Source organism: Fundulus heteroclitus, chromosome 3 (assembly GCF_011125445.2).
Source record: "Fundulus heteroclitus isolate FHET01 chromosome 3, MU-UCD_Fhet_4.1, whole genome shotgun sequence".
Classification (NCBI taxonomy): domain Eukaryota; kingdom Metazoa; phylum Chordata; class Actinopteri; order Cyprinodontiformes; family Fundulidae; genus Fundulus; species Fundulus heteroclitus.
Window position 1 is genome coordinate 28,464,956 of NC_046363.1, and position 124,851 is coordinate 28,589,806.

At 40.3% G+C, this 124,851-nt stretch overlaps 7 protein-coding genes and 3 non-coding genes across 13 annotated transcripts; 9 read left to right on the forward strand and 1 right to left on the reverse strand.

Annotated features, from left to right (window-relative positions):
* The first annotated feature begins 5,020 nt into the window (after nucleotides 1–5,020).
* zyx (zyxin) lies at nucleotides 5,021–32,053 on the forward strand. Of its 2 annotated transcripts, none has more exons than XM_036135124.1 (10): nucleotides 5,021–5,318; nucleotides 16,738–16,973; nucleotides 17,826–18,082; nucleotides 22,270–22,365; nucleotides 23,070–23,606; nucleotides 24,362–24,503; nucleotides 25,085–25,254; nucleotides 26,193–26,371; nucleotides 29,848–29,968; nucleotides 30,056–32,053. In XM_036135124.1, the coding sequence occupies exons 2-10, from the start codon at nucleotides 16,751–16,753 to the stop codon at nucleotides 30,167–30,169; spliced, it is 1,839 nt and encodes a 612-aa protein (XP_035991017.1). In that variant the 5' UTR covers nucleotides 5,021–5,318; nucleotides 16,738–16,750; the 3' UTR covers nucleotides 30,170–32,053. The 2 variants fall into 2 exon arrangements, with proteins under 2 accessions (XP_035991017.1, XP_035991016.1); XM_036135123.1 differs by lacking the exon at nucleotides 5,021–5,318 and adding an exon at nucleotides 6,787–7,127.
* Nucleotides 32,054–32,998: 945 nt separating this feature from the next.
* kel (Kell metallo-endopeptidase (Kell blood group)) lies at nucleotides 32,999–50,517 on the forward strand. Its single transcript, XM_036135122.1, has 18 exons — nucleotides 32,999–33,413; nucleotides 37,130–37,433; nucleotides 37,538–37,828; nucleotides 41,202–41,323; nucleotides 41,651–41,809; nucleotides 41,946–42,017; nucleotides 42,095–42,283; nucleotides 44,533–44,693; nucleotides 44,780–44,897; nucleotides 44,980–45,075; nucleotides 45,159–45,257; nucleotides 45,332–45,409; nucleotides 46,847–46,953; nucleotides 47,038–47,127; nucleotides 47,208–47,275; nucleotides 48,475–48,635; nucleotides 48,725–48,814; nucleotides 49,914–50,517. Exons 1-18 carry the CDS (start codon nucleotides 33,387–33,389, stop codon nucleotides 50,082–50,084), a joined length of 2,403 nt encoding a protein of 800 aa, XP_035991015.1. The 5' UTR covers nucleotides 32,999–33,386; the 3' UTR covers nucleotides 50,085–50,517.
* Nucleotides 50,518–51,532: 1,015 nt separating this feature from the next.
* LOC105934938 (histone H1) lies at nucleotides 51,533–56,569 on the forward strand. The gene is made up of 3 exons (XM_036135126.1): nucleotides 51,533–51,875; nucleotides 55,084–55,367; nucleotides 56,106–56,569. Exons 1-3 carry the CDS (start codon nucleotides 51,635–51,637, stop codon nucleotides 56,538–56,540), a joined length of 960 nt encoding a protein of 319 aa, XP_035991019.1. The 5' UTR covers nucleotides 51,533–51,634; the 3' UTR covers nucleotides 56,541–56,569.
* A 287-nt stretch (nucleotides 56,570–56,856) lies between these two features.
* On the reverse strand, nucleotides 56,857–59,199 carry emg1 (EMG1 N1-specific pseudouridine methyltransferase). The gene is made up of 5 exons (XM_036135127.1): nucleotides 59,016–59,199; nucleotides 58,793–58,894; nucleotides 58,388–58,529; nucleotides 57,524–57,729; nucleotides 56,857–57,435 (listed from the first exon to the last, which is right to left on the reverse strand). Exons 1-5 carry the CDS (start codon nucleotides 59,160–59,162, stop codon nucleotides 57,322–57,324), a joined length of 711 nt encoding a protein of 236 aa, XP_035991020.1. The 5' UTR covers nucleotides 59,163–59,199; the 3' UTR covers nucleotides 56,857–57,321.
* A 165-nt stretch (nucleotides 59,200–59,364) lies between these two features.
* On the forward strand, nucleotides 59,365–70,757 carry nop2 (NOP2 nucleolar protein homolog (yeast)). Its single transcript, XM_036135125.1, has 16 exons — nucleotides 59,365–59,469; nucleotides 61,123–61,244; nucleotides 61,372–61,414; nucleotides 61,497–61,561; nucleotides 62,506–62,840; nucleotides 63,208–63,433; nucleotides 63,514–63,713; nucleotides 63,807–63,896; nucleotides 65,327–65,414; nucleotides 65,523–65,663; nucleotides 67,204–67,343; nucleotides 67,441–67,530; nucleotides 67,628–67,750; nucleotides 69,630–69,727; nucleotides 69,827–69,963; nucleotides 70,053–70,757. The coding sequence occupies exons 2-16, from the start codon at nucleotides 61,139–61,141 to the stop codon at nucleotides 70,484–70,486; spliced, it is 2,316 nt and encodes a 771-aa protein (XP_035991018.1). The 5' UTR covers nucleotides 59,365–59,469; nucleotides 61,123–61,138; the 3' UTR covers nucleotides 70,487–70,757.
* Nucleotides 70,758–71,519: 762 nt separating this feature from the next.
* On the forward strand, nucleotides 71,520–78,946 carry ing4 (inhibitor of growth family, member 4). 2 transcript variants are annotated; one of them, XM_036135130.1, is made up of 9 exons: nucleotides 71,520–71,626; nucleotides 72,093–72,164; nucleotides 73,736–73,902; nucleotides 74,040–74,154; nucleotides 74,782–74,814; nucleotides 74,952–75,063; nucleotides 75,172–75,316; nucleotides 78,021–78,082; nucleotides 78,183–78,946. In XM_036135130.1, exons 1-9 carry the CDS (start codon nucleotides 71,590–71,592, stop codon nucleotides 78,220–78,222), a joined length of 783 nt encoding a protein of 260 aa, XP_035991023.1. In that variant the 5' UTR covers nucleotides 71,520–71,589; the 3' UTR covers nucleotides 78,223–78,946. The 2 variants fall into 2 exon arrangements, with proteins under 2 accessions (XP_035991023.1, XP_035991024.1); XM_036135131.1 differs by lacking the exon at nucleotides 74,782–74,814.
* Nucleotides 78,947–79,053: 107 nt separating this feature from the next.
* On the forward strand, nucleotides 79,054–120,961 carry ncapd2 (non-SMC condensin I complex, subunit D2). 2 transcript variants are annotated; one of them, XM_036135129.1, is made up of 32 exons: nucleotides 79,054–79,237; nucleotides 79,637–79,756; nucleotides 80,912–80,987; nucleotides 81,082–81,140; nucleotides 81,227–81,402; nucleotides 81,909–82,051; nucleotides 84,153–84,280; nucleotides 84,375–84,498; nucleotides 84,590–84,737; nucleotides 87,423–87,620; nucleotides 87,942–88,076; nucleotides 88,172–88,259; nucleotides 89,045–89,252; nucleotides 89,381–89,499; nucleotides 93,218–93,418; nucleotides 93,531–93,705; nucleotides 95,006–95,090; nucleotides 95,710–95,846; nucleotides 98,018–98,150; nucleotides 100,675–100,750; nucleotides 100,871–101,086; nucleotides 101,209–101,369; nucleotides 104,316–104,424; nucleotides 104,522–104,645; nucleotides 108,233–108,388; nucleotides 110,994–111,171; nucleotides 111,262–111,356; nucleotides 113,997–114,077; nucleotides 114,649–114,832; nucleotides 118,650–118,815; nucleotides 118,922–119,041; nucleotides 120,723–120,961. In XM_036135129.1, exons 2-32 carry the CDS (start codon nucleotides 79,639–79,641, stop codon nucleotides 120,803–120,805), a joined length of 4,200 nt encoding a protein of 1,399 aa, XP_035991022.1. In that variant the 5' UTR covers nucleotides 79,054–79,237; nucleotides 79,637–79,638; the 3' UTR covers nucleotides 120,806–120,961. The 2 variants fall into 2 exon arrangements, with proteins under 2 accessions (XP_035991022.1, XP_035991021.1); XM_036135128.1 differs by having other exon boundaries at nucleotides 79,056–79,237; nucleotides 104,313–104,424.
* LOC118562735 lies at nucleotides 81,475–81,801 on the forward strand. Its single transcript, XR_004930795.1, has one exon. It is a non-coding gene; the product is annotated as a small nucleolar RNA U85 (small nucleolar RNA).
* On the forward strand, nucleotides 87,019–87,318 carry LOC118562736. Its single transcript, XR_004930796.1, has one exon. It is a non-coding gene; the product is annotated as a small nucleolar RNA U85 (small nucleolar RNA).
* On the forward strand, nucleotides 88,340–88,631 carry LOC118562737. Its single transcript, XR_004930798.1, has one exon. It is a non-coding gene; the product is annotated as a small nucleolar RNA U85 (small nucleolar RNA).
* Nucleotides 120,962–124,851: the final 3,890 nt, after the last annotated feature.

Below are 124,851 nucleotides of genomic sequence, written 5' to 3' on the forward strand. Positions count from 1 at the left end.
AAGTGGTTCTATGAATTGAAAAGGTTGCGGCCCCTGGCTTACACAAACCATATAATTTAGCTGTTTAGCGTATATGACTGCGATAACTCAGTCATCAAAGTCACAGGTCATTAAAGAAGCACTGTGTAAATTTTGACCCAGGTATTAGCTTAATTTGAGATATATTAAAGGTCAATGTACAGCACTTGGGACGCATGAATGTTCCCTGGGGGCTGCCCTTGTCAAAAACTCACCTATGTAACTTGAGAGGATCGGATCTGTTGCTGAATGGGTCATGTGACCTAGAGAGGCACTATAGGTCACATGACCTAAAGGTTATAGCAGTGTAAGCTCAGACTGCCTTAGTAACAATACAAAACAGACATGATGACACTTACCTGACCAGCTATATTTTTGGCTCTCCGATGTCTAGAGGGGTGAATGTGGCCTTGTCTTTAAGAAACTCCATGACTTCTCAATCTGCTGGTCCAAAGTGGTCTGCTATCAGATTACAAAACACGGAGGGAGACTGTTTAACTTTGCAACAGTGCAGTGTTCTGAGTGGCCTTCAGGGTCGCTAAACCTGGAAGTTATAGGTCCACTGCCCCCTAGAGGCTAAAAGTTACACAGCGTTGCTTTAAATTTGCGAGATAGCATGGCAGAGAGAGGGTACACAGTAAACATGAAAAATTCTGATTAAGGTTGAATACATTAAAAAGCCATAAGAAATTCACCCTTTTCACTTTTCTCTGTAATTTATGTCGAATAAAGGTTATTCATCTATGAATCCCACAATACAGTTTGCTTGCTGGAAACCTCAAATGTATTTATGAGAAACAAACTCAGTGAACTAAGACATAATTTATTTATAAGATCTTTACATCCTCATATACAGTTACATATGCTTTCTTTGCAAATGTCAGTCAAGTTTTCTTTGGACAAGACAACAACTATGTCATTTGAAAGACAAACAGAAAGATCTACAAGTCTGGACTGAATGGAAATAGTTTGCTTGTTTATAATAAGGGCTGAGGTAATGTGAGAAGTTAATGATTTATGCCAAGGGGTTGGAAATAAAAGCAGAGCCTGGAACACAAACTCGGAAACCAAGGAGAGAAACGGGGAAAAATATGCAGCATTTTAGAGGGAAGGAGACAAGAATTTGGCACATTACTGAGGGAGGGGTGAGGGAGCTGCTCATTCCAAGGCCTGGCTGCATTCCAGCATGTCTGGCTCTCAATTTGATGGCCTCCTGTTTTTTTACCTTTACAGAGCCTAAGAAGTGCTTTCTCACTGCATGATCTGAACTTCAATCACAGAGCACCACACAGAGCTTCAAGCTGAAAACCCAAGGAGATGAAATACTGACTTCCCTCACCTGTGAATTAGAAAACAACCTTATAAAGAAGGGGGAGAATTCAGAGCAACAAACAAAGACCTGTTGTGTAATATCACTGGCCTGAAAAGCCGCAGACAAGATAAGGGTGATCATATTTGGCTGCAAACTCTTAGTCTCGATGGAAAGCATGGAAATGGAAATGGAAATGGAAATGGAAATGGAAACAATCCTGCTGTGACACAATGGGCAATCAAAGACCCCCGGTGACCACTCCCTGCAGCTCACAGACATGACCCCATGCAGCAACAGGTTACACAACAGAGGCTTGTCAGAGCTCAGCGCAGTGTTTGCCCACAGTTTCACAACCTGAGCGAGGCACAGCTCTGCCATGTCTGAACACGAAAGTGTGATGATGACGGAGCTTCGATTTATTTCCTCAGCCTCATTCTCGCACGTTTATACCCACAAACATCCATGTGAATTTAGCACCAGCATAAAGTAGGACATAGTTGTGAAGTGGAAATTTTACAATTAAACATCTGAAAAGTGCGGCATGTATTTGTATTAAGTCATTTTACTCCGATACCTGCTTCATTTGGCAAATGACACAACAGCAGGCCTAGCAACACATGGCCTGCGCAAGGCCAACACTGTCTGCACAAGGAGCATGATCATCAGAGAGGCAGCCAGGAGGTCCGTGGTAACTGGAGGAGCTGCAGAGATCCACAGCTCAGCTGGGCGAGTCAGTCGACAGGACACATATTAGTTGTGCACTCAACTAATCTTTATGAAAGTGTGCCCGAAATGTATTTGATTTATTTGTTGTTATAACATTTCAATACAGGCCATCAAGAAAGACAAACATGGGTAGACAGGTGACTGAGGCTGCTGCCGCAAGGCGCTGCCTCTTCACAGAGTAGAGAAAAAAATACATTAGGATAGTTGAGGAGAAAACACGCATTTCTCTCTAAAGGACAGTATGAGAATGTAAAAAAAAAAAAAACACCAGCACAAAAAAACAACCTACAGACATCAAGAAAGCTGTTGTTGAAAGGAGGTATTAAGACATCCAGTATACAGCTCACCACAGTCTAAAAAGTGGACAAAACAAACATGAGATGAGATCTCACATTCTGGATGGAACATTCTGGCTCACCATGTGACAGAAAACTTTGCATAGCACCCTCATTACAACATCTCTACTGTGAAGCATGGTGTTGGCAGAATCATACTCTTACTTTTTTCTAACAGGATCAGGGAAGCTGGTGATATGCAGTAGGAGCACAGATAGAGTCTAACACAGGGCAGACCTGGAGGAAAACATGTTAGAGGCAGCAAAGGACTTAAAATGAAGAAAGTTCACCACCTAGTTTGTCAACAACCCGAAACATTCAGCAAAAGCTTCATCGGAACAGTTTAGATCCGATAATTTCTGCATAATAAAGGTCGATTTTATTAATGTACTAAATGAAACATCTCATTTAGAAAGCTAAGACAAATAAACACAAATGTATTTATATTTTCAGGTTGTACAACAAAATGAATATGCTAGCTTAGACAAAGAAAAAAGCTTTCAATTTTTTTCATGAGGCCATGCGAGTGAGTCCTTTCCATTAATATGGAAATTAAGAAATATATAGCCCCCTAAAAAACATGCAGCCTGTTGTTTAAAGCTTAAACTCATCTGACCATAGCATCTTCCTCCATACATGTGATGAGTTGCCATGGTGCCTTTTGGCAAACTTAAAGCATGGGGCTTTATAGGAAAGCAAGTGATTACATATGCAATTGCAAATTTTCAGATTTTATTTATTGTATTAATTATTTTATGTTAACATTTGTGTTCACAATTCGCTTCACCAACTTAGATCATTTTGAACAGATCATTTAAGATTTAAAAACATTTAACTTACTGGGTGGAATCTAAGAAAATAGGTTAAAAAACTAAAAGGAGTGAAAGCCAAAGCTCTTTCTCAGATATTTGCAGATTTTGAAACCTAATGATTTTAAGCTCACTTCACAACCTGCACTGTTTTGTTTTGCCCTGTCACATAAAATCAGAATACAGAACAAGCACAGCCATCAACATTGTGTCGAAATAATTGTCAATATTTGTTGTCACTGATTTTTAACAAAAAAAACTTGTATATTATACAGATTCATCATACACATAATGAAATATTTCTTGCGTTCATTCATTGTAATTTGAATATAATGGCTAACAGATGATGAAAAAGAAGCCAGCTGTTCACAGAGTGCTTTTATCCAAGCACATTCATGTAAAGTTGAATGGAAGGAAAAACTGTGGTAGGAAAAGGTGCACCAGCAACAGAAATAACTGCAGCCTTGAGAGGATTGTCAAGCAAAATCCATGCAAGAATTTAGGGCATTGCACAAAGAGTGGTCTAAGTCTGGAACCAACGCAGACTGACCCTACAAATGGGCCACAAACGTTGCATTCCTCATGTCTGAAGCATCTTACCGGGCCTAACAAATTCATAGAACTGGGCTGTTAATCAGTCCAAAGTCTTCTTTTCAGATGAAATAAAGTTTGCATTTCAATTGAAAATCAAGGTCCCCAGAGTGGAATAGTGGAGACGCACAGAATCCATGTTTCTCGAAGTCCAATATAAAGTTTCCACACAGTCAGAGATAGTTTGGGGTGCCATGTCATCTGCTGTGTTGGTCAGCTGTATTTCTGAAATCCACAGTCAAGGCAGCCATCTACCAGGAAATTCTGGAGCACTCCGTGCTTCCCTCTGCTGAAACGCTTGATGGAGATGCTGATTTTGTTTCCCAGCAGGCCTTGGCACCTGCCCACACTGCCAAAATGCACCAAAAGCTGGACTGGCCAGCAAACTTGCCTGACCTGAAGCCCACAGAGACTCTAAGGGGCGTTGTCAGAAAGAAGATGAGAGACACCCGACCCAAAAGTGCAGGTGACCCGAATGTCGCCATCAAATCAAACCTGAGCTTCCATTAAACTGATCGCCTCCGTGCCACGCAGCCTGTGACATTATGATTGTTACCTAAAGCACATAATGATGGTTTCATGAAAGCTCAGTCATCACCATGATTAAAACAGACTTCCAACCTCAAACAAGCAATAACTAAATGTATATAGCAGACGACACCAATCATAGGTGGTGGCAAGATGAGTGAAGAGGAAGTGAGATGTGTGAATAGGAGATAAAAAAGACATATGACTGGCTTACAGGATGGGCGGTGTCTTACATTGACACTAGGCTCAAGGTGACAACATCCTTATTATGAGCCAGTAAGTAAAAAAAAGGCAGTTTTTGTTATTATTAGTCACTCAGAGGAGGGGCCCTGAGTTATGTGCAAAAAAAGACAATAAATATTCTGAGTAAATAAATGCACAAAATGTTTCCAGAGTCCAGCCTGAGCAGAGCATACTTTCTTCAACCACTGTACCTCTTTTGTTTAAACCCCTGACCGCTTTCTGAGTCTGTATCTAATCAAGTCCCCATTATCTCCCCCTCGCTGGGCTCCCTCATTCCCCCAGCCTGACCTTACATGGAGAGGTAAAGGGGTTGATGTCATTGAATGAAGAATGCTGCAAGAATCCAGAGAGAAAGGAGAGAGCCGGAGGAAAAGAAGAAGGAGGGGGACAAGGAGAGGAGGTCTGAAGGGACCGTTTATGAACACATATACAGAAAGAGAGAGAGAGAGAGAGTGAGAGAGAGAGAGAAAGAGACGAAGAGACACAGAGGTGCTGTTTACGCAGAAATACACAAGTCCTGAGCCAGAGTCAGACGAGAAAGAACTTGTTTGGGAGGATGGTGTCATTCCTTTTCCAAGCTGAAAAGCACAGGGGGAGGGTCTAACAACCGGAGAGAGGAAGAGAGAAAGAGAAGTTGGCGTTACAGACTCAAGCTCCCAAGCTCTTACTCATTCTGGGGCCGAGAAGCGGAAAAAGAACAAAAGGAAGAGAGAGGGGAAGTTCAAGGGAGATCCTTACTGCAGCTGTCATAACAGGGTAAGCTTTTCTGTTGTAAATCATTAAATAGAATAGGAACTGCTGTCTTATGGATCAGACAGCAACAGCTTACCTAATAAGGTAAAGCCTTTTGTCCGCATTGGAATGGTGCAGACTTTCAGGTTGTGAATATGTTAATGAAACGTCACCTTTGTAGAATGACAGCCACTTTCTATTTACCTCCAGGCAGCATTATCTGATAGAAAGTACCGGGTGGTGGCGATACTAGTGGTGGGTAGTGTTCCCTGGACTACCTGTCTTTTCAGTGGATATCAACAAATCACCCATAAAATGTTGCGTAGTCTCAGAGCTAAGGCAAGACATTTTTGTAAATATTCAATAAGCTTTGCTAGTTTTTCTACTGACATTTGCTCACATAATAAAAATAAAATAAAATACAGTTACCTGTTACTCTTTTGTTTAACAAGTGGCACTTTTGCCCTCTAATAAATACATTTCTGAAGCAGAAGTTGACCACTGGACCAAACTAGTTAATGACTATGTCATAAAAGTTGACTTGATGGTGTTCAAACCCTAACATGGTAACTTTTTAACACCAATTCTGCTCACCTGTCTAAATGTGGAAGAGTCAACCAGCAGCACCTTTCATTGCACTACTTTACAAGCTGAAGCTTTTTTAGTCATACTAATGAAATAGTGAAACTAAATGTAAACTAGTTAAACCTGCATATATTTTAGATGTGTCCTCACTAGTAAACTAGTAATCTAAATTTTGTCAATAGTGTAACCTTTTGGTTCTACAAGTCAGTTATCTGTATTTCTAGGTTATGATTGTTGATGGTGTGCACATATAAGGATCAGTGGTAAAGTAGCGGACAGAAGTTGCATCACCTAGTTACCATGTTTGTTAACGTCATTGTTGACTGTTTGGTTTAGCGGGCAACTAGTGCATCAGAAAACCTACAAGTTGGCATTTCTGAGATAATAGAGTGGAAATATGGCTTTACTGCTTTAAAATAATTATGTCATGGTTTGACTTATCAAACACTTTTGCCTGCAATGCTATTCAGTGCCAGAAAAAAAATGAAAATGCTATTTTTGTATCACCCACACAGAATTACTGTCTCATAAATTTCAAGCTTCCTTTGTAATATTCACATCTAAACGTATAACAGCGCAGTTAAGCTCTGAACAGTCTGTGTTTTATGTTTTTTGACTAGATATTATAAAATATGCCCCCTAGTTGCGCCAAGATCTCAAACAAGTTTTCTTTTGTGCGATTATGATGCTTACATTCCCGCGTTCTCACAGTCTAACCAGAGTAGTGGGACTTTTTGCTCCAGTTTGTTGGAAATGGGTAGGACAAAGCGTAAGAATGTCTTTTTAGGAAAAACATTGAAGTGGTGTGAGCAAATAACTGTCCAGTTTCTAGTAGAACCAGGCGAAGACCTCCCTTAAGGGTATAGAATAATATACACAAACGGCCTGCCATACAAACGGGGTGATGGACACCGACGATAAGGCATGGCTACGCGGAAGCTTCAACAGGAAGGCCAGTTTAAAAAGCAGTAAGAAAGAAAAGAAGTTGTAGAAGCTAGACAGCTAGCGTCTGCAGCTGGATTTAATAACAGAGAACGTTGACAATTAAAGCAGATGTGAGCGCTGTGACTTTTCCATATGAGGTAAAGGGAGGGGGGGAAAAAACGGGGCGGTGTTAACCCACCGAAACCGACTGACTGACCCACACAGCGTGAAACGTGGTGGGGTGTGTGCAGCCTGGAGAGCGGTCCGACCTGCTAACGTTACTGTAGGTGTGGGGAAAGAGAGAAAAGAAAAATAGAACCAGAGGTGAGTGGTCTGTCGTTCTTCGGACTTCGGTTCAAATGTACCGTGTGAAAGAAGGGTGGACGTAGTTAACGGTCATTTACGGGTGTTTTTTGTTTTTTCTTCTTCTTCCTAACGTACGCCGAACAGTAACGGTTGGTTTTAACGGTTTAAACCGCTGGGACGTTGCGTTAGCTCTGCTAGCCGGAGGTCTGCTGCAGCTAAAAAAAAAAAAAAAATTGTCGCTTTTTACATCGTTTAATGGCTGCTCCTGCTCATCAATGTGCTCGACGACCAAGCTTTTGCTACCAGCTGCCTGGCAGGCGCATCGGTTTGCTGTCAGGTTAATCCATCCAGGGGTTGTTGCTGGCATACATCCGTCCAGTGAGACGTTTTAAAACGCTTTAGCTGAGTCCTATAATTTATCTATAGGCCGGCGCAAATAAGCCAAGCTGTATTAACTGCAATCACGTTTACCGTTTATATTCATTTTCTGTCAGTGTCATTAGTAGGATCGTTTTTATAAGGAAAATGTCTATGATTTTTAGCTATGTCACTTCCTGTCAACCTTAATAGCATAGCGCTATACTTCTTTATTTTTTTCTTTTTTAAATGGATGTTTGGTTATGAGCAAATGAAGACCAGCTATATATGTGATTTCTGTTTCTTTTGCCTGATCCCTTCAGGGGGGTTTCATTGCAGAACCTCTGCATCCCATCTCCCTCTATCCCTGCAGTACTACACCCACAAACCTTTTCTGTGGTCTTCCCCATTTTGCAAAAAGATTCAGAATCTTTTTATCAATTAAAAATCCCCCACATGCCTCCTTTTTGGACATGCTCAAACATCACTTCTCCAAATTTATCTCCAAATGTATAATTGGCTCGTTTTTTCTTTTCGGTTCCGTTGTTTGTCGCTTCGAGTGAAAAACTGATTTAGACTCTGTAGGTAACCCATGGTGTGTAGTTGTTCCTGGAGCCTTAAATGGAAAGGCTTAAAAGCATGAAAGAATCGCTTTAAACCATTATTAGAAGGGTTACAGTGAATGCTGCTTTATAGATTTTTATTTTTAAGACAGCCTAAGAACAGCATCGCCTCCACTTCCCTTGTTAATAATCAACTTCTGCCTAAATAACGCTCAGTCAAATGTGACGAGGGGTTTAAAGGTTCATAAACTAGTATTTGCTTTATGCTTAATGAGTATAGGGAGAAAGCATTGATTTGGCCTCCCTTTAAAAGTCTGAAGCTATGCCTTTAACCTGCCTTTGCAGATTCTTCTGACTGTTTTTGTTTTCTGTCACCATCTCTAAGAAACCAAAGATCACAGCGGCTCTCAGCCACATCTCGAAAACCATCTCGTTCCGTTTCCTTCGCAAAGCCTCCCTGACGTTCGTTGTTGCTTTGGCTCGTTAACCCCAAACTGTTTAAATTATTATTAAAAGTGGAAAAAACTTTTTTTTGTTCTTAATTTTTTTTTCACTGCTCAACCACAAGCTAAACACAATATTTGAATGAAACAAGCCTGCTTTGACTGATTTCATAATTTTTTGTTGAAAAGGGATCTGTTAATCATTGTAGATCTGAAAATATGGCCTTTAGGTGCCGGTATTATGTTTAAAGTGGGTTTGCCTACATATGGAAGGGAAGAGAGTTGCAGCAGTGAGATAATGAGATTTTATTTGTTTTAGAGTTTATATAATCAGAGTTTATTACCAAAAACTTTCAGGAATCTCATTATAGCATTAAGTACCGGTCAAACTGTTTAATACATAGACTTGTTTGTTTGTTGCACTTTATGTTCAACAAGGATTGATGTCCAACTCGACAAGCTGTTCTCTTGAATAAGAATATTCTGATTAATAAAAACAGTAATATTTCTTGTTTTTAAATGGCCATTGCTTACAAACGTCTTTATCTACAGGTAATTTTTTGTTGCTTGTGGTTAATGCAGAGAAAAGTCTAAATTAAATTGCCATTAGGGTTGATATGTATCACAACTCGGATTTTTGGCAAAATCGTACAGCCGTATATGGTTGTGTTTAGCAAAGTTTCATAATTTGTTGCGCCCAAGTCTGCTTTTCAGTGAAAGTCACTGGATACTTGTGCTCCTATTTACTCTAAAAAAAAATTAAATAAAAAGCAAAACATTGTTGATAAAAGGTGAACATGAAAATGACCCCTTGGCCGCACTTTGGACGCCTTTAATCTGCAGCGAGAGTGCGAGGAAGAATGGTCGAAGCGCTCTCACCCACTGCCTGCATGCTCCAACCTTGTGAAATGGTTTAGAGAAGACGAAGAGCTACCCTGTTGTACAAAGGTATAACAGCAGTGGGTGTGGCACTAGTGATTTATATGGTATTTATACATAAATATACTCGATCAAAAGTAGTTTTCTCATGTTTAAGTTTGAGATTCCTCCGCTCCGCTAAAGGAGGAATTTTAAGGCTTTTTTAAAAACTTGTGTATCAGGGACGATTTTATTAAGGAACAAAACACATTTTGTAGAAAATGGATCTTTTAATTGATTTTAGAGCCCAAACACAAATAGTGTCAAAGATACAGAATGCTAATTTATATGGATAATTGTTTTTTCTTGGCCCAAGTCTGCGTCTGAGTCAAAGTTCCTGGAGGTTTGTGGTTCTATAAATGAAATTAAGATGGATGCAGAAACCTGGTTATTGAATGAAGAAAGTTTCACCCAGAGAGAGTGTGTAAAGCAGAATGGTCAAAGATTTCTCTCCTTGTAACGTAAAAAATAAAATAAAAATGGTCTAAAACAACCTGCTGTGGGTGGAAGGTCAGATTTGAGGTTGGGTGGGGTCGCCTTTCGTACTGCCCAGTCTTACATGCTTACTCTTCCATCCATCTGCCACTCATTCTCCCACTTGGAATCACTTTTACCTCTACCGACATTTATTCCTACCAGTCATGGTTAGAAAACACGATTGAAGATTTCTGAGAATCTGTCTGAGATCAACATCTGAGCGATCACTCAGTTGCAGAATAGGCCGCCATGTTGGAGTCGGTCCCTCTTAGCTACAGATGTGGTTGTTTCATTTTAGGTAAAGGGAGTGCATTGTGACACATGCTTAGTTACACCAAGCAATTTTTTTGGCCGCTTTTTGTGTTTTATAGATTCTTTCTTCAAGAGAAGCAGTCAGAGTTGCCTAATAAAAGGCTCATCAAGAGGCCGTATGGGTGTAGTAAATGAAGGCTTTACCCTGCGTGGTTTAAAGTGACCATTGTAAAAGCGTCTCTGGTCTGACGTTTTGTTTAATCTACTGTCAGGGTTGACACCTGGTTGTAAATGGAGAACAGATTTCTCACAACTCTTTGACCCATAGTTTGCCTGTGGGTCAAAGATGACTGTCCAGAGAGGTTTATGGTTTCTGCTCAGGTGTGGTGTAGTTCCCGCTAAACGAAGAAACAGCTAAAGCACGGAGCGCCTAATCACTTCATCACCGTTACACACAATAATTTTTTTGTCAGCTCCAACGATGTCGCACCTTTGCTCTCCTTGTGTCCAACGTTTATGATCAATTTCCAAATAGAAATGTTTGGGGGGGGGGAAATGAAGGTTTTGCAGGACTTTGAAGTGAGAACAGGTAGATTAGGGGGGATTCAAGCATTCAAAGATGAATTGTTTTCTAAAAGGATTGCTCCAGTGCAGAAACTGTTTAAGAACATCTTACCTTGAGAAGCTTCTGGTCTTAGACCTGTGAGTCAATTATAAAAGCATTTTTTTTTAAATGAAGGGTGAACAGCTGCTGTGTTTATGACCAGTGTGACGAGGAATTCTCCTTAATTGCAGCCTCCATGAGTCAAAACACACAAGTTATTTCCCATCGTCCCCCTGGATCAAAGCGCTTCTTGTCTGCTGCTTGGAGTTAGTCTGCTGGTATCTTGTGACTCTGCGTTTGGCCTTCATTACGTTCTGTGTTCCTGTAAGCACACTGGGCCGTTGTGGCTGGAGGGTAGCCGGTGTTACGGGTTTGGAGATGTCCATTCAGTGAGCGTGAACAGGAGCACCGTGCATGCACACAATCCAGCCCCGCCCCCCCCTCCGACCGGTGAGACCAGGCTCTAAAGGGTTGTTTGTCCCTGAAGTAGCGACCCCCGGCCTAGACTGGCTTCCCCAGAAACCGGGTGTGCTATTAATGTTAGAACAATGGGGGAGGATTCACCGGCAGCCCACGAGTCGCTGATACTGGAAGGAATAAGGAAGGAAAATTCCAATTTACTGGAACATTTCTTTCTACTTTTTGTTCTTATAATGGTGTGTTCAGGTATACATGTTTGGAAGGAGCATTAATGATTCAAGAATCACTCTTTTTTTAGTTTTGTGTTGCTGAACCTGGCTACTATATTACAAAGTTTTTTATATTTTACTTTGACTGTAAGAGCAAGTTTGCTGACAAACATTGTGTTTGGTGAAATTTTAAACTGTTTGACCCTTTCGTCCTGTCAGAACCGGTGTAGCAGCAGACCCACTTTGCTCACTCTCAGCTCTGCCCAAAACTGTTATGGGACCAAGATCAGGACTTTGTAATGGCTTTTCCAAATAATTGACTTAGCTGTCTTTACGCCGCTTTGGTGACTGAACTGGGGTTATGCTCTCTGTCCCTAAGCGCTTGGAAGACCCATATGTGAGCAAGCTTCGACTTCTTGGCTCGTCTTTTGACATGTTGCTTCAAGATTTCCACATGATGTTCTGACCTCACAACGTCCCTCCTGCAGAGAAACGACCCCACTACATCATTCCACCGCCCCGTATTTCACATCTAGATGTTGCTCTCTGACTTCCGAGCTTCTCTTTATTTTCCCACACATGTAAAACTGGCTCTTTTGGACAGACGCCTACATTTTTTCGTACGTCGCCACAATTTAGGGTCCTTGTGCTAGAATGCATGCACAGGCTCTCACCTGGCTCTTCCTGTTGATTTTGAACGGCGTCGTCCCGTTCTTTTGCGCTCGTTCTGGAGGCGCGACGCACACTTCACACCAAAACGGGTCCGTCTCTAGGACGCAGAACGTCAGACGCCTACAAAGCCCTGACATCACCGTCCGGGTTTTCTTAAGTCATTCAAAGACCTGCTGATCTCTGTTTGTGTAAACTGCTGAATTTAAACAGCGTAATTAAAAAAATAGAAATCTTACTCTACTTTTTCAGGAATTTGGCAGATGGAAATTATTCAGGTAATCCCAGATGACCTAAAAAAAAACAAAAGTTTATCCGTCCATTGTTTCTACTCTCTTATCCGTGCGGGGTCGCAGAGAGGGGGGGCTGGTGCCCACCTCCAGCGGTCATGGGTTCATTTTGGATCCAAACCTCGTTGAGATACAGTTTCTCTAGTCTGCAGAAAGCGCCTGGCTCTGCGGGTTCTGATGGGGGGGGGGGCCTTCAGTAAGCCACTTGAATCCATCCCCCATTGCAGCTGTAGGGTCACTATGATTGAATACAGTCTCGAGTGATGTCATTCAGTTCAAGTAGTGGGTGAGACTTGAATTACAGGCTGAGGAAGGAGATTAGGGAGGGGGAAAAAAAATTTGCTCCGCCGCGGAACGTTAATCTGCATCTCCAGTTGTAAAAGGAAACCGCAACGTCAGACAGTTTCTGTTCATTGGAGGGCTAAAGACAACAGAGTAGAGCAGGAAAGATACTAGGAGAGTCGATTAGATGGAGGCAGGGAAGTCAAAAGACCTCGGCGATGTCATTGAGCTGCTGCAGCAGACATGTTCTTCAGCAGAGGGTCTCCGCTCAGGCATCAGGTTTCACCATGGATTGGTAGGACAGTCTGGCGCTGGGAGTCTGGCTGATCCCTCCGGACTGCATCATGGTGGGGGGGGGGGATGAAACCTGGCCACAAGTTGTTGTTGTTGAATAATTAAGAGGACTTTTGTCTCTCGGAGACAAAGAGGCTTCAGTGCTCCAATTACAGGACCGAATCACAGTCGGTACTATCCCCGTTGAGCACTCTCCTATAATAGATTTAAGTGTTCTGGCTCGAGCACGCTGTTGATAGGCCTCTTCATTTTAAATCGAGTAGGTCTTGATACAGAACACATTGGCAGCCGCTTTCCAGGTTGGTGCTCAGCGTCTGTCCTCTTTCTCTTTATTCATTTCACCTTTTTCTTTCTCTTTTTCTTTAGTTTTGGCTTTTTTGACAAAATGATTTAAATGTGTTCATTCTGTAGAACTATTAAGGATTAACCAACGTTTTCCTCACTACTATCTTTTCCTATTGTCAGTGTCTCCGTCACTTTCCATGAGCTTTAAGGATGTCGATGGCTAAAATCTAATTTTGAAAAAGAAAAAAGTGAATGCACAGCCATTGAAATATGACGACTAAGTTGCTATTGTGATTCTTAAGCAGGCTCAATGTTGGAACGACAACTGGGACTCGATGAATTGTGCTGCTCTAGTTTTTGATCTAGACATGTATGCATATGCACTTAATACTTGGCCTGGGCTCCTGGGTTCTGCTGAGCTGTCCAGGAAGCCCAAGTTGCTTTAACGACGGTCTTCAGCTCGTCTACATCGTTGGGTCTGGAGCCTCTCATCTTCCTCATGACAACGCCCCACTTATTCTCTGTGGGGTTCAGGCGAGGTCAGTTTTCTGGCCAATCAAGCTCAGGGATGCCCTGTCCATCCAAGCAGGTCTTTAATGGTTTTGACAGCGTAAGAAGGGGCCAAATCCTGCTGGAAAAGAAATCGGCGTCTCCATAAAGCTCGTCAGGTGAGGGAAGCATTAGCTTATTTAGTTAAATTTAATGGGACGCAGACTTTTCTAAGTTTATAGCAACTCCTATAGAGTGATCTAATGTCTACTTACAAATAAACATCTGGAACATGTGGAAATAGTTAAAAGATGGCATTATAAAAAAAAAAAAACTTTCGTGTTGTGCTAAAAAATAAAAGGGTCTGCTCCTTATAAAGGTCCGGTACCCTAAACAGGTGAAAGTCATGAATGCCTTTGCGTTTATTGAGGAAGTATGGAGTATATTTGCTCTTGTAATCACCTTGGAAGTTCCTCATTATCAGTAAGGCTGATGTAAGGCTCGGTGTTTGGTCCAGTGTTTAGACTGGAGCAAAAGGCGAGTATATCCAGATTAACATGATGTGAACTGCCCTGTTTCCAGATGTTTAATTCCTGAGTTAAAAACGCCTCGCTGTCACGGAAAGATGCAAACTAAAGTACCATCTTTTCCCCCCAGTCTAGCCATTTAATTGGTCATAAATGGTTCTGCACGCTCCAAAAATGTAATTTGGACATGCAGGGATATTTTTATTTTATTTATTTTGAAATATATGTTTTGTGTTAAAGTACTGGGGTTAATTTTCCGTTGCAACCTGGTGCTGTGTATTTTGGGATGGTTTCCGTACAGAGCTGCTAACTAGTGGAGATTTTGGAAAAACAGTGCTTAATTGCATATGGTAAAGTTTTTAAAGTTTAAAAAAATATATATATATATTATTATTATTATTATTATTATTATTATTATTATTATTATTATTATTATTATTATTATTATTATTATTTTATTTATTTTAAATCAGATGAACAAAAAATGTGAAAGGGGAAAAACAGATTTTGACGAATCTGCCACTGGTTTGAAAAAGTGAAATCGCATAAGGAAATTTAGCATTTTTGTAGCCGTGTACATCATTTAGTGGTGTAGTTTAATTTCCACCATGTTTCATTGCGAAGCTGTAACACACTTTGATATTCAGGCCGTTTCTGGCTGAGGGTTTGCGGAGCTCACAGGGTTCATCTATCCATGATTCATTAAGGAAGTCTTACCCAATGTCTCAACTCAGTGCATCAGCTGATATTCCTGCGAAACATTGTTGGCTTTGGCTTGGACTTATATGGTTAAGATAAATGTTGACCGGAGGAAAGCTGACGCAGAGAACAAACTGCTCTCGGCGCGTGTTTTGTCTGCAGCAGCAGAGATTAGCCTCAGAAACTTTTGTCTCGTGAGAACGCGGAGGAGTCGATGATGTGTCCCATCAAAAAAGAACGAGGATTAAAAAAAAAAACACACTCTGGTTCCTTTTAGTTTTTACCAATTTACTGTTTGCTTCCTTTAGGAAGAGTATTTTCATGGTCCTGACTCTGTTTCCCTACGAGAAACGTGTGATAGTAATGTATTTTCTTCTGTTTCCACCTTCTAAGCACAGGGGCACCTTAAGATGACAGCTGTCCTGAACCGCTCCAAAATAAACCTATTTGGCCTGAATCGGACACTTTTCTTGTGGTGCAACAAAACTGGGTTCAGATCTTTTGTGGAAGTTTTTGTTTTGTCTTTTGTCATGTTTTCTATAAATCCAGTATTGACACCCCAGTGGTACCAGTACAAACTTTCATGGACGTTTTCAAGTAGTAAGTGAAACGATGAACACCAACCCCTATGCTGTGCAATAAAAGCTTCTTTTTTTCTTTTCTTTTTTTTACTCAGAAAGTATATTAATCTCTCCAGCAATTTCTTTTAAAAATGAATGAGTCATATGTAAGGAAATCGTCCAGTTTCCTGAGCAGATGTCTGCCGAAAGGGTCAAGATAGGCCGACCGTAGCAACACCCCTTGCTTCTGGATGAAGTTCGTGCACAAGTGTTCTTCACTGCAACGTATTCAAACTTTACAGGATCTCTGGAAAGCGCCACCAAAATGGCGTCGACGTTTGCTTTAACCACTAGCGCGCGTGGTGTAAATATTCGTGCTTTAACCGAGACTGGCTTGAAAATGTTCTGACGGTTAGTACCGATCGTCCCTTGTGGAAAGTGGCTGCTTTATCGCAAAGCTTACCGTCGCTGGGCGTTATGACGCCGTAAACCGCCTGCTGCTACATTTGTTAATCCTCTCTGGGATCTAGGATTTTATAAGCCAATTAAAGACCGTTTTCACACAATTTTCTCACTTCGCTGGAAGCTGTGCTCAGTTATTTTGTTTAAGTAACTCTATCCTGAAAGTCTTGTTCATATTTCCTTTTTGTTTTATTGTGCTTTTCCAATTAACCTTAGTACATATTTAAGACGTGGGAAGGCATATTACTTCAACGTTAGGTTTTTAAAGAGACTCTTTTCTTTCTAGGGAATAAATTAAAATGAGTTACTAATGTTTCAGCTCAGTTAATGTGAGCAAATATTTAGTTGTAAAATGCAACAAAGAGGAAAAAAATCTTTTGAAATGAAGAATAAATAGCTGCTTTGACTAGAAATTCTCCTTAATTGTGGCCTTCGTGAATCCGAAACACACAAGTTATTTCAGATCGTCCCCCCTGGATCAAAGCATTAACTGAAAAAAAAATAAAAAAATGCTGCATTCCCGACATCTCTTCATAACGTTTTTTTGAGTTGTGCTGGTGATGCGGCCTCTAAAGCTGGTATGCATTAGTGTGCAGTTTGTGTGCCAAATGTTTCACTGATGCGTCATCCCCGCTGATCTCACAGCCAAACGCCTGACGTGTGTATCCTGCATTCGTCCACCAGGAAATGTTGCTTTAATCTTTTGGGAGGTGGGAATAAAGGAGTAGTTTGAGCTCGTCTTCAGTCTGCCACTGTGAGATGACTTAAGTAACCCTGCGTGTTTATTTGTTGCTTACTCTGGGTTTTTTTTGTTTTGTTGATCATCAGATAAAGCCACAAAATGGAGAACTCCAGCAGCAGCAAGCCGCTTGTGGTGACGTCATCTCTGAACTTCAAAGTCACCACTCCGTCTTTCTACAACCAGCCCAAGAAGTTCGCCTCCGTGGCTCCGCCGAGGCCCAAAAGCCAGACCCCTCCTTTAGCTCCATCACCGACACCCCTAGGGACCGCTGTCATTGGCCGGGTTGGGGACCTGCCTCCACCACCCTCATCGCTCTCTGATGGTATTTGCATTATTTAAGCTTGTGTTTTTTAACTGTTGCAGCAGCTTTCTGCAGTTCTGTGACATCTTAAAGCAGTTCTTTGTGTGATTTGGTAATTAACAGAACATGTAAACATTTGTAAATACACAGGAAGATTACAATAGACTTTAAATGCCAGAGGGTGGGGAATAGGACAACTGCAAGTTAAAACGTGTCTCCTTTATTTTATTTATTTTTATCCTTTTTGCGCTCTGTGACATTTCCATTCTGTAAATTCTGGGCTGTACTATAAGTTTCCTTTTGTTCTGTTTGTGCTTGTTTTCCAGTCTTATGTTGGCAACGGTTATTTATATGGAGAATAATTTGCGAATGCATGCAGTTTGTGGTGGAAGCCGAGGGCTTGCACTGCTCTGCTAATGTCATTAACCAGTCACTAAACACAAAGTTCCAGGCATTCATTGGACACTCACATTGTCTGGCCCAACCCTGCTGCTGGTAGCAAACTCCTACAGTCAGGTATTATGGCCTAGAAATGCGTCAGCCACAGGTTCGATAGTGAGAACAGAAAGAGGAAGGTCCTCTTCTAGCGATTTCATTTCTGGTTGTTGTCCAGACTATAAAAGGTTTTGGGTTTTTTTATTTTATTTGTGTTTGCAGTGAACATGCTGAAAAGCTTCTGTTAGAAAAGCTGTATTGCCTTGAATATTTCTCCAACTTTTCAGATCAGTACTTTCATTTTGATTTTACCCTGCCCACTTCTCTTTGTTACGTTTAAACCTGTTAGTTTGACATTGAATTAGATGGCCTAAAAATTGCGAATACTTTTTTTTTTTTTTTTGCCTTGTTTTAATCATCCCCTCTCATCCTTATCAGACTTCCCACCCCCTCCTCCTCCTCCTCCAGTGGATGATGATCTGCCAGCCCCTCCCCCTGAATGCAACATCCCACCTTCTGCCTCTGATGCCCCAGCTTTTCCTGCTCCACCTCCGGTGGCTGATGACCTCCCCCTCCCAGCTCCCCCTGAGGAGGTTGCCTGTCCACCCAGCTGTCCCTCTCCCCCTCCACCCCCTCCACCTCCACCTCTTCCTGCCTCCAGTTCCAGTTTTCCAAATGCTGCTGGGAACTCACTGGTGAGTCACATTGCTTCAATCACTGCTGCCTGCAGATTAACCAGAGATTTTCTGTTTTTTGAAGTTACCCCCCCACCCACAATTTATTTAAGACTACAAATGGAAGATTGTATGGAAATACATTCTGAATGCATACATAGTCTTTAAATGAACAGATTGTTAAACACTTGATTAAAAGTCAAGTGAATTGAAAAACATCACTAAACCAGGAAATTAGGATGGAAACAAAAGGTATCCATAGATATGTTGAGCTCATACTAAATTATCCAGTGATTGTTTAACTGGCTTAAGTGTTCATACTCTTTGAACCATTCCACTTTTTTCACTTTACAACTACAAACTAATGTATTTTATAGATGCTTTATGTGATAGACCAACACAAAGTAATGCATAGTTAAGTTAAAATAAATAGTACCTGGCTTTCAGAGGTGTTCACAAATATCTGAGGTGAGGTGTGCATTTCTATTTCCTCTCCGTTCTGAGTCTATATTATCCAGAATCGCCTTTTTCCAATATTAAAGCTAGCTAGCAAGACTAGGGTTGTCAAGGTAATTGATGCCTCGGTATGATCCATGTTAAATATTTCTTTATTTATATACATCTAAAGGTCCCTTGTTCAATCCAACCAGAACGTTCTCTTGGTCTCTCCCCAAAGTAAATACAAACGGGTTTATATTGAGGATTTTATACAGTTGTTTACACCTTGATGAACCATTCTAGACACCATATAACATCTGGTATTAAACGCTGTTTTGTCCAACAGGTGTTTACAGATATGGTCGAGTGACCTTAGAGGAATCACAATCGTTTTGATGTGACATGCAAGTGTTTCAAACCATCATTAGGTAAAAGGCTCTGTGTGCTGTTTATACAGAAACTTAAATTATTACGTTTCATAAATATCATTATTTTCTCCTTCACACCAGCAGCAGTGTTGAAATAAAGGCTTAGCCTCTCCACTCCCTGTAGCTTCTCCGTAATAATTATCTGCTGCTGCTGGAAGTTTTAAACTCTGCTAACATGTGGAGAACAGCCAGAGGAAAACGTATGCAACTCTTTAGCCAACAAGGCAACGACTAAAAGCTTCATTCCGAAGTTTTCCTTGCTAAGACTACAACACTGATGTTGAAACCAACTTAAAAGGCTCAGTAAAGCTCCTGTATCTGCAGCAGTGAAGTAATAAACCTAAGAAACTATAGCGACTGCCCTGCTGCTAGATGATCCCCGAATTAAAATATAATGCAAAGTTACCTGAAGGGCAGAAATTGTACAGCGCTGCTGCTAAACACGTTTCAGTGGAGCAGATCCTTGTTTATACTGAGAAAAATATGCTGTATGCACCAGATCCACGTTTGGTTTGAAACATAATTTATTTTTGAATAAAAGGATCCTTTATTTGTCCCTCAGTAGTAAAATTTATGAATATTGTCAGACCAATAGAAGCACATTGTGTCACACTAAAGATGGGCAATTATAATAAAAATAATTGTAGAACTGAAGGAAAGGTACATACTTACATAAAGGACATTAACACTTAGTGTTTTCTTGTCTACTGTTTTGCCAAACAGGCTAGTGACACCTAAATTATATATTTATCTTAAAGACAGCTGAATTGTCCCCTGCTTACTCGGTTTTGCCCTAATTAAGAAAGTCAAAATTTTCTTATTCTAATTAATCATATTTTTTGCTCTCAACCAGAAACAACCCTGTGCCTTAAAAAAAAAGTGCAGCAGTATCGAAAATCATATAAAATATTTTTCTTAGTATCGTATCGAATTAAACATTTTAGTATCGTGACAGACAACCCTACTATAGACTAATATTTCTGCCCCATTCTTCTTCACCAAATAGCTGAAGCTCAGTCAGATTGGCTGGAGAACACATTCTGTGTTTCAAAACCCAAAATAGAATAACCAAATATTACCAAGACTAAAATGAAACCTGTACAGTTGATTGTACGTAATACAAATGATTATTTTCAGTTTTACCTTTTTATTTGCGACTCAAGAATTAGATGGGGTTTTTTTTTTCCATTTGAAAATGAACAGTTAAGGCATTTTAAAATAAGTACTATGATATTCTATTCGCCAGTGGCTATATTCATCCCACTCACCTAATGTCATGGTTAGAGCTGCTGCTCCTCAGCCAGGCGCCTGATACCCGCTGGAAGACATGTTGTTGCCCCTCGCAGCTCATTTTCCACATTAGTCATCAAGTGTTAGGCAGAAGCTGATTTTTGCCAGAGTCGGCTTAAAGTGCTGCTCACTGCAGTATGTTTTACCAAACAGAGATACGAGCTTGAGTGCATGTCTCCTCAGGTTTGGAAAATCCTCCATGCTGACACGCTGTTTGTAAAGGTCCAGCAAAGGGAAGCTGTTGTATTTGGCTTTGAGTTTAACGAAGCTTTGAAGCTCGATGATTTCCAGTCGGTGGTTGTCCGGCGCATCAGATGGTTCCACATTAAATGGCGTTGCAGACATGTCGAGTTCCTTTTGTTTAATTTTCACATCGTGAAATCGTTCATCAAAAGCCTTGGATTAGTTTTGCACTCTAACCAGAGTGTCCGCTTGTTACAGCAGCCTTTTGCTCTTTAAGATAAGGGAATTGTACAATGTCGCTCCAGCCTAAACTTCCCTTCAGATGTCTTCACGTGTGAGAGCAGAGAAGTGAGAAGCTGGATGTTCAGGTCCGACGGGTGCTTGGTCATGTCCACCGTGACGATCAGATCAGAGCCACTGGTTAACACTGAGCTTCACAGCAGGTTTCCCCTTAATCTCCAGGATCTCTCTGACTTCTCCCCTCAGATAATATTATCGCTCAAGCATGTTTGCACGACTCGGCCGTCGCACTTCACAACGGTACACCAGATTTCTACGCTCCGACTCCAGCTCAATGAGCAGGAGACAGAACGGACGACCCTCCGCTTTCGAAGTTCACAATGGAAACACTGACATTTGTCATATTCAGGGAACGAGTACACGGCTTCTCTTGATGCACAAGGCAGTGATGTACAACTAAAACGGCAGGATCGAGACCGAGGCGGCTCATTACATTTGTAATTAACGCAGTCGAGCATTGCTGGAGCTCCATCAGTGGCGCGGCCGCTCAGCTTCTCAAACGGCTGTTCAGATTTGTTCCTGGCCTGGACTCGCTGACCCAGATCCTGGCTCCGATATATGCATTACTAATACTTTTATTTCACCTAGCTTTAAATATTTTATTTATTCTCTTGAAGTTGCGGGGGCGGGCTGGTCAAAAGCGTTTGTATTTGGTAGGTCCCCCGCTAACCGCTCTAAACCTTTCCATCGTGGCTCTGGCTGTTGAATTTCCTGCTGCAAGGTGAACCTAAGCCCCAGTCTCAGGTCTTTTGCATCCTGCAGTTCCTCCAGAGTTACCAAGGCTGTTCCTGGGACTGTCCCGCCTGTGGGTTAAGATGATGGCCACACCCTTGTACAGTGCCAGACTGTTTACAATTTCAGAAGATGGCTTATGAGCTGCTCAAATCTTAAGATATTGTTTTACTCCCTAAACCTGCTGTAAACATCTCCACATGGTCCTTGACCTGTCTGCTGTGTTCCTTGGCCTCCATGATGCTGTTTGTCTGTCAATATTCTCTGATGAACCTCTAAGGCCGTCACAGAACAGCTGTAATCAGTCCATTAGTCACACATAGGTGGACTATGTCAGGTATAAAAAGTAAATAGCATTTTCACTATAGGGTTGTCAATCCAATGTACCTATACTGTAGTCTAAATTGGCCAAAATATGGTAATATAAAAATAATTTTATAATAAAAAAACAGTTTTGTAGAGGAATTCTGTTACTTTATAGAAGCTGATCATTTGCAGAGCAGCTCATACCCTTTTTTAGTCCTGTGGGTTTTTTTTCTCCATATGATTCAGCCTGTGCTTATTGAGTCAGGGGTGCTTGAACTGCTTACTCAGTATTTCATCAAGTTCTGCAGAGGCCTGGTAATGAACCACTGTTTTATTGAAAGTGTGTTAAATCAGGAAAAGATCCAAAACATCCAAGATATTCTCCCTTCAGGACTGACGTTAGACCCCACCTTCCTAACCAGTTTTTTTTATTATTTGGTCTGTAGTGTTAAGTTATTTATGATGGCTGTTCTTGAGTCAATGGAGGTACTTTGTTGTAATTATTTTTTTCCTCTTTCTTTCCTTCGCCAGAGACAAATGGAGAAGCAGACGAGCTTTGACAAACAGCTCGATTCTTTGACCGATTTGTTGTCTGAGATGGAAAACAGAGGACCTTTCAATCCCAAGGTACGTGGCACCGCAGTGAGAACTTCTCTCCAACTCTTAGCAAACATCTGCGGCTGAGGTTTCACCTGCTGCAAAACTGAGGAGAAACAGAGGAGCAGTTGTACAGTTGGAAAGATAGCCGGAGTTTGACAGCGAAATGAGAATAAACCAAGTTTGGTCAGTGGAAATAGTTTGGAGATTTTCACTAGTCACTTATCCATCCAGGTTGAAAGCTAGCCTAGAGGTGACGCGCACACATGACTCACAGAACTGAAAGAGGAAAACCAACAAAAAGAAGTCAAGTTACTGGTGATTCATACCGAGAGGAGCTGCATGCAGAAAGCAAGAGCGATGCACACTGAGGCGAGCTGAGAGCAAAGGGTGTGATTGCGCCAGAATGTGCTGCCAGGGACTCGGTGAGAGGCCCATAAATGGAGTGTTTTATCTGACAGGGAGGTACTGAATCACAGCAGAATAACGTCAAAAGACAAATTAGTTCTGATAAACTCTTAACTGTGTATCAGGTTTAATGTAATAAAGGTGTCTGCTTGAAGTGTTTTTAGCAAGCCGTGTTTCTACAGCAGATATTTCCTGCCCTCTGCTAAGTTCTGATTGTGTCGGATTAAAACTTCACTCCACTTCAATATTAATGTTTTTTTGTGTGTGGCTTCTGTTGACATTAGAGTCTATAAATACAAGGATGTGTTGTTGACGTTCAACCGCAGATACCAAGTCAGTATTCGTCTGCACCAGCACCCAAGCCTTCAGGTCCTCCTCCAACTGCTCCCAAACCGGCTCTTTCCTTCCTCCCACCGCCGGAGATGGCGGACCGCCCCCCTCCTGCTCCCTGGGCCGAGGAACTCAAAGCCAGAACCAGCCCCAACGCTCAGCCGTTCACCAAGGCCCCCGCTGTGGCGCCGAAGTTCGGAGGCAGGATGACGACGTCCTCTTCCTCGCTGGCCCAAAAGATCAACCAGAACCTGAACCAAACGGCCACCGCAACGAACAGCGCGCCGAAACCTTCTCCTTCGACAGCCACCAGCTCGTTCCCTCCACCCCCAGCAGCGCCGCCCGCGCCTCCTGCTCCGACAAACAACATGGCGGCTCCTCCAGCACCCGAGCACATAAAGACTTCTCCGTTTGGGAGTCGGGTAAACGCGAACCAAAACCTTCCTGCTGCCGTGCCTCCTCCTCAGCCCAAGATGATGGCGTCTCCACCATCCTCCTTCAGCCAGCCAATGAAAACGAGCCCGGCGTCAACGGTAGGCTCCCGCTTTTTGCTTGGCGTGTGCTGTTAAAAAAAAGCAATAGCAGGTACCAATACTGGATCCCTGGTTTTAAATAAATTCATCATTTATTGCAGTAGCATACTCTCACACTGAAAAATGCTGTTTTTTTTTTTTTTTTAGATATTGGCCGATTCTTTTTGTATAAATTACCATTTTCCTCGTTGTAGATCATTGCAAGATAATTTAAGGTCCTCATCCAGCATTGTTAATCCCAGTTTTAGTTGTTTTATTTCTGTTGCTGTAGATAAAGGTGCATTTAAGTGTTAATTATAACCAAAATTAGAGTTTATGTCTCGTGTTTTCCTAAGACGTTGCAGCCCCGAGAACGGGTAGGTTTCTGCAGAGAAAACTCTGGTCACTTCAGCACGTTTGGCATCTTATTAAATTATCTTAAAGGAAGAGTTTAATGGAAAATATAGCGGTTTTGAATCAATTTCAAACCTTGGTATACATTGGTACTGGTATAAATTCTTCATTAGAAGTTGAGCTGTTCTGTATGTTATGCTGCATTTTATAGATAGTGATTTTAAAGCTTTTTACACATCTTTACCAGGCGTGCCAATAGTGGTTGAGCTTGCTTTTCTTTAGTTTTTAAGAGCTATAAAGGATTTCCAGGCAATGACCATATTAAAAAACTCCTTGAGCAGGAATTCAGTTGTGTTGTTGTCGCGATGCATGAAACGACCAAAGTACTGTATGCATATTTCTTTGTGCTTTGTTGCGGACAGCCATCGCCTCCTGGCCCGGTGTCCGTTCCCGGCGGCGGCGTGCCTCTAAGCATGAAGGAAGTGGAGGAGCTGGAGAAAATGACCCAGGACTTCATGAAAAACATGGACAAACAAGCCCCCATCATCACCTCCCCTCCGACGGGTACAGTAATGTTCCCCCTAACAGACACCATTGATCCCACCTCCGCCATCCTCCACCCTGTTATCACACAAAATCATTAAACACAACGTCTGCTTCACGCCATGATTCTCGCTGCTAATGGGGGATGAATAGCAGATGTCATTAAGGTTTTGATTAAATGTTTCAGAACCCCATCGAGCCCAAGGTTTATCAATATTTCCCTGATGAAATGAACAGGCTGTAACACTTTAGCATTATTTTTCAAAGCTACAAAAAAATGTTCCTGTCAGATGATTATAATATACAGTCTAAATTGTTTCACATGGTTTTTCATAGTGTTTAGATTATCGTCTCCATCTGAAGTGGTTCTTTATGTTCTGCTGTTAGTTTGACTTTCAAATGAATGTAAAATTTAAATATCTTTTGTCCATAAATCAAAAAGTCAAGAGTTGAAATTAACCCGTTTTATGAAGTTATTTCCATTAAATAAGGAATGCGGTAAACTCCAGCAGCGGGGATGAACAGCACATCTGTGTTAGTGAAGAATGCTGTTGTTGAACTTGTTTGTGCGTTGTCTTATTTTTTTTTTTCCCCCCCTCCAGAGGTTTGCGGGAAGTGTGGCGAGGCTCTTTCACGTACGCAGCCAGCAGTGAGGGCCATGGATAAACTCTTCCACTCCAACTGCTTCTGCTGCATGAGCTGCCATCGCCCCCTGCAGGGCATGCAGTTCTACGACAGGGACGGCTCGCCGCAATGTGAAGATTGTTATGTGGTGAGGAGTCACGGATTAATAAGCAGAACGAACAGATTAGTTGTTGTACCAGGCTGGAAGAATAACCCAATTAAATTTTATTTATATAGCGCCAATTCATGAAACATGTCATCTTGAGGCACTTTACAAAGTCAAGTTCAATCATATTATACAGATTGGTCAAAAATTTCCTATATAAGGGAACCAGTTGATTGCTTCAAAGTCCCGACAAGCAGCATTCACTCCTGGAGAAGTGTAGAGCCACAGGGAGAGTCGTCTGCATTGTACATGGCTTTGCAGCAATCCCTCATACTGAGCAAGCATGAAGCGACAGTGGAAAGAAAAACTCCCCATTAACAGGAGGGAAAAACCTCCAGCAGAACCGGGCTGAGTATGAACGGTCATCTGCCTCGACCGACTGGGGGTTAGAGAAGACAGAGCAGAGACACAACAAGACAGACAAAAAAGCACAGAAGCACACATTGATCCAGTAATCTGTTCTACATTAGATGGTAGTAGCGGGTGAGCCGTCTTCTCTGGATGATGTCACAGCTAACAGAACGCCAGACCAGGTGTACCTACTATGAAGAAAAAGAGAGAGAGAACAAAAAGTTAAAAGCTGAAATGACAACAGTCATTTCAATGCAATGCAAAACTGGAGAACAGTAGAACTCAGTAGAGTGAGAAAATTAGACCCTGATGTCCTCCAGTAGCCTATGCCTATAGCAGCATAACTATAGATGTGGCTCAGGGTAACATGAGCCACTCTAACTAGAAGCTTTGTCAAAAAGGAAAGTTTTAAGATTAGTCTTAAAAAGTACCAGGGCTTGTTGTTGGAAAAGTTTTGGCTTAACAAAGCTAATCAAGCTTTTAGGATCAGTTTCATCTCTGTAGAAAGAGCTAAATGTGCGGCATTTTACAAGTTTGCAGTTGATTTGTTCTACTTTTTTGCTTGTTAGAGTTCCCTGGCCATCTGCTGTCGATGTGGGGAGAGGATCACCGACCGCGTGCTGAAGGCCGTGGGACAGTCCTTCCATGCCCACTGTTTCCGCTGCAGCACCTGCTCCTGCGTACTGGAGGGCGCGCCATTCATCACCGACGACAACAACAATCCTTACTGCGTCCAGGATTACCACAGGTGCCTCCAGATTCAAACAATGACATGTTATTTGTTATGATTTTTTTATGTTTTTCGTGGCTCATTACATCTGGAGTGAATATCGCAGAAAGCAGCTAGAACAAGTTATCGAGCAGTACGTGAAGACATAACAATGATATCAGGGTTGAGTTGTGGAGCTCACAGTTAGGATTTTTACATTTCTTTGTCTTTGATGCATTTAAGTTGAGTCATTTGCTGATGTGGAGTTCAGTCCAATACTACATTAAAACCAATTCAATTATATAACTGAACACACGCAGCTACAGTCTTCTTTGAATGCAGATTTCTTTCTCGCCCAGATTACTTGGTTATAGAGCTGTGCTGGCACGTTTAATTCGGTTTATCGATGTAGTGGTGATTCAAAACCTCTCAAGATGCTTCGCTAAACACACAAACAATTATTATACACAAATATAGTCAGTCCAATCCAACCGTGAGATGGATTCAAAGCCTTATGAACAGTGACGTTAGCTTTATTTAGCAATTTTCTCTGTAAGGAAGCCCTGATGATTGCATCATGGCTTTGCAGCAATCTCTCCTCCTAATCGAGCATGTAGCAACAGTGGACGGTTGAATGCATTGAGACGTTAACTGTGCATCAAACTAGAGCTGGGCATTATATTGGGATTTTACAAATGCAGAGATTTCATGCAGAGATTTCTTTAAAAGAGACTATATCGTTTGTATCGAGGGGGTCTATGTTGCGTTATAATTATACTTTTATGTATTCCAGTAGGTTATTTTTCAGCTGCTTCTCATACTTATCTACAGCTGTTTGTTAAAAAAAAGGACCTGTTTGACATTTGGGTTAAAGCTTTGATTCAAGGATGCCTTTTTATAATCACTTTTTCAACAGAAAAACATATTCAGCCGTAAAATATTATTTTATATGATACTATTTCTGGTCCATGTTGGCCAGTCGTACATCAGACTATGATACTGAGCATGGATCCAACAACGCTCCACCCGTCCATTGTCTATAGGTTGGCTGGGGCCCGTCTCCAGGGATCATTGGGTCAGAGGCGGGGTACATCCTGCAGAGGTCACCAGTCCATCACAGCAAACAGACACACTGGATAAACTAATGCCTCAGAGCAATTTAAAGGATGATGGGAGGAAGCCTGAATGCCTAGTGAGAATTCACCCGTGCACAGGGAGGACATGTCAACTCAATGCAGAAAGACCCCAGGCCGGGATTTAAACCCATGACCTTCTAGCTGGGAGGTAGCAGCGCTGCTAACTGTGCTGTTCTATGGAGATGGTGGAAAGTAAAAACTCTTTTTAACAGGAAGGTGTATCTGCAGCGACTGAGTGGCAATATGACAAAAGAAAATGTACAGGAGCTCTGGTCCTGGTGTTTTTAATATCACTTGTTAGTTTGTAACTGTTTTTAAAATCATTATTTGCTTTTAATTTTCCTTTTTTTTCCTACATGTTAATCCAACAGTTTTTTTATTTTCATGTGCTTTTATTCTGTTTTTCTTCTTAATGTTTAAATCACGTAAAGCACTTTGCATTGTCCTTTTACTGAAATGTGCTATACTAATAAATTTGCCTTTTGATTTGTGTAATAACTAGGGTTGTCACGATACTAAAATTTCAAACTCAATATCTATACCCACGAAAATATTAGATACTCAATACCATTTTCAGTACCACCTGGATTTAAAAGAATAATTAAGGACATGAAAAAAATGTATTAACATGAAAAACTCGCCTTTTTCAACCTCAACATGGGACATGCTTTCTCAACAGAATCACAAATCCTAAGTGCCAATAAATGCTAAATAAATAACCCAAATACAGCACATGCCTAGTAGCATGCTATCGACAGCTAATCACAACATTAATGAGTAAAATGTTTAATGTATTAAATTAGGAACGGGAGCTTTAATTTATTAGCCTGTCGTAATTCATCATGAAGGCCAGGGTGTCGGTTCTTGAGATGTTTGGCCACGTTTGTTGTGCTGCTTGACTTCTTTGCCACCACTTTAACTCTGTTTGCTGTTTGCAGATCTTTGGGTTTTCCTTCTTCGTTTGTATCATATCCTAAAATATCCAGCATTGATACCTGGTTTTCTTACCGTGAACTACAGCTATATTATGAAAAATTGCTTTGTCATCGATCAAAATGTTCAACTGGTGTGAATAAATTAATCGTCATGCAACTCCCCGTGGCAGACTGCTCTGTTTTAATGAATCAAAGAGTTAGGAAACAATTAAAACCTATAAAGGAACAAAATGGTGACGAGGTCAAATGACCAGCAGCACCCTTAAATAAATTTAGAGTTATGCTTTGATGGTTGTAAAGTTTTAATGAAGCGTTTCAGCTGCTCTCGGTGCAGTCCTGGAATACCAATGACGGAAACAGGAGTCAGTGCTCTTCCTTTTACTCTGATTGTCTTTGAGTTTGTTTGGAAAAACTCAGATTCTTTACAACAAAATGGTGACAACACGTTTTCTAAGGCCTGCACGTGGAAAGATGTCCTTTTAATCGGCAGCACAAGTTCCAGCTGCGTGTCTCACTCTGGGTCCGACTGACAAAAGGTCCCCGGGTTTAATCAAGGAACCCAAACGCCTAATTATTATAAAAGCCCCGATAAGGATCCAGAACCAACACCTGGGATTGGATGAGGACGTCCCTTAGTTGAGCTTAATTCTGCTTTTAAGGATTACTGATGCAATTAAGTTTTCCTGAATTGGATTTGATCCTTTACAGGGTTCCCGTGGATCCTTAAAAAGTCTTAAAAGGCATTGAATTCTGTGATATAAAACTAAGGCCTTAATTGGCATTAAAATGTCTTAAATCAGTCTTTCTTAGGTCTTTAAAATTGTTACCAGGTCATATATAGGATTTAGTTTTTGTAATCCTTACCAGACAGTAAAATAATTGACACAATTATATATATTTTTAATTTACCGAATGGCTCAATGTAACTATTATTGGTTCCGTCCCGATAGCGGAACCAATAAAAACTGTTGCGGCCGGACCATAGCTGCGAAAAAGAGTTGGCACTGATTATGTTGTGGTTTTTAATAATGATTTATAGTTTATTTTAGTAGGGAACAAAACAAAGTTTGTGCATTCAGTTCAGTAGTTATTAAAAATATATCTGTAATTTGTGTGTTTTTTAGCTTTATTCCTATATGGAATGTTTTTCAAAATTTTAAACATGTCTACTGGGCCACAAAGTAATGGTTGATGTTAAAATAAACATTTGGGGGAAGTGATCGCAACGAGGTTTATCTTGTTTATCGTGAAGTTGGTCTTAACTTTTTATTTCAAGTGGCATTAAAAAGTCTTAAAAAGTCTTGAATTTAACTTCCCTCATGCTGTAGGAACCCTGCTTTAACTTGTGCCGTTCAGTCAACATAAGCGACACGTTTGTTTTGGTTGTTTTAAATTTGACTCTTTCTGTGAATCTATGAGAACTGACACCCTCTCTCTCTGTCAGGCGTTTCTCTCCTCTGTGCGTGAGCTGCAATGAACCCATTATCCCGGCCCCGGGCAGCGAGGAAACGGTGCGAGTGGTGGCCCTGGACAAAAACTTCCACCTCAAGTGTTACCGCTGTGAGGTAAGTCGTCCAGGAACCGACGCGGCTCTCTAGACGGACCCATATTCTAGAGAAAGTTGATGCACGCCTGTGTTTGTCGCTCCGCAGGACTGCGCTCGGCCCCTCTCCATCGAGGCGGACGAAAACGGCTGTTACCCACTGGACGGCAAGATCCTGTGCATGAAGTGCCACACCAAGCGGGCCAAGCAGGCCGCGCAGTGATCGGCCGCTGCTGCATCTCTCAGTTAGACTATGAAACCAAATCCAAAAGCACAGGATCAATTCAGCCGCCGACTTGCCTTCGCAACTGGGCTTTGTGTATTTTATGTGCGCAGGTGTTTGTCTGTGAGAATGTATTGCATCGATTACAAAAGAAAAACAAAAGAGTATGTTTGCATGCAGGTTTAGTGTAGTGTTCTTCTCGATCTTTGACCACTTTATCCAGTGCAGAGGTAATGTACTGCACTGAATTTAAGCCCCTCGCATATAAATGCAGATCTGCAAAGCTCCAGTCATCCATCTAGCTTTTTATCGTGTGTTTACTACAGCATAGTTTAATGTGCCAAATCAATGTTTACGCAACTATTACAGCAGAACTTGCACAAGAGCCATCTGATAAATCTAAGGTTGCCTTTCTCTGTCTCTTTCCTTAAAAATTGTAAATAAGACCAAGAACTGAGTTGTTTCCATTTCTAGACCTTTGTCTGGTTTCTTTGCCTCTTCGCTTTCTTAACTATGTGTTTGACGGCCGATTCGTTAGAGATGCACCGATCAGAAATTCGTGGCTGACTTCCAATCTCCGGTTTTTGTGAACCTTTGCTGATTTTTTTTTTTTTTTGTGTGACTCCAGGTCTTTTTAAGAGCTCCAATGAACAGCATTCAAAACAGTTTCATCAAGCCTTCCTGCTGTGATTGGTGGTAGTTGATTTAGATTTGTCACAGTCTCTGATGGGGCTGTTGCTGGAAAACAGGACTGTATGTACTTAAAATAAAGGCAGGATGATTACAGTTCAAAGTATCTTTAGTATCTTATGAAAGCGGTTAGCGCCGTTAGTATGGTTACCTTTTACTGTCTCTTGAGGGTAGTCCCTAGAAAACCCAGATCTTTAACTTCACTCTGGGATTTTTAAACACCAGGACAGGGGCTGGATGCTCAGAAGAATAGATTGAAGCAACTTTACTGTAACACATTAAGGACTCCTGTTATCTACTTAGGTTGGTTCTGTGTCAGATTGACTTTGCCAATTTGATTAAATGTTCCCAAGGCAAGAACAAATTGACCTCCTGCGTCAGAAAGCGTTTTTTGTATTTGAAAGCTGGGCCCGTCTTAACTTTCTCTTTGGTGCTTTTGTTTCCATTTTAAAACACCTCACTGATGCTGGACACACCAAAGGGGATCATTGTTACCGCCACCCGGCAGCGCTGTGGTGTGATGCATTCACTGATCAGAAAAAAAGATACGATTTTTATGGTCTCCAAGAGCCCTGACGAGCAGAAAAGAGGCCGGCCAATTTCTCGGTGCATCTCTAAGATTTGTACTATAGAGCAAGAGGCATCAACAACAGGATCCTTAAGACATTGTCCTTGCAAATGCGATTAATGATGCTTTCCTGCATAAAAAAAACCAAAACGCTTGCATCAACTAATTTACTCTGCTTACAGGAACTGAAAAGCGGGGAGTGTTGCTTTGAGCTTCTGCCGTGTGAATTTCTCCGTTTTAAGGCATGCGTTTGACCTGCGTCTCTGCTTTCTCTTTAGTTAACGACGCTGCTTATAAGGGCATAATTACAGCACATATATATAGATCAGAACCAGTGAGAGAGTATTTTTAAATGCATGTTTTTTGAGGAACAAATGGGCAAGCACAGATTCCCTTAGCTGCAGGTCAGATTTTTTTTTTTTTTATAAAGCAGATCGGTTATGTCGGCAGTTTGGACGAGAACAAGGACCTGGATGTTTTCTTGCACAGTGCCATAGTGAACTTTATGTTCTAGTTTCGCTTCGACTCAGAACAATCCCTGCACATAATCATTTTTAAATGAAAAGACAAATAGATCTATAGAAGTTTTAATAGCAGGCATTTCTAAAAAAACAAAAACTAAAAAAAAAAAAAGTCTTTAATGTAATTTATGGATCAAATGTTTAAAATGTGTGTCTGCCAGCTGGACAAGTGAACTGTAAAGGCAGTTAGTTTTCAGAAATGTGTCTAAGCAGATGACAGAATGAAACTAAGTAAAACGGTTAGATTAGATTTAATGTTTGGCATTCATATCGTTCTATTATTGTTGTTAATACCACTATTCCTGTCATTCAGCCTTTTATACTTGAGTTTTTTCCTGTTGTTACATTACTCCTACCTTACTGCAATGTCTCATTGCTAGAATTCCATACTTTCTAATGGCAGCGCTCCTTTTGCAGTACCTCAGCGTATTTCGTTGTGTTTTCCATGAACCCTGTGTGCCGTGGAAAATAAGTACCGAGTAAGAAAATCGTTTTTTTGCGCTTGAATTGAGCCTGTTGTGGCGAGACGCCGTAACGAACACAAGACGATGGCGATGCATGCTTTCCTCCTAGTATTATGTCTCCTGTATTACGCGCAATGTTATTTTTTTTTACTTTACCTTTGCGCCCGTGTCGTTGCCATCACCGTGTATTTCAGATGGGATCACAGCTTCATTTACTTGGCATTGCATTGCGCATCATTGTATTACCTGTGAATGCCTGTAGCTTTTTTATATATATATACATTTGATACATAAGACTGTGTTAAAACTTCATGTAGCCCACCCCATTGAAATGTTTTTGTTTTGTTTTTTGTTTGGCTGTATCAAAATATCAAATTAAAAAGAAATGCTGATTACCTATTTTTGTGTTTGCATTTTGTGCAGTTTATTCTCCACGTGACATCACTGAAACTTGTTTTCTGTGCTTCTGTCAGAGTGGGACCTCCGGGCTGCTCTATCAGCTCCCAACAGGCCTGTCCTGCACTGATAGTGACGATAGCATGCGTGCGTGTGCAGCGCGTAGAGGTCCTTTCCAGGAAGGCAAGCTTACCTCCCACTTCATACAATGTATGAGCAGAAGTGTGTTGGTGTTCACTCACCAGCCCCAGGTCTTCAACACTGACTATACAGGCAGGAGGGAAAAAAAAGAAAACCCGTTGCAATCTATTTTCTGCATATTTACATATTTCTAAACAGTCATCCCTGCCCACAGAGAGCAGAGGGGTTGTCCCTGCTTTGTTTTGGATTTTAAAGAAGAGGTGAAGACGAAACCTGCACTTGTTTTTTTTTTTTATCAGAGTCAGATGAGGAAAGAAGTGAGTGATGAAAAGAGATACAGGGCAGAAGTGACAACACTGACGCAGGACAGCAACAGGAAGTACATGTGAAACTTAAAAGGCTACGGGACCTCACACGGCAACAGAAACGGGGCAAGGATGAGTCAAACTTCAATCGAGCTTCAGGTAAGTTCTCAAACTGTTCAAATTAGGTTTATGTGCTAATAACGCTGCTTAGTAATAAGTTGTTATGTAACTTTTGGAATGCCGTGTCTGCAATTTAAACAAAAGCTTAAGGTGAAAATTCTGAAAAAAACACCGGATGAGCGCCGTGACAGCAGAAAACTTGTCATCAAGAGCAATTAAACAATTACAATTAAAGTATTGCTTTACATCACAAACAAATCTCATTTTAAAGTTAATATGTTTGTACCAGAAAATTAGGGAAGTGAAACAAAAAGTACAGTTTCATGCACAAAAGCAAGGTTGAGATTAAATGAATAGCTTGTTTGGAAAGTATCAGAGGTTAAGAACAACCAACTGGGTGCAGTCACTTCCCTGAAGAGAGCATAAACCCCACGTGTGATTTTTGTCTCTTAACGTTACCTACTGACAAAAAAAAAGGTCCCTGTCTTTTAAATAGTATTTAAACCATTGGCTATAGGTATAAACAGAGACTAATTCTCTTAGCCACTCTGCAGAAAGGGAAAGACAACAAATATTTAGGGCAGATGGGGTTGATCCCAATAGGTCACAAAAATGATCACAGAAAGACAGCTACTTGCTTAAACCTTTAACTGGAACTGTGTGCTTTGACATTTCAGTCAGTGCAAGGAATGTGCAGAGTGGAATAGGAGTAATTTACACAACAACAAAAAAATACAAAAACAATAACAAAACAAATTCTCTTTCAATTAAGGTCACTTAGTTTGTAGTGCTCTACCTAATTAATTAGCTCACTTGCATATTTAGTTTTAATCTAACTCTCAAGGATTTGCAGTATAGTTTAAATTTGTTGCAGAAAGCATTAACGATGGGAGGGAATTTTAGAAATTTAGATTTATGTATGTGATGTTTCGCCATAATCAGAACTGAATTCACCAGAAGGCTGTTCCTTTCATTGTCAAGTAGAATGCCGCATATAAAACATCCGTCTGAGATAAACGGTTCAGGGAAACACGTTTTTGATCCAGTTATTCTTGCAGTTCATTTCAGAATTTAAGAGAAAATTCAGATTCGGAAAATATGGGATTTGAGGTTTTTATATTAGTATGAATGGAAACATTAGCTCATCGTAACACTAGGAGATTTTACATAAAAATTCAGTGGAGTGGAAAGACGAGGCGTCCTCCAAGTTGACAGCGGTGGGATATCATCAGTACACAGCCTGAAGATTTATAAAAGTTATGAAAATGCATTACTGTATTTAACGTGTTGCCAAATTTATCTTTTTTGCAAACCCATGATGTCATTTAGGCACAGCGTTTATATTTGAGAACACTGAAGAAAAATGACCCTTGACTCAGGACAAAACACCTAAAAGTCCAATTTAAATATAGATCTGTGCTGAATTGCCATCTTAGAACAGAACAGAAATATCCTTTGTTTTCACTCAGTGGGGAAATTTAGGTAGTATTAATGAGTAGTTTCAACACTTTCTCTTTACTTGAGAATAGATAACCTGTTCAGCCTTTATAGATCAGCATTAGAGTTGGAAATACACTTCAGAAATGGCAACAAGACAACATTTTATGAAAAAATACTGGACGAAGGAACCACTGATACCAAATTTACCACTTCAAAATACATTTTGTCAAATTATGACTCCTTGGAAGTAAAACATAGAAAATGTATTTGTTTGTTTACAGGCCTTGTGGATCAGAAAACAAAAGTGCAACTCCAAAAGTTCACAGGGTCTTACAAATGTATTCAAACTCAAATTTTGTTCAAATTATGACACATTAAACTATTGTAAATGTAAATGGACTGAATCTAAATAGTGCTTTTCTTGTAAGTTCCCAATTTCTTACAAAAAGGAAGTTAAGATAAGATAAGATAAGATAAGATAGTCTTTATTGATCTCACAATGGAGAAATTCACTCGTCACATCGGCTCATACAAGAAGGTGCAGAGTAGGGAAGGTGCATTCAGTTATATACAGTGAATCTTCATATATACAATGGATCAGAAAGAATACCAAAAAAATACAAAAAAGGAAATAGGAATGGGCATATGATGTCTCATTTACATTCTTAGTGGTCTATATATATATATATATATATATATATATATATATATATATATATATATATATATAAACATATCTATATACTTAAATATATACATATATCTATGCGCCTACTTACATACGCACCTACGCGTATGTACGTGCATATACATTGTATACATTTGTACATACATACATACATGTGGGCTGACTTATGTTCAGGTGGTGATAGCAGCAGAAGTCACTACATCAGGATTATTGCACGGGTTGTAGTACAGTGTATTAAATAGATTATTGCACCTTGGTTATTGCACATTAATTATTACAGTTATGGTCACAGTTGCAGTTACAGTGCAGCATTGTAAAATCTGATAGCAGCAGGAATAAATGACCTGCGGTAGCGCTCCTTTTTACAGACAGGATGTCTAAGTCTTGCACTGAAGGAGCTGCTCAGCTCCTCTACAGTCTGGTGCAGGGGGTGGAAGGTGTTGTCCATGATGGATGTGAACTTGGACAACACCTTCCTCTCAGCTGTTGAAACATGATTCTCCTTTTTTTTAAAAAAAATAGAAATCTTATGAATATGGTTTACAATTGTATTTATTCCTCCTCAGTTATTATTGTACAGAATCTCCTTTTGCTCCAATTACCTTTGGTAAAGTCTGTACCATCATTTTCACACCTAGAGATCTAACCGATCTTTGTTTGCATAATGGATCAGGTTTATCCACATGGATGGAAATACGTTTTCTAGTCTTGCCACTCATTCTAAATCAGATTTAAGTGTCAAATTTGACTGGACCAATCTAACATAAAATGCTTTGATTCTTTGCAGCTCTGGCTGTGTGTTAAAGGGTTGTTGTTCTGCTGAAAGGTGAACAACACCTCCCCAGTCTCAAGTCTTTTACAGCCTCTAGTTAAAGTTCTCATCTAGCAACTTTTGAATGAGTCTCTACACAAACATCACAAAAATGGCTGATTTACCTCTCAGGATGCCCTTATGCTCTGCAGAAGACCAGTGAGCAGCTTTTCATTTTTATTCTGGTCTGTTGGAGCTTGGGCTCTCAAAAACCCAGTTGGCCCAGTTGACCCCTGCAGTAGCAGGTGTTTCTTCCAGGATGTTCCTGTATTTAGCTTCATCCTTCTTCTCATTAACGCTAGTTACAAGTTCCTGCACTGCATTATGCTGCCACCTCCGTGTATTGCAGTGAGGATGGTGTATCCAGTCACATGCAGTGTAAGCTTCATCAACACATGGTATTGTCCGCATGACCCAAACAGTTAAAGTTTGGTCTCATCTCACCAGAACCATTTCTTTCACGTGTGAGCTCTTTTCCCAGCAAACCGGGCTCATTCTTTCATTAGAACCGGATTTGTAGAGTATATAACTTTAAAAGTTACCGTGGACCGCATGGCTGCTTCTCTGATTAATACGGTCCTTCCCCTGTATGCCAGTTTGAGTGGACAGCCACATATTGGAAGGTTCTTGTTTTTTTAAGCGTTTTTTTTTTTTTTTCAGATTTTAACTGGTTGAAAAAATATCTGTTTTATTTATTTTATGCATTTTTTATTGCAGGTTGTTCTGTTGCATAGGGGGAAAAAAACCAGGGCTACATAGAAGCGTGAATCTGTATATCTGTATATGGAAATGTTGTTTTCTACCTTCCTAATCCAGCCTCAGCAATCGGACCACTCAAAGTCACATCCAGAACCCGAGAGCCGGCTTCAGCCTCCATCCCAGCTGCTGCTGGCAGAACCGCCTCACAATCCCCACCAGATCCAGGTCCAGCACCAGAACCCACTGCAGCCAGGGCAACAGCAGCGGTTAACCACAGAGCGCCGAGAAGAGACGCCGTGGGTAACATACCACAGACTGTTTGGTCTTCTACTGGGAATTTTCATGGGCACTGCAATTCTGGGACTGGTCTACTACATTCACCACAGTCTGCACACGGGGAGCAGAAACAATGCAGGGCATGGTAGGCCTCCAGAAACACCCGCTAACTCATCAACCAGCAAAAAAAAAGACAAATGAAAAGGGTTTACCAATTTCTCTAACGCTCCTCTAATTCCTTCTACACAGTAATCCCGTGCGTTTCTTCGGCCTGTCAGTGGGCGGCTTCGCGTCTGTCCACGTCCGCTGACCCCTTCACGCAGCCCTGTGAGTACTTCGTGTCCACGTGTGGCTCCAAACGACACTCCGTGAACAGAGGAGGGAGACAAAGAAGTCAAGGTATAGCGCTTCCTTCGCCCAGCCTGATGGATGGGTCGGGGGAAGCGAAGAGGCAAAATAAAAGAGAACTAAGAAGACTGACGGAAGACGCAAATCTGAGCCGACAAAGTGTGCTGCTGCAATATCTGAGGGGGATTTTAGGTAAGAAACGGTCTGAAGCTTTTTGTAACCTTAATATGTTTGCTTTTTTCATCTGATTATCTAACCCCATCAAGGGTGCACTCCATTCTTCTCTGTAACACACCAAAAGCTAATTCCATCGCGTTTTGGTATATGCATCACCAAAGTCATCCCCAGAAGCGTCTCTTTGGGGCACCAGAGGTTCAGTCCCAGCTCTGGACGTTGAGGAGGAAGAGGCTCCGGTGGACTGGCCGAGGGCTGCAGAGTCCAGTGAGGAATCTTGGAAAATTGATGTGGAGGACACAAAGGGTAGCTGGGAGGTTCTGGAGGACAGCCACAGTATGTCAGGGAAAGAGGCCTGATCAAAGCATGGACAAGCAAACTCAGCAGCTTGCTTCACCTCAATGGGTGAGATTGGCGTTCTCCACCTCTTCAGAGAATTCGGGAACAGTCCTCATCCTCAGCCCATCCAAAAAATTTATGAGTTTGAAGAAGCAAGTCATCCTCGCCAGCGGTCTGAAGACAGTGAAGATTAAATCTACCCTGATGGACGTTCTGAAGAAACACTGACTGGAGACTATGGAGACACCAGGGGGTGTAGGAGATGAAGTTTTGGGCCCAGTGCTCCGGAGAGGTAGATGGTGATGACTGTTCTAACAAACGCTACTCTGAGGGAAACAAACAGATGGAGACGAGACAGGAATAGAGACTCTTAATACACATAATGCAAGAATAAGTCAGGAGAAGGTGATGATTGAGATAATGCAGGTGACGGTGGAGAGGACAATGATTTTAGATTATGGAACCCTTGAAGCCAGAAACAAAGCTGGGAGTTATGACGCTGGAGACAGCATTGGAGACCAGGAGACGTACGCCTCTGTCGCCATTCATGATACCGATGGCATTTGAGAAAAGGTGCAGACTCCGGGGACGAAGAACTGGAAGGCGACGAAGATGCTGTTTGTGAAAAGGGTACCGCAAGTAGTGCTGGAGGTGAAGAAAGTGCTGCAGGTGAGTTTGGGCTGATGTCTGAAAGGTGCCAAGCTGGGGGATGTGGGGAGGACCATGGAGGAGATATGAAGATGGATGTGGATGCTGGGGCTGGAACCATGGAGACGAGCCAAGATGCATTCTGTCCCCAGAGAGGGGACCAAGGTTCCTGATAACCCAGAGTAAGACGGGTTACTTTCTGCGTCCTGGCAAAGATATTTAGACAATGTGATCTTTACCTCTGCAGAGTCCAGGTGGCCAGATCCATCTGGCACGTTTCATGGAGCAGGACCCAAGAACAGACACGAGGCAAGCAGAATCATATGAAGAGTGGTTTAAGGAAACTTTCCAAAACTGGAGGCGCCACAAAAACAAAAATGGACATTGGTTTGGAGTTAAATCTATAAGTGAAATGCTGTGGGGTAGCAAGGAAAGCTGCTTCAATTGAAGAGTGGCAATTTGTCTTTAAAAGTGACGTGCAAATGTTGGAAATTATGCAAAACTCACCCAGATACTTTCATACCACAACAAAACAAAATTATGTGATCTAATATACAATATACTGCCTAAGGAATTGGGTCATTTCTCCAAATCTCTGTTCAGGTGTTTCAATCATTTCCATGGACACATGTATATGAAAACATGCACCTTGACAAACAGAGCATTTCTACAAACCTTTCTGAATTTTTGGGTCACTCTCATGAGCTCACTGAATATCAGATGATCACAAGAACTATGGTGCAAAATTTCACAATATCAGAGATATACTTAATACAGCACATTTATGCCTTCTATTGTGGAAAATGATTTCTTCTCAAAAAAATCTTTTCGACATCAAGACTTTTTTCTTGCAAATATGTGAAATTAATCTAAAAAATGTTGGTGGAAATTTGCTTCTTAGTGGCCAAAACTTTATTTTCTTTTATCTACAGTGACTGTAACAGAATTGTATCTTATTTATATGTATTTTTTTTTTTTTTTTGGAAATTACAAGAATTAAGTCATAATATTAGGTTTACAAGAATAAAGAACATTATGACAATGTAGACATACGTGAGAATAAAGTCATAATATTATGAGAATAAAGTTATACAGTTGACCTGACACTAATAACAATTTGATGCTGATTTGCTTTCCTTAATTGTGAAAAGGACACAAATGTATAACTTTATGATTTTATGTCTCATAATATAATAAGCCTTCCCAGAAGAGTTGAAGCTGTTGTAGCTACAACGTGTTGGCCAACATCAGATTGAAGCCTTCTGGATGTCATTAAAGTTCATGTGTGTGTTTTTTGCAAAATGTTGTATATTAACCTGGTTGGTCGTGACTTTAAAGCAGGGGTGTCAAACATACGGCCCGCGGGCCGGTTCCGAACAATTTAGTCTGGCCCAGTGGCTAAATGCATTATCATTTTTCAACAATTTTTTTTTTTCAGTGTCTTGTCTGGCAATGTGGCAATAAGAATTGTTGTCTTAATGCCAAAAAGAGCTCATCAGATTTGACTTTCACAAGTGGAGCAGTACTGCTTTTGCCATAGTGCTCCGCTTGATTTATGAATGTGAATAGTTTTATTATGATTCATGCGGGGAATATCTCAAATGATATGGACACTACAATGGGAAAGTAGGAAAGCAAAGAAAGAACAAGAAGAAAAAAAGAGAAGGTGAAAGAAAGAGGAGATAAAAGGAAGAGAATGATAAAACAATTATTGAAAAAAACATGTACTTCGTTTAACTGAAAATCTACAGTTCCTATATTGTCCACGAGGGGCGCTGTGTTTTAATTAGCAGATGGTAGCACTGAGCTTCAGATGTGGAAAATTGATTTTAAATCATTTCTTTATTTTTATGTTTGATGTATTTTGTCATGTAGGACAGTGTTTTCAAGTTCCAAAAAATGTAAATAAATGTTTTTCAACATTGTATAATCACTGTGATCAGTTCTTATGCATAATGCCCAAGTAAATGTTTAACTGAGTAAAAGTATTGTTGAAATTGCGCATAGTTTTCTTAAAAACGCTGAGGTTATTCATAACATATTGTGTAAAAGTGAAATTCATTTAATATGAAAATCAACAACAAGTCCACTTTTATTAGTTCTATTTAATCTTGCAATAAGTTAACTCGTGTGGCCCTCTTGAGATCAGATTAAGCTGAATGCGGCCCCTAAACCTAAATGAGTTTGACACCCCTGCTTTAAAGGATGTGTGGTGAGTTGACCAGGCTTGGAGCATCTCCTCCTCAGTATCATCCCTACTGCCAAACATGATCGTTGCAGCTTTCATATGAGAAGTTTATTTCGTTATATAGAAATAGTAAGATAATCAGTGTGTGATTGAGCAGGGGTAAAGATCTACATTCCTTTAAAATGCTGTTTGAAATCTTGTTTATGTCTCTGTCAGAGACCAACAACAGTTCAGACAGCTCGGCTGTTAAGAAGACTAAAGACTTCTACCGCTCCTGCTTAGACACCAGATCTTTAGAGGCTGCCGGAGCAGAGCCCTTCCTCAGTCTCATCCAGAAGGTAGGAACACGATGTGCCTTATATCAGGTTCTTAGATTAGCTTACTGATGGGCTGTTGGGTGACCGAGTCCCCTTTTAAGTAGTAAACCACTAAAAAAACAGGACAGAAATGTCAAATCAGTGCATTGTTCAAAGTTTTGGTTCAAATCTTTTATATGAAAAAAATGCAAATTTTATCTCACAAGATAATTTACAACACGGGACAACTGAGCTCTGTCAATGTAGTCATAAGACTACGTTTCTGGTCCTTTTTCTTGCTTTTTTTTTTTTTTTCTTCAAATTTCTCATTGTTCTCATTGTTTATTGCCATGTCTTGTCTTTATACAGTTGGGAGGCTGGGCGGTGTCCGGGGAGTGGAATAAGACCGATTTCAACTACACCCTGGGCTTGCTAATGAGAGAATATGGGACGTTTCCATTCTTCAACCTCTATGTAGGCAAAGACCCAAACGAGGCTGCCAGCAAGAGGACCAAGAGATACATTCAGGCCAGTGTCTTTTTCATCCTGGTAGTCAAACTTAAACGTTTCGGCAAAAAAAATTTTTTTTAAAAATTGCAATAAATTTTAAACTTCACTGGGATCAAACAAAGATCCTTAAACTCCATCCTCCTCTTATCAACAGATCGATCAGCCAGATCTTTTGATCCCAATTGAGTGGAACAACGAAACGCAGAAGTCCAGAGCCAAAACTGAGGTCAGCCGTCTATCTTAGCAGATATTTTCCAGCTCAAACTCAATGTGTCTGAGCTAACAGAGTACCTTTGGATGCAGACTCTACGGCCCTTCCTCGCATCGTGCCAGAGCTACCTGGATTTCCTGGGGTCACCGCCGTCCATGAGCATGCTCCATGTTGGCACGTTCATCTCTCTGTCCTCAGAGCTGGCTGTGGCCGCTTCGCCTGTGCAGTACCGCCTGTTGAAAGGACAGCTCTACCAGCGAATGACCATAAAAGAGCTACAGGTACAAGTCTGGCCTGCGCCATCCCAGTGCTTCAAGGTTTCAAACATCCAATCAATCTGTTATGTATTATTACGGCCCTTTAAAAGGGGGTCCAGGAGGCACAGAGTGTAACGCAACATGTCTAAAATAAAATCTGGCAACAAGAAATTTGTAATTGCTGAATGAAACCCAGATCAATGTAAAAGTTAAGGGTGTGGAAGATGACTTAAACAGAAAGGAAGAGGTAAACTTCAGGGTTTCCAAAGCCAAAAGAATAAACAAAAATATAAAAACGGCTCTTATCTAATCTAACGACACGAAAATGTGGAGCCTAAACTCCCTGGCTGACCACAAAACAGGATTAAAAAGGAGCTAAACAGAAAATGGCTGAGAACCCCTACCAAACTTCCCATCTAAAACAAGATTTCTTAAAACAGTTCACCAGAACAAGAAGATCCCCCCACAGATTTACTTTCAGACACTCAGTACACAGGATTAATCTTAGACCACCAAATCACAGACGCCCAAGGGGAAAGGGCGTGGTGCTGGATGACTGATGAGGAGGAAATGACTTCAGTTAAGGTCTGACAGCAGATCTGCAAACAAGCAGCAGGAGATGAGAAAGAAAGAAACTCCTGGAGGTCAGTGGACGTAACATACAGACAGTCCACGATCAGGGTTAGATTAGCTACTATTTGAAATTAGGAGACTTTATTTTGAAAAGCTTTTGTGAATTTCTAAATTAGCTAAATTAAAATAAACATAAAAGATGTCCTGACCCACAGGCATTCAAAAAGGCTACATTTAAGTCCAACACATGATATGATTTAGAACCAGGATACCGTCTGCATGGGATGAAACATTTTCACCCATCCGTCCATCCATCCATCCATCCATCCATCCATCCATCCATCCATCCATCCATCCATCCATCCATCCATCCGTCCGTCCGTCCATCCATCCATCCATCCATCCATCCATCCATCCATCCATCCATCCATCCATCCATCCATCCGTTGTCTTCTTCTTATCAGAGTTTGCGTCAAAGGGCAACAGCTCCAGGAGGGAACCCCAGACATCTCTCTCCCTAACAGCATCCTCCTCATTCAGGAGACCCAAGGCGTTCCCAGGCCAGACGGGATATGTAGTCACTCCAGCTGGTTTTGGGTCTTCCTCGGCTCTCTTCCCAGTGAGACGTGCCCAGAAAACTTCAGAAGGGAGGTGTCCGTGGGGGCATCCTGATCTGATACCATAACAACTTCCACTGGCTCCTTGGAAGACGAACCCCTAGCCCTCTGGAGGAAGGCCTGTTTTGGCCGCTTGGGTCTGGGATCTCATTCTTTCACTCATGATCCAGACCTCTTGACCGTAGGTGAGGGTCCGAACGTAGACGGGCCGGTAAATTGAGAGCTTTGCTTTTTAGCTTTTTTGTTATATGCATGCAAGGATTTGGTAGCCCACCCAGAATGCCAAACACCCAGACTTCCAGTACTCCTGCAGCACCCCCCAAATATCTTGGGGTACACAGTCGTAGGCCTTCTCGAGATCTACAATACACACATAAGCCAGGGAAGCATATTCCCAAGACCCCCTCACCAAATCGACGAAGGTAACGATCAAATCCACCAGTCCAAGTGTTTATGACTAATCTAAAGAGACGTTGAAGATATTTTGATATTTTTCTGATTGTTAGATAGCTTTGAGTGTTTGCCTTGTGCATCAATAGGATACTGATTGCTGCTCTTCAGAAATAGGAAAGACGAGACAACATGCCATTCAAGTAAGACAGCGGTGTTAATATCTGTAAGTCAGGAAATGGCTACTATCTCCTAACATATTTGTTAAAAAAAAAAAAAAAGACTACAGCAAAGATTGGGGTCACAATTAGACGCTACATACCATGTCGTCATTTTTGGAGGTATGCCATGAAAAAGTTTTTTAGGGCAACCTTCAAACAGGAATGTGGAGCTTTCCGTGTCCTCCTGGGACCAGAATGATGGGCTTGGATCAGATGCCACTGATTTGGAGCTCCACCTGTGTGTGGCACAAAGCAAAGGGAACATGGGAAATTACCGTGAAGTTCGGTGGGGGATCTGTCATGCTAAGGGTCTTTCAGTGTGAACTTATGCATCTGTTGTAAAGGATCAACTTTTACTTTAAGGTTTTTAAAAAACACTGTTACCATTGACACTAAGTTTTATGAAAGCTGCTGTACAGTTTGCAAATTTTCTCCTGGAAATTTTACCTTTTTTTTTAAAACTCTCCCACAGAGCCAGGCCCCTGCTATTGACTGGCTGGGCTGTCTGCAGGCTGCTTTCCATCCAATGTCCCTCACTGAAGATGATCATGTCCTCCTACATAACCTACCTTACATTATTAAAATGTCCCACATCATCAATAAATGGTTGTACAAGCCTGTGATGAGCAACAGGTAATATTAAGTTACCAGAACAGGATCTTAACGTCTCAGTGTACGTGTTCTTTTTAATCCTTTCTTGTCATTTGGTTTGAAAAAAGCGGCACTCTTCACACGTACATGGTCCTGAATCTGCTTCACACCCTGATGCCCGCCATGGATTCCAGATTTTCCGAAACGGCAAAGAATTTGTCTTTGGCACTGGGAAACATTGAGGAGGTCAGTCGGCATGGCTGGAATTAAAAACAAAAGCGGACGTTTGACTGGATTTATTCAACGCCGTGTCTGTGCTTTTCACCAGGAAGTCCCTCGCTGGAAACACTGTGTACTGGAGATCGAAAGAGGATTTGACTCAGTTCTCACGCATCTTCTCAGCGAGAGGACGGCGCGTCGAGAGGTGAAACGACACAATGACGCATGATGAATTGATGAAATTATTTAAAATCGGCATCTAATGGCTTGTTTCCACCCCATAAACAGACAGAAGAAATTATTGAAAGCGTCTTTTTTTCCTTCATATCCAAAATAACGACGCTCAGGTGGAAAGACCACGAGTCTTTTCAGCGTTTCATCGACAAGGTAAAAAGGAAATCCAATCAAACAATGGTCTGCAGGTCACAGTTTAACACTTATTAGCGCTTTTCTTTCTCCAGGTTTACTCATCACCTCCGAGGCTATGGTCTTCAGAGGAGATTTCCAGTGAAGATGATCTTGATCTATTATTTTCTGAGGTATACAAATATCATTTTAGTAACCAAAATTATTTATCATTTGTTTCTAGGTAACCGACTGTTTTTGTCATGTGTAAAATTTTCTTGTCAGATATTTTTCCTGCGTTCCTTGAGGTTTTTGACAGTATTTTCTTCAGACTTTGGCTTCCATTGTTATGTGGCGCTACGTAGCTTTCCAATTGTTGCATGGATTTATAATCAACCCCTTTAGTCTGACTCCTCTAAATAAAATCTAATGCAACAAACTGTCTTCAGAAAGCACCTGATAAGTTACCAGAATCCACCTCAGTGTTAGACAATCTCAGTATAAATGCATCTGTCCTGTGAAGGCTTCAGAGGTTGTTGGAGCACAAACATCATCTTGCAGACCTACCAGGACACGACTATCCACCTGAGCTAACAGTCCAGGCAAGGAGAATAATCAGAAAAGCCGTCAGGAGTCCCATCGTAACTTTGGAGGAGCTGCAGAGATTGACAGTATAATATATTGTGAATGCATTGTTATCACTATGTCACTGTGCAAAGTATACATATCATAAAGAACTGCCTGGATGTCAGTAAATGTAAGCTAATAATTTAAGTACCATACATTTATACATGGTACTTCAATTAAATGAACAGTTTAAAAACACATAAGATCTCAACTGGATAAAATATCAGGCTAGATATCTAAATATAGATTTGGTAATGTGTTGGGAACATAAGGACGCCACATCAATTCAATCTCCTCCTGACCAGGGCGTCTCTGAAGTCTTACAATGGGTCAAAGGATTTATTATCGATGCCTGATGGCAGTCAGGGTGCCATCATTTATCCTATTCAGGTCTGTGCGTCCCTCCGTGGAGCTGCACCCCCAGATTAACACTGGTCCACCAAACCGATCATGCTGAACAAGCTTGTCCAGACCTTTTCACGTCTGTCACATGAGCTCAGAGTGAACCTGCTCTCATCTGTGACAAAACATGGGTTCCTGTGCTTTCTGCAAAATGCCAGGCAAGCTCCACTGTGCCGGGCAGTGAGCACAGGGCCTACTAGAGGACGTTGGGCCCTGAGTTTTCCTCTGTGAAGTTTGTTTCTTATGGTTTTGCCAGAGACATTCATGCCAGTGTCCCACTAGAAGTCACTTTGTAGGGCTCTGGCTGTCCTCATCCTGTTCCTCCCTGCACAAAGGAGCAGAGACCAGTCCTGCTTATGGGTTAAGGACCTCCGGCAGCTCTGTCCCACTCTCCTAGAGTAACCGCTTGTCTCCTGGAATCCCCTCCATGCTCTTGAGACTGTGCTGGGTTTACACAGCCAACCTTCTGGCAATGGCACCTATTTATATGCTGAAAAAAGAAAGAAAATGATTGCTCAAGTGCAGGGTCAATGACACGTACGTAATTTACTGCTGACAGATAAAGCTCATAACCCCTGACCCAACGACGTCTGTAATTTCAGGTGACAGTCAGCTCCCGTGGCTTCTTCCCCAACTACCTTCAGCTACTATCCCTGTGGCAGAAGAGACGCAGTAAACTCCTGGCTGCGCAGACCGAGGTCGCCGACACGTAAGTTTGTCCTCCGTGATGTCGAGCTGATAAATTGTGGATAAGGTCTTAAGTCCTCCGATAACCCCGTCACGTTTCTTTCAGTCTGTCTGTCGCGCCTTCTCTAGTGACTAACGGGCTTCTCTTTCCGATGGGAATGTTCATCCCCCCTCTTTTCCATCCCACCTATCCAAAGTAAGCCATGTTCAAGTAAGAACATGAAAGTATTATTGACTTATTCAACCACAACAACTCGCGTCTTTTCTTGTGAACAGGGCCATGAATTATGGTGCTGTGGGTTTCCTCGTTGCCAAGGATATCTTTCATCTATTTCTCTCTGAGAGTAAGAAAACGTTGCATATCTGCTTTGACTTGTGTTTTTTTACGTCATGTTTAAAATTTCGTCTTGAAATGCGCTGCATTATGTGTTCACTTACTGCCCAAATACTATATCAGCGTAATATTTGCAGCTCTAAAACTTACTGTCTAGTGCGGGAAATAAAATTTTGACACGTCAAAGAACTATTTGAATGACCCAGGGGATAAATATTGAACATCTTTACAGACATTTGTTCCATCCTTTGTAAAAAAAAAAAAAAAAGCCTCTTTTTTTTTAGGTAATAGCAGCTTCAAAGCGTTTCCTGTGTGGAGAAACCAATCACATGTGTTGGTCATGTGTGGTTCTTATATTTTCTTCAACACAAACTCAGAACTTAAAGGCCCCAAGCCATCTTTGAATTGTGATCACTAGTTCTTTTCAAAAAATATTAAAACATATCCAAGCCAGGTGATTGACTGGGCCATTCTAGTAGCTTTATTTATTTATTTATACAATTTATTTCTGAAAGTAGTTGAGAGTTTCCTTGACTGTGTTTCCCAAAAATCCAGTCTTCAGTTAATCTTTAGATTCCTAACAAGAAGGTTTCTGAAGAAGTATCCATTCATCCTTCCTTTAATTACGTGGAATCTGCCTGAACCATGTTCTGAAAAAAAAAAAACATGTTCCTGCCCCCATATTTCCCTATTGGTGCCGTGATTTTGGGGTGATGTGCAGTGCTATTCACCCTCTGAACACGGTGGGCAGAATGCATCGATGCTTTTTCTTCAGCAGTAGAGTCTCGTGCAGCTAGTGTTATCAGAGGCCATTGACCCTGAGTGCATTACTTAATGTGTAATACTCCAATGGGCCTGATTTATGGAGAAATTATCTCTTTCAAGCAACAATGTTGCCCACCGTAAAATTACTGAGGTCAAGGAATTAACTAAAATTACTAAAAAAGCTTAGATTGTTTTGAGCTTTCTGGGGCAGGACAGTTTTCTAAACACTGACAGATTCCACTTGATAACAAATTGTGGGAGACTGATTTGCTATAATTTCTTGACATGAGGAGTGTTTTTGACATACTATCTGAATTTCCTCTTAGAAGCGCCATTAAAAATACATTTACAGAGATCAGCCTTGATGTGTTCCATACCCAATTTTCCTCATTGATTCCGTTTTATCTTTATTAAATCATGATGCCTGTACCCGTTTTGTTGTAGTTTACTCTCACAACGAGACGATGCATGCTGTGGGGGACTGTGTGTGGGCTCATTACCTCAACGCAACGGAAAACGGAGGAAGAGTTGGAGCATCCTGGCTCACTTCAGAGCAGCAGCAAGAACTGTGGCTGCAGTATTCTGCGCTGCAGGTGGCGCTCCAGGTAAGGAAACATACTAAAACTACCCGAGCTTTGATGGGAAAGACTGAAACGTCTGTCCGTTTACAGTATTCGCCCTTCTCTTCCCCCAGGCCTATCACCACAGTCTAAGCCAGAATCCTGTGGACACCTCTGTTTCAGGGTTGCATCACAATCAGCTCTTTTTTAGATCTTTCTCTCAGGTAACTTTATTAGTCTCCCTCTTGCCGACACCCCACTACACTGATGTGTGTTTATTGGTTTAAATCAGGGGTGTCAAACCCATTTTGGTTTAGGGGCCGCATACAACTTAATCTGATCTCAAGAGGGCCACACGCGTAAACTCATTGCAAGATTAAATAGAACTAATAAAAGTGGACTTGTTGTTAATTTTTATATTGAATGAATTTCACTTTTACACAATATATTATGAATAACCTCAGCGTTTTTTAGAAAAGTATGTGCAATTTCAACAATACTTTTACTCAGTTAAACATTTACTTGTGCATTATGCATAAGAACTGATCACAGTGATTATACAATGTTGAAAAACATTTATTCACATTTTTTGGAACTTAAAAACACTGTCCTGCATGACAAAATACATCAAACAGATAAAAATTAAGAAATTATTTAAAATCAATTTTCCACATCTGAAGCTCAGTGCTACCATCTGCTGATTAAAACACAGCGCCCCTCGTGGACAATATAGGAACTGCAGATTTTCAATTAAACGAAGTACATGTTTTTTTCAATAATTGTTTTATCATTCTCTTCCTTTTATCTCTTCTCTTTCTTTCACCTTTTCTTTTTTCTTTTTGTTCTTCCTTTCCTCTCCTACTTTCCCATTGTAGTGTTCATATCATTTCAGATATTCTCCGCATGAATATAATAAAACTATTCACATTCATAAATCAAGCGGAGCACTATGGCAAAAGCAGTACTGCTCCACTTGTGAAAGTCAAATCTGATGAGCTCTTTTTGGCATTAAGACAACAATTCTTATTGCCACAATGCTAGACAGGACACTGAAAAAAATAAAATTTGACTAATGATAATGCATCTAGCCACCGGGCCGGACTAAATTGTTTAGTGGGCCGGAACCAGCCCTCGGGCCGTATGTTTGACACCCCTGGTTTAAATGAAGGCGATGGATGAATGAATGAAAAAGCGAGTTTGAAAAATCAAGCACCATAACCAGAGCTGAACAAGAGAGCCAGATAAAAGAAGTCTTCCTAACTTTACTGACAGTTCTTGTATTTTTCAACCCCTCTAATTGTGTAATGATTTATTCTTCTGCAGGTCAGCTGTGACATCGACCCATACAGTGAATCCATGCCTTTGGACCCCTCCTTCCTGATTCCAGTCTTTTGTGCACAGCCTGATCTGTGTCCAGCAAACCCGCAGTGCTCAGTTGAAGCCCAGCAGAGCCAAACACGGACATGCTTACCACAGCCTCTAACCATAAGCTAGACAACGTGCTGGGTCCAGGGATGTTCACATCACACTGGTGATTTATATTAGCTCTGGTTGTTGTTCTAATTCAATGCAAATTGCATTACTTGCACAAGTTGTTTAAGATTGGTTGAAATTATTTTTTTATCCTTATTATTTATATTCAGCGGTGTAAGTTTTAACAAAGGAAGTATAAGCTAACTGTTTAATGTAAACTGTCTTCTGTAAATTATATCAGCCTCAAAAAAAGAATTTGTTCATTGCATTTTATCCAGACCCATAAACGACACGGACTGTGACATCGTTTTACTTCTTTGGGCCTCTAACACAATTAAATGTCTCACTGTTAAGGCTGATAAAGGGGGATTATTTGCAGAGATTTACAAGCAACAAGAGTTTTGTCACACCACAAAGCACGTTCGCTCTAATAAATAAAAATGGACTCTGGGCAGCTTTATCTGTTCAGATTAGACAGGTATTGTCCACAAAACTCTGCCAGACAGAATATGTGGTTCAGACATTATATGTGAAACAAGGAAAAGGACACATTAATACGAAGGCACAGAATGTTAACAAAGGTGCAGCAAATTTACAAGTTAAAGGTTGAAGGAAGAGTCCTGAATAGGCAGGTGGTGAAAAACCCTCGATTGACTGCAAAAGACCTGCAGAAAGACTTGGTAGCAGCAGAGGACTCACATAATAAAAGCTGGAGGGCTCCATGACTGACCTCTGAGTCTTACACCACCTCTGACCCAAAAGCACAAGAAAAGTCAACTCCAATTTGCTCTCAACTATCTAAAGAGGTTTTGGGATTCTGTTCTGCTGAGAACAGAATCAAAACAGGAACTTTTTAGGGTTGTATGGCTCAGCACTGTGTCCTCCTGAGCTTGGAAGTATGGAGCACACACTGAAGATAAACACCGTGTCTGAAGCAGGATGGCGATGGTTGGTGATGATGTGTGGCGGTTTTGCTTTGGAAGTGGAAACCTGCACCGAGAGGAGAGCCGGATGGATTCGGTCAAACATCAGAAAATTGGATCGGGTCATAACAGCAAAATGTGCCTCAATAAGATCTCAGGATGTCATGAAGTGGTTGAATAACTGTGAGACTGCAAAAGCTTCAAAAGCTGCATTTTCATGTTTAATTTGGAGACACCTTCAATACGTTTGGCTATTTTAATTGATTCTTATTCGATTTGCTTATTGCAAAAAGCTACAAGCTTGTACAGTTCGCTGAAAAATCCAGTTTGTGCTGGACGTTGAAAAAAAAAAAAAGATGCCACAGGAGTTGTGATATCACATTAAGTTCATCATAATTTGGCAAACAATAAATGGTTTATAAACCTTTAAAAACTGGTTCTGGCAAATCTTAATCGAGTTTCGTTGAAGCTGTTCTGAAGTTGCCATGGAAACAGTTTTTAAAACAAGCATCCAAGAACGTTGTTTTTCAAAATGCAACTAACCGCAATGTTGGGAAAAAAAACAAAACAAATCTAGTCGCTACCATCCAGGAGCTCCAGTACTTTGGATTTCTCTCCGGGTTGTGATAATCTGAAAGGCTTTATAAGATGAGGAGAAAAAACAGGGCGAAAGCAGCCTCACAGGAAGCTGTGGAGAAGAAAGATTTCACCTATTCAAAGAAAAAAGGGAGCGCACCTCCGGGTGGAGTGAACCAGCAGGATAATCTCTCCAGAAACCCCGCTGGAAGAGGCCTTGGAAAAGCCGGAGCCAAACGTCTGGGCCGGCTGCTCAAACGGGTCATCCAGCCTCAGGAGGAGCCGGCGGGAAAAGCAAACGCTTCAGTGCCAAGTGAGTAAAAATCTTTGGGAAGCTACGGGTGAACCGTTGGAGCTTTGACTCGTCTACCTGTAGAGTTAAAATCTGCATGTTTAGTAGGTCCTGACAACCACATTTTAAACTGCACAGAAGTGAAATTTTCACAATTTTTAAACTTGACTTTAACTTTATCATTTCTTTATTATCCCTCGACTTTATTATGATTCCTAAATTATTGATATTTTACTTAAACTATAATTTTGTTCATTTTAATCAATTAAACCGATGCTTTCTATCCAATTTTTTTCAAATAATACGGCAGTTTTAGTTCTTGGCACCAAACATTTATGGAAAAGTGCTTTCAAAAGATTACATTCTGGGGCTTTTAATTAAAAATAAATTCCATTCCTTTAGGCTTGTGGGTTGTTGTTTTTTTTTTCACTGTGAAAATTCAAAATTGCACCTGAGGTCTGGTAATTTGTCATGCATCAATTCTTCAAGGCTGAAGTTGATGTGTTGTAAAATCTCCAAAATTCACAGCAAAGTAAAAAGCCAGTAAACATAAAAGTGGAGAACAAAGACAAAGCGACAGCGTAAAGGGATCTTGCCCTTCTGAGTTTTGAAAAACAAAGTCGAATGTCTTCTTGGAAGCAGCATTCACTGCGGTGAGCTGGATGATGGCCTTTTATGTTGGCATCGCTGCTCGACAATCAGACACCCCTGGGTTTGAATGGAGGCCGCGGCATCTCTGTGAAGGTGATGGATTCTCATCCCACCTTCTGTTGCTGCAAAACACTGCTGCATAGCTTCTACATATTGCAGAGAAAACAGCACATTGCTCCTATTCTATCCTCACGGTAGTGGTTGCCTGTCCACTTTAGAGTTAATTTTAAAACCCTCATTTGTTTGTTCTCTACTTCTCTGATACTGGACCAGCGTCACCCTGCTCGGTCCCTCAGATCAGCTGAGCAGCTGTTGCTGGATGTGCCAGGGACATGGCTGAAGTGCAGGGTAGATCGGGGGGGTTTTTTTTGCTGCTGTGGCTCCCAAATTAGGGAACGGTTTGCTGCTGCAGATTGGAAAAGCCTCGTCACTAGACAGTTTTAAATCTGCTTCTACGACCCAACTCTTCTCCATGGCCTTCGACCCAGTAGGAGTTGTTAGATGTTTTTCTGGTATATGTCGTATTTTCTTTTGCTACTTTTTCGGGCCAATTTCATCCCTTTTAAATTCTGATGTTTTATTCATTCATTTTAAATCACACCTTCTGTTTTTAACACGCTTTACAGGACTGTCTCAGAAAATTAGAATATTGTGATAAAGTTCTTTATTTTCTGTAGTGCAATTAAAAAACATGAAATGTCATACATTCTGGATTCATTACAAATCAACTGAAATATCGCAAGCCTTTTATTGTTTTAATATAGCTGATTATGGCGCACAGCTGAAGAAAACTCAAAAATCCTATCTCAAAATATTAGAATATTTCCTCAGACCATGTAAAAAATAAATAAATTATAACAGCAAAACAAAATCAAACATTTGAAAATGTCCATTAATGCACTCAGTACTTGGTTGGGAATCCTTTTGCACAGATTACTGCATCAATGCGGCGTGGCATGGAGGCAATCAGCCTGTGGCATTGCTGAGGTGTTATGGATGCCCAGGATGCTTCAATAGCGGCCTTTAGCTCATTTGCATTGTTGGCTCTGGTGTCTTTCAGCTTCTTCTTCACAATACCCCACAAATTCTCTATGGGGTTCAGGTCAGGGGAATTGGCAGGCCAATCAAGGACAGTAATGCCATGGTCAGTACACCAGTTACTGTGAGAATCTTATGTCGTCTCTTAACCACTACCATACTTGTGATTTAGTTTACTGAACCAAGCTGAGTGTTTTTCAAGGCTCAGGAAACCCTGCAGTGTTTTGAGTTAATTAGACGATTCAAGTGATTAGTTGAATAGCCTACTAGTATACTTTTTCACGATATTCTAATATTTTGAGATAGGATATTTGGGTTTCTTAAGCTGTAAGCCATAATCAGCGATATTAAAACAATAAAAGGCTTGCGATATTTCAATTGATTTGTAATGAATCCAGAATGTATGACATTTCATGTTTTTTAATTGCATTACAGAAAATAAAGAACTTTATCACAATATTCTAATTTTCTGAGACAGTCCTGTATAAATAAGGTTGGCTTGGCATATTAGATTAATTGTTCCATCCTTAAATGGATGGCATGATCTTAGCCAAAGGGAGAATTTAAGCAGGGGATTAAAACTGCCCAGTGCATTGGTGATGCTACTGTATTTATTACATTGCTAATACCAGGTTGGAAATTTAGAACTTCTTAAATGATTTGTTGTTTAATGATCAGTTGGTACTAAGGGACCCAATATGTGCTGAGAAAATCTCCCCCACACCGTTATACCACCACCAGACTGTTGATACAATAATAAAATTATGTTGGTCATAATAAAAAATTATGACCATTTTAATGTCCTAGCTGAAACAGAGACTCATCAAACCAGGCAATGTTATTCTAACGTTTAGCCTGTGTGAGTTATAGCCTCAGTTTCCTGTTCTTAGCTAACAGCGGTGGTATCTGGTGTGGTTTCCTGCTGCTGTAGTCCATCTGTTTCAAGCCTCAACATATATATATACTTTCAGAAATGGTATTCTGCACACCTTAGCTTGAAACAAGCGGCTATTCAAGCTACTGTTCCCGTTCTATCATTTTGAACCAGGCTGCCCATTCTACTTTGAGATCAACAGGGCATTTTGAAGAGAAAATCTCAGAAGGTTAACAGTTTCAGCCCTTTTATAAATTGTCATACACCAAAGTCTCCTTGGTACCTCGTTTCAGCCTTTTGGTTATGATCAATAATCCCACAAGCATAGGTGAGAGCCAGGACATAGGCTGGCTTTTTGGCTTTTTTTCTTCACAAAGACGGACCAGAGCAAAGTCTGCATCACTGCAGACGATGCCCCAGTCTGTCGGTCCACTTCCTGTTTCATCACACTATCGCGTAGAATACTACGACGGGATGCTTGAACTAGTCCACCTCAGTGAGAACCTGACCCTCAACTTGGAGGGAGCAGTCCATCTTTTTCTGGGGTTGGTTTTTGCGTCAAGTGGAGAAGTTCCAGTATCACGCTGTCTTAAAACACCTCAGCATTGATCTTGGCTTTTGTGAGCAGGACTGCATCGGTCACCTGTCAACCTTCTCGTGTTTCAGAGACCCCCGTTCGTCTTTTCAAGCATCAGATTGAAACAAAGGCCAACAAAGCTCCCAAGGCGGAGCCCTCGAAGCAGCAGGTCTCTCAGCTCATCCTCAGCGTGGTCTCCGAGTGCAAACACAGAGGTGGCATCTCCATGGCCGAGCTCAAGCAGACGCTGGCTGCCCAGGGCTACGACGTGGCAAAGAACAACCGGCGGGTTAAGGTGGTGACGGAGCGGCTGGTCAAAGACGAGACCCTGGAGCGAACTACGAGAAACACCTCCTTCAGACTCAGCAATAAGGTAAAACCTCAATCTGGTCCTTTCACGTTATACGTTCATTTACTGCATGCAGAATACATTGTTTACATGTACTGGTGTTGGCTTAAAAACTGAATAAGGGTTTTGTCGAAGATATTATAACAGAGGTGTCAAACTCATTTCTATATTGGGCCACTTTGGTATCATCAAGTCATTAAAAGGGCCGGTTGCACCTGTATAGATGATACTATTGACTTCATAATTTCATTCTAGTTCGCATAAAAATTTAAATAATTTCACAATAACATAAAATTAGCACCCCTAGACCCTGTTTAATACAGTGTTTCTGCAAAAAAAGTGGATATTAAGGTGAGTTACACTTTAAACTGATTATACTGCATCACTTTTTCTCTTTTTGGACATTTCTTGGTGGTTTTAACATGTTGTGGTAAAACTGATATCTAGTGGCAGGATGCTGTTACTACACAGTTAAAAGAATCAACATTCACCACAGGAGGATCAGTTTTAGTCGTTTTATACTACTTAAAAAGGATATATGCCTCTACTTTATGACATGATATGCTTTTTTTCGGCTCTTGAGGGGTTTTAGTCGTTTTATACTATTTAAAAAGGATATATGCCTCTACTTTATGACATGATATGCTTTTTTCTGGCTCTTGAGGGCCGAATAAATTGCCTTGACGGGCCGGATTCGGCCCGTGGGCCTTGAGTTTGACACGTGTGTATTATAACATCAGATTTTTATCTCTTGTAAAACAGAAAGCAATGGAAGTGAAGGCAGTAAAGACGAGCCCAGCAGCGTCCCCGGAGCCGCCAAGGGAGGTGAGGGCAGCCAGCAAATCACCCGAAGGAGCAGCAGAGTCCCAGAAAAAAGAAAAAAAGATGCCCAAAGCAAGAGGCAAAATGCAAAAGCTGAAAGCAAATACCAGCAGAGCGGCAGGGAAGGTCCAGAAAAAAAGACGACAGGCAACGAAACCCGGAGGAAAATCCCCAAAACCAACCAGAAAGAAACCTCAGCTCGCGAAGAGCCGCACCACGCAGGGTAAAAAGCCACCGGCGAAGGCTAGAAGTAGACAGAGGAATCAGCCGAAGCAGGTCACATCTTCCCGCAAGAGACAACCACAAAGAGGGAGACTACCCAAGACAAGGGTGCAGGCGCAGCGCCGTCGGAATACCAAAACCCGCAAGCGCTAAGCCTGGCAATAAAAATTAAACATTTTTAGCAATGTCAAATGGTTTATCATTCTTTCATTCATTTACTTCAGTCCCTCGTAAGATCTTCAATAACTATTGATGTCAAGTATTAGAGCAACCTCTTTGTTTTGGATTGTAACAGAAAAGGGAAACACTTTTTCCTAATAACATTTTATTTCAAATTGTGTGCGGCCTGTTGTGATATAACAAAGACGTTTTTTTTTTTTTAATGGGACAATGTTAGATACAAAAATAACCATAAAGGCCCAAACGTCATCGTATACAAGGAGAATAAGCCCAAACGTTCACATACAAGTATTTTACAGCCAATTTATTATCGATTATGTAGTTTCCAGGTGGTACTGAAATGTGTGGCTCCAGAATGCTGCTAAAAGTTCACTCTTCAGAAACACGGAGCGACTGAAGGACTGAACAGACGAGAAAAAAAACATTTTCTCCCCACTTTCTCATTGTAATAAAAAAAAAAACAGGTTTTGTTGTGCAGAGATACTGTAAATCTCACCACGATGAGATAATGACTCTTGTGTTCTCATGATGACAAAACAATTTTCTCATTATTATGAGAAAACCACACAGAAAAAGTAGATATCTATGGTGGGAATAGGCGCCACTGGCTTCCTGTAGTTGTTCATGTGGCAACGCTCAGATGTTCTTCCCGTAATCCTAGTCCAATAAGGCCCACAACAGACAGTTGTGTCTGTTCTGGAGGAATCACCAGTTTTTTTTTTTTTTTTTTGTTTTTTTTTTTACAATCTGTTTGTCACAGAACACCCCACACCTCCTCAAAGGCGGAGCACATTTTGGCACAGGTCAGAGCTGCCGACAGGGGGTAGTTACTTATGGAGACCGTCTGCTCGGTGTAGTCCACTTTCACCTGACAAGAACACAAAAACACAACATTGGTTTCACGGAGGAAATATTGGGAGACCTTGAAACAGACCGCGTCTGTATCCTCTCCTCACCGAGCCGTGTGCAAACGCCCCGATCACCACCGCCGCGGGGCCCTCTGGCACCACGGTGCGAGCGTTGACGGCCTCGCCGGCAGAGAAGGAGGTGGCGATGCGCGGGCAGCCGGGGGGCAGGTGGTCAGACACCGGATTTTTAATCATCTTCAACAGCTTCTGAGGACCATCAGCGGCTCTGACGCTCAGCTTGTGCAGCAGCTGAACTTTAGTGTTGGAGAGACGAAACGGCAGTCAGAGAGACGGACAGAAAATCGGGCTGTAAACGTACACAGCGCCTTGCAAAAGTCTTCATGCCCCTTCAAACTGTACCACGCTTGGTTATGCTATAACTACAACCTTTTATGCATTTTACTTAGATTTTGTGTGCTTGACCAACAAAAAGCAATGCCCAACTGTTAGGTGAAAAGGGGAAATGATGCAATAGGGTCCATCCATGTGTAATGTAATCTCTGTATGACTACGGGTGTTCCCTGAAGGTTCATTAGAGAACATTAGCGTTCAACCGGCAACACGAAGATCAAGGAAAACAGCTGATAGGTCAGGGAGAAAGCTGTGGAGAGGTTTAAAACAGGGTTAGGTTATAAAACAATGTCTCACAGTGACAAGCTGAGCAAGAAGAGCATTAATCAGTGAGTTAGCCTATAGGGCCATGGTAACTCAGGGGGGGGAGCAGTAGAGAAGCACAGCTCGGGTGGATTACTCAGTTATTATGCACCGCTTTGTGTTGGTCTCCCACACAAAATACATTTGAGTTTCTAGCTTCAATGTAGGAAAGGTTCAAGGGGCATAAAAACTTTTTTCAAGCCACTGTTGAAAACAAATAAACAAAAAAAAAAAAAAAAAAAGAAGGAAAACCCATACCAATTAAGCCACAGAAGCGGTTGAAAGTTCTTGGGATGCGGGTCTGCGGGTTGATCTCTATCAAGGCGTTTTTCTCTGTGTGGATGTAAACCTGCAACAGGCCTGCCCTGTTCAGCGGACTGTCCATCAGCATGAGCAGACACTGTAATTAAGCACATTGAGGCACAGGTTGTTTCCAAAAAACCTTGATCAGAGACATACCTTATGATGCATAAATATACAGAAACACAGAAAATAAATATATCAAACGAAGGATCATGTTTTTGAGACAAGTTTTCTTCAAGATCTCTGGATTTCTAATCAGACTTGAAATGTTTAAAACGGGAGGAGGGTTGGGCCTTATTCCCGCTCATATTTCAGAATAAACAGAGACATAAAAAGCTGCTCAGAGTGATCTGTGCTTACCTGGTGTGTGATATCTGGTCTAATGTGTCCAGGGTCTCTGCCACTTTTGATGATAATGTTTTTGTGCTGGTCGCAGTTTAACAACTCAAACGTTTTCCCAACCTGAGAGATAGCAGACAAAACAACAACCATGGTCAGTATTAAATCCGTTCACGGTGTCAGCTGGTGATGGATGCCTGCTGGGCGGATGTGGAGGTAATTAACAGCAGCGTTATTCTCTAACCTTCACAGTTTCTAGCGATGCTCCCTCCAGAATAACAATGAGCCTCCTTTCTGCCATTCGATCATGGAGGCTGAGTCTGCCTGATTTTGCTGCTTTTGGCTCATATTCATCCAAATGTTCCAGACCACGCTTGTTCGCAGATGCCATGGCGACTTGTTGAGTCGCAGAAAGATGACGTCGGCACAAAAGCCCACACGGAGACGTTTTAAAAAATATAAATAAATATATATATAAACTACCCAACGTAATGGGTTGTTATTACTTAATCTATTTTTTTTGTCATTAATGATAAGTAAGAGCTGTTATAACTTTGGTAAAGTAAACCTAAAAATATTCGAATGCCACGCAAGATTACCACGTCATTTTTGTGCGCCGGATGTTCTCCCGCAACGTGTTGAAGAGAATTCACGTGTGGAAACCTGAAAGTCTCAAGTCAAAAAGCATCGATTTGTTGGTGAGTATTGGTGTATAATGTAGTTACGCTTGTTTGTGGAGCTAGTAGTCCTCGTAGTTTCTCTGAGACAATTTAAATGCCCAACTAGAGAAGTCCTTGCTTATAAAAAAAAGGGTCGTTAGTCTGTAATCGCAGTCGTTTGCCAATGTGAAGCTTGGTGTTAGCTCATTCGTCTCATAGGTTTTCTGCTTCGTAGAGGTATATCTAGCAGCAAACAAAACAGTCAAGTAAGTAACTCAGGTTATCATTCTCAGATTTAAACGAGAAACGTTTTTGTTTGTGTCTGCACTCATTAAAATAAACGAAGGTATTCACGGGTCTTAAGATTTGTCTGCTGTTGTCTCTGGGTTTACGCTGGCAAAGCCCATTGGTGTAGTTTTTAAAATTTTATATACATCTACCATTTATGTGTGCATATCAAAATTGTATATGTCAATTATATATATATATATATATATATATATATATATATATATATATATATATATATATATACAGTTGCAGAATTTACACCTTAAACTAGCAGTTTTCAGCCATTTATGATGACAAATTGATATCTTTAAATATGAGAAATAACAACTTGGCCAAATAAGGTAGATGTTACTGTCTCTGTAACAATAACAACAAAACGGATTAGGAAAGATCAAGAATAAACAGTCTTTATTATCATTATGTACCCTTAATGGAATTTGATTGCGACATCGGTCCAGTCTTAGGGCTGTGCGATTTTTGCCAAAAAAATCAAAATTAAAATTTATTTCAACCATAATTGTGATTTACATTTAGTTTTTTTCTTCTTCATTAACCTCAAGCAACAAAAATACCCAGTAGATAAAGCTGTCTTATTAAACAAAGACTGTTTTTAGCAAGAAATTGAACTGGTTTTTCAATGATCAGAATATTCTTATTGAAAAGAATAGCTTGTTGAGTTGGACATCAACCCTTGTTGAATATAGAGTATAAAGTGCAACAAACAAACAAGTCTAGGTTTTGAACAGTTTGACCAGTACTTAATGCTATGGTGAGATCCCTGAAAGTTTCTGGTAATAAAAAAAAGGATGATTATATAAACTCTAAAACATTTAATAAAATTACATTATCTCTCACTGCTGCAACTCTCTTCCCTTCCATGTGGAGGCAAAGCCACTTTAAACATATTTCCGGCAACTAAAGGACGCGTCTTATCCTTTAATTGCTAGGTAACCAAAAATTGCAGATCTCTGCGATTTGGAATTTGTGTTTTTTAAAATTGCAATTATCTTGTAAATGCAGTTAGTTGTCCAGCCCTACTCATAATTCACATAACACAGCCAAATCAAAGACATCCACGGAAAAATGAAGAATGAGCATTTATAGAGAAGACCCTCAGAAATTAATCTATGATAGCTCTGCAGCAGCTTGTCACCAAAGGAGCTCTCCATGCTGTAACTGTGTTATACAGGGGGTACAAAGCAATGTTCAAAACTGATCTTGGTGCATTACTGCAGGTTACGTTCTAAAGTTGAAGCCCTCTCCTTTCAGACCTAATATGACAAATTATTTCCTGTTAATTTTCTGTAAGATCCGTCATTTTCATAGATTTGTTCTAATATCAGTATAATGGTACAGTTTTGCTTTATTTGTGCACATTGTCCCTACTTTTTCCATTTCCAGACTTTAGCTCAAAATCATGGGTCGTAAGCTAGATCCCACCAACAAGGTGAAGAGGGGGCCGGGTAAGAAAGCCAGAAAGCAGAAGGGAGCAGAAGTTGAGTTGGCCAGCTTTATCACAGAAGGTAAGCATCTATTTCTTAATTTTTAATTAAAACAAAGTCCTGCCCTAAAAACCCAAATGAGTCTGCTGGCTGCTTTAACTTCTGGTTGTGTGTAACATAGCCAACATGTATAACATTGTCTTTGCAGAAGATACAGGACCAAAACGTTTGTCAAGTAGAGCCAGAAAAAGGTAACAGGCGAGCTGTCTGGTCAGCTTTCAGTACATCGACAGTGTTTCAAAGGTGTTTAGTAACGTTTGCATTTTTTTTCAGAGCCGCTAAGAGAGTTCAGAACGTGAAAAAGCCAGAAGTCACCGCTGAGAAGCAACCAAAAAAAGGTAAAGGCCTCAATCTGAATCACTGTGTGTGACATGTTTCAAAAATATTAATAAACCTTTCAGCATCAAGGACATTTTCTATGTGCCTTTGGAGTTATTGAACACAAAGTAAGCTGTCTGAAGTCCTTTCTACATGAACAAAGATGTGTTTTCTAATTTTAAGCTGCATTTGAACCCCTCATCCAACTGCAAATTCAATCATTGTGAAAAACTGATATTCAAAGTGGATATTTTTAAAAACTAACCATTTAGACTTGATATCAGGAAATTAACAATGGCATAGATGGCCATTTAAAGCATGCCTTTTTGTGTTAAAATCCATCAACAACAATTAAAACCATTATGCTTCTCACATCTGTTTATTCTTCACTTTATTTTGATAATGGAAAGACAGTCAGGAAAAAGCAAGCGGCGGTGAAATGACAAACTGTAAGAAGCGCAAATAAATCGTTTCTATTACGTTTATTGTTGAAACAGCCATATTGAATATTATACTCGGTTCAGCTCTGTCACCTCCGACCTTCCCAACATTCAACAATCTGGTGATCTTGATATGTTTCCAAGTGGAAACCCAGGATATGTGACAAACAGAATGCACAATAAAAACACGAAAAATCAAAGCCGAAAGCAATCTGCTCATGGCTCAAGTAATGCTAGGCTAAAAATTCTCCCAAAACATAAAAATTTTACTACTCATTTAAACTATTAAAAAAAGGTTGGTGTAATATACAAAAAAGGTTCGTGCAGTATACAAGAATCTGTTTAAAAAGAAAGGACACACATTTTTTTGTTCATTTAAATTAACGAGACAATATTTTGACCAAAAACAATAATTGCATTAAACACTTTCTGTTTTTGCACATTTATAGAAGTAGTTTTTATTTATTTATCTCTGTCTCAGGTTTTTATTGAAAATGTTTGTTTGCCATTGTTTCTGTCCAAAGGATACAGCGATGACAACAGTAAATGGTTGAAACCCATCAAGAGGAAGCGCAAAATTGATGAAGCTGAAAGTGAGGATGACAGCGAGGAGCAGTGGGAAGACGAGGAGGAAGAGGAAGAGCAGGTGCTTCCGCAAAAGAAAGGCGGAAAAGGGCAAGAAAAGAAAAGTGCAGAATTGGGATTGAAGAACCTGGATGATGATGATGAAGCAGCTGATGATGATGATGATGATGATGATGAAGAAATGGTTGACGACTATGGTGCTGATGATGATGATGATGATGATGATGGCAGTGGAGAGGAAGAAAAGGTGGAGGAGGACAGTGACGGAGACGACGTATGTAATTTACCTCACATCTTTTAATTAGGAAAGAAATTTACTAAAGTTGTAATTTAAAAGCGTATCTTTAATTCAGCTATTGCACTATAACTGTTAGATGTTTTCCACATGACACTTTAATTTTTCTTATCCTTCGTGTTACTTTAGATCTTAATTTCTGTCTGAAATCTTGAAGGTAGTCAAAATCTGCAGGTCCCTTTTTTTCCCCTTCAGGGGTTCCTCGAGTTTCACGGCCAAATATCGAATTTGTCCTCAGGCCATTAGATCAGAAACCTAACTCTGCTCAGACTGGAAGGATTAGGTTTTATAGTTGTGACAAATCCATAGATGAACTTCTTTAATTCTTTGATTTGACCCACTTTAGCTTCTTCCCATTGAACGTGCTGCAAAAAAAGAGAAAAAGCTGAAGGAATCCATGGCTCTAAGCAGTGATGATGATGATGACGATGATGATGAAATGGAGGAGGACGACGGTGATGACGATGAGCAGAAGTCAGATGCGGACATGGATGAGGAGGACGCTATCCAAACTAACACGGATGATGTGGATAACTTCAGGTTACCCTCTGCTGAGGAGAGTGAGAAGGAGGGTGAGTCTGGCTTCAGTAAATAAATCGACAGGAAAAGTTCTGCAGATGATCAAACCTTCACGTTCCGCCTGTGTTTTCAGGTGTCCTGTCTGTGGACCTGAAGACAGTCCATCAGAGAATAAAGGACAACATCGACGTCCTCTGTAACTTCTCGGCAAAAAGGGAGGAGGGGAAAGACAGGGCGGAGTACCTCTCTCTCCTGAAGAAAGATCTCTGTACTTATTACAGCTACAACGACTTCCTCATTGAGAAACTGATGGACATCTTCCCTCTCTCAGAGGTCTGTTTCTGGTTTCATGTCTGCAACCTCATGATTCACTAAAGGTTTCAGGTGTCAGCTAGAAAAATAAGTCATTTTCTTTGCTCCCGGCAGCTTGTTGACTTCCTTGAAGCCAATGAGATCCAGAGACCGGTCACAATTCGAACAAACACGCTGAAAACAAGGAGGCGGGACCTTGCACAGGTAATTTCTTTAGGATATCGACACTAAATTAACCTGCCAATATTGATCTCTTTGTATATTAATGTAAATTACGCGTCAGATATACAGGACAGGGTCTGCCTTTCAGGAAAATTCATGCCCTTTGGACCTTTTTACGTTTTGTCATGTTACAGCCTTAAACCTCGATGGATTTTATGTGATAAACTAACACAAGTACCACAGAAAATGACCAGTTTCCTGTATTGGCTCTCCTTAATCAGTACTTTATAGAACCACTTTTTGCTGCTATTGCATCTGGAAGTCTTTTGGAGTACATCTCTACTTCACTTCTGCAGAGAAACCTTTGGCCGTTCTTCTTTGCAAAACAGCTAAAACTCAGTCAAATTGGAAGGAGAGCATATTTAAATCAGTTTTTTTAATTTTGCAACAGATTTTTCTCCTTGGAAAAAGTTCAAGGGCTATGAATAAAGGATCCACAAAATATCGGCATTACCAGCTGTATTGTGCGATGCTGGTAATTTTGTTTAACACATCTGTATCTGTCCCATAAGAAAAACTGGGCCTATATCAACAACCGGTGTTTATTTCCATCTTTTTGCTGTTTGTGTTTCGGGTGGAGATGATCGGGGGTCGGTTATGAGGTATTTGATGGCGGCTGTAACAGATTGTAGTGTTGCAGTGCAGGATTATGGGCTGTTTAACTGGGCCAGAGAAGCAATGTTAACGGCGTGGTTGATTTATCGCTGTGTTGAAAGGGAGGGGAAATCATTTTGATATTAATAAAAATCTCTTACCGGCTATAACAACAATAATATCAGATATCGACATTACTCCTGATTTTTAAATCAGTGCAATCTGTGGTATGAATACTTTAGCAGATTACTGAAAGTAGTTAAAAGCATCTAATATCCAAGCGGCGTTTTGGCTTTTCTTGACTCACATGTGCTTTTGGTTCCTGTTGAGGATAGACAGATTATAGTTGAGGCCCTTTTTAGGAAAATGCCAAGATTTACGAAATGTATAAGCAGTTTAATACATTGACAAAAGTTTTATTGGGAAGTTCTTTTTGATCATGTACGCAATACAGGTCCTACATCGATGTGTAAATAGGTTGCTGTTTTTCTTCTGTTTAACTTGGATATTTATTATTTACCTGACTATGCCATATTAACAATAATTGTGCAATTCTCTGGTTTTATTTTTACTTTTATTTTGGCCTTTTTTGATATTTTTTGATTCATTCTGTTGCTTTAGAACTCACTTTAGATTAGATTAGGTTGTTTTATTACTGATTTAGTGTGTTACTCTGTGTTTTTTATAGTATTTTTTTTTTTTTTTTACCACTGTCATGCCCAAATTTCCCCATTGTGAGGCAACAAGTAATTTTTCTTATCTTAACTCCATTTATACCAAGTAAAATTTTTTTTTATTTTTTATTTGTCCTCATTTAGGCTTTGATCAACCGGGGAGTAAACCTGGACCCACTGGGGAAATGGTCTAAAGTGGGTTTGGTCATCTACGACTCCTCAGTGCCTGTCGGTACGTTTCGCTTCATCGTGTTAACTCTTAATTTATGCCTTGAAGGTTTTCCAGGGAAGCATATCTGAGCCACAAGAGTTTCAATTGTGGTGTTTTGCTTAAATCCAGGTGCAACCCCAGAGTATCTGGCCGGTCACTACATGCTGCAGGGAGCCTCCAGCTTCCTTCCTGTGATGGCGCTCTCTCCACAGGAGGGGGAGCTGGTGTTGGACATGAGCTCGGCTCCTGGAGGAAAGACTTCTTATATGGGTACTAGGTTTTGTGTTTACTCTTGTCCGCTAATGTCTCGCAAAAATGAGTACACCCCTCATATTTTTGTAACTTATTTTATTATATATTTTCCATTGGACAACACTGTGGTTATGACACATTGATACAATGTAAACTAGTCTGCGCCAGCTTGTTTAACAGTGTAAATTTGCTGTCCACAAAAAATTTGAGGGGACAGCAGATTTACACCGTTAATACAAGCTGTACACTGACTAGTTTACATTATATCAATGTGTCCTATCTTCAATGTTATCCCATGAAAAGATATAATTAGGGCTGGGCAACGATTAAAATATTTAATCGCGATTAATCGCATAATTTGCCTGATTAATCGCGATTAATCGCATTGTATTTACAAACTCCAAGAATTAATTCAAAAGTAGTGTAAAGAGCACTTTTAATGTTCTGCTGCCATATGAACAAAAGCGTTGTAACATTTTTAGCACTTATCAGTAACACATATTTAGTGTAAAGCTCAACTTAAACATGTAAAACAAAAAATAGCAATAATAATGAATTAAAGCTTATTGCCACTGACAGGGAATTCTCTTTATTGGGAAAAAATCTACCGAAAACAGGCAATTTCTGAGGTAACAGCAGGGAGCAGCATTACCATTTTATGTTCAATACCAAAGTTTAACTTGGCAGTGATTACAACTAACTTCCGTCCGTCCGTCCGTCCGTTGTCTTCCGCTTATCCGGGGTCGGGTCGCGGGGGTAGCAGCTTCAGTAGGGAGGCCCAGACGTCCCTCTCCCCGGCCACTTGGGCCAGCTCCTCAGGAGGAATCCCAAGGCGTTCCCAGGCCAGCCGGGAGACAGAGTCCCTCCAGCGTGTCCTGGGTCTTCCCCTGGGTCTCCTCCCGGTGGGAGGAACAACTAACTTGTTTCTGTCATATTCGATGCTGGAAGAACTTTAAACTGAAATGCTTGCTAACTCGATATGCTTGCGTTGCTTGCGTTTATTTGACGTTGACACGCGGTTTTTTGTTGTTGCTTTCTCGCGTGCATATAGTGAATGGCTGGGAAAAACAGGCAAAAACACATGGATACTTTGAAATGCGAAGCGACTTCACCAATGGCGTCTAAGCAGACTCCGCTCCGCACAAAACTTGTTCCGGCCGCCAACTCACCGCCTCGCCTCGCCTAAGCTCGCTCGCGGTACCTGCGGGAAACACCGCCTTCCGCATGTCGGCTTTGTTTTTTTCCGGCCAGCACCTTTCTTACTCTGAATCCGAGGCTTGGCTGACAGCGAGGTTATTGGCGCATTATCGCCACCTACTGTTCTGATTCAAACCCCTATACCGCAGCAACAGACCTTCACAAAATAAAAGCATGTGAGCAACATGCGTTAACGCGCGTTAAAGAAAATATCGCCGTTAATAGTCTAATGAGTTAACGCGAAATTAACGCGTTAACTTGCCCAGCCCTAGATATAATAAAATATTTAAGATGTACTCACCTTTGTGACTTACTGTATGTGGTGAAAGCTAAAAGTTAATTTCCATGTGCACACGTTTAGCTCAGCTGATGAGAAACACAGGAGTGATCGTAGCCAATGATGCCAACGCTGAAAGACTGAAGAGCGTGGTTGGAAACCTTCACCGCCTCGGCGTCACCAACGCTGTGGTCTGCAACTACGATGGCAGACAGTTCCCAAAGGTGACCTCATTTCAAATACATGTTTCCAAGATGTGTTTGGTTTAGATAAATGCCTCGACTGTTGATAATTACCGAACTGTGGGCGTTTATCCTGCAGGTAATGGGAGGCTTTGACAGAGTGCTGCTTGATGCACCGTGCTCCGGCACTGGAGTCATTGCAAAAGATCCAGCTGTGAAGACCAGTAAGGTAAAACATCACAGGTCGTTGCTCTACAGACACCATTTCAGTGGAATCTTATTTGTGTATTAATTATTTTTCCCTCCTAATCCTGTTTTTCTATTAGAACGAAGCAGATATCCTGCGCTCTGCTCATCTGCAGAAAGAACTGCTTTTATCAGCCATTGACTCTGTAAATGCCACATCTACATCTGGAGGATACCTGGTCTACTGCACATGCTCAATAACGGTATGTCTTAACGCAACATGGGGTTTATGCAGGACTGCAGTTGAGCCAAAGTTTGATTTAAGGTTGTTAGAAACGGCACAGCCTAGTCTAGAAATCAACTATTTATCAAGCCTAAAATCTATGTAATCCTGTGATATGAAGGATCTTTTCTGTCCGAAAGTAAACCGTGTTGGCTCAAGATCTAGAGAGCTATCCACACCCTAAGGTCTGAAGATAATTATTGAAAAACATAAAGGAAATATTTTTATATGGATGGGAAACTGTTTATCCAGAACACGTTTTAGATTTTGCTAGAATATTTCTAGCCTCGTGAGACCATCCTGATCTCGCGAGCTTTCAAGGTTTCACTCGCAGATCAGTCTGGATACTCTCCGTTGAAGAAAATTTGGAGCCGTTCACCAAACGAACGTCCAATCAGCGTTGGCTTTGAGGCGGGTTGAGGTGTGACGCAACGGGAAGCGCGACAGTTCAGTCTAAACAACATGGCGGCTTCAGCCGATGAAACTAGCGTTAGCGTGGCTATCGAGCAAGTTTTATCAGAATTACAGAGTATTTCTTTGCTGAGCTAACGAGCCTTTACCTGCAGCAGCAAGAGTAGCTTGGCTTGTGGTTGTGTTTTCGTCGTCGCTCTGTTACGAGCGACGATGAATCTGATTGGTTTATTTGGCCCGTCTATCACCAACATAGGCCAATCAGCTAACCAGTATTTTCGCCCCTTCCCAAAATTACTTCAACGGAAGGTTTCCAGATGGATATGCGGAGCAAATCTATCTGGCGGAGTCAGGTAAGAATATTTCAGCTTTGAGGAAAACTTGCTTTATGCAATTAAAAAACGTTTTCCATAAATACACAGCTTAGATTTAGAGTAACTTGGTTCACATTCACAAAAAGACAAAAACAGCTGCAGTTTGTCAATGTGAACGCTGTAAAAATTAGGCGTGTACAACCCTGGATTCATGTGTTTTTATAGAAGTTATGTTGATATTGGGTTAGGTCATTGGGATTTAACTTTGTTTATGTAAATGCAAAAAAACTTGACAATGTTATCTGTGGCGTGGTGAATTTTAATATTTAATTCTTTAATTATTTTACATGTCTTCTAAATTCGGTGTTCCTTCAGCATTTTTGTGCCATTATCCCCTATTCAAAATGCCCGTTTTGAATACCATACCAACTACCAACTTTATTTATGAAGCACTTTATACACCGACAGGACCAAAGTGCTGTACACAATCATAAAATACAATGCAATTATGAAATAGAAAGGATCAAATATAAAATATACCCTATAGTGGTAGAATACACTACCACTGCGATTGTTTTATGTTAACATCAAGTGTTTTTATTCTAGGTGAAGATTTTTCACCTAGAAGTAAACAATTTCGGTACATGGGAAGAAATTAAATAAAACTTTTAACTGCTTTGCACAAAAAGAAATGATCTGAGTCTTTGTTTGCCCATTTTTTTTTACCCGCCCAGGCGCCGATAAACTCCCACTGAAAAGTCTGTTTGATTGCTAAAACTGGCATTTAAGGAGGGGAAAAAACTCAGGAAACATGCACGTAGAGCTTAAAATGAAGTAACCTCCAATTGTCGGCTGATGATAAAAGCTATAGTTTCAGTTTTTAACCAAATATATATTTGAGAAAAAAATGTTTAGCCAATGGTCTGACCTTTAGCAACAGTCACAGTTCCTAAAGCTTTATTTTCCTCAGATATATAGACTAAAAACCAAAATGTAAAAGGTTAGATTGGTGTAGTGCTACTATCTGTCTACTGGGTGGACGTCCTCTGTTTATACATGTTTGTGCTCATTTTGTTTGTGTGGCTGTTTGTCCTTACCTGAACTTTGATAGTAACCCCGTCTGTTTCCTACCAGGTGGAGGAGAATGAGTGGGTGGTGGACTACGCTTTGAAGAAAAGGAACGTCAAACTAGTCCCAACAGGACTTGATTTTGGGAAGGAAGGCTTCACCAGGTAATGAAAATAACTCCGTTCTCACAACGCATTCCTATTTAGTGAATAGCAAACGATGTGATCATTAAACAGAGAAATAAAAAATGTCCCCCCTCTTAGCTTCAAGAAATTTAGATTCCATCCTTCCCTGCGACTGACGCGCCGTTTTTACCCACATTCCCACAACATGGATGGATTTTTTGTGGCCAAATTTAAGAAGTTCTCTAATGTAATCCCATCTGCTTCGGTTGGAAAAGGTAACTTCTTCTCAAAGCTCAGTCTAGGTCAAAACATTTGCTACCGTTACGTGTTATGTTGACGAAACTCTTCATTTTGATAATTACAGAAGACGAGAAAAAAGAGGGTGCTGAGGCTATAGAAGCTACAGACTCTCCTAAGGACAAACCGTCCAAAGGCAAAACGGCCAAGGAAACGGTCCCGGCAAAGACGGATGCCGTAAAGCAAAAAGCCAAAACTAACGGAACAGCAGCAGCTAAGAAATCAGCAAACGTCAAAACTAAAGGACAGCAGAACTCGCAGACTGGACCAAAGAAGGCAAAGATTGCCAAAATGGATGGAGAGACTGTGAAGAAAGCCCAGGGGAAGAACCCTGCAATGAAGACCCCCGAGCAGAAAAACGCATCAAAAACTGTCAAAAAAGATGGAAGCAGGTTTGAGAAAAAGCAAACCAAAAAGGGCAAATCGCCCTTGAAGATGAAGAACAGGATGGGAAAGAATAAATTCAAGAAGATGAAGCATAAGTTGCAAAAAAACAAATAAAGGATGACGTGTAAACTGAAATATTTTGGATCACATAGAAACTTTGTAAAGCTAATGAAATATCTGACTCTACTTCTCTACGTTTTAAATAATGTTTTGGTTAGTGTGCTCTGTTGTTTCAGAGCAGTATGTTAGATATGCCATGGCTGTGTGCTGATGGCCTTGATTCATTTTTTTTGTTTTTAGAAGATTCATTATTGTTTGTTGGTTTGATTCAGGTGAGTGTAAACCTCATTTCTGATCAACTTAAATAAATCTTCTAAGGCCTTTTTTTAATTGTCTGGTTTTAATCACTTTAATATGTTAGAAAAAAACATTTCTATAATATAACAGTGTAAAACCTTTAGCTGAGTATCATATCAAACATTTTTTTATAATATAAACTTTCTCAGCCTCTTAAGTCATCAAAAACTTTTTTTTAAGCCTAACTTTGTCTTAAACATCCCTGGCAAGACATTGGCACAGTTCTGGGCTTCACTGAAGGAAGTTGGTAGAAGTTATTTACTATTTTGGATATTTCAAACTACACTTTTTCCTCTTTGTACATAGTTAAAGATGACATTACACACACTGGTCATATAAATTCCAAGTTTAAACTTTTAATGGTGGGCAAGAACAGAAAAAAGTTCTTGAAATGTAGCATTTTTAGCAATCTTAAGGAAGTTATTGACATGTTGACGGTTCAGCTGAATGATGATTTGTTAGTGTTCTGCAGCTTATGTTTTGTCTTTACTGGAGTCACATTTAACGGAAAATCTAACTAAACTACATAGAAAATAACAATTTAGACCTTCAACAAAGGAGTCTTAGTTGAAATACGGCAATTTAAACAAAAATGTCATCAAATTAACAAGTCTAAGAAGTAACCTTGTCTACAAAGTTATTTTTATATTTTTAACAATACCAAGTGAAATTGGGGGGCAAATCAATCAATAATTGGTTTTTGATATGTTTTAAAAGAGGCACTTTTAATTTATGCACACTTTCTTAAAGGGGGTGCTGAAACACTTTGGACATAAAGGTGTTTTTTTCCCCCATAAAAAGTCTGGAAAACCAGATTGGTCCATTTCGAGACGGAAGCTGCCTTGTTTACCTTTTCCAAAATGGCGGCGGGGATGTATTTGGAGCATTATTTGGACAGTAAGCTATACAATGAGGCTTTGAACCTGCTCGCACATGTTTAATCTAATATAGTAGATTAATTTTTAACCTTTAGTTCTGTCACACAGCTCACATCTGTCTAATATATGGCGGAGAGCGCTTTAGCCACGCCAACGGTCTGTCTGTTTGGGCTCCGTCTATTTCCTGGGAAGGCGCTCATTGTAGCGAAGCTAAGAGGATGCTGCTGGGTTTCTCAAAGTGCAAAGACAATGTTTGGATATTTCGTGTCGCTCTCGTTCACATTCTCATAATAACCCACGTTATTGTGGTTTTTGTCGAATTAACCCAGAAGATAACGTTGATTGTATTTCACGCACAACACCGAGCTAACCACCACGCTCGCGTTATTTATTTTATTTTATTGTTTGTTTTTGATCTCGGTGATGATGGTTCGATTAAACTGGTATCTTGTTTTTGTCCATCCCCGCCGTCTTCGTCCGGCCAGGCATAGAAAACCTTCCCTTCGAGCTGCAGAGGAACTTCAACTTGATGAGAGATCTGGACCAACGCACAGAGGGTGAGAACAACCAGAATTTAAAACCAAAACATTGACCAAATAATCATCTAATCAGAAAATGTCACAATAAATATGCCTTTCTTTGCTAGAACTACTGAGGAATGTGTTGAATGCATAAGCCATTAAATAAAATTGCAGATCATTTGTCCCATATATTCATAATTATAATTCTATATTCTATATGTTGCCATTAATGCATGGAGCTTTAGGATGTAAATTCATTTCAATTTAATTCCAAAAATACTTTATTTATCCCAAAGGGAAATTAAACGTCGATGTAACTCATTTTGTCAATGAGTTATTGTAGACGGTGATGTCTGTGGACAGGAAAGATCTCCTGTAGTCGTCTGTTTTACAACCAATCTGAAGAAGCCTTTGACTGACAATGTCATGGAAAATACCGTACTTTTCATGTTTAGGTCTTATGTTGAGCTTGTCACTGTCAGTTTTCTGTATAGTATGCTGCTGCTACACAATAATTGCACAACTGTATTGTATTTTAGCTCCCACCAGTCAATAAAGCTGAAGTTGGCTGCCGATTCAGAAATCGGCTAAAAGGCAATTCAACCTAATTTTTCCGCTGCTTTGAGTATCATTAACCTGCTGTAATAAAAAAATAAAAAATACAAAACTTAAACAAATTAAACCTTGAGTGATTATTATTCACCAACAGTGTTGGTGTACAATGTATAATAATCTTTATAAATAATATTAACTGTTATTGTATGATAATCTAGTACATGTTTGAAAAGTATAGTAGTTTTAGAGCCGGATAGTTCTAATGTGGTCCAGATGCAAAAAAAAAAAAAAAAGGCACTAAAATGGCCATTTGTTGAACTTTCACAAATCACAAATGGGGTTTGAAAGATTCTGTTCTTAGTGCATGACAATTTAATCCAAGACTGTGCAGAGAGAGTAGCCAAGAGTCCCATCGTAACTCTGGAGGAGCTGCAGACATCTGCACCTCAGGTGGGAGAATCTGTTCTCAGGGAAGCTGGTCAGAATCGGTGGGAGCTAATCAGAGTAGAATCCTGCAATAAAACCTGCTATAGGCTGAGAAAGAGTTGTGGCAAAGGCCAGCCTTCCAGCAGAACGTCGAGTCTTAACATACAGCCAGGGGACAATGGAACGGTTGCAATAAAACATAAATCCAGGTGAGTCTTTGTGGCATTTGCTATTTTGCAAACAAGATTGCACAAAAATGTCTGCTTCACGATGTGCAAAGCTGGTGGAGACTTAATGCAAAAGGCAAATTTGTGGCAGATTTCACAAAATATTGACCCAGAGGAACTAAATATGAATGCACATCATGCTTTATTTATATGTAAAAGGAATTTACTTTTTGACTTCATAAAAATGATTATTGTGCACCATGAGGGGAAGATGTTACTCTACCTGGTTGTTTGTGGTTATTCCCGCTACCAAAATGTTAATAACTGCATTTATTTCTCATAGATCTGTAAATTAGCTTATTTCCTTGAAAAAAAAAAGCTTTCCTTTTTAGGACCGTGCGGTGCAGGTGTAAATGTTAAAACAATATCGCAGTAAAAATATGTCTTCATCTCGTTTAGACCTAAAGGGACAGATTGACTCTCTGGCTAAAGAATACACCTCCAACGCCCGGACTCTCTCCTCAGAGCAGAAACTGTCCCTACTGAGGCAGATTCAACAATCCTACAGCAAATGCAAGGAGTTTGGAGATGATAAGGTGCAGCTCGCTATGCAGACCTATGAAATGGTTGGTACATCCCAAATAATCTTAGCATTATAGACATACATGTTGAAATGTAATTACAAAATTTGAAACAGTTGAAACTGTATATTTTTAAAAAAAATCAGTGTGCTGAAGAGATGATTTTTTTTTTTCCCCTACAGGTCGACAAACACATTCGCCGCCTCGACACAGACCTGGCTCGATTTGAAGCTGACCTGAAGGAAAAGCAGATTGAGAGCACCGACTACGATTCCACCTCCAGTAAGGGGAAGAAAGGTGCGTTTACTTCGTATTTATTCGCTCTTTATTTGCTTTTTGTGTCGATGACCTGCATAGACTTCTTATCTTTAAATCTGTGTATGGGGTAAAGTAACGGTCAATAAAACCGTACGCATAGGTGTCTTAATTTGTCAATGCGAGTAAATAAACGTGAATAAATTTTAAGATTTGTATTAGTTCCTTGTTGTCAACTCATAGATACATGACATCAGATGTTTTGTTTGTGAGAGTACAAGTATAGAAGTTACAAGTTACAAAGTTACAACTTTGCAACATTACGAGTACAAATCACAAATTTACGAGAACAAATCCCAATTTTACGAGTACGAACCCATAACCCCTGATGAAATTTACACTGCGCACCAATTAGTGGCGATGAGGACATGTGAAATCGGATGTTTAATCTGCGAGAATACAAGTTCTGTTTCTTGTTTAATTGTGGTTGGTGAGCAACTTTTAGGTGCGTTACTGTCACCAGCTGTGAGCTGTGTAACAGTTTCATCAGGGGTTGTTGATTCATACTGTTAAATTTGGGATTTGTACCTGTGTGTGTATATATATATTGTTGCAAAGTTGTAACTTTGTAACTTGTATTCGTAACTTCTAAACTCTGTATTCTCACAGATGAAACATCTGATGCAACGTCTGATGTCACACGTATGTATGAGTGGACGAGGAACAAATACAAATCTTAAATGCATTCACGTTTATTGACACCTACGCATACGATTATTTTGACAGTGATGTTACCCCATATTTGCTGCGTAATACTGGGAGTGTTTGTGTTACTCCAGGAGACTCCAGGCAGAAGGAGAAGAAAGCCGCCAAAACAAGATCTAAAGTGAAGAGCTCCGACGAAGATGGAAGTCCCAAGAGTGCACAGAAGAAAGTCAAACTGTTTCAGCAGTAGGTTTCATATGTTGTGGTAATATTGTGCATGGGTTTGGGTTTTAACGCTAAAACTGATGTGATGTCTGTTTGTTTTTTTTTGTTTTTTTTTCTCCGTCTCATCAGAGGGGAATTCAACAGCCCTTCCTCCAACTTTGGCAACGTGCACCCATCTGATGTGCTGGACATGCCCGTGGACCCCAACGAGCCCACCTACTGTTTGTGTCATCAGGTGTCTTACGGCGAGATGATTGGCTGTGACAACACCGACGTGAGTTTTGCTTTATTCATGAGAAAAACAACAGTCTTGCCCTATATGTTGAGGGGAACCAATGACAACTCATTATGAGCGTGTTTGACATGGGCTGGTGTGTAGTGTAAGTGTGATTTAGTCGGGTTAGCTCACACATGTGTTGCATTTCTGCCTTATCTCCTTCATTATGAGAACCCAGAAGGAGCTACGAGCGTCTGTTTCTGCATTTGGATTTACCTTAGTTGATGACCAAGACCTTTTTTCTTTTTTTTTATCTGAAATTAACAAAATGCAACTCGTTTAGATGAATTAAACACTTGCAGTTCATGAAATTGTTGAGAACCCTGTATTGTCTGCTTGTGCACTCTTTTCCCCCCTGCTGTAAGCACATATAACTTCCTGTGGCCATGGCTCCCAATGGGCCCTTGCAATGCATTAATATCTTTTAAATACACAGTCGATACATAAGGCGGACATAATCCTGTTCAAATGCCAGCATATAAAATGAGACCAAGATGAATCATTTCAGAACTTTTCCCTCATTTAATGTGAACTAAACCTGAACATCTAAGCTGATAAAAAATAAATAAATGACTAAATTAATGTATTTGTGTAAGTACCCTTAAACTAATTCTTAACTTTCTGCCTTTATCGCAGCACTCCCTTGCATGGTTTCTCAGAATGACACCTCTTGACTTGTCATAATTTACAATTCAATGTATTTACATAGCTCCAAATCGCAATACATGTCATCTCAAGACACTTTACAAAGTCAAATCATTCAAATCTTACATGCAGATTGGTCAAAATGTTGTTGGGTTTTTTTTTTACCTAAGGAAACCCAGCAGATTGCATCAAGTCATTCACTTGTAGCATTCACACCTTCTGGAGGAGCGTGTAGCCGATGTGGACATCTGCCCGCTTTGTGTTGTTGACTTTTGCTTCAATCCCTCATACCGAGCATGCATGTAGCGACAGTGGAGAGGAAAACTCCCCTTTAACAGGAAGAAACCTCCAGCAGAACCAGAATGTTTTATAAATGAGACCCCTGATGCTGGTGAAGATTCTCAGTCATCCAGGTCATGGTCATTCCAAAAAACATTGTTCCTTTAAGCAAAGTCAATAACGACCCTGACGACTCCTCGTTACAGAGGAGTGGACCAGTTTCGGTCCAATCTGCTGGAGTAATGTCTTTAACGACCGCCCATTACTAAGGGGTGGTCCTGTTTCTGTTGAATTTGCATGTTATCTAAGCCATCACAAGGCCTTTGTTTGGTATAAAGCTTGTTACTCCACATTACTCCAGACTTTTTGAGAAAGCTTCCTGGATAGGAAGCGAAACGTCTTCAACTACAGAAAACAAGTCCAGTTGCTTTGTTTTTTACCTTTTTTTTTTTTGGAGAGACCCCTGATCATTATCACCCCCCCTGTCATGACTAAGGTCCCAAATAATAGCCCCTCACTATAGTGCTTTCACCGTCATGCTTCGGTGAGGGCAGCTTGTACTCTTGCTGACGTACAGTGCTTTCAGAACTCCCTTATGAATAACAGACATGTTGAAAATATGCGAGCACACAAACCTACATGAAAGTAAATGAATTCAGTGGAACAGAATTACATCCATGGCATGTACAGCGGTGCATAGGTAGGTGCAGCAAGCATATGGAGGTATCCTACTGTTTATCTGTTGCTATCAACCACCATTTGTGTGCACACGATCCCACTGAATACTTTCAAACTAAACTAACCTCTTAATTATTTGTATCAACTTTTTTTTTTTTTAACGACTAAGAGCTGAGACTGCAGAAACGGGAAACAAAAGTGTTGTTCTGCCACACAAAGTGGAAGGGTCATATCCCAGCAGTTTCTCCTTCAATGTGATTCAAAAAGCCTATAACAATCCTTGACCAAAAGCCTCTGTCAATCTATCAGTGTAATATTTTAGGGAAAATACAACATGCTCAATTTTGAAAACTTTATGAAATTAAAAAAATAGCAGTTAAATTTACAGAGTTCTGCATGGATCAGGCCCACCTCCACTTTCTACACACATTAAATTAAGAACTGGCAGAGGTTTTGGCACCAGAGCTCATCCAGAGGAGACCTTGTTGTCATTATATCTTGTGTTGTTTAGTCTTCTTGCCTCGGGACTACAGATGAAAATGAGCAACTACGCTATAATCTGGCTCATTTACAGTCTGTACAGAAGTATGTGATTGTTCATTAATGTGCACTGTCCCGAAAATAAACCCAAAAAAACAAACAAACAAAGAAAACACACACAGAACAGGGCGTCACAATTGTTTTACGTTTTTATTATTTTACCTGAAAGCTAAATAATTTCCAAACTCTGCACCTTTAATGTGACCTATAACCTAAACAAATGCTTTTTAGTTTATAGGTCACCATTAAAGGTGCAGAGTTTGGAAATGATTTATCTTGTTCTTATAGTTTACATCGCAAATACCTTGCAATTAAATAAAGATGTACATAGTTTTAAATCTGCTATTTTTTTCCTTGATGAAACTCTCAAATTAATGAGCCTGAAACTTTCAGGCTCATTCTCATAGGAATGCAGCAAAGAATGCACTTAAATGGCAGATTGGATAGCTGGATTTGAACATTCAGTTCTTGATTGTGTCTATTGAAAAGCTTGGTTTTGTCTAAGTGCTTAGTTTGTGCTATACTAAAGTATTTCTATTTTTTTATTTTTTTATTTCAGTGCTCCATTGAGTGGTTCCATTTCGCATGTGTGGGCTTAACAACCAAGCCACGGGGGAAATGGTGAGAAAGTAAACCGATTGTCATCGGAGTGTGTAACACAAGTGTTTTAAAATTGTTACAGTTCACTTTAAGTACCTCGGTTTTTGTTCCCACTCTGCAGGTACTGCCCACGCTGCTCTCAAGACAGAAAGAGAAAGTGATTCACCTGGTCACTCTGGAACAAAACACAAAGCTCCGTTTGATGGAATATGAGAAAAATATTTTTTTTGTTAACACAACTTTTGTTTAACATCTTTGTTTTACATTTGGTGCTTTACTCTTTGGTTTACACCCTTGGCTTGTTCTGATGCAGTGTGTGAAGAGGCCAGGCGGGTACAAATGTATTTAAGTTGTTTTTTTCTTTATGGATTTTTTTTTATGGATAACTGTTTTTTTTTGTTTTATATTTAGTTATCTTTGGTGCTCTTATTGTGACTTTTTCTCTCTTTTTTTTTATCCACATAACTAATAAACACTACATCTGCCCATTCTGATTTTGTAGTTGTAGCTATGATACACAATACTGTATTCACATGATATTCACATGTACAACTGAAAAGTTTCCACATATTCTTAATGAAAATGAGCCTTGGATGTTTTTTTTTTTTTTTCTTCCTGTATCGTTAGCTTTCCGTTGTTTAAATTTGAAACACAATTTTTAGACACATCAAGATGACAAACCCTTTTTTGTGACCGCATTAGATATATGTGCTAGTGAACTAACCCATTTTCATTTAACATTTTTTTTTATGAGTGCTACGTAGAATATAAACTAAGACATTTCTTGAAAAGTATTGTCATTTTCTGTAGCTGAAATATTGGTGCCGGGGTGTGGGGATGATTGGGCTGTCAATCATTTCAATACAGCTACTACCTCAAAAAACATTCCTCTGTTTTTTGTCTCTTTTTTTTTTTCTCGCATTGGTCCAATCAACGCGTCTCCTCGCTTTGTGCTGTACTGCGTGTAGTTCACCAGCAGGTGGGGGTAGCGGGTTGGAATTTGAAAGGATTTCTGACGCGTTTTACGTCATCGGTGCGTTGCTTTGGCGCGCGGCGGCAGCAGATTTGAAAAACTGCGGACAAACCGTTTGCGGACGGTCGGGTGAGAAAGAAAGCAGCGGACGGCTATCCCTGAAGGGGCTATCGTTGTGGCCAAACGTATCGCCGCAGACATAGGTAATGTATTTTAAACTTGTTAATGATGTAGACCTGGTCATTCTGATACGATGTCTTCTTAAAAAATAAGCTAGCAAGTTTTAGGCGACCGATTTAGCTTGTTAGCTTCGGTAGCATTGGGGGCGCTCGAGCCACTCAAAACACCTTTTGGCTGTTCTGTTTACATTAGTACTTTTACTTTACACTTCGTGTACTTAAATTAATTTAGTAAGTCTCTTCCAATGCTAACGGTGAGCTAAGCGCAACACCAGTATGGTATGTATTTGGAAGTAACCGTAACGTTAGTGCTTATTATAAACATCCCGTTTTGTTTTCAAGCTAGCTAAAGCCCGGTTGCCTCCGCCTGATTGTTTGCTATAGCTAAAGTAACCTAATCTGTGAGCTTTCTTTGTTACACAGAGATGTCGTGGGACTTTTTTGTTCCGGTGTGTGTGGGAGACCTGGTTAAAACGGGAGGTATTAATCAGTACGTGGTTCAAGATGTGGTTCCAGTAAAACAGCTGCCATCCCACCTCAGCAGTAAGTGGTACTTTTTAATAGTATTATTATTATGAGATTATGTTTATTTACATCTGCTAGAAACGCGATGTTTTCTCTCATCAAACATTATGGCGATCATAGTGAACTTTTCTATTAAAAATCAAATTGTTCTGTTTCCTCTGTCACTTTCTTTTTGCAGACATTAAACAAAATCGGGGCGATAAAAAAGAAAAAGCTGGCCTTTTAGAATTCAAAAGGACTGCTTTTAAAGGAAATAATGCTTGGAGCAACAAATCTTGCATGGCCATATCTAGATTTATCTAGTTTGCTGACTAAATGGGCAGAAAAACAATGCCAAATAAAACACCCCAGGGGCCATTTTGTGGTTTAAATTGTTTACAGATGTGTAAAAACACATAGCAATACTGCTAAAACGAAGCTATTTTAATTACTGTAACTTTAAAAGCGCTGCATGCATGGTACTGTGATTTTTGGCAGAAATTGTTGAAAACTCCAGGTTGCCTGAGCTCTAACTTAACCAAGGGGGAGTTTATGAATCCAGGCTTTGATCCTGCTTTGAGCTTTATGTCTTTTATATAAATAATCTCTAGAGTAAATTTCTCTCCTTTTTTTAAGAAACAAAAATAATGTACTCAATGAGGGGGGACTGGATCCAGTCTGTTATGTGTTGGTGATAGTGTTCTGTTTTCAGTCTTCAGAAAAAAATCTAACTTGTTCTGAAGTTTTCTTCACTGTACTAATTTCTAGATTCTCCTTTTCTATTTAATGTACCTGATGACCCAGCTACCCTTAAACCTCCTCTGTAATGCTATACCACCTCGACTCTAGATTACTGCAGCCATTTTATAGAAGGCTCATCTTGTCAGCTGTGACAAGATTGGAGATTAGTTTTTCCCAAGGTTTTTGACCACTCTAATTCTAAAATTGAATTAATCAAAAAACAGAGTAGCCTGCCTAGAACATTTACAATGTTTTTAAGTATGATCAATTGTTACTGTAAAATTAAAACATGATTATTCAGTCATTTTCAAGGGTATTTTCATGTTCTTCATACCTATTGTTTTACCTCCCCCCCTATGTTTTATAGATTTTTGTATTCATCTTTGATCCCATGAATAGACATATTGTAAATGTAAAGGTGGCAATGACTGTTTTCTTATTTGTTTACATTAGAGTTCAAGGCGGCACTACGGAGCCAAGGGCCTTCATGTATATTGGAGCATTTTGACACAGGCTACAGTGTGCTGCAGTAAGTCCTCACTATGTAATCTGTTTAAAACTTTACCAACTACAATAATTAGTAAAATCTAGTGTCTTTTGGTTATTTATTTATTTTCCCCCAGGCATTTCAATTCATTGGAGCTTGGGACTAAAGAGGATGCCTTGGAATTGCTTGTTCAAGGTTGGTGTGTGTATAAATGAATATTTGTGTTTATGTGGGCTTCCTTGTGGTCCTTTGCTGCATTAACTTGTTTCTTTATGTTTCAGTGGTCAATGGCCTGGCTGTTTCCCTACCAACAGTTCTCACTTCCAGCTCCCTTTCGGCCGCAGAGCGCAAGGAGAAACTAAATGCAGTTAAAATGAGCGTCTTCTTGCTATGTAAACTCACAGAGAGCCTGGAAAGTTTCTCCTACAGACAGAATATCGTCACAGCACCTGGAAAGGTACGGCCGTCAGCGGCTTAGCCATGTGATACACTGTCAGTGACCGTTGTTTTTGATTTATTCTGTGAACATATCCAGTGATGAGACCGTGGCATTGTTAATGATCTGATCAGACTTAGAAACTGTGGTTCTTAATCAGCTGTTTGGTGGGTAATCTTGGTAGTGTGATCGAGTTTTGTTACACTGCTGTAAGGGCTCACCTATAGTCAAACTGTCACCTTCTCCCACCTCTACCACAACATGAGGAGGTTTGTGGGATCTGGAGAAGACGGCAAACATCGTGTGACTTGTTGTTTGTCTTTGTGTGTTTTGTGTGAATGTGTATGTAGCAGCTGGCAAAAGGCTATAGTCTCTAATATGGTTTGACAGATATGAACGATCTTTGGTAATCTGAGGATATCTTTGCTGTGGTTATTTGAAGTGTTGAGGTTTATCTCCCATACTTTGAAACGTTAGAGCACGATTAATTAAAAGTTTAAAGTCTTTGCCTTCGTTGTGCTCAACAGGGTAATAAAAAAGGTAAAGGTGGTGAAGGACTGCTGCAGTGGGATTCTGAAAGAGAGAGTGTCCTCCAGGCTCTTGTCCAGCTCCTTCAGCTGGATATCCGTTCTCTGTGGAGCCTCTCCCTGGTGGAGGAGGAGTTCATCAGGTACTTTGCTGTTGGTTAAGCTTTAGGCCAAGCTCAAGTCCTAATTTACTTAAATGGCGTGTTTGTCACTTTTTTTTGTTAATAATAGACCGTCTTGGAACTGTGTGAACTTGCTTGTGTGATGTTTCCTTTGTGATCGGTCCTCTTGTAAATATTTTCTCAGGGGCCATTTGTCTTATAATGCTTGTAGTGTTATCACTCTTTGACAATATCATGCATTGATGGATGCAGGGTTTTCTGTAGGATTTTTTTTTAAACCATGGTGGTGCTTTTTTCTGGGGGGGTGTAGATGACATCATAATTTTATTTGCATATTTGTTCATACATTAATGATTCTGGCCGTATGAGAGCTTTTTGCCAAGACAAAAAGTGATTAAAGTATTGATTCAATGTGTTTGGAACTAAAAATTACCTTTACAAAAATGATTTATGACCTTTGATACTTTGCCTGAATCCATACTACAAGAAAACAAACTATACCATAAAGACAGTTATCAGAAGCACACAAAGTGAACGAGCTGAATAAGTGATTAAAACTGTGTGTGAATCAAGGGAATTATTTTAGTGAAACACTTTCAGAGACCCAGACCGACTGGTGCTTTCATACAAAAAGTCGGTAGACTTGTTGATAGTCGCTTTTTGAAAGAAAGTTGGGGGCTCTGAAAAGACACTAAATATAGCGACAAAGATGCTAAATGGACAACGCTGGACTGTTGCCTCTAGTTTTCCTTCCCTCCTGAGAGCAGCACAGTAACTGCCGTAGACATTATATACGTTGATGCCTCGTGATGAGCTGGAGCGCATCCTTTGGCGCCACCATCTTGGATGGGGCTCTCCTACTTAAGTGGGAGTGACTTTTCCTGTATCTCTCTTCAAGCAGAGACTTATTTTAGTGCCACTGCGGTTCCGTGAAAAGATAATTATATTAACATCCCGCTTCGTAGACCAGGCCAGGATCAGCGGCATCAGCTTTGCACGTGTGATTCATTTGAAATGTGAATGCGCAGCGGAACGGCTCTCCTCCTCCTTTTGCCTTCGGCAGGCAGCAGCAGGACGAAACGCTGACTTTAGTGTTTGGAAGGTGGGAGGAGCGGGGCTCGCAGCAGCACTTACTGCTCACTAAAAACAGTAAACTGCAGACCGATCAACGTTTTTACATGTTTTCGCTGAAGTCTCCAACAACACAGAGAAAAATCGTTAGATTTGTTGCTAGTCGGTTTTCTGAAAAAGTCACTTGAGGGGTCTGAAAACTCGCTAAATCTAGCGATAAAGTTGTTGAGTTGGCAACAGTGACGCTCTCTCTCTCTCTCTCCCCACCTTGCTCCTCATCCTCTCAGCAATGCTGCCTCGCTGTTACGGGCAAATTTGACAGCGTAGCAAGTACTGGTACCATCCAAATGCTGTATTGTACCGTATTAAATGCAGCAGTGCCCCAGTACCAAATTAGTACTGGTATACCAAACAACCCCAGCTTGGATGCAGCTGTGAGGCCATGGAAACCCATTCCATTAAGCTCTCTGCACAGTTCTTGAGCTAATCTGAAGGCCACATGAAGTTTGGAGGTTTTTAGTGATCGACTCTGCGCTTAAGCATCCGCTGACCCCGGTCCGTCAGTTTACGTTCCCAAACACTTCTTATGATACAGTTGACTGTGGAGTATTTAGGAGCGAGGAAATTTCATGATTGGACTTGTTGCCCAGGTGGCATCCTATCAGAGCTCCACGCTGTAATTCACTCCTGAGAGCGACCCATTCTTACACAAATGTTTTTAAAACAGTCTCCATGCCCAGGTGCTTGATTTTATACACCTGTGGGCATGGAAGTGGCACACCTGATTCTAATGATTTGGATGGGTGAGCAAATAAGGTGTATCTCGTATGATTTTCATTGCTTTAACATATGTTTTTAAAAACTTCATTCTGAAGGCGTGGCGGCTCTTATTTTGCCATGGCTGTGCCACGATCAGTTTACCTGTAGCGGAAACCCTGTGGGCGGCAAACTTCTTTTTTTTTTTTCTTTTTTTTTTGATTATAGTTTTAAATTGATTTTTACTAACACATAAGTTGGATAAACTTAAAATAAATTGTATTAAATTCCTCAGCTGTGTGACCTGTTGCTGTTACAAGTTATTGGAGAACCCAACCATCGGCCATGTCAAGAACAAACCCACAAGAGATTGCATAATTCACCTTCTCGGGGTACTGATCACCAAGTACAACCACCTTTTAGGTTGGTGTCCTAGCTGTATGGATTCATGTGAATGGAGTTTATACAACATAATGTTTGTTCTTTTTTAAAACTTCCCCCATCTAAATGTTTCCAGGTGCCAGTGTGAAAGTCATCCAGATGTTGCAACACTTTGAGCAGCTGTCCTCTGTATTTGCACAAGCTGTGTCTGTGTGGAGCACAGAGTATGGAGTCAGAGCAGTTATCGGCGAAGTCATAAGGTCGGCATATTTTTTTTTTAAATTATGTTTTAAACTGTTTTATTTGATAGCTGTTTATGAAAATCTAAATGATTTTATTTGATTCCCTCAGGGAAATTGGTCAAAAGTCAAGCGAAGAGCTTGCCAGAGAGGGCTCAGGCGTCAAAGCTTTTGCCTCTTTCCTCTCAGAAGTCGGTGGCCTGGTACCCGAATTAATGATCCCCAACATCAGTGTCCTCATCACCCATCTGGAGGGAGAGGTTTGTGTTCTGAACATCTTGAGCTGTCGTGTGTCTGAAATTCTTGTAGATTGTTAATATGGTATAAAACCACCAAAGCATCACAGTATTGACACAAAAATCTTTATTACAATCTGATTGTTTATTACTCCCATTGCTAAACTAATACAACGCTGATTAGTTATTATTATTTCCCACATTAGTGCCAGAATTTTCGAGACCAGGGGTCCGTTCTTCGTACGTCGCTAACTCTGTTAGCAGGATTTCATTGTTGACGATTTGGCATGATCTTGGATCGTTTGGTTCTTCGAAAGACTTCCTGCACTTGTTGTCATAGCAACATGTTCGCCAGCTTAAACCTGCTCCAGAGCAGGCTTATTTCATGTAAACAAGATTAGATCACGGCTGTATAAGCGGAGGAGATAGAGAAGTCTGCCGTAGCAATGTCCATTTTTACGACTGCAACCTGTTGCGGAAGGTGCAAGAATAATTTCAGAGCTTTTTGAATTAATTGCGTATTGCGCAATAGACAGGATCCTTTAGCGCAGCGCGACAGTGTAATTGTAGAGAGATTTTTCTCGGTGGCTGTTATAAACAGACAAACACATCATTTAACAGTGGCTTTTAAAGAGGAAAAAGTTGTGTTAGAGCCATACATCTAAAATATTTAAGTTATTTGTATGATGGTTTGCTTTTTATTTTTATCCTATAGTAAGAAGATTTGTTCAGGCCATTTTATTGTGAAGTTTAGTTTACTTTGAAAGGCTTGCTTCCTGTCGAGCCGTATATTGTATTAGAAAAAACTATGGGTGGATTATCTAGCCACGGAGCACTACAGTTTTACCGTGTAAACTGTGGATGACTTGGAAAAGGAAGATTTTAATTTTTTATGGATAAAGATTTTTTTTTTGTTAAAATTCACAGTTTGCACGTGTCCTTTACTTCCCGTCTCTAAGGAATGACACTGAAATTTGGATCTCTTGACATAACAAGTGGCTTTTTAAAATAAAGTGTAATAATTAAAGGCTACCATTTTGTAGAATATTGTTGTATTTCACTTTTACTTTTCCCCATGTTCTAGTGGGTCCCGTGGAGGCTCTGATATAAAAGAACAAATAATATCAAATTATTAAAATGCAAAAAATTCATGCTGTAGAATGTGATAGAAACATCTACCATGGACAGTATTTACGCATTAATTTGTCTGCTACTTTTTGCCAGCCCTCTCTCCTGGCTTTAACAGATTTTGAGGTGTTTTAATTAATGACTCAAATTCGGCATAACCTTCCAAGCTCTTGTTCTGCTTGGGAGAAAAACTGTGGGCGTTCTTTTCTGAACAGCCAATAGCAGCGCTGCTGATCAATGTTTCTACTATCGATACATTTCCCCTTTTAAACAAACCCATGAACGCGCAGTTGTCTCAGATAACTCAATCCAGTGACACGAATCGTAAACAACAGATGTGTTCGAAGAACCCAATTAGCCGGATGAAATCATCTTGGATGTCTCATTTGATCTTGGATGTTTTAAGCAACGTACGAAGAACGGACCCCAGGAGTATTATCCAAACATATTATTTTTCTTGTGGGCAACGGATAGGTGTTGTTGAGCACTTTAGGGCAGCTGACTGGCAGTGTGCAGGGAGGGTGTGGCAGCATTTTTACTTTCTGCTCCACACAGCTGGGGGAAAAAAATGAGCAGTACGACACATTCTTTGGCAGGAACAGCACGAAGGAAAATTTTAGAGCAGTGACTTTTTAAAAGTCCTGATTTACCTAGATACCGGATAAAAACTGCACTGTCTGGTGAGCCATTTGGCACCGCAGTATTACCCGACGAGCCACAAGAACTTGGCTGTTTTGTTTTACTCACAAATACGGGACAATATCCAACACTTTCTGTTCTCTTGTGGGCAACGGATAGGTGTTGTTGAGCACTTTAGGGCAGCTGACTGGCAGTGTGCAGGGAGGGTGTGGCAGCATTTTTACTTTCTGCTCCACACAGCTGGGGGAAAAAAATGAGCAGTACGACACATTCTTTGGCAGGAACAGCACGAAGGAAAATTTTAGAGCAGTGACTTTTTAAAAGTCCTGATTTACCTAGATACCGGATAAAAACTGCACTGTCTGGTGAGCCATTTGGCACCGCAGTATTACCCGACGAGCCACAAGAACTTGGCTGTTTTGTTTTACTCACAAATACGGGACAATATCCAACACTTTCTGTTGTTTTTAGCAGCCTCTGCCTCCTTTGCACAGCTTGGCAGACTTTTTGTTTGTTTTTTTTGTTTCATTCATGTTTTGCCCAGTGATGAGACTAAGGCGAATATGAGCTCATTGAATGAGAGCCGGGTTCTTGTTGCCTTTACTGGCAGGTAATCTTGGCAGTGCAGAGGAGGATTTCTGCTCTGCTGTAAGGGCCTGCCGACAGAGACTTAGCTCAGCCAGCATTATTCCTCTACAGTTATCGTGGAGTAATGGCTTGGGTGATGCTGACAGTGTGTGTGCGCGTGTGTGTGTGCGTGTGCAGAAGGCAAAAAGTTCACCCGGCTCTCTTTGATGTTCAGTGAGCTATGACTTTCGTCTTTGGTAATCTGAGGGCAGACTCGTGCATTTTTCTTTTCCCACTTACTAAGGCAGCTATATGAGGGGGGAAAAAAAGAAGTTCTTTAAATGCTGAACAGTTGGATTTGAATTTGTTTTCCAGAGTCACACAATGCGAGTTGCCGTGTGCGAGGTGCTAGGAGAAATCCTTGTGCGAGTCCTATGTGGAGACGGGCTGCAGGAATCTGGCAGAGCCGACCGCGACCGCTTCTTCGACATATTGCAGGAACATCTCCACGACACACACTCCCACGTCAGAGCACGTGTGCTCCAAGTCTTCACACGGATCGTCAACAGCAAAGTATGTTGTTTGTATGTAATGTTTTGTGAATGTTTTAAAGCAGTGACAATGATGATTGCAATAAAGGTGTTAGGTTTTTTTGGTCTGCGTTTCCTAATCTTTAAAAGCTTTACCATTGGGTGGCATGTTTTCTTTTTTCTGGCTGTGCTGACGATCTGCCGCCATGTTTCAATTATCTAACATTGACTGAATGATAAATATGAAATCTTGTATGGTGAAGAATTTTCTACAGCCCAATCAGGACAAAACCGAAGCTTTAGGACAAAGTAATAACAAAAGCTGACACTAATAAAGACATTTTCTTTCTTTTTTTGTATTCAGGCACTGCCCCTGTGTAAGTACAGCGAGGTGATGGAGCTCGCTGTCGGCCGGTTAATGGACAAATCTATAAATGCTGTGAAGAGCGCCATCCAGCTGTTGGCAGCATTCATCGCACACAATCCCTACAGTTGCAAGGTAATTCAGACTAGTGTGATTTTTTTTTTGACTGCAAAAGAGGGTAATATTTCAATATGTTTCACAACAGCCTAATTTTGTTGCTTGTCTTTCAGCTGAGCAGCGCTGATCTGAAGAAACCTTTGGAGAAAGAAATGGCAAAACTTAGAGAAATGAAAGAGAAACTAGAGGGAAAAGCACCCGGTAATCACTGCTTCTGTGGCCGTTCTTCAAATGCCTCTGCTTGGTTTAGATTTCTTTCATCATGCGTTTTTTTATTTTGTGCCCAGTGATGAAACCAAGGCGAATGTGAGCTCACTGAACGAGTGTTGGGTTCTTCTTGCTTTTGAATGGCAGGTAATCTTGGCAGTGCAGAGGAGGCTTTCTGCTCTGCCGTAAGGGCCTGCCGACAGAGACTTGGCTCAATCTAAATTATTCCTTTGGAGTCACAGAGGAGTAATCTTAGGAATAGAGCTTACATTGTGTGGGGGTGTGTGTGTCTGATGCAAGAAGCCCACTTTGGTCCCGCTGCTGTTCAGTGAGCCATGAGCTGTTTTCTTTTACAATCTGAGGGCTAATTCAGGTTTCTAGAAACTGAGCAACCAAGATGTGCTCATTAGGGGGAAAGTTCTAACTTCGAATCTGTTTGTACGTTTGTCTTTCACACTTATTTCTTTAATTTTTTTAAGTTTAAAATGCAATTAAGTAAAATATTAATGCAAATGAGCTAAAATGATGTTTTTTATCTTGAATTATGGCTCATCAGCAGTTCGTAAATTAACTTAGTGCTGCGGTCGTTTAATGTCGGCCTCACAGAAATGATGGGTTCACGTAGCTAATTAAAGAAAAATACAGAACTAATCTATTCTGTCGCTATTTTAATCTTTCAGCACATTGGCGTCATTTTTTTTTTTTTTTAAGAGCTTTTTCATGACTAGCTGTCAGGGAATTATAATAAATGTATGTATATATTCTTTCCCTCCCTGTAGTCGCAGTGATCAAGGCGTCAGAGCTGTGGGCTGCCATGGAGCCCGAGCTCCTTGTTACTGTCAGGACAACCCTGGAGCACACAAGTGAAGCAGAGAGAGAGCAGGAGGATGAGGAAGAGGGGGATGTGGAGGAGGAAAAATCAGAAGACGATGACGACAGAGCCACTGCGGTGAAAATCGCTCAGTACCTCCGGGTCAACAAATACAGGTGATGCCGATCACCAGTAAAAGTCGATTAGTTGTGTCACTGTTTAAGGATCGGGTCTGTGCTTTCACCTGCGCTGTCACATCCTAGAATCAGGAATATGTCGTATTTCTGCGCCCCTCTCTCTGCAGGAATGCTGTCAAGCTTTGCATAAAAGCTCACGATTGGTTCCCAGAATCAGAGATGTTTGCTGCTCTGTCCACAGTCACCCCTGAGAGTCTAATGGACACGCTGGGTTTGATTTTCAAAGGTAAAAGCTTTGTTCACTTTATTTAATGTTCACTTTCATTGGTGTGGCCATTCTGAGTTCTCTTATGGACAAAGACAACTTCACAAAAATATAAAAATAATAAAATGCACAAAGACAACTGAGATTGATCACGCCTATGAGATTGAATCGCAGATAAAAGCTTTAATTATGGTTATGAATCTAGTCTTAATTGGCACAAATATTTATGTGGTTCAAATCTGTCTATGAAGCACCAATTCATAACAAATATTCCTCTTAAAGTAATTTACAAAAGATTCATTCTAGTCATATAGATTCAAAGTCAATATGACTTTCCAGCTTGATCCTTGTTATCAAACAATGCAGTGAAGTTCAATTTATTTTTTAAACTGGTTAAAAACTTTAAGGCAGTAATGTCCAAACATTTTAATCGGCAAAATCAGCAGTTTGAAAGTACTCAGTGGCCATAATTTGCTTTTTTTTCTAATAAAAAAAACATTCAAAAAATAAAGGACAAGGTGGTGGTGGTGGTGGTGGGGGTAGAGCTTCCCACCAGTGATCAGAGACCGTTGTCTTCGATCCGTCCCTTGTCTTCCCCTTCTTTCCCTCAACCTTATTTCCTGTTAGCCTCCTGTCAAAGGCCACTTCATTTCGGTTTTTTGCAAATAAAGTTTGTTGTCTTCCCTGATGAACCACCCCACTGTCATGTCGTCCACATACTTTTTTTTTTTTTTTTGTGATCGTTTTGGCAAAAAGCATATTAGCACCTTCTTTGTTTATTGAGACGATTTCCAGATAATTTTATTTCAGATGTCAATTTATAAACAAATATTCATATTTTATCATCGGTATAATGTATTAGGACATTTGTCCTAATGTCCAAATATCGTCCACATGCCCAATGACATGGTGTGTGCTGAACCCGGCTTGGCAGTCCTGGGTCATCAGGGTGAAGAGCAGTGGGCTCAGTACGCAGGCCTGAGGTGATCCGGAGCCGACACTGGAGGTGTCTTTGCTAATCTAAACAAAAATTATTCCAAGGTCCACAAACGACCCCAAGGCCCCACTTTGGACACTCCTAATCTAGGGAAACCCAGCAGATTGCATTGAGTCTTCGGCTTGCAGCATTCACTCCTGAATGGGAGTGTATCAACACCAAACTATTGATTACATTGAGTCGTTCTCTTTGAAACAATCCCTCATATCGAGCATGCACCGTGCAACAGTGGAGAGGAAAACTCCACTTTTGACTAGAGATGATGCACCCGATACTACTGTTAAATGAACTAACCGTGTACCTTGCCATGTGAGTGACGTTATCAGGCCTGAAATAACCATTGTATACGGTTGTTGTGTTGAATACCAACCTTATCACCCCCCTCGCCACTTACGCATTACAGGTGCTGCATGTTGCAGTCGGCCTTGTTGCCGTATCAAGGTTGAAATTTTTCCCAAACATCGGACTTGGCTCGGTCCGCCACTTGCTCCATGTTGTTCTGTGATTGCTTACCGCTAGCTGCTGTGTGTGCTCTGCGTAACGGCCGTAAAATAACTGTAATTCTGTGTATGATATTAATAATAAAGAAACGACTGGATTGGCATAAATAATCTGAAATCTGATCCTAATTAGTCAATATCAATGCCAATATCTGATCTGGGTATCGGATCGGTGCGTCTCTACTTTTGATGGAACGAAACCTCCAGCAGAACCAGGATCAGTTTTAACGGCCGTTTGCCACGACCAACTGGGGGATTGAGAAAACGGATGCACACAAAAATACAGAAGCACTGATCCAGAAGTATTTTCTGTGTTTTAACAAGACATGGCTGCATGAATTTGTGTGGCAAATTTTATTTTATCCATACATGGTTGAAAATCTTCAACCTCCAAATATATACATCACCCTATCAATACGCATTTCTTGCCACGTATCGGCTTTTAGTCGTTCCTTAACCAGCTTTGATGTGTCTGAGATGATATTATTCATGCACCCTAAGCCATTAAGCCAGGCTCAAAAGTAAAGATAATTATGCTCATCCTCCGTGTACACATACCACCAGCGTGTATAATTATCTCTCAAAATGGTGAGAAAACATCTTGCTGCACTTTGACTTCCTTTAATTTTTTTTTTTTTTTACATATTGGATTTGCCTACATGACAGTATAATTTAATAAGCCTCCGTCAGAGCTATACTTCACTTCACGCTGCATGCACCACAAGTTAATGTCATCTGAGAATCTAAACAAGTAATTTAATTCAACTCAGTTAAACACTTTTCATGGTCCCCCTCAAATGCACCATCAGAGATGTGAGTTGATAGTCTGACGGTTCAATTAAAACGTCTCATTCTTCAGTAATAAGATTATGACCATTGACAGGTAAAGTGAGTATCTGCTGATCTTATTACAGGACCTATGTTCTACTGAGAAAACATTCTGGTGTTCGCATGACTCCATGTACCTGAATGTTTGTCAAAACAGGCTGACAGATCAACACAAAAAAGACTCAAGTGTTCACTCTGCCCCACACATCTATCCCCCAAAAATCAAATTCTGGGGGTATCTGCTTTGCACTAAAAGCTGTGTATGCAACCGCTGCACATACATTATGATTTAAACAGGGCAGTCAAACTTTTTTACAGTAGCAGGCCACACACTATCAGGTAGGAGGGTGCACTTATGCCGGTGCATATGATGTTATCATCATCATGTTTTAAAAAGGTAAGGTAATCTCCATTTGCATAAAATTAGTTTAATTTGAATTACTAACACCACATAAAACAGACCAGATTAGGTGAGGTCTATTCATCTTATTATTATTATTATTCACAGTTCTGTTCTAAAAACGATTGTAACATTTCTTCACGAACCAAGTCGAATTTTTATGATAAAAATACAGGGTTGGAATTTGAAATTGAATTTACATGTTGAATTTATTTCAGTCATATTACTCTTTCGAAATCTCTTATCTCAGTTTAATTTCACTTGCACTCATCACACACACAATATCATATCATCGGCGAGGATTCTAGAGACGAACACAAAATGCATCCCCTGAAAAACTTTTTGCTGCTATTATATTCTATGTAATATTGTAGATTTTTCGGAATAAAAAGCTAACAGATGTGCATAATCAAAAAATATCAGAAATACAATTATAGAGCATTCAGTATTGTAAGAAAGCCCACGCTGTTTCTGGATAAATACATTACTGTATGAGTTAAGTTCTATACCGTTTTATGCCTTTTTCCTTGTAAGTTTGAAATGTCCCATGCTCCTGAATGCACCATAGCTTTCTGACGCTCGTGAATGCATCACTGGTCTATGAACGCGGTGCTGTGCACGTTTGAACTTCCGCTTAAGACAAAGCTTTGCAGTTTCAAAACTCACGTCAGCTCTCACGGTTTTATTGCACTTTTCGGCATAACACCGGTCTGTGTTTTGATCGGAAAAGTAGCATCTCGGTTGGAACAAGGAACCCAATCACTCGTTAATGTAGCTCTCAGTGGAGACAGATGCTAAGCTGATTTTTGGGATGTATAATCGGGGAAAAGTAGGCGGCGGCAGGAGCTGCTATAGACGGCGATTTGCCGCCGTTGACAGGCTACTTTTGACTGCCCTGTTTAAAGGTTAATTATCAGGCTGCAGCGTCAGGAAGTGCTTGGTTTAGTAGACGATTTTAACTGTTTTTAGTTTGTTAAACGAGTGCAATGTGTAATTTTCCACCGTTTGCCCCAGGCTCTGATGAAGATGCTTCAGAAGACACCCAGAACTTGCCACCAACCCCACAGAAGGAGGGAGACAAAGAAGGGGAGGATGGGGAGCTGAAGAAGCAGGAGATGTTGGTGCAGTATTTGAGAGACACAGAAACATTTTCCTTACAAGTGGAAAGGGCAATATTCATCATCAACAACATGCTGTATTGGAAAACAACTTCAGGTAGATGTCCATTTGAGCATCTGTCATTTTATTTTACCAAATCTTGGTGTAGATTGTGTTTACATGAAGCTTCATCATTACATGTGTTTTTTTATTTTTTTCCTGTTTGAAGTTGTCCAAGAGGCAGTGCAGTTTTGTGTGACGGTGCACGAGTTCAGCGTTGCCAACTCTATCAGTGGAGTGAGGAAGATGTTGCCTCTGGTCTGGTCAACGGATGCTGCCATTAAAGATGCTGTTGTTCAGGCCTACAGGCGCCTGTATCTGAACCCGCAAGGAGACACGATTAGGTCTGTGGTTAAACTACTTTAAATGTAGTTCTGTGCAAAGGTTTATACAATATTTATAATGTATTATCATTTCCGTAAAATTCGTTTTCAAGGGATTAAACTAGCAATGCGAGTGGTGTTGATCGGCAACTCTTTAGACTTTCCAAGTGGGTTCTGCAACTGCTTTTTCATATGCTTTGAAATGGGGTCAGACGATAATTCAATAAGAATATATATCGATCGATAAACGTGTGTGCTTCAATAGGAAAACCACACACGTTCAATAGGAAAAACAAGTCAATAAAAGTTTAATAGAACAGTTTTTCCTTTCTTTTGCATTCTAGCCTATCATGTGGGTTAATACCGCAGTCATTACAACCTCCCAACCAATCACAAACACAGACCCAGGAACGCTTCAAAGATTTCTTTTTTTAAAAACTTAGTTTTGGTAAAAAGTTGTTTGAATAAAGGGTTGAGTTTGAATTCAAAAATAGGTCACTAAGCAACTAAATATATGTTTAGAATTTTTTAATAATTATTGATAATGATTTTTATTTTATTGATGTGCTTTTTTTCCATATTGTCCGTTGTACAGCCTATTAAGAAATGTAAAATTAGATTCTTCCTTTTGGAGAAAAATGGTGGTTTGTATTTGCCAGTGTTAATCTTTCAAAGATTCAGCTGAAGACATTTGAACAAATTATGCCTTTGATCGCTAATAGTAACAAAGTATCCCCAATTAAAAATTAGTTTTTAAATTGTTGTGTTTCAACACACTGGTTCAAACCTTGAATCACCCCTTACTTATGCATGAAAACGCCCCTAAACTCAACAGTGAAAATTGCCAGGAAATGGGAACACTGGAATTGAAATGAGTATGACAGCAAAGTCCAAACAAAAACAAACCATAGGAAGCTTTGAGAAATGTTGTTCAGGAGCACTTTTAATAATTACCAGGTAATCTGGCACCTTGGATTAGAAATGAGGAGGGATTCAACACACAACATCACTGTATCCATAACTATTTAGTGGACATTATAAAACCCATGTTAAAATAATATATATGCTAGTTGTTTGGTGTTCACTAGGCCTTTTTTGTTTATCATCTTTACTCCTGCTTTGACATATTTAATGAGGATTATAGTATCATTGATCTGTTCAGGCCCTTGCTGGTTTCTAATTGAAGCAAAGCTTGATCATTCATGAAATTGTTTTGCTTCTTGGTGACTGCTAAATATTCTGCTGCTTTCAAATAAACAAAAAAAAAAAAAACACCTTTGATATTTTTAAGTGAAAAACTTTCATCTGATCTTTTTACCAGGATGAAAGCACAGACTCTCGTCGACAACCTATCTGAACTGATGGTGGACGCATCTCTGGGTACCATCCAGTGTCTTGAGGAAATTGTGAGTAATTGTTATATGAATCATCGGATTAATTGGCAGCAGAAACATGTTTGCAGGGTTCCCGCGGATCCTTAAAAAGTCTTAAAAGGCATTGAATTCTGTAACTTAAAACTAAGGCCTTAATTGGCATTAAAATGTCTTAAATCAGTCTTTCTTAGGTCTTAAAATTGTTTACCAGATACCAAAATAGTTTATTTTAGTAGGGAAACAAAACAAAGTTTGAGAATTCAGTTCAGTAGTTGTTAAAAATATATCTGTAATTTGTCTTTTTTTAGCTTTCTTCCTATATGAAATGTTTTTAAAAAATTTAAACATGTCTACTGGGCCAGAAAGTAATGGTTTATGTTAAAATAAACATTTGGGTGAAGTTGTCGCAACCAGGTTTTTTCTTGTTTATCGTGAATTTGGTCTTAACTTTTTATTTCAAGTGGCATTAAAACGTCTTAAAAAGTCTTGAATTTAACTTGCCTTATGCTGTAGGAACCCTGTGTTTGGATAATGGTGAAAAATGTAAATATGACAAAATGTTCATTTGGGATAATTAGCATTGAGATATTTTTGGTGAGACTCTTTTTACTTGAACACATAGGGAGCTGTAACCGTGAAAATATGTCTGTAGGTGCAGGAGTTCTTTGGCAGTGGCAGCAATCTGCAGCTCACAGTAATTCAGGTCTTGTGGGAGAGATTCACCGGCAAACGAGAAAGCTCCGTCATCCAGAAGCGAGCTGCAGTGTTACTGCTTGGCATGGCAGCACGGTAAATCACAAAACACTTTTACTGTCTTCTACAACAACAAACACTTTGCATTTTTACCAATGCTGTCTTGGCTTTAACTGGGAGATTGTGTTAAAATCATTAGAATAGGAGAGTTAAAATGAAATGAAATCTGTTTAGTGCACCACAAAGAGCAGAAAAGTAAAGTTGTTAGTGCAAAGCTTCCCTTTATGATGCATCACTTGTGTAATTTCAAACTATATACTAGGGCTGAACGATTTTGGAAAATAATCTAACTGTGATTTTTTTTTTCTTTTCTTAATATTGCGATTTAATGCAATTTTTTTTTTCAAGTTTATTTTATCATGTGTTTTTAAATGTATACAAACAACAAATCATTTTGTTTCCTCGCCGTGCGGATTAGTTGCTAAAAGACCCACAGCATCTAAACTTGGTGCAGAAATGATTGCGTTCTGCCTACAATATATTTCAACCAAAATTGCAATTTTCACTTTTCTCTGCATTAACCACAAGCAACAAAAATGGCCTCTAAATAAATCTGTTTGTAAATAAAGACTATTTAAAACAAGAACTCTTAATGTTTCTATTGATAGGAGTATTATTCAAGAGAACAGCTTTTAATTTAATTGGAAATCAATCCTTGTTGAACATAAAGTGCAAAGTCCAACCAAAAAGCAAGTATATGTATTAAACAGATTGACCTGTACTTAATGCTATGTATGATTATATAAACTCTAAAACAAGTAATAAAATTAGATTATCTCACTGCTGCAACTGTCTTCCCTTCCATGTGGAAGAAAACCCACTTCACACATTTTACCAACACCTAATGGACGTGTCTGATTCCCTAATTGTTACATAGCCACAAATTGCAGACCTCTGCGATTTGGAAATTGCGTTGTTTTTTTAAACCGCGATTATATTGAAAATGCGATTAATTTTTCAGCCCTACTATATACGTGAATGAGTGAATTAAAGTGTCTCGTATTATATTTTGAAAAAGTGTCCTCTTTACGATATTTTGACAATATATGTTCCTAAACGTGTATTCAGCATTACATGCTGAATACATTTATTTATTTTTTTATTTTATTTTATTTATTTATCGCCTCTCCCCAAAAAAATCTAATCTTAAAAAAATTGTAAATTCAAATTAACCAATTTATCGCCCAGCCCTAGTCTGCTTTTGTCTGGGGGAATAAATGGCTGACCTCAGGTTTATTTTGTGCTGGTTGTATAGCATTATGTTGCTTATTAATAAGAAGGGAAATAAATGAGGCTTCTGCCCACTGACTTCTTGCTGGTTGTGCACCATAAATCTTATTTTCTGTTTAATAAAATTGTATTAATTATTGTTTAGAATCATATTTGCCCTGTTTAGTGGAAGACATGAAAGGCGGATCAGTATGTCAAACGAAGAAATTGGGTTTTACATTTCAGTTGCACTTTAACTCAAATGTCAGCTGTATCTTTAGAGGACATTTTATCTGTTTGAATACCCAGCAATTATTTCATGTGTACTCACATTTGTTGACCTAAATGTTTAACTGGTGGGTGGTGGGTGGGGGCAGCATGTTGCCGTTGTGAGGCGAGCAGGTTTGTGGTAAAAATGTATATAAAATCAGATCTGTTCCTGCCTGAATAACAGCACTTCTCTTTACATTTCAGCCCTGCCTCAGCTACTTGACATTCTGCAAATCCTCATTAGTCAGAATACAAGCCCAGCCTCTGCTCCTCTTCATTGTAATTGAAGTCACGACATTAGAACTAGGCTTCTTGCCAGGACATTTTTGTATTTTACTTTATTTCTATATGTATCTTTATCCTTATATGTAAAATATAATGTTCTCCCCCCGTTGCATCTACCTCCAAGAACAGTTGCTTTGGGGAAGGGTGAGCAAGCGCGTGAGAGAGTAAAGGGTATTTGCAGTCCACCCACACTGCCTCTTCTCCTGATCCAGCATCAGCAGCGTTTATAACCTATTAAACCTTCTGTGCTTCTTCTAACCCGTCCTCCTACATGTAATATTTGGGCACAGCCTAGAACTGGCGAAACCAGCACAGAGCAGCTGGGGTCGTGCGGGGCAGCGTTATTACCTGACTTTGCATAAAGACGAGATCATTTGGTATTCAAGAAAACATACTTGAGTTCTCGTTTTAACAAGTATTTCTGCTTTGTATGAAACTAACAGGGCAGAGAGAGAAGTCGTGCTCAGCAACTTGGACACTCTTTGTTCTGTGGCTCTGGGAGAAAAAGTGACTGAAGACTTTTTGCTTGCAAGAGACACGGCGATCACCATTTGCAGCATTACTGATCATGTCCGGGTAAGCTTACGTAAACCAGCTTTTGTCTTTATGTTTGATCAATACTTAACTGACGTCTGGGGGATTAAAGCATCCCTGAAAAGCAAAATTTCATAAATTGTTCAAAAAGCTCCCAGCCAGATCGGATTTAAGTTTTCGAACACCCCCAAGTTTCTCATAAAGAATCTTAAAAGCCGCCAATCCGAGATTATATGTGAAGACATAATATATAACTGAAGTTTAAAAAAGAAACTGGCCAGTATAAAAGTTTTTTTATATATATATATATATATATATATATATATATATATATATATATATATATATATATATATATATATATATATATATATATATATATATTTTTTTTTTTTTTTTTTTTATATCGTATTTTTATAAGTTACCTCTATTATTTAGAAATGTATTTTACACAATCCAAGACTAAAAAACTGACATTTAATCTGGTAAAACAACTCATTCAATACCACAGGTGCATCCACAATCAGCTGAATAACATGAAACATTCCTGGGAGGTTGAAGGGGGTAAATTAGCATAACAAGCCACTGACTCCTACCCAGAAAGTTCTCGTCAGCCCATTAAAAGTTGTCAAAATGAAGCTGAAATTAGTCCTTGAGCGTAGCGGTGCTACGTGTTAAGCTAACAGTATAATGTGGATGTTTCAGAGCACCACGTTTGCTGCTCTATGAAATGGAGGCGGGTTTGGGTTTGCTTTTCTGATTGGCTACACGTCACATTCAACAGGCTGCCTGCTCGTTTGTCCTCGGGGGGGCATCCTAGGATATCGGGGCAAGTTAAGGCCCATTCATACCTCACGTAAAAGACGGATACGTGTGGAGTATTTCATACGTTCTAACCGTCGATTTCGTCCGTATTTTGACACGAAAATTGGGAGCTTACGATTACGGACGAAACGGATCAATACGGAGCAATACTACTGGAAGAGGTGGGCGCGCTGTTGGGTTTGTAGTACAAAATGTCAACAAAATCACGAAGAAGGTTAGAATTCTGGGCTTTAAACAATGGCGGGTTTTGAGGAACGACTTTAGGAGATTGTCCGCAACTACCCACATTTATATGATGTGTCGTGTCCGGGGCACAGGGACAAACAAAAAGTTATGAATAGCTTTCAGGAAATCTGGGAGGCTCTGGGCAGATGTCGTGAAGTCCAAGTGGGCCGCAATGCGGTACCGCGCACGTGACGTCACCGTCTCAAGAGCAACGCCCCTTTTGCCGCTTAGGTAGGGCATACAGGAGAGAACGCATACAGGAGAGAACGCACGGATAACAGATATGACCGACTTTACAGCCGTTAAACTTTCCCAAGACGATGTCCCAGGCACACGGTTTACTGGTCGCACTGTCGAAGAACACACCAACCTTCAGCTCAAACGATGGCTTGAGGTTAGAGGGTTTAAAAAGACTGGAAAACTGGCCGAGTTGATGAACGGTAAGCTTTGTTTTTTTTTTTCCTGCGCGGCGATCACGGCAGCGTCGGCCGTTTTTTTTGTTGTTGTTTGCAATCACCGTCCAGGAATGGGTATATGTTTAATGTTTGTCTCATTTGAAATGTTTTTGAGTAAGCCTGGTAGCAGGCTATCATGTTAGCGCCTGCTACCATGATAGCCTATATTCTGTCATGGTAGCAGGCGCTTCATTATTAACATGTCGGCCACCAAAATACTCTTACCTTGACTTGATGTCGCTGGAATTGGGTCAGGATGTTCTTCGGTTGTGCCCTTTCCTCCAACAAAATGCTTGCTACATATGTACTTGAATTTGGTAACTTTTTCCGGGTTGAACTGTTGTGTAGGCCGGCCGCCCCGGTGTTCCAAGCACACACATTTCTCCTTGGCAGTCTTGAAGAAAACATCCTTCATATACGGCCGATCAGCGTACCTCGAGTCGCTGTTGCACGTTCCATAGCAACAATGTTTAAAAACCATGGTCTTAGATTTGGAAAAAGCATTTGTTTACCGAGTAAAACCAAGGGTAACGCACGTCTCTTTTACAGCGACACAGCGGCGGACTATGCAAGCATGCCCTACTGCGTACCACGTGATGTGACGTCATCGTGACGTTGTGTTTCTAAAAATAGCTCGCGCGCGGTACCGCATTAGGGAGCGCCCAGCACTGCCACCTACAGGAAATATTGGTTATTGCGCACCTCAACGGACGGAGGTATGAAGGAGTCAACGGATAGAACGTACGGACAGAAATACGGACGTGTAGGCCAAAGTAGGGTATGAATGGGCCTTTAATCCAACATGTTGAATATCCCCGATTTGAGGTTGTAGCGATCCTGGCGTTCCACCGAACGGACCGCTCTTAACACACCACACATGACAGGATTATCTTAAGGGACACAGCAATAATCGCCGCCTCTCGGAAGGGGGAGATCGGAGGGGAAAACGGGGCTAAAAATCCTGCCGTGTGAACCAGCCTTTAGCTAGTGCTAGCTGTTATTAGCTTCACAAATTTGAAAGTTTAAATTGATCCTGTGTTGCTTTGTTTTCTATCGTTTAGCAATCAAAGGGGGCTCCATTCAGACTCCCCCAGGACCACCAGCTGTTCACCTGCCTTACACAGGCTGTTGCTGAGGGTAAACAGTGCGCCCTAAGTTTAGACATTTTCTTCACAATGTTTTTTTGTTCTGTTTTCTCTCCACGCACAGTTTCAGTTTCTTCCTCTAATGTTTCTGTCTTCACTGTGTTTGCCCAAGGTGTGGTGATGGAAGACCCTTACTGGCAGAGCTTTATGGAGCAGGCCGTCCGACTCATCTACTTCCTGGCAGAATCCCCAGACCAGCTGTGCTCCAGGCTGCTCCAGCGAAGCGCCCGACTCTTACTTGATCAGATCACCGAGGGCGATGAAGTCAACAAGGATGTTAGCCAAATGCATGATGGATCTCAAGTCTCCACTGACCAAGAGGAACAAGGTTAGACCACTTGTCTAGAGTTAAAAGTGCTGAAATGAGTTGATGTCTACAGAATGCTATTAGACTTGTTCCTGTAGTTCCTCTTAATCACACACGGCCAAATGGGTTTTTCTCCCCTGCAGTGAACTGTGTGTGTCTGGCCCAGCTGCTGGCTCTCTGTGGATGCGTTGCTTTTTGGCAGGTGTCTCATCTGGAGCGCAGTGTGAGCGCTGAGCTGCGGAGGAGGAGAGGAGAGACAGAAGAGAGGGAGGAGAAGGAGAAAAGACCAGGCAGTAAAGCTAAGGTAATGAGCTGCTGTACAGCTGGTCCACTCTAGACAATAGAGTTCTTGGGAAGTGGGAGACAAACCCACTAATAATTTTTGCTGTACAAATGTCTCTCTGCCAAATTATAAAGGTTATTGTATGTCAGCAGCATTATATAATATCTAATTAGACTCTCATACTAGATATAAAACCAAGAGATCTTGTTTTAGATCAATTTGTTTAAATAAAATATTAAAATGGATTTAGTGAGAGAACAAAGTTTTGCATTATTTATTTTAATATTTGTAGCTTTTAGTGTTTTTAATTGTAATTTGAATATCTCTATTGGAAAGTAGATTTGCAGTATGCCCACATAAGAGATCACCTCAATAACAGCTCTTAAACCAAAACGACTCCTAAATTAAAGTTATATTTAACTCAGATAAGCTGTCAAGTAAATTACGTCATTTCATTTTTTTTATATAGGTCTTTAATTTCAATGTCTTAAAGACTTTTTAAAACGTGCTTACACTTTATCAAGACCAATTCCCACCAGTTTTAATGTGAATTAATTTATATAGCACATTAAAAACAAAAGTTAATGTAGAAAACTAGTTTAATAGCAGTGCCATTTATTGCTGAACCCAGAAATATTGGGTAGATTTGCAATCAAAATTACTTTTATTCAACCAAGAAGCTTGTTTTTGATGGGAAATTAGACGGGCTTCTCTGAAAAATGGGTTTCAGTTTTCAGAAAGTTTCCATAATTTCCTTAAAACAAGATGTCGAAAGACATCCGGTTTATTAATTCCGGTCGATATAATTTAATTACGATATTGATATAAACAAAATAAAAGCCTCAGAAAGACTGCAAGGAATGCCCACAACTGATGCCTCAAAAAACTTTATTTTGTAGAGGCATGTTTATAAAACTAATATAACATTTTAGAAAAATTTGCTTTAAAAAATAAAACACATAAAACCCAGAACGTCAGTCAGTGACACATGTTGTAATCATAGACTATAATGTATATTGAAATATTGCAATATCACCTTTTATTGAATGAAGTTCTACCGTGATATGTATTGATATTGAATTATTGTCCACCTCTAAAGTATTTGTATATATTTATAGGAGCATGCACTTTCCAACTTCAGCTTCCCACTCACATCTAAAAGCCCATCAGGATATAAACTCATCCACAACACACCCATGGCGCTGCTTCTGAATCAGTGAATCATAAGGCAATTTAGTTTAGTGCCCGGCAATAAATCAATAACAATATTTCATTAAGGAACAGAAAATGATTGCAATTATAAAAGTATGCTTAAAATTCAGTAAGCCCAACAATACAAGGGGCCTAACAGAGCGGTCATCGTGACCCGTTATGTAAACTCTCCTAACAGAAGAGTTGAAACCAGTCACGTTAAAAAAAACAAATAAATAAATGAAAAAGAAAATGGGTTTTGTAGATCAATATATTACTAGTTTAAAAAGTAGTGTTTTTTTTGTTGTTGTTTTTTTTTACATGCAGTCCAAAAAAAAAGGAGGAAAAAAGAAGGAAAAAAAGAGAAAAAAAGCAATCCATACTGTCACATTTCTTCTGGGAATTCAGTGTTTGGTTTGCGTTAATTCTTAAGATGTCTCATTTAAATAGCCTTTTCATTTTGTGTTGAAACAGATCCTAGAGACTTGTTTATTTATTTTAAAACTATATTGTGACAATTATTGCAATTGTTCATTAGAAAATAATAGTTGGGGGTTTCTTTTTTCATAAACAAGTTAAAAGCTAAAACACGAACCTCATCCACGCTGATGTATGAGAGTCTTTCCAGAGTGCTTCTCTGCAGGGAAGCTTGATAATGAGTTTCAGTTTAGTGACACTGACAAGATGAATGACAGCTCATAATTGCTCAGCACATCAGATAAAAGTAGGGTGGATGTGCCCTTAATTAGCTAGGTTTTTATTTTATTTTTTATTTCTTAAATCTGTTTTGTTACTTTTGTCATAAAAGTCAAAGATTGAACTTGATGCTGTCTTAAGGGAATGTTTCTGGTGTTGAATTCTGCATAGTAGGCATATATAGTGTGCTTATATTTAACCTTTGTATAAACAATAAAGAAACTGAATAATTAAGCACATGGTTGATAATGAGGCTTTAGCATAGCGGTGGGTAGCCACCAGGAAAGAATTGAACAATTCAGTGCTGTGGCTCTTCAGCCATGAATGGAGTTTATTAAGCCTTCATTTCATATCTCTAACATTAAAGACATGTACTTTAATGTTAAGGATCTCCTTTTTCTTTAACTCGCTATTTTAAGGTGCTAAACTGTTTCTTCAAAAAACTATCATTTCACACATTTGCTTAGTCTGGACTCAGTTAACAGAAAGTGTAGATAAGGCTTGGATAGGTATGAGATTCTCGTGATGTGAAGTAAAAATACTAAGGATTCATCACATCAAGTTATTTACTCGAAGATTTAAGACAAAAGTGTTCAACATTAGCTCGCCAACTAGCTCATAATTTAGACTACATTTAAAGTGGTGTTGACATAGTGATGACTTCCTTGCTGTGATTGTCCACATTTTTTGCTACCAATTATGTTTTCATTTAAAATGGAACCTGCTGTTCTCTAAGCGTAAGACAAACGCAGTAGCCTTTTTCAGCCAGCTGACTGGCAGTGTGTAGTTTGTATGCTTCAGTCACAAATTAGAATGCCATTTTTATTAAGACTTAAGAATATTAGCTCTTTTTAAACTACAAGTTAATAAAATATTGATCCCAGTAACTGGCTTATGCCTAGCTCTGATATACAGAAAATATTTCCAGTTTGAAATTGTATTTGTGTGTTTGGACTTTATTAACCTCTACTTAAAGTAAAGTGAGGTTTCAGCTTGGGTATAGCTAGAATAAGTTTGTTTAAAGAGGTGTTTTTGAGCTTTTGTGGAGCTGTTTTGCTGAGTTTGTTCTTATTTCAGCAGGTGGCCAATGAAAGCACCATGGAGGATGAACTCGGGTTGATTGGTGCCTCTGCTGAAGACACAGAAGCAGAGCTAATCAGGAAAATCTGCGAAACAGAATTGCTGGCTGGTAAGTTAAAGGCTCCTTTTTCCTGTATCATCTCCAGCTGCATTTAAAACAACTTTTATTTATTTTATAAAAATGCCTCTCATCTCTATCTGTTTAGAGGAGAACCTGCTGAGTGTGTTCCTTCCTCTGCTGGTGAAAGTCTGCAGTTCCCGAGGGCGCTACTCCCACCCTCAGCTCACCACCGCTGCCTGTTTGGCACTGTCTCAGTACATGATGATCAGGTATATAACACTGCAGAATTAACATTAACACACCGTTCCACCATTGTCTCAACCTTGGTCAGTAGGGGAAAATGACTATTTCACTTTTCTCCCTTAAAACTAAGACGATTTAAACAGTTTTTGAATATTTCACAAGGGGGAAAAAAACCTCTTCTGGAAACTGAAGATTACCTCCCAACACTCTCGTTAAGTTAATACTGTTTTAGACTAAATTGGGGACGCTACAAGCGGCATTTATTTGAAGGAGGCAACTGCAAGTCAGCTGCAACCAGTTAATATCAACTTGTTCAAATTCCTATATAATTGGTGAAAATGTTTGTTTTGTGTTATAAGCACCCGAGTGCTACAATGATACATATTAATTATAAACTAAGATTCACCTTTTTTCTATAATGCAGCAGCATTTTTGTTGGTTTTTCTTTTTTCAAATGAATAGCTTGTCCCTTTTTTATTGAAATATTGTCGTAAAATGCTGTTAAACAGTATTTTTTGTCAAGGTTATTACATCAAGTTTGTTAGGATTGGCAATATAGCAAATATAATTTCACATCTCTTTTTCTTGTAAATTATCCCTTTTGAAAAACAAGAAAATGAAGCCAGAGTCTATTTCTGAAGATGTTTATCAGTTCTCATTATTATTCCCCAGCTTGTCGAGCATAATCTGTATTTAACACATTAGCACACTTAACTCGTGAAATAAACTGAGTTGGCACGATACAGAAAATGTCCAACTCAATATCGATTCCCAGAAAAGATATTTGATACTTAATACCATTTTCAATACCATGGGGATATTTAAAGGCATAAAAAATTTGTATTAACATGAAAAACTGACCTTTTTTTAATCTCTGCATGAAACATGCTTTCTCAACAGAGTCACAGATTCTAGTTAGATAAGTGTGCCAATAAATGCTAAATAAATAACCCAAATATAACACATGTCTTATGGCATGCTAGCCACAGTCAGTTACATTAGTAATACGTTTAATGTATTAAATTATGTACGCCATATTTAATTTATTAACCTGTCGGAAATCATCATGAAGGCCAGGGTGTCGATTCTTGAGATATTTGGCCAAGTTCGTTGTGCTGCTTGATTTCTTTGCCACCACCTTAAAGCACTGCTTGCACACAAACATGTGAAAATCTTTCAGTTTCCCTTCTCCTTTTGCCTGGTACACTAAAATATTTTGTATCAATACCATGCCATATTAGTATTGTATGCAGCGTTTGAGTATCAATACTTTTGACAACCCTGACTGGGTCTCCGTTTTGCTTACCTGGGGGGGAAAAAAATCAAGAACAACACTAAGCTGTACCACTTGGTACATGGTAGGGATGGAAAACAATGAGAATAATGTATCAGCTTAAACACACAACTCATCCAGCATTCAGATGTGTTTCCAAGCAGCAAGGATACTTACTGTAAACTGTTTTCATTAGCTTTGAAATAAGCTATTTGAAGCTCAGAGCACTTTCCACACTGAGGCTGTTAATGCAAAGCTTTTGCTGTTTTGAAGCTATAAAACGGAGAATAATAATAATCCCTTCTGTTATTTGCGGCTGTGCTGCAGAGTTCAAACAGACCCCATGATACAGTCCTGGTAGTCCAATAAATCTGACTAGCTGGTAACAAGCTGAACAGACAACTTTTCTGAAGACTGCAGCTAGAAGGCATGTAGGAGATGGCTCCTCTTGTTTCCTTCTGCATGTAGCGAGGACATTCAGGACATTACGTTGTTATAGTAAAATTACAGCTACATTTAATATTTTGAGGTTTTTACCGTTTGAAAACGTCATATTTTATTTAGTGTACTTTCTCTGTTCTTCCTAACTAGTAGCCACCACGAAACAAAACTGATGTCTTCATAAAGAACCCCAATGGTCTCTGCGTTGTCAGAATAGATCGACCATGTGTCCTAATGCCTCACAAACTAGTGATTTAATGTTCCTACCCCCACATGAAAGTTTCTTGACTTGTTTGTACTATCTCCAATTATTGCCACTTTTCTTCCGTTTTCTTTTTTTTTTTGCTTGATTACATTAACCTTTTGAGTCTAATTGCAATTATTAAAGGGCACTTTTTTCCTTGACACTTCTCAAATGATTGCTGATTACCATTATTCTGTGTTTTGGGCAAAAATTGGACAAATCTTAACCCTAATAACAAACGCTTCGGCAATATTTAGTTGAGACGGATATGCAATGTGACCTTTCTGAAATACAACGATATGCTGTCCACCACCGCAGGATTTGTCTTCTGAACTCATTTGTTTAGTGAAACAGATTCCCATCTCTTAATCTAAAATACTAGTCTTTTATCCCGTCTTCAATTTCACCATGAATATTTGGTAACGATCCATCTTTGGGGGACAGTTGCACCGTAGGTGTTAATAGCAGGAGAATTTGACGAATTTCAAAGGCCTAAACACCAAGTAACATTTGGACTGCTTGGAGTTTTCAACAGTGAGAACGGAGCCACTTTGATTAATTTATTTTCCAGTGTTAAATGAGCTTCCCAGAATACAGGAAAAACATATTTGAAACTGAAAGAAGGGAAAGCTTTTAACCTTTGACGTACGAGCATGAAGTAAAAATTATTTTTCCTTTTTAAGTAGATTCTTGATGCAGACATGCCTGCTGCTGAAAATTATCTTAATTTAGTCTACAGCATATGCACTGAATAATTGCTTGTCTCCTTTTGCATGAATTACTGCCTCAGTTCAGTGTGACACAGAGGTTATTGGGAAGCAAAGGTTGTTGTAGCTCATCTGCATAGTTTGATCTGGTTTCTCTCATCTTCCTCCTGACACAATCCTCCAGAACTCCTCTGTGGGTCTTTGGTCTGGCCAGTCTGCTGGCATATAAAGCCGTGGTCTTTAAACCAAATTTGCCAAGAAAGCTTCTGGGAGAGTTTCCTTTGGACAGATGAAACAAAACTGGATCATCAGCTCACGTCTTCAGTTTAAAAAAAATACTTTATGAGGAGAACCCTGGTCATTGAGACACAAAGGGGGAGTGGTGGCCTGGTGGTTAGAGCACAGAGCTTTGGTCCCAGAGCACTGCAAAAACAGAACTTAAAATAAGTAAAATGTTCTTAAAATTTGTGTATTTGATCTTGATTTGAGCAGGTAAATAAGATGATTTGCCAATGCAACAAGATTTTTGACCTTAAAATAGGAACAACTCATCTCCATCATCTTATTTCAAGTGCAGGATGTCTAATTATCTTATATTAGGGGTCAAATACTCATTCCATTAGCAAATAATCTTATTTACCTGCTCAAATCAAAGACAAATACACTAACTTTAAGAACATTTTACTTATTTTTAGATCTGTTTTTGCAGTGAGGTTCTGAGTTCAACTCCCACAAGCTGCCATTCTGGGTCCCTGAGCAAGACCCTAACCCCCAATTGCTCCCCAGGTGCCGCACAGTCACTGCTCCCCAAGGGGATGGTTTAAGATGCAGAAGTGAATTTCTCCATCGTGAGATCAATTAAGTTAAATTATTCAATTATTATTATTCAAATGTACTTCTAGTAATATATTGAATTTAGAGCTTTTTCTCCCCCCCTTCTTATTTCAGCCCGTCGGTGTGTGAAGACAACATCCGCCTCATGTTTACCGTGCTGGAACGCTCCAATCTTCCCGTCGTCAGGGCCAACGCCATCATAGCCTTGGGCGACCTCACGGTGCGTTTCCCAAATATTTTGGAGCCCTGGACGCAGAATCTTTATGCAAGGTAGGTCCAGTTACGCGTCAAGTCTCGTTTTTGTCAACAGGGCAACTCATTATTTTAAGTCTGTCGATGCGCACCGTCGCAAATCTGTTGAGAAGTTTGTTTCATCAGCGATCGTAAGAAGGCACTTCCACTAGATGGGTCATTTTGAGTGGGTGTACTGCAAGTTGAAGTTGCTTTTCCTGCAAACACCCACTGGCACACATCCCTGTTACACGGCAGCCTTCTTCGTATGAATCCCGCCACCACAATTCAGTGACGTTTCCTCTCAGCCGCTGGAGTGTTACCGCTGTCACAATGCTCCACTGAGCCAAATGATGGGAAAAGTTTACTTTTTTCTTTCTTTTTCTTTTTCTTTTTTTTTTTTACAGGCAGTTGGGAACAAACTTTGAGTTGATCTATATGTTGTCAAAAAAAAAATCTGATAATGTTTTGTATTCTGACTCCAGTGGTTGCTATGACAACTGGCTATTCCTTCAAACATTAAAGGGGGGGATTAAGGAAAAAAACAAAACACCAAACCCGTACCTGGGCGGAGCCTCAGACCACATCAGCAAAGGCCGTGATAAGACAACAAAACGGCTTAATTATCACTGTTGAAGACCGGGACCAGAACCGATGACCAGTACGTTGTAATTATACCGCGCAGCTGAGCGAGCCGACAGGAATAATTTGGGCAGAGTAACACATTCTGCAAAAGGTTTGTATGTACCGTGCGTTTAAGAAGCACTTAACCATCTGCGTGCTTCTTTTTTCATTTTATTCTTTAAAATCCTGCAGCCGACTGAGAGGCTGAAGTTGCTCTGTTTGATGAAGTGCGGTTTTAATTATAATAGAAGATAATGTTCACATTGGGGCGTTAGGACATGTTGAACATTTTCTTTTATAATGCGTCACTGCCCTCCTAGTGTTTTCTACACGATAAGCATTTCATAGTATTCCTAATTGTCTCCCACACACAAACACCTCCACTGTTTTCAAGGCTGCTGCCCTGGCGCCTCCTGATAAGCGCATTAAGAATTAATTACCCTGTTCATTGCTGCTGTAAGCTTCTGCACTGGCATGTGGAAGTAGCATGTACGAGTGTAAGATCCTCTGCCAAGAGTCCTGCTCTTTGGCGCAAATGAGAAATGGAAAATGAGTTGCTTTTGTTCTTTGGTTTTTGGGCGAGGGTAAAGCTAAATTGGGCTCTAATTGGCCCGCCACAACCTGTCCAGTTCCATTGTGTGCAGCCAACCAGTAAGACTTTTGTTTGTTGGAGTTTGGAATGATTTTTACATCTTTTATTCAGAGCCAAACTGATGAGGAGTTACTTTCCTTTCAATTAGGTAAGGTACCTTGTCGCTAGAACTTAGTGTTGTTTTCTGTTCAGAATACAGGTTTTATTTAGCTGATAACATAATCCCTCCAGGGCTGCAGTTCTTGATTATTTTAGGAATCGATTAATCCTATAGATTGTTTTGCTGATTAATATAAAAAGAGATACCGTATTTTTCGGTGAATTAATCTGTATGTGTGTCTTTGTCCACATGTAAGGCGCACTGAATTATGTTTCTTTCTAAATTATAAACAAGTGAGTTTGCCAATATCTTATCTACTGGGGGAACTTTTTAAAATATATATTTTAGCTCCATTCACTGTAAATTAGATTATTTTATTCTTTTTTTTTTTTTTTTCTCTTTTTTTTTTTTAAACATGGTCCCTGGAATGCAAAAGCCTAAACATTGCTGGTAAAGTGGTTTTTCATTTGCATAGACACTTTTTAAATACAATTCTTTGTGTGCACAGCCTGGAAAAAAAAATATTAAAGCCTGTGAACATACCGTACTTCTTTTTTGTTTAACAAATCTTGACTTTCTTTAACAATGAAAGTCTTTTTAAAGCTTTCTATACAATGTTTCAAATGGTAAAGATTGTACTGGCTGCTGCAACTTCTGTCTATAAAGTTTAAAGTAAAGAGAACAACCCTAAGTTTTGTCAGTGCATGATTAACTACAACCATAATGAAAGTTATCAGCTCTGTATCAACAAATTATGTATAAAAACAGGTTAAACATGCGAGCGTTGGCCAAGCTGCTGCAGTTAAAAACATCTTAAGCAGGAGCAACACATTAGTTTATTGCATACTGCGTGCTTCCAGTCAGCTACGTCTTAAACAAATCGAGACTGTCCAGCAGAAACATCTGATGAGGCAATAGATCCGTCAGTGTCTAAACAAAATGCTGTTGTGTTCAGAAAGCCATTAATGATTGTGTCTGATGAAATGCAGTGTTATTTTTATTGCTCAGTACAGTAACTGAGATTTTAGGTATATAGGCAGCGTGACATTGACTTTATGACGTATTGGTCTGGGACTAAGTACCAAATACCTTGAATGCTCCAGATTGTTACTGGGGAGAGTAGATCCTAACAAAAATAAACCCTAATCCTCTTCCACATGATGGTGTTGTCTCTGGGAGCAGCTGTTTACTACTGTGTTGAACAGGGATTTCAAAATCGCTTACTTTGCTTCGTTCCTTTTTTTTTTTTCTTTTACTAAAAGGCGAAGAACCATCTCTCAGGTTCATTAACTTGATTTCCCTTTTCTCGCCTCTTTGTTATGTTTTAGGCTGAGTGATGAGGTCCCGTCTGTGAGGCAGACAGCTGTGACTGTTCTTACTCAGTTGGTGCTTAAGGATGTGCTAAAGGTCAAAGGCCAAGTCAGTGAGGTCGCCGTGCTGCTAATTGACCCGGAGCCACAGATCACCAGCCTGGCTCTGAACTTCTTCAACGAGCTGGCCACTAAGGTGCACACAGAGACTCGTCCAGGAGCCATCGTAGAAATTAAAGACTTTGAAGGGGGTTTTTTTTTACTTCTTTGTGTCTTCGTCCATCAGGATAATGCCATCTACAACCTGCTGCCTGACATCATCAGTCGCCTGTCGGATCCAGAGAGAGGAATGAGCTCAGAGGACTTCAATACCATCATGAAGTGAGCGCTGCAGTCTTTCCATTAGATGCCTTGCAAAAGTATTCAAACCCGTTCAATTATTTTGACAAAAAATCTTCTTTTTTTTAACATTTTGTCACATTCATTGCAGCCACAAACCTAAGCTTATATATTTATTTTTGGGTCAAGGTTTTTTTTATTGAACAGGTTTGCTGCTCAACAACGGTATTAACATTTTACCACCTTTAAACAAACATTGAACGAACAAACGATGGAGAAAAGAAGAGGGGGGGGGATATAAAGGCGATGAAAACATTAGGTTAAACAATACTTTGTGTGCTTTTTAAAATAAGTAAGAAAGGGTTGCCATATCTCATAAAACTTCTGAATTGAACCTTTCAACATATATATCTGATCTTCTCTAGCTGAACATAGTACATGACTTTCTTAACCCAGAGCCCATATACAGGTGGGAGTGGCTCTCTCCACTTCAGTAACGTAGTTTTCCAGGCCAACAGTGCAGAAAGCAATTCAATTATAGCGTTTAGTTTAGTGAGCCTGGTATTACAGAGCGTCATTACAAAGATGGCCACAAAAGCGGCGGGTGCAATTGAAAAGTGACATATCTTGGACAAGGTTTTAAATATACATTTCCAATATCCATCAAATTTTAAACACGCCCAAAATGTGTATTAAATAAGCAGGTTCCTGCCTACACCGGTCACGTGTGGAATCTAACGCACCCTTAATTTTACTCTGTCTAGTTTTAGACCAGAGGACACGATGAACCACCTTGAACTGAATCACTACATGCTTAAAGCAGATGGATGAGAATAGCCGTCTATTACCCTACGCCAAATCTCATCTGTAATCTGTTCGCCCAGATCTTTCTCTTTTCCCACCTTAAGCGTATTTATATGCGATATAGCAACATAAGCTATGACCTAATTGGGTGGTGCAAGGTGAGCGTTATCCAAGAGGCCCATGGTAACTCTGGAGGAGCTGCAGATATCACCAGCTCAGGTGGGAGACTCTGTCAACTTTTAGCCATTTATTATATAAACCCAGCTTTTATCCCAGAGTTGCAAAAAGAAAGCTAATAAGAAGTAAAAAGCTACGCGTCTCCCTAAAAACACAATCATTTGGTAAGGAGGCTTTTCTCCTGCAGGTAGAGGAACGCTGGTCAGAGTGATTAGAAGATGGATGAAGCTGAATGCAGACCTGGCAGAAAAGCCATTAAAGGGGGGGGGCGGCACGCATCTAGAGCTACACATGGGAGCGTTTAGATCAAATATGTTCTTGTAGAAAGGCCCAGTGAAGGTTTAGACCTGCGTCAAACCAAGTAAAGCTTTTATTACTCACGCAGATGGTGAGCTTGAAGTAGTTTTTTGCACACAGAATGCGTTCCAATGTTTTTATATATATATATTTATATACAACTTTTTTAGTTTTCCTCTATATACCACAGTTGCCTCTATTGGCTCCATTAGTCAGTTCATGAGTGATTTGGGTTGTATTCTCTAGCCGTGTGCGTGGTTTGCTGCGCACTCTCGATCACATGGCTGCACTGAGTCTCTGCTGCCATTGACACATTAGCGAGAGAACACGGGCGACTTTTTTTTTTTTTTTAAGATGGATCACAAAAGAGCAGCCACAAATGCACCTCAACCCCCATCAGACTGCACAATCCCTCATACTGAGCAAGCATGAAGCGAAAGTGGGAAGAAAAACTCCCCATTAACGGGAAGGAAAACCTCCAGCAGAACCAGGCTCAGTATGAACGGTCATCTGCCTCGACCGACTGGGGGTTACAGAAGACAGAGCAGAGACACAACAAGAGAGACAAAAAAAGCACAGAAGCACACATTGATCTAGTAATCTGTTCTACATTAGATGGTAGTAGCGGGTGATCTGTCTTCCCTGGATGATGTCACATTTAACAGAACGCCAGACCAGGTGTACCTACTATGAAGAAAAAGAGAGAGAACAGAAAGTTAAAGCAGAAATGACAACACGTAATGCATAATTCAATAACAGTAGAAGTCCATAGAGTGAGAAAATTAGATTCCGATGTCCTCCAGTAGCCTAAGCCTATAGCAGTAAAACTATAAAGGTAGCTCAGATTAGCATAAGCCACTCTAGTTATAAGCTTTGTCGAAAAATGAAAGTCTTAAGATTAGTCTTAAAAGTAGACCAAAACTGGGAGCGAAGCACAAGGGACCAAATTGGAGTCCTGTTAATATTCGGGTAGCTATGGTCCCCTAAAACATTAATTTGACTATTAACTCAAATATCAAATAGTTCTGGTCAAAATAACTTCAATATAACATTCTTACCTCAGAAAACATCCCGCCTCTAAATAAAAGACCTGTGCAGTCGCAGCGGTTGAAGCGTTTCCTTTTCCCACGTGCACAACACTGGTGTCATTTCAACTTGTCGCCAGAGGGGGCAGAAGTCTGCGAAAATCCTGGAACTTGCGCTATGCTGCTTTTTAAATGTTTCAAATCTTATATTGTTCTCGCTTCACTTGTGTTAGTCTGTCACAACAAATGCCCAAACATGCGTTGATCAGGTATGAACACTTTTGCAAGGCTCCATATCTGCCCACAGCACATGACGCCAAGCTAATGTACAGCAATGAAGGTTTCGGACAGACGTGAGAAGTTTTGGGTCTGTTCACAGGCAGCTGTTCTCCTACATCACCAAAGAGAGGCAAACTGAGTCTCTGGTGGAGAAAATGTGCCAGCGCTTCAGGACAGCAAAGTGAGTACATCTTGCCTTGTTTTCCTTTTAACACCTTTCACTTTTTTTTTTTTCTTAATAGTTTCACTCCTAATTTCTGAGGCTGTCCTACAGAATTTCATTGTGTGTGATGTGGGGGTGGATGTTAGGATAATTGGTGGGTGTTTTTTTTACTCTGAGAAAGAGAGTTGGACAATTAAATCAAGTTCACAGTTCGCTTCACCAGTCGTGTACGCTGACATCTTCCTATTCACTGCCTTTGTCATGGAAACGGTCTTGTGTGTAGTTTGAGTAGCTGCAATGACTGGGCTGGCCAGGCTTCAGCTTCTGAGTCATATTTTATCCATACGCAGAGCTCAAAGGAAGGTCCTTTTTATATTATATAATGGAAAACTGAATTTGGACATAAAAGCTTCCTGGAAATGAAATTTGGTCCAAATGTCAGAGCAATGACATGTTTATCAGAAATGAGTTTTTTTTTTTTTGTTTGTTTGTTTGTTTTACGGTCTAGAATTACTGTGCATCATGTTGTTGCTAATCAGGTTTATTTTCTAACCCATCAACCTCTCATGTCATCCTCTTGTCTGTGCAGGACGGAGCGTCAGTGGTGCGACCTGGCCACGTCCCTGTCTCTGCTCTCGATGTGTGAGCGTGGCTTCAAGAGGCTGCAGGAATGCTGGGAGTGTTACAGCGACAAGCTAACCGAACCCGGAGTCTACCAGCCTCTGCTCTCCATCACAGCCAAGCTTCGCCGCGGGGCCAAACCTCAGTTTAAGGTGTCTGAGTCTCTCATTTAAAGGAGAAGTCCGGTCAGCAACGATGAATCAATGGATCATTAGCTATACCTAAAGCTAATACGTTCCCGGTGATTTTAATGAATTTAGCGTTAATCAGTAAAAAATAAAAGTATTAGTTTTCATGCTGGTGAAGATTCTCAGTCATCCAGGTCATGGTCAAAAAGTCTGGAGTAATGTGGAGTAACAAGCTTTATACAATAGGGGGTTTTCAGCTGACGTCACGCTCAGGTGACTACTCAGCGCGTCCGCCATATTGGGTGGCAGTTGTTTCGCACCGTTGACCTGCATTGTATGACGCCTTAGGCAGTATTGGAAGTGAACAATGGGGAAAACGTGTTTAATGGTTGGTTGCACGGCCCGTGGAGGTGGAGATCAACGCTCTTTCTATCGCCTACCAGCCGTAATAGTGAATCAGTGTGAAAAAAAAAAAAACAGCTGTCTGAACAACGCCGTCACCTATGGCTGACACGGATATCCAGGTCCGATTTGGACGGTGTTAAGCTGGAATACGCCAGAGTCTGCGGTGCTCACTTTGTCACAGGTAATTAACTGTTAAGTATTTAAAACATGTAAGAAGAATATATTGATAATAGGGCTTGGGCGTCATGACTTATTACTTTCCGCGGCTGCCGTGTTGACTGCCTCCGCCGCCTCTACTGCCTATTACTACCGCATACTGTACTCCCTCTCTCAGCCGTGTTTTAATTTGATTAATTTCACCTTAACTTGATTTCAACCATGGTAAACCGTTGCTGTATTGTGGGCTGTAACAGCGCAACACATGATCGCCATGGGAAAAACATAGAAACAGATTAATTTTCCACCGCTTTCCTGCCTGGAGGCGCAACCACGGAGAACAACTGTTAGTGATAACAAAGAGTCGTCGGCTCGCTTGGATCGCGGTTGTAAGACCGAACATAACTTTCCACAGTATCCCGATGTCAATGAGAGTGTGTTCTAAACGTTTGAAACACATAGCAGCAAGTTAAAAGTACATTACATGCGCGAGTGGTTGTTAGCGCTAACGGTTAGCATGAGCCAGAGCCCGGCTCAGCGCAGCTTACCTTTGAACGAGTTACAGAGATAAAGAGATCGTCGGCTCGCTTGGATCGCGGCTGTAAGACCGAACATAACTTTCCACAGTATCCCGATGTCAATGAGAGTGTGTTCTAAACGTTTGAAACACATAGCAGCAAGTTAAAAGTACATTACATGCGCGAGTGGTTGTTAGCACTGGCGGTTAGCAGCTACTAAACTAGCATGTGCCAGCTCGTCTGAGCGCAGCTTACCTTTGAACGAGTTGCTGTGTTCCCACTGTTTGCTGGCTTTATGATCTGCAGCTCCTACCGGCGCCAATACGGTAAATACAACTTAATTTTGCACTGGTCATTGTTCTGCTTAAATAATTAAAGCCGCGAGCGGCGTCGATCGGCCTTGCAGCCAAGCGCCTTCGCGCACCGCCCGCCGCCGGCGGGCGGTGCAACACATTTGCAACACATTTGCGTCGGATTGTTTACATTTTTACCATCTTATTAAAACTCACCCGTCCACGTATGATGGCGATTTCCTTGATGTACATAACCAGATGTGAACTGGTTGTGAGCCTCTAGATCCTTGTAAGCTCTCATTTCCTCAAGAGTGTGCAGAGGGTTTTCACTGAACACCAGGTAATGCACTATGTCGCCGTGCTCTACATTTGGCCAATCATCAGGATTACGGCTAAACAAGGCACCGTGGAGGGCATAGGGGTCCATATGGTCGATCACGGAACATTTCCTCAGATATACGTCCTTATCTGGTCACTCTAGCGTGCTGGCGTACTTATCCATTCGCGATACGATAATACGTGTAAGACAACTAGAGATAAGGAAGTGTGCCACCCAATATGGCGGACCGGAAGTTGGCCAGTGACGTCAGTGAAAACACCCTATTGGCAAACAAAGGCCTTGTAATGGCTTTTTTCCGGCCAACCATCACCTTAATTCTCACCCTCATTTGGGTGATCAAAACATTGTTCCTTTAAGCCAAGCCAATAACGACCCTGACGACTCCTCGTTACAGAGAAGTGGACCAGTTTCGGTCCAATCTGTTGGCTTAATGACTTTAACGACCGCCCATTACTAAGGGGTGGACCTGTTTCGATTGAATTTGCATGTTATCTAAGCCATTACAAGGCCTTTGTTAGGCAGCAGTATAAAGCTTGTTACTCCACATTACTCCAGACTTTTTGAATTGAGAAAGCTTCCTGGAGAGGAAGCGAAACGTCTTCAACTACGGAAAACAAGTCCAGTTGTTTTGTTTTTTTACCTTTTTTTGGAATTAGTTTTCATGGCCAAATATGGTGAAACCTCACTCCTGACGTCTCCTGGAAGTGACGTCACGGTGCGGCAAGCCGAGAGGCCATTCTCCGCGCTTTACAAGCAAATTCAATAGGAACTATTATACACAGCTGCGATCAACAATTATTATTTCGGATTTTGAGAGGACTTCACCATTGAAATTTGTGAGAGCAATTGTTAAAGCAACAATGCCGACATGCATGGCGGGTGGATGTTGCAATACATCGGGTAAAAGTGGAAAAAAAACACATTAGTTATTTCACCTTTCCGCTACACCAGAGCAGACAGATTCAACTCACATCGTCCTTTTTTGGTCGTCTTGGCTCAAACTGGTATGGCTGGATTTTGTCAAAAGTCAGGCTGCTATCAAGAAAGTCTTCCATATAATCCAAATCGCTATCAAATGATGACGATAAGGCAAGGCAAGGCAAATTTATTTATATAGCACAATTCAGTACAAGACAGTACAAAGTGCTTTACATGATTAAGATATAGCAAAATAATAAAATGTAGATAGAAAATAGAATAAAAGCAAGTAGGAATAGAATGTAGTAACAAAAAAGAACATTAAAAACAGTAATACTGTTTAACTACAACAGTCAAAGGCAATTTTAAACAGATGTGTTTTTAATCTTGATTTAAAAGAACTCAGGCTTTCGCGCTTTTACAGTATTCTGGAAGTTTGTTCCAGATAAGCAGAGCATAGGAACTAAATGCTGCTTCTCCTTGTTTAGTTCTGGTTCTAGGTATGCAGAGTAGGCTGGAGCCAGAAGACCATAGTGGTCTGGATGGTTGATACACTGATAACAAGTCTGTAATGTATTTAGGTGCTAAGCCATTCAGGGATTTATAGACTAACAGAAGTATTTTAAAGTCTATTCTCTGAGATACAGGGAGCCAGTGGAAGGACTTTAGAACTGGGGTTATGTGCTCTACTTTCTTAGTCTTAGTGAGGTATAGATAAAATCCACAGAAGTCCAATCGCTGTCACTATTAAATCCATTACTCTCTGCTTCAAATACTGCACTAGTTGTCGCCATCTTGGATAAACACCAGATACAGCGCTGGGCCTTTTTTTTTTTTTTTACTTTATTGAACATATTGTATAAACAAACAGACAGTTACACAGACGAACATTAGACAGGTGCTCTAATCAGCATTGGGACTTGCGCGACAGCCGATACCGCACCATGACGTCACAAATTGGGAGGTGGCAGTACGGTTCTTTGACCAACATGGATGCCTCCAGTAAAGCATATTCAAATGAAAACTACTCTTACTTAAAATAACTTATTTAATGAACAGTATGTAATAATTTATATTTAAAGTGCTTTCAGAGGTTTGAATTCTGAATATGACCGGACTTTTACTTTTAAACTACACTCCAGGCGTATTTTTTCCTGCGTAATAAGCAGGTTGGCCTTAGTTCATGTAGTAATAATAAATATCTATACCAGTCCCAGGTGGACGACTTTGAGAAGCGGCTGACAGCGGTTCACACCCGAGGCTTGGAGAACGTAGAAAGTCCTGAGATGGATGAGAACCAAGGGGAAGACGGATCGGCGGAGAAGACCAGCGCCCGCACGCCGCTTCCCACCAGAGGCCGTCAGAAATCAAGGAGAGGTCAGAATTCACAGCCGTGACTCTGATGGTTTCCTAAGCTTAAAAATATTTAAATATGTATAAAACAGTCTTTTACTAAAGAGATGGTAATTTTTTTTTTTTATAGGTCAAACAAAGTCATCGGTTTCCAGCCAAAATGACAGTTTTGTAACGCCCCAAAAATCGCGCAAGTCTAAGAAACCTGCGATCACCTTCAGCAGTGATGAGGAAGAGGAGGATAATGACGGTGAGACTCTACACGATTTTTAACTATTTATTCATTTAGGAGTGTAAATGTTTTTGATTTGTATTTAAGAATATTTATTTATTTTCCATATTTATTTATTCGACTGATGTTTTAATTGCCATTTTTTCATTAGAGCCAAAAAGATTCTTGGTTCCATTTAATGATTTAATAAAGTAGTTTTACTGTTAACCAGTAAACATGAATATTGAAAGGGGGGAAAAACTTTTTTAAGAATATGTTTAAAATTAGATGTCAGTAAAGCTTGATTTTGTTTATGGTACAAACAACTAGTTCATTATTCTGACCTCTTTTGGCACCTCATTAATTAAGCTTCTGAGCTCAATTAATTACCCGAAGCTTTCTTCTTTGTTTGCTGTTTTTGTGTAATTAGTACTGTGAATAAAATTGCATTGCAACAAATTAACAATATCCTTCTGGTTGAAACTACCAGGACTAGAGTTATTGGACCAAGTGCTGCAGAAATGGCTGTTGAAGGTGTAGGAGCGTACTGGATAATTTTTTTTTTTTTTTTTTATTATTAGCCAAGAAATAGTCTAAGATGTACAGACAGAAAACAAATTGGCGTTTAAAATCTGAAATTAAATATAATATTAACTGTATAACTTGACCTGTTCAGTGCGTTTTCATTTTTGGAATAATCTGTTAAAGGGGACATATCATGTTTTTAATCTTTCCTTTTCACATTTCAATCATTGTGTTGGTTTATATAAAGTGGAACGGCAATGATTTGGTCTGAATTCCTCGTTATTGTTGCCCTACAGCCCCTCTTTTTGCCCCTGTTCTGGCACCTCGCACCCCCCCCCCCCTTCCAGGTCACATAGTGTCGGCCATTTTTGTTTAGTCTGCTGGAGGACGGTGCAATGAATTGTGTGATTTAATGCAACCAGCAACCGAACATTTTCACTTATCCACTTGTATCTTCAGCAGTGACCTTGTTTAGCAGCTCTGCATTAAATACTGTGACGTTAATTGTTCACAAAACGTTATAGACAACTGAACAGCTTGAACAGTTGTGATCCAAACAGGATGTAAATTTCTACGCAGCTCCTGGAGAGAATATATTCAACCTTTAAGCATTCCTACAGACTCCAAGTGCACAACCAGGGTTTCCCCCACCACATTATAAGCCACGCTGCACCCCCTCCTTCGAGCTGCATGACGTAACCGTCCTCGTACTTCCCCGTTCTGCACCCCCGCCCCACGGTTCTACGCGCACCTCCCATAACCCACAACAACACCTACCGCCAGGAAAACCACATTTTCTGTGGGAAACCGTGAACAACAAAATGTATTTAAGGGCTAAAGAAGTGGACTTTGCATGAGATGTCCTCTATTTAAGCTTTCGATTGGTTCAGGGTTCGCTCAATTATTTCAAACAGTTACATCTGAATGTTCTGTGGCTCTTTTCATGTTTTTGGTAGAGTTTATTTTTTGGCTAAATTTATCAACAACCAGTCCACTTTTGATTTCTTTTGAGTATCAGCGGTCAGAGCTGGCCCAGATGTATGATTTTTATGTCGTACTACTCGCATCCCTCTCCACAACAGGATATGATTTATCAAAACCTTCACAAAATGTAAATGTAGAGACCCCGTCCCAGATTGAACGCACACATTAACCGAGGAGCCGTCTGACTTTTTTAACCTTTATCTTCCTGCAGATGCGGTGATGGCAGAGAGCGAGACGCCCAAAGTGACGACTCCCATCAGCCGCTCATCCCGGCGAACTCGCCTCAGAAACTGATTTTATTTTCTTTTTTTACTGTGCTCTTAATGTTTTATAATCAAATAATGTTTCTTATTCCATCTCTTTTGTATATTTGTTTTACTCTTTTTACCATCACTAAACTTGAATAGTCTCTAGAAGCATCCATTGACATTAAAAAGGCTTTCCAATGAACCTGACTCTTGTTTTCACATGCCTCACTCCCACGTCTCGACACACTAGAAATGAGCTGATTTCTGTCCAAAACGGAGGTTTTTAAACCTTAAAGTGGCTGAGAGTTTCTGTCACGCTGTTATTATTGTTCAAAGTAATTTTAATAAGACCAAAGTTGTCTCCAGCTTTTCAGAGTGGAGCAGCTCTTTCCTTGGCTGTTTATGAAAGTCTTGATAGAAAAGACAGTCTTGCTGTTTGGAGAATCGCGGCGTCCGGCTGAAGGATTACTGGCTCAGGATGTGGGTGATCAGCCTGTGATGCTGCTGAGGCGCAAAGGAAGTCAGGTTTACGTTGAAGGTGCCCTTCAGCTCATCTGCATTGTTGGCTCTGTAGGGTCCAGCCATGGAAGGAAAGAGCTGAGTAAAAGGCTGCATCTTCACAGAAACCGTGGATCCAAAGCAAAGTATGGTCAGATGTGACTGGACCACAGCCTAAAGGAAGACCAGCTGCTTCAAACCTGGCTATTCCAGGGCAATCTGATAAAATTAGAGATAATCCTAAGAGGGAGCCACTTTGTCGATGAAGCGGGTTCCCCTCCACTGACCTGAGAGAAGACTATAGGACCCACAGCCTCCCTACATGTCAGTCCGAGCAGACTCCCACGCTGCTGGACTACAGCGACCGCCGCCTCTATGCTCATCTGAACTCCCCTATTCATCATTTTTGCCTAATATAGTTCAATATTGCCAAGTTAGTTGACTAAAATACGAAGCTCAACGAATGCTTTTCGGTCAGAGTATAATATCCAGTTGAATTTGTGGAGTATTGATCTGGTCAGTCCAGTAGTAGAGTGGCTTGTTAATCCAAAAAAAGTAAAAAACAAAGCAACTGGACTTGTTTTTTGTAATGTGGAGTAAATCCACATTACTCCAGACTTTTTCAATGGAGAAAGCTTCCTGGAGAGGAGGTGAAACGTCTTCAACTACAAAAAACAAGTCCAGTTGCTTTGGTTTTTTTTTTTTACATTTTTTTTTTTTTTTTGTTTTTTTCGTTTTTATGGAATGACAATGATTTGGATGACTGAGATTCTTCACAAGCAGCGACTTGTTAACGACATTAAAAGCGGTCTACTTGGAGGGCAACAATGAGACCACCAGGGTCAGTGGATAGGTACGTTTGCTGTCTCAAGTAGCATGGAGCAGATTCCAGGAGACAGGCTGGACCTCTAGAGCTGGACAGGGTTAACAGAGACTGTCCAGAATCTCAGTGAAGCTCTGGTGAGGATCTAGAAGGAGATGTATGTTTACACTAAAGTAAACTAACAAGCCCTGTTTACTGGTTGCTAGCTAAAAGACAAGTTAACATTTTGCGCCAGGTTGTTCAGGAGCGGACGATGTCCTCTGCTGCCTGTCGCTGCACACTGCTGTCCAGCTGGCTGATATGATGCTACCAGTTATGGCATTGACCCTGAAAGAGCACAACTCCTAACCTTGTGTCAGAAAGCTGCAGCTGCCCCCAGGTGCTACTCAACTCAACGGTCTGATCTTTAACCAGCTGATATCAGTGGGTTTTCTTCATATTATTCAGAAATTTGCAGATAAACTACAAGGTTTTACCCAAAAGTGCTTCTAAAATAAAACATATGTAACAATTGAACTACAGTAGAAATTGTTTGTGTGTGTAAGTACAATGAAAAGGTGGTTTCACTGCGTCTTTGTCATCATGTGAGAATCTAGTGCCCACCAAGCCGCCTCCTGACACTAATTGTCTACTAGGTGATGTCGTGGATTTATGGTGTGGCTCGGAGCAGCTGTGAATGTCTGCTTGTTCTGTGTGTTTGGACAGGCTGTTTAAAGGGTTCCCACAGCTTGTCCAGACAGCATTGGTTGTACATCGTTATTCTCTTTAGGTCAATTTTTTCTTTTTTCTTTTTTTTTTTTAATTTTTTTTTAAGAAAAACAAAAAGCTCTGGGAAAACATGTTTGCACCATATAGATCTTTTCATTTTTGCTTTTTTCCATCATATTTAAATGTTTTAGATGCGCTGATCTAAAGAAGTTCAAGAACAAATGAACAGTCATTTACACCTATCTGTCTATCTCTGGTTACTTTTGCACTCCAGTCAACCTCAATGAGATATTATTCACAAACGTGTTGTGGACGCTGACCAACGTGAAACTGATGAACTTCCCCAGGAAAGGCCAGTCTGACAAAATTACTCCAGAAACACATTTGATGACTAATCAAGTTCCCAAATGACATCCTTAGCAGCGCAGTTCTCAGTTGGCTCATATAAAGTCAGCCTTCATGAGTCATAACTCAGTGTCATGATAGTAATAGAGACGGGGGCCAAATGGCAACCACAGCTAATTAAAGGTTCTCAGATTTTCCCCAAAAAAACATCTTGTTGAGCCCAAAAGACTTTCGGGGGGAAAATGTTCTGTGGACTGATGAGACAAAGAAAATGATACTTTTATTGAAGGTATGTGTCCCGTTAGATCTGACGCAAAAACTGACTCGGCGTTTCAGATAACGAGCTCATTAGACCTGTTAGACACGGCGGCGGTGGTAGTGTGATGATTTGGTGTTGCTTTGTTTCTTCAGGACTGGTGGAACCGTGAAGTCTACAGTTTAGTTTTCAGGTTGACGATATAAAAAAAAAAAAAAGCAGGCCTAGTCAAAGGGCAGACTTAAATTTGAGATATTGAGGCGTAACACGAAACAAGCCATTCATTCCATTCCATTCCATTCGATCAAAAAGAGTCGGCCAATGTTGCTCTGCAGTGATTAAAAGTAGTCATTTTCAAGTTTTTGGTAGTGATTACTTCCTCACATAGGAGCAGAATAGCTGCTTTCTCTATGTATATGGATATAGATGTGAAATCAGGGTTTGAAAACTGCTTATTTTTCATTTAATCCGGTTATCTTTACCTGATAATAAAAGTTGTTTGATGAGCTCAAAGCATTTAAGTGACAAAAAGTTAAGCCTAAAGGAATCTAAGGGGATTTACAGCACTGTAAAAATGAAAGTTGAGTCTTTATCTGAGGAGGTACGTTTCCCCCTCGCTTTAAATGTTGCTTATTTACAATGTTCATCCTTTCTTTTCTATGTATGATATACTTTGCGTTGCCTAGCCGATCGTTTCTGCCCTCCTGTAATCAATCTCTTTTGTAGTTCTGCCTCTGCTCCCTTCCCGATGCGTGTGTTTCCTCCCTCCCTCCCTCCTTTTTCTCCTCCTCCTCCTACTCTCTGCCGCCTACTTTCCTTCCAGAGCTCCACTGACATCACATACCGCTGTAGTTCAAACCCCACCATCATGGCTAATCTCTTTCTGTCTCTCTCGCTCTCTCCCTATTCTCCTACGCCGTCTCCCACGCAGCGTCCTCTCCAAAAAAGATGAGAGGGGTGCATTTTTTTATTTTTTTTTTATTTTTTTCCTGAAACGTTACGTAAAGACACTTGCAAACAGCAGGGGGGGTAACGGCGTGTTTATCTGAGGACAATTTGGGTTGACAGAGCAAAAAGTAAAAAGAATTGATAAAATAAGTACGTGTGCGATGTGAGACTCCACACGGGGGACGGCGTCTGGTCTCTCGCCCAGGTTTGGGGCGTCGGTTGAAGGCTGGGGGGGTTCATCTACGTGAAATGATCAGAGTCTGCTGGACTTTAAGGTCACCGTGTTGGATCCTTCTGGTGGTGGTGTTGTAATTTGGCAGCAGGGGGTACAAGGAGCAGATGGCACTGACAGACTGTAAGTTACCCAGCAGAGAGGGGGAGGTCAACGCACGCTGGGAAACACTACAGAGACAAAGAGGTGGGGGGAATAAATAAAAGAAAACGATGCTGATATGCTCAGAGTGGTTTTTTTAGCACATAGGAAATGTATAAATTCAGGATAAGTCGTGACTGG

Coding starts and splice junctions, on each gene's coding strand:
- zyx (XM_036135124.1), top strand. CDS start 16,751: ATGGAGAACTCCAGCAGCAGCAAGCCGCTTGTGGTGACGTCATCTCTG. Junction 16,974..17,825: donor ACCCTCATCGCTCTCTGATG/GTATTTGCATTA, acceptor CATCCTTATCAG/ACTTCCCACCCCCTCCTCCT. Junction 25,255..26,192: donor AATGTGAAGATTGTTATGTG/GTGAGGAGTCAC, acceptor TTTGCTTGTTAG/AGTTCCCTGGCCATCTGCTG.
- ncapd2 (XM_036135128.1), top strand. CDS start 79,639: ATGTCGTGGGACTTTTTTGTTCCGGTGTGTGTGGGAGACCTGGTTAAA. Junction 95,091..95,709: donor TCCAGTGTCTTGAGGAAATT/GTGAGTAATTGT, acceptor ATATGTCTGTAG/GTGCAGGAGTTCTTTGGCAG. Junction 111,357..113,996: donor GACTTCAATACCATCATGAA/GTGAGCGCTGCA, acceptor GTCTGTTCACAG/GCAGCTGTTCTCCTACATCA.
- kel (XM_036135122.1), top strand. CDS start 33,387: ATGAGTCAAACTTCAATCGAGCTTCAG. Junction 45,076..45,158: donor AGAGGACGGCGCGTCGAGAG/GTGAAACGACAC, acceptor CCCCATAAACAG/ACAGAAGAAATTATTGAAAG. Junction 48,815..49,913: donor TTTTTAGATCTTTCTCTCAG/GTAACTTTATTA, acceptor ATTCTTCTGCAG/GTCAGCTGTGACATCGACCC.
- nop2 (XM_036135125.1), top strand. CDS start 61,139: ATGGGTCGTAAGCTAGATCCCACCAACAAGGTGAAGAGGGGGCCGGGT. Junction 61,415..61,496: donor TCAAGTAGAGCCAGAAAAAG/GTAACAGGCGAG, acceptor ATTTTTTTTCAG/AGCCGCTAAGAGAGTTCAGA. Junction 67,531..67,627: donor CAGCTGTGAAGACCAGTAAG/GTAAAACATCAC, acceptor TTTTTCTATTAG/AACGAAGCAGATATCCTGCG.
- ing4 (XM_036135130.1), top strand. CDS start 71,590: ATGGCGGCGGGGATGTATTTGGAGCATTATTTGGACA. Junction 71,627..72,092: donor TTTGGAGCATTATTTGGACA/GTAAGCTATACA, acceptor TCGTCCGGCCAG/GCATAGAAAACCTTCCCTTC. Junction 74,815..74,951: donor TGCAACGTCTGATGTCACAC/GTATGTATGAGT, acceptor GTGTTACTCCAG/GAGACTCCAGGCAGAAGGAG.
- LOC105934938 (XM_036135126.1), top strand. CDS start 51,635: ATGAGGAGAAAAAACAGGGCGAAAGCAGCCTCACAGGAAGCTGTGGAG. Junction 51,876..55,083: donor AGCAAACGCTTCAGTGCCAA/GTGAGTAAAAAT, acceptor CTCGTGTTTCAG/AGACCCCCGTTCGTCTTTTC. Junction 55,368..56,105: donor CCTTCAGACTCAGCAATAAG/GTAAAACCTCAA, acceptor CTTGTAAAACAG/AAAGCAATGGAAGTGAAGGC.
- emg1 (XM_036135127.1), bottom strand. CDS start 59,162: ATGGCATCTGCGAACAAGCGTGGTCTGGAACATTTGGATGAATATGAG. Junction 57,730..58,387: donor CCGCTTCTGTGGCTTAATTG/GTATGGGTTTTC, acceptor CCAACACTAAAG/TTCAGCTGCTGCACAAGCTG. Junction 57,436..57,523: donor GGGCGTTTGCACACGGCTCG/GTGAGGAGAGGA, acceptor TGTTCTTGTCAG/GTGAAAGTGGACTACACCGA.